The sequence below is a fragment of the Elephas maximus genome, chromosome 7 (assembly GCF_024166365.1).
Source record: "Elephas maximus indicus isolate mEleMax1 chromosome 7, mEleMax1 primary haplotype, whole genome shotgun sequence".
Lineage (NCBI taxonomy): Eukaryota > Metazoa > Chordata > Mammalia > Proboscidea > Elephantidae > Elephas > Elephas maximus.
In genome coordinates, this window is record NC_064825.1 from 131522313 (window position 1) to 131638604 (window position 116292).

The window sequence follows — 116292 nt, forward strand, 5'->3', positions numbered from 1 at the left end:
ACCAAGGTGGGCTGCAGAACATTTTCTTCATAAACTTTGTTAGGCCAATTGGACCTAGATGTCCCCCAAAACCATGGTCCCCAGACCCCAGCCCCAGCTCCTCTCCCTCGATAAAATGTATTTTTTCTGCATTTGCCCCTTCTCTGCTCAGGAAAGGGCAGAGAACAGTCTGCACCTGTTCCATCTTCTGTAGGTAAGGCTGCCGGAAGATAGCTTTTCCCCTAATTATATAATACGTAAATTTTCCCACTAGAATACTGCAGATGAAGCTGAAGCTCCCTTGAGCACGGTTCCCAGCCACCCTGCCTTTCAAACAGGGGATCACTAAGTTTGTCGTGGATCTTTTTAGCCCCTCCCCCACATATTTACACGGATATGTATGTATTCAAACCAAACAAAACCCATTGCCCTGGAGTCGATTCCGGACATCATAGGTCAGAGTAGAACTGCCCCATAGAGTCTCCGGGCCTGTAAATCTTTACAGAAGCAGACTGCCACACCTCTCCTGCAGAGCCGCTGATGGATTTGAACTGCTGATCCTTGGGTTAGCAGCCGAGTGCTTAACCTCTGTGCCACCGGGACTCTTCTACGTATTTATAAAAAAAAACCTGTTGCCATGGAGCCGGTTCCTACTCACAGCAACCCTACAGGCCAGAGTAGAACTGCCCATAGGGTCTCTAAGACTGTAAATCTTTACGCAAGCAGACTGCCACGTCTTTCTCCCGTGGAGGGGCTGGTGGGTTCAAGCTACGGACTTCTCAGCCAGCAGCTGAGCACTGTGCCACCAGGGCTCCTTGAAACAGGGCTTAAAAAAAAACATGCAGTAAAAAAAAAAAACAGTCTCCACCGAGGTGACTCTGACTCATGGCGATCCCATGTGTGTCAGTAGAATCGTGCTCCACAGGGTTTTCAATGGCTGATTTTTGGGAAGTAGATGGCCAGGACTTTCTTCTAAGGTGCCTCTGGCTGGACTCAAACTGCCAACCTTTTGTTAGCAGCTGAGCACGATAACTGTACTATTCAGGGACTCCCTGGCATACAGTAGGTGCTCAATAAACTGTTGAGAAAATTGAAAATTCATGCATTCACTTAATAGATATGTATTGAGCACCTACTTACTATGTGCCAGGCACTGTTCTGGACATTAGGACAAGGGAATAGATGAATAAATGAATGTAAAGTGAAAAATCAGTGGGCCCAACTTACACACTGCCTGTCTCCATCTAATGATGTCTCCATCAAATCTAGCAACATCTGCTCTGCCTGCTCGGGGCTTTTTTTTGCGTATCTTCATCTCCCACCTTTGTCCCAGGTGCCTGAGCCTGTTACAGCGGTCCTTCATCTCCTTGTTGTCGCGGGCTGCTGTCGAGTCTGTCCTGACTCGTGATGACCCCATGCACGACGAAACCAAACACTATCCCCACGGTTACATTAGCTGATTTTTGGAGGTAGATTGCCAGGCCTTTCTTCCTAGTCCATCTTAGTGTGGAAGCTCTGCTGACACCTGTTCAGCATCTGTTGGGGGAATGGTCTACCTCTGTGTCTCCCACCCAGGCAGCCTAAGTAAAAGCCTTGGGCCCAGAACATTCTCTGATAAGGAGTCTGGGAATTGGGCTGGTAATTAGGCTCTCCTAGTTCCTTATCTTAATCAGAGAAGCCTTCCACCTGTTCTGGGCACACAGTATCTTTCTCTGTTTTTTGCACACGCACAGGCATCACACAGCACCTGGCCCGCCCCACCTTTGTATCTGTTCGCGGCAGGGACGGAATAGCGTCTCTCGTGCTATGGCAACAGAGGGGGAACCTGCCAGATTGTAAGAACCAGCCTCGAGGGGTGGACTGAAGGGGAAACAGGCTTTGCTAGGCTGAACACGAGTGCCATCGTGTGATCTGTTAGTTCACTACCGTTTGCTGAATCATTCTTATGTAAACCCCTGGCCTGTAGCCACTATAATCCACCACCACCATGAAACCTCTGCCCTCCCACTGTGGGGTGCAGAGATCTGCTTTGGTCCTGAAGCCACCCAGGACTTGCCTTGTCTGAAGTCTCCCTAATAAAACTCCTTTGCTGCCATCCTGGAGTTGCTGCCTCTTTCTTCAGTCTCTCGGCCCCCTCCAATTTTGGAGGCAAATTTCAAGTTACTGGTCTGTGCCTGGACAGCATCACAGCAACACCCAAGCCTCCACCGACGGACAGGTGGAGGCGTGCCTGAGGTGCACTGGCTGGGAATCGAACCTCAGTCTCCTGCATGAAAGGCGAGAATTCTACCACTGAACCTCATATCGTTCTACCACTGAACCTCATATCATTCTACCACCTCATATCACCTCCTTAGTGTAACAAAACAGATGACCAGATACAGTTTAATAATTTTATTAATGATGACCTACATTCACTCTGTGCGTATCTAAGATTTACATCCTAAAGAGCATATTGTATGTACATACAGTGGGCAGTCCAAGATCGCAAATGCAACCCACAGCTCTGTAAGGGCTGTGATCTGTTCCAAATTAAATACATAACACTCTTCCCTTCCCCGCTCAACATGTACAATAAAAACTCAATCTTTCTTCTTTTAAGGAATATAAAATTGCATTGATAACTGCACTGATTAACCACAATGACATTCGAACATTTAAAACCTGAGAGACAAGCCCAAATATATTTGACGGCTAACATGTCCGCACTCGAATTCGTGCGTGAACCCTAGTGTAATACAGATTGGTCAGTGGTTTAGTGGAGAGTGCATGGTTTTAGGCTGCTCTCGTGGTGATTAGCGCTGGCCGGCTGTGGTGTTGGACTGGAAGCCACACTTGACCGGGGAGAGGGCCTTCCCGCCTCTAACCTCCTTAACTACACGCTGCGAACAATCGGGGCAGGGGGAGGGGGTTTGTTACTGTGGTTGGTATCGTTTTGTCTTCTGTTTTCATTTCTTCTTGTTTTTAGGAGGGGAAAAAAAATCTTTGGCCCATTTAGGTGGGATTTTTACATGACAAATAGGCAAATGAAATACGCATATGCTCTTTAGCAAGTGCCTTCGTCCACTCCCACTCCGATAGTTCAGCCCTCGTGTTTGTCATACTGGACAGCAGAACCCCTAAGGAGGGAAGCCCCACAAGAATAAAAGTGGTCAGAAAAATAAATACGCAATTAAAAAGGTGGACAGGCAAGCTTGTCATTGTGGCCCAGAGGCAGTGGGAATTTCATCGCATGATACTTTATTTTTACATCAAGTACTGAAGAAGATTCAGTGCATAATTGTTTCTTGGTCAAATGTGACTCTCTCTGAAGAAAGCACTCCCATCAAAACGACAGGCTGTGTGGAGACCTAGCACCCGTGACCTGCAGCAGTTCTATCTGCCACCAAGATGACCTGGCGGATGGTTCCCATCGCCCCCAGAATGGGTCTTCTTTCTCTGCAGGTGGGATTAAAGAATCCTCCTGGCCCTTTCTCAGGTTCTGCTCCTTTCTTGGTAGTAAATCTTGTGCTCTCCTCTGTTGGGGTAAGCTAAAGTAACCCTGAGGCATGTATTATGTTCTATTCTTCGGTGAACTCCCCAGACACATACTATTTGACCGTTTTGTCCCTTGCTCCCCAGCTCAGTCACACACCACTTAGCTCCTTTTTTGCTTCGTTATGAGAGGAAGGCATTTCAGTTAGGGGAATCCAGCACAGCTGCCTTCATAAGGGAAGTCTCCTTTGTATGGATAGGGGGCAACCACAGGAAAAAGTGTATTTAGGGTTATCTGTACTTTTTTTGTACTCAGTTCAACTGAGAGGGGAGTAATACACCCACAATTCCACAAATAAATCCTTCAGTCTCCCTTGCATTTAGGGCCTTTCGTGATTAAGGCACTGAGTTTTGAAGACATACAAGGTCAGTGAAGCTACAGACATGACCACTACCTTCCTTAAAATAAGAGAGGCAAACACAGACTACCAAACTAGACAATGACAGAGCTACCCGCAGTGACAATAACCTGTTTCCAAAAGCACAGCACGTTTAGCTAATGTATTACATGAGTGTTACCTGTGACTGTTAACACCTCCGACTTGGACAACCCCTTTTCTTTTAACAAAACAAACGCTGGCATTGCTCTGGTAAAGTTAAATGCCCTTCAGGCCCAGGTATTCAGTCACCACTGAGGAGGAAGGCTGTTTCCACTTCCAGGAGATGTGAAGTCACAGCCCCACTGATCCCTCAATGAGCTCAGCAACATTCCAATCCCTTAATAAACACGAGCTGGTGCCAAGATTTTAGGGGGACCTTACCAAATGGTCACAGAGTGACCCGGGAGTAGTATGAAGATATACCCAGAAGTAGTAGGGTTATATTTCACAAGACGGAGGCTACTATTCTAGAAAAACAAAAAGACCAAATCTTTGCTGGAAGGAAAACTTCTGAATTTTTTTTAAGAGTAATTTTTCACCCTGAACTACCCTCAGGATTAATACCTATTTTTCATTTGGTTTTTATGAAAAGAGTTCTCTTCCTTTTGGAGTGGCTCTCTGGTATTATTTTTTGGAATTACAACTGAACCCAAACAGAGTGATGATGTCCACCATGGCTTGTTTCAGGTGCTTCCCAAAGCGATGAGAGTCCTTGAATTTAAAAAACAGAAAACACAACCATGAAAGTGTGGAAGTGCCCACATCTCAAGCCTCTTCAATCTTAACCCAATTCAAAGACTTAAAATTCCTCTTTTTTGCCAAGTCTCTACTCATTGGCCCAATCACCAGCTTACACAGTCAGTCTGGGGGAATGTGCAGGTGACATATAGCAGTCTATGTGTTTGCGGGGTGTGTTTTTTAATCTGACGCCTCCCCTGATGCCACTGCTTTACAGAGAACACAGTCAGAAGTCGATGAATCCCAGTTCTCCCGTCACCAGTGAACCTGTGGTACTGTTTGCCAGGCTGCGTACACCGTGGAAAGGGGAATACAGGCAAGGATAAGTGTACCATGTTCTGAGGAAGACATCTGTCCCACCCACAAAAGGACTCTGCAGATCTCTGATGTCACCTGTGGATATTTCTTAGCGTGTGCAGATCCCTGTGAGTCACATGTGTATATTTCTTAGCATGTACAGACCCCTGTGAGTCGCATGTGGATATTTCTCAGCATGTACAGATCCCTGTGAGTCGCATGTGTATATTTCTTAGTGTGTGCAGATCCCTGTGAGTCGCATGTGTATATTTCTTAACATGTGCAGATCCCTGTGAGTTACGTGTGTATATTTCTCAGCATGTACAGATCGCTGTGAGTCGCATGTGGATATTTCTCAGCACGTACAGATCCCTGTGAGTCGCATGTGGATATTTCTCAGCACGTACAGATCCCTGTGAGTCGCATGTGTATATTTCTCAGCATGTACAGATCCCTGTGAGTCGCATGTGGATATTTCTCAGCATGTACAGATCCCTGTGAGTCGCATGTGTATATTTCTTAGTGTGTGCAGATTCCTGTGCAGTCACGTGTGTATATTTCTTAACATGTGCAGATCCCTGTGAGTTACGTGTGTATATTTCTTAGCATGTGAAGATCCCTGTGAGTCACATGTACATATTTCTTTGCGTATGCTCACTATTCTTAGTCTACTCTTTAAGGGTTATGGAAAGTCTGAAAGTTATAGAAGCAGTCTGTCACTTAAGATTTGAAACTACTGATATCAGCACAGATAAAAAATATTTTAAATCAAATATGATGTATTTCTTTAAAGCTAGGCTCAGAGAATTTGAAATTTATTTATCTGAAAATTTTCAAACCAAGAAAAAGTAAATGATGAAGTTGAAATTTTACGTCCAATGAAGGATGTCCTCCCCTTGGCCCCGCTTTAGAGAAGGGAACTTCCTGTCCTCACAGTCCCCTTGGCCCCACTTTAGAAGAAGGAACTTCCTGTCCTCACAGTCCCCTTGGCCCCGCTTTAGAGAAGGGAACTATCTGTCCTCATGGTCCCCTTGGCCCCACTTTAGAAGAAGGAACTTCCTGTCCTCACAGCCCCCTTGGCCCCTCTTTAGAGAAGGGAACTTCCTGTCCTCAGGGTCCCCTTGGCCCCACTTTAGGGAAGGGAACTTCCTGTCCTCAGGGTCCCCTTGGTTCTACCTTAGAGAAGGGAACTTCCTGTCCTCATGGTCCCCTTGGCCTCACCTTAGAGAAGGGAACTTCCTGTACTCACGGTCCTCTTGGTTCTACCTTAGAGAAGGGAACTTCCTGTCCTCAGGGTCCCCTTGGTTCTACCTTAGAGAAGGGAACTTCCTGTCCTCAGGGTCACCTTGGCCCCACTTTAGGGAAGGGAACTTCCTGTCCTCAGGGTCCCCTTGGTCCCACCTCATAGAAGGGAGCTTCCTGTACTCACGGTCTCAGGGCTGGAGAACTTGGAAGAGATGTGGAAGTTGATGAGCTTCTCCCCCACCAGGATGTACGACACGCCGTAACCATCGTCAGCGACCTGCGGAACAAGAGGCTTACGGGGTGCTGGGAAACGAGGCCATATGAAAAAGAGAATTTGAAACGTTTTAAATCCACCCCACGTCTATCAGTTGGTCATACCATGGTGGTTTAAGTGTTGACATAGTGCTGGAAGCTCTGCCACTGCTATTTCAAATACCAGCAGGGTCACCTGGGGTGGACAGGTTTCAGTGGAGCTTCCAGACTAAGACAGACTGGGAAGAGAGGCCTGGTGATCGACTTCCGAAAATTAGCCAGTGAAAACCCTATGGATCACAACAGAATACTGTCCAATAGAATGCTGGAAGATGAGCCCTCTAGGTTAGAAGGCACTCAAAATACACAGTGGTCATAACAATGGACTCAAACACGCCAACGATTGTGAAGATGGCACAGGACTGGCACAGGACCACCTTGTTCTGTTATACATGGGGTCACCATAAGTTGTAGCTGACGCGACGGCAACTAACAACATTTAAATACAAGGCTGCCTTTGACATCGCTGTTAGTAATCAGCTGGAATCCTTCAGGGCAGGCCACCTGTAATGTCGTGAGGAGCACTCGCAAATGAGATGGGTCTGAGATGGCGGAGATGGGCGGGCGCTATGTCCCTGGAACTGGCGGCTTGGTGTATGCGGACGCCCCGCTCCACTTACCGGACCAAAGCCCCCTCCGCTGGACACGTATTCTGGATTCCTTTCCAGGTCAAACAGCTCAACCTGCTGTTGAGGGGTCTGGCTGGTGGACAACCTCCAAGGCTCAGATAAGACCTTTTGAGCAAAACAAAGACAGCTGAATCAGGAAATGTCCCAATGACACTCCCTAATCCCACGCTCTGCCGTCACTGCAGAGCCCTGGTGGGAAGACATAAGAAGTTGGCTCCGTCTTCTGACTGTTTTAGACTTCCACCAGCTCAAGGCAGTGTATCTGCAGAAAGGGCACAGAGCAGGTGATGTCACCTGGATGGGACGCGGCCAATGCCAGCTAACAGCACCTCAGGCAGAAAAAGTGGCAGGTCCATCAAATAAGATTTAGATGGGGGCAGTGGTGTGCTGGAGCCGACTCATGCCAGCGCCCACGAGCCAACTGGTATATTACCAGAAATGCTTCAAGCCAGTGGTTAAACATAGCCATTCCAGAAAAATTAAATTTTATAAACTTACAATTAAATTATATTTAAAACATGGATGATAAACGCTCAGAACTCATCCCTTCGTGGTTATTTTGGTCCATTTCACTATTATCTATGCTCTCGAGGTTACTTATGTTTATTAAGTCAGTAGGATGAGGTAGTGGTGGCTCAGTGGTAGAATTCTCGCCTCCCATGCGGGAGACCCAGGTTCGATTCCCGGCCAGGGCGCCTCATGTCCAGCCACCACCCGTCTGTCAGTGGAGGCTGGTGTGTTGCCACGACGCTGAACAGGTTTCGGCAGAGCTTCCAGACGAAGGCGGATGAGGCAGAGAGGCCTGGCAATCTACTTCCAAAGAAATCAGCCAGTAAACACTCTGTGGAGCATAGTTCTACTCAGACACCCACAGGGTAGCTGGGAGTCGAAACTGACTCAGTGGCAATGGGTAGTAGTCGCAGTTTGATGTGGTGGTGTTTGGGTGCCGTCAAGTCGGCCACCGACTCACAGAGACTCCACGTGTGACGGAGTAGAACTTCCCCAAAGGGTTTTCTTGGCTGTGATCTTTATGGGGGCAGATTGCCAGGCCTTTCTTCCATGGAGCTGCTGGGTAGGTTCCAGCCACCAACCTTTTGGTTAGCAGCATAGTGCTTAACAGCTGTGCCACCAGGGCTCCTTAGTAGGAGTTCAGCCAGCAAACTGACTGAAGAGGTGACTTACTTCCTTAAGAAAAGGGGAGTCGACGGCCAGGTACTTGGACACCACATAGAGGCAGAAGAGGTGGCGATCGATGCCAGAGCCTGTCATCGCCAGGCGGTACAGCAGCTGATGCTTCTCAGAGGCCATCCTGAATAACCTGAGCCGATGTTCGACCTAAGTCACAGAGAACAGGAGTGATACGCAGGGGGCATTTCAGGTTGTATGGGGCAGGTCTGAGCCTCAAAATGAACAGCAACGGGCCTCTTCCTCAGCGTGGTCACTAGCCCGGGGGCCCTCTGGTGGGATGCACCCAACACCCACCGAGGAGCCCCACTGACCACCTGCCCCTTCCTCAGACTTGTGCCACGAGTGGGGGTGGTCCGAGGCCACGGAGGGGCAGCTTGTTGGAAGCACGTTTGCTGTACCCTCCGCGCAGCCCATGCAGTGTTATCTCACCGTTCACGCAAACGAGCTCACTCAAAAGGCTCAGGGGCTCACAGTTGAACAAGGATTAAAACCAGCTGCCGTCAGGTCGATTCTGACTCATGGCATCCCCGTGGGTGTCAGAGTAGAACTGTGCTCCGTAGGGTTTTTTTTTTCTCAATAATATTTCACTGTGTTTTTGGTGAAAGTTTACACAGCAAATTAGGTTCCCATGTAACAATTACTACACAAATTGTTCAGTGACACTGGTTATGTTTTTCACAACATGTCAACACTCTCATTCCTTCCTTCTGGCTATTTCTCTTCCAGTCATCTGGTCTCCCTGTTGTCTCTCCCTTTCATCTTTGCTTTAGCGTCACTGTTGACCATTTGGTCTCCTACAGATGGCTCTCCATAGCGTTTTCAAGACTGATAATTGGAAGTAGATTGCCAGGCCTTTCTACTGAGGTGGCTCTCTATGGCTTCAAACCCCCAGCCTTTTGGTTAGTGACTGAGTGCTAACCAAAAGGAGCCCAGGGACTCCTTCAGGAGGTTTTATGAGCCTCACACCTCACTGACTGAAAATGGAGTTGGGTCCCCCTCAGTGACCCACAATGTCACCATGGGCTGTAAATTACCTTTCAAAGGGGTCTGGCTACCAACTCAATTCAAATGGCCCTTCTGGGCCTCTACATCTGACCCCAAAAGACAGCTTCGGGCTGTTTTCAGCTCTGCTTAGTGAGCCAGTAGACCAGGGAAACACAGTGCCGTTTAAGCAGAGGCCTGCTGAGCCTGTGACCCACCCATTCGAGACCTGATCTTCAGGTCTGTTTTGTCTTTTCAAAGAACCGAGTGACATCGCTGGCACAAGTTTCCTTCCATAACCCCATTTGCTTATTGACATCACCAAGGTTTCTTACAGTTTTCATCATACACAGGAGTAACCCAAATAGAATCTGCAGGGGACACTGTCTCATTCTAACAGTAAGTGACACTCTTCCATGGATACATGGACTCATGAAAAGAAAACCCAGCGGCACCACAAAGTTCGTGTTCTGCATCCCAGTGAAGTGAGTAGGATCTGTGGTCTTAAAAGCTTGCTAGCGGTCAACTAAGATACAACTATTGGTCTCTACTTGTCAGGAGCAAAAGACAAAGAAGGAAACCAAAGTCTCAGAAAAGAAACTAGTCTACAGGGCGGGCAGCCTCCATGAGCCACGGTCTCATCTGCACTGAAACCAGAAGAACTAGATGGTGCCCAGCTACCACTATCAACCATTCTCATCAGGGCTACAACAGACGGACCCTGACAGAACAGGAGAAAGATGCGGACTAGAGCTCAGATTCTTAAAAAGTCCAGATGAACTGGACCATCTGAGACTAGAAGACTCCTGTAGACTACTGCCCTGAGATACTCTTTAGACCTTGAATCGAAACTATCCCCCGAGGTCACCTTTTAGCTAACTAACAGATTGGCACACAAAATAAAGGGTATTACCCATGAGTACAGCGCTCCATTAAAAACCATCTGTATGAGACCAAATGGTCGACGCTGCCTCTCAAGCAAAGGTGACGAGATAACGGGGCAGGGAAACTAGAGCACTGGAAATGGAACCACTAGAAGGCAATTAAAGAGAACGCTGACACATGGGGAAAAAGGTAACTTAACGTCACTGAACAATTCGTATAGAAATCGTCAAATGGGAACGTCATTTGTTGTGTAAACTTGCACCGAAAACAATAGAATACTATTTTTTTTTTTTTTTTAAAGAAAAGAAAACCCAAGTCATGAGCTTTTGAGAAGGCTACAGAGCACAGTTGTACTGGTTGCCATGACTCGGGGTTGACTTGACAGCAGCTAGCTTTTTATGCTAACGTCAAGACCACTGAAGTCTAATCTGATTTGTAGAAGTTACAGTCAGACAGCGAAGGACATAACAGTCTCTTGGTACATGCCTGCTCGTTGGAAAGCCCCCTTTCTGGTCCCTGGGAAGAGGTGGAACACAGAGAAAGCTGGTCACGGCATCAGGGTAGAAAGTGTGAGTCTGACTGGAGGCGAGAAGATGGGACGTTGGTGCTGAGACTCCTTCCTGGGAAGCATGTGGCACCCCGGCTTGCGCACACTCACCGTCTGGCCCGGGTCCATCATGGCCAGCACAAAGTTGCAGGACTCTGCGGTACAGGAGCGTACGGTCTCTGTCCTGCCCTCGCGGAAGAGCCGTGTCATGGAGGCTTCGTATGTCAGGCAGAATTTGCCCATGTCCTAGGAAAGGAAGAGCACTTTAATACGAGGCCAGGTGGATCCACAGAACCCAGAGCTCAAGATGCCATAGGTCAAGGTCAGCAAGGAGAAGCCAACGCTGCCATCGGCGTCAGGTTTAGTCATTGTCAGGGTTTTTACACACGGTTACGTGGCAGGCGGACAGAGATGTCGTTAGCTTTGGGAAGGGCTCGGGCAGGGAGTGAGGAGTCCAGTTTCTGGGGAACCCAGGCTTCCGTTTCAAGATGCACCTGATGCCATCACACAGCCTCCTGGGCATCACACACCTCGACTACATTCCCTCCATGCTAGCCTAACAGAAGAAATGAACAAACGGGTGTCAGAAGTAGCAACTGAAATGCTCCTTCAAAGCCAGCAGGTGTGTTTCTGGTTGAAAGGGAGAAGATGAACATTGGCCCCAAGACTCCTTCATAGAAAGCACTGTGCTGTCCTGGCTCATGGTGACCAGGTTCAGGCGGACCGGAAAGGACAGGCAGCAGTGGGTGGGCCCAGTTTACTCCCGACCAAACACTTCTTTGGGTGTTGGGGTGGGCCCTGGTGACCTGGCTCATCTCCAGGGGACATCCTGCACAGCTGGTGCTGCTCATCAATCCAGGGGAGGGTGAACTTCAGGGGCGATTCGGCTGGCCCAGTGTACACTCGCTTGTGTGTGGGCTGCCCGCAGTGTGGACCGTGGAACTGCCCACAGCTCGTACCAGGCCAGGACAGGACTAGGATCAGCTGTGACTGGGAAAGACCAGGGATCTGCTGCAGGCTGCAAGACACACTAACCCATGCATGTTGTGATCCAGTGCTGCCTTCTGGGGAGAGGAGCACCCCAAAGACAGAGGGGAGCAGCCCAGACAAGGGATCCCTGGAACAAGACAGTATTAAACACCAGGACACGAAACGAGGGCATCAGCCAAGAAAGGAGGTATTTAATGACAACAGAGCACCCCAAGCCAAAGCAGCACTACGGAAGGGGGCCCTGGGCTGAGCCCCGGGATGCCCCCAAGCCGGGGGCCTCGCAGGAATCTCTCCCTCCGCCCATGGACCAGCTCAGGCTTGCACAACTTTCCCGCTCACTGTGCAGGGAGAGGCGGAGAGGGTGAGGAAACGAGCAGATGGTTTTGCTTGTCTCCAGCCTGTGGTTTTCTACACTGAAGGCTTCCATAGCACCCTCTTGGTCAACATAAAACACCACGAACTTACAACAGTCTTCCTTTAAGACCTCAGTAACCAAAACCCTCCTGGGTGGAGACCAAGAGGAGCTCCCTTTCTACGTTCTACCCTTCGAGAACGTCTCCTGACTACACGGGTTCTCAGGGAGGCCCATTATGAAGAAGTGGGAGGAGGAGCAGGAGACACAGGCAGAAAGTACAACTTTGGTATTTCAGTCATTAATAAGGGTTAACGTGGAATAGACGGTGCCACGGTTTATTTGAAATCAACTCTCCAATGCCAAACTTTAATTGTATTAAGTTGTCAAACAACCATGCATTATACTCACACTTTTGAAAAATGATCATCTAAAAACCTTTTGGCAAATGCCCTGGATGTTAGTGCAAGAGCCCCCACTCAAGCTCAGAGCCCACGACAGAGTCAAGACCACTTAACCTGCTGCGACCAGCCATCGGGAGGAAGGGTGGCCGCTGACATCGCCAAGGCAGCACCAGACTCTAGGGGCAGGATCAAACACAAAGTTGGCAAAGACACTGACACTTAGGGTGTGAGATACAAACCCATGACACCCTAGGGCTGCTACCACATGCCTGGCTGCTTAGGGTGGCGGGACCTGGGGATCGTCCACCTCTAGTTTCCAAATGAAAAATAAATATGACCCCAAAGCAGAAAGCAAGTCAGTGTTGATTTGAACTGGAACCGCTCCGTAGGGTTTTCTTGGTTGTAATCTTTACAGAAGGAGCCCTGGTGGCACGGTGGTTAAGAGCTCGGCTGCTAACAAAAGTTTGGCAGTTTGAATCCACTAGCCACTCCTTGGAAATCCTATGAGGCAGTTCTATTCTGTCCTATAGGGTTGCTATGAGTTGAAATTGACTCAACGGCAATGGGTTTAGGTTTTTTGGGAATCTTTATAGAAGCAGATCACCACGGTCTTTCTTCCATGGTGCCATGGGTTAATTGTGTCCCCCAAAATATGTGTATCAATATGGCTAGGCCATCATTCCCAGTATTGTGTGATTGTCCACCATTTTGTCATCTGATGTGACTTTCCTATGTGTAGTAAAGCTCTCTCTATGATGTCGATGAGATGGGATTAGTGGCAGTTATGTTAACGAGGCAGGACTCAATCTATAAGATTGGATTGTGTCTTCAGCCAATCTCTTTTGAGACATAAAAGACAGAAGGGAGCAGAGAGATATGGGGACCTTATACCACCAAGAAAGCAGCACCAGGAGCAGAGGGAGTCCTTTAGACCCAGGGTCCCTGTACCAAGAAGCTCCTAGACCAGAGGAAGATTGATGACAAGGACCTTCCTCCAGAGTAACAGAGAAAGAAAGCCTTCCCCTGGAGCTGATGCCCTGAATTTGAACTTCTAGCCCAATAAACTTGTTTGCTGAAGCCATCCACTTGTGGTATTTCTGTTACAGCGGCACTAGATAACTGAGACACACAGTACCACGGGGTGGGTTCAAGCTGCCAATCTTTCCATTAGTACTTGTGTGCAGACCATCTGCACCAGCCAGGGGCCTGCACCCATACTACAGCGCCCTGATTACTATAGTTTTCTATTTCTGTCTTTTAGGCTTCCAAAGAGCAAGTCTCCACCTCACTCTGCTCCCAGCTCCACTTTAATACTTTTCTTTTTCAGAACGGTATTGGTTCTTTTTTAGCATCAACCCTTCCAGATGAACTTTAAAACCAATTGGTAAACTAACTTCTGGACCTTTGACTATGTTCAAATTAAATGTGTAAACTAGGAGCCCTTGTCTTCCTCTACGATGCTAAGCCTTTTTATCCAAAATTATAGCCTTTCTTAGAATCTTCCACATTCCTTGGGCTGGCTTCTGAGCTTTCCTTCACAAAGATCCTGTCTGCTTTATGAATGTATGCCTGGAGAGCTCAGATTTTTGTTGCTAGTCTCCATTGTATTTTCTACTTGGATATTGTTCACAAGAAAGGTATTGGTCTTCGTACGATCCTGCAATTGAGAGTAATCCTGTAACCTGAGCATGCGTCTGACTTGTAAAATCCCTCCCTCCGGGTCCATCTTCCAAGCAGACGTACAGATGTTCCTCTTGGCCAATTACCCTGTCAGGCTACACTGGCTGCACTTAGGCAAAAGCGTTCTAGAACACCGGGGCACCCGGAGGCTCCGCATCGTCTTTTAAGAGGACTGTCCCACATTTTAACCTTTAAGCAATAAGCTGACTACTGACAAATTTTCACCTTTAAGCAATAAGGTGACTACTGACAAATTTTCACCTTTAAGCAATAAGCTGACTACTGACAAATTTTCACCTTTAAGCAAGAAGCTGACTACTGACAAATGACAGTGGTTATCATGCTAGGGAAAGAGCCCCTATTACCAGGGCCCTTTAGTAAGAGTTGCCATCAGGGATGGATGTTAAATTTTAAATGCCTTTTTGGTATCGCCTAAGATGACCGTCTGGTTTCTTCTCTGACATAAAAACATGATTTAATACAGTACAGGATTTACTATTACTAAACCGCCCTCCTGTCTCTCGTATAGCTGTTCTCAGTGATCACTCTTTTCCTATAAACTGTAGGTTCTAGTTACTAAGACAGCAAAACCTATGAGAGTCAGAACTCGACAAGACTGCCTTGCTTTTCCGGGTCTCGCAAGTTTTCCGCCTTTAACAGGGTGCAGTGACCATGGCTCTCTATTAGTGGAAAAGAGTTGCGTTTTCTTTTTCTGGCAGGTTTCCACATTACCCAGGTTCCGGCTTTCGCAGGTTTTGCTGTATTTTATTTAAGGTTTTTGCTCTTTCATAAGCAAAACGGGTCTACAGCTGCCTTTTTTTTTTTTTTTTTAATTCTGTTAACGTCTAGGTAACAAACCATTTGTCATTTCAGCATTCTTCACGTGTACAAGTCAATGACATTAGTTAGGTTATCACGGTTGTTCGACCACTCTCCATTTTCAAATTTTCTCATCACCCTTAACAAAAGCTCAGTGCCCCCTAAGTGGTGAGCCCCCTTTTCCCATCCCTCTCTCCCACCTGCGGTGTCTTAGTCACCTAGTGCTACTATAACAGAAATACCACAAGTGGGTGGCTTTAACAAAAAGGAGCTTATTCTCTCCCAGTCCAGTAGGCTACAAGTCCAAATTCAGGGCGCTGGCTCCAGGGGAAGGCTTTCTCTCTCTGTCAGCTCTGGAGGAAGGTCCTTGTGATGCATCAGTCTTCCCTGGGTCTGGGAGCATCTCAGCACAGGAACCCCAGATCCGAAGGACGGACTCTGCTCCTGGCACTGCTTTCTTGGTGGTATGAGGTTCCCAACTCTCTCCTTACTTCCCTTTCCTTCTATCTCTTGAGAGATAAAAGGTGGTGCAGGCCACACCCCAGGGAAACTCCCTTTATATTGGATCAGGGACATGACCTCGTAAGGCTGTTACAATCCCACCCTAATCCTCTTTAACACAAAATTACAATCACAAAATGGAGGACAGCTACAGAATACCGGGAATCATGGCCTAACCAAGTGAATACACACATTTTGGGGGGGAACATAATTCAACCCATGACACCTGGTAACCACAAACAAACTTTGGTCTCTATATACTTTCCTATACTGAATATTCCATACAAGTGAGATCATATAATATTTGTCCCTTTCTCCCTTATTTCCCTCAGCATGATGTTTTCCAGGTTCATCCATGTGGCGGCATGTGTCAGGACTTCATTTCTCTTTACGGCTGGTAATATTCCCTTGTATGGATGGCCCACATTTTGTTTATCCACTCCTCTGCTGATGAACATTTAGGCTGTTTCCAGATGGTTTTCTTTTTTTGTCTGTAGCATAACGGCTGAAGACATGAGTTCTAGAGCTAGCCTGCCTAGTAAACCTCAGCCTCGCCTCTGACTAGCTGTAGATCTCGGGCAAGATAATTGCCCTCCTCGTGTGTGAAGTGGAGACAAAGACCGGCCCTCCTCAGGGGTGTCCTGTGGGGAAACCGGTTCCCTGTAAACACTCAGCCTTGTGCCCGCCAAGTTCATCTACCAAGTTCATCATCATCCTCAGGGTGACGCCAGTTCTGTGGCGGGAATCGCCACCTTCCTTCCTTCCCGTAGTCCCCAAAGCTGTAAGGTCTTCAAAGCCTAAACATACCCTTTTCAGAATTACTATCCGAATTGAATGAAATAATTCAGCCTAGCTTAGTATCTGGTACAGTAACGCTGCGAAGACCGGAACCTGTGTAAGGTGGAAACCTGTCAGAGAAGGAAAACTCGAGTACTTCCCGCTAAAACAAGCAACGGAAAAGTGGTAAGGCCGCACCCTGTCAAAGGCGGAAAATTTGCAAGACCTGGAAAGGCAAGGCAATCCTGTTGAGTCCCAGCTCTCACAGGTTTCACTGTGTATAACTGCTCAATAAATGACACCCAAAAAACCCAATAAATGACAGCCATGATTATTGTTGTTGGCACAAAAAATGTGTTTTTGTTGAAGATGTGCTCCGCATTCCTGAATAAATGACTGCGTTTTGAAACAGGCATAAAGCCTGACCTGACCCAGACCAGGTGCTTTGTAGGGGCTGGTTTTCTGGCAGCTTTTCCCTTTCACCCATGGCTACCGTCTTCTCCAGCCTTCCACCTTTTCTGAGTTAATTTGTGTTGCCACAGGAAAAATAATTTCATCGGGATTTTCAAATGTATTGCTAGGGCACACGGCATTCTTTTAGTAAAAATCTTCTCTGTATCCAAGGCCTCATCTCCCTTCACAGTCCTAACGCTGCTTATTTATGTGCACGAGTTTGCTTGGCGATTTTTAAAATCAAGGTTATTCATTCTAAACTCCAACCCCTCAACTCCGTTACACCCTTTAGTCGTTTGATCGATCAGCAATGGACGACGAAGGTGAAGGCTCTCACAACACTGTGCTTCCGTCCAAATGCTTCATGCGTTTCAGGGATCATGCTATTTGCCAAAGTAAAGCTTCGTGACTGTTACGATCCTTATTAAGAACTGTACTATCATTTACTTTAAAGAGAACTTTGGTCCACTGGTTCTAGCTCACAGGTGGTTTCTGATCGACTGCTAACTCAAAGCTTGGCAGTTCAAACCCACCCAGTGGTGTGGCAGAAGAAAGGCCTGGAGAACTGTTTCCACAGGGTTACAGCCAAAACCCTAGGGAGCACAGTTCCACTCTATAACACATGGGGTCGCCCTAAGCCTGAGTCGACTTGACAATGGGTTTGGTTTTTCAGTTTCTCTTGGCTCTAGCTTATTTGGTATCAATGTTGCCACTTTTCCCTGAAGTCTTCTTAAAACCGAACAATAGTTCAGCCTATAAAAAAGGTCTGCTTTGGGCATCATGCTCTTTAAAGAACTATCTGCGTGGAATCAACCCGACAACAGCAACTCGAAAGATTAGATAGGAACATTAGGGAGGGCAGTGAGCTTAAGTTAACGGGGAGGAACAGCTCAGAAAAGGAGGGTGAGAAGGGCTGTGCAACTTAAAGACTGTAATCAATGTCACTGAATAATACACGCAGGAACTGTCGAATTGGCGTATGTCTTGCTGTGTATATTCTCAATGACAACAACAAAAGAAAAGAAAAAATATGTATACGTCACTTTTACTTCTCTGCATTTGTTCATTGTCTGGACTTCCGCGATGGAGCGAGGACAGCCGACAGGTGCAGCCTCCAGGGCCGCCACGGGGCTTCACCTCGGCCACAGTCTAGTGTCACCTGGGCAGGTCACCTCACCTCTCTGCACCTCAGTTTCCTCCCCTGTGAGATGGGGCTAATAGCAGGGCCTCCCCAGTGGGGGACGGTGAGCAGTGGTCTATGTACAGCACTTAGACCAGTCCCTGGTACAGAGCAAAACACAAAAGTGCAGCCACTGTGACCACAGGTGCTCTGCCCGCTGTACGTGTGAGATGTGTGAGCTTGAAATCAAAGTGTTTAATTAAAAGCGTGGGGCATCCTGGAGCACTGCCACAGTGACTCCTGCTGCCCCGTGGAGAGACTCCCTCTGGGTGAACTGTGCTCCCTGATGGGCAGGGAGCCCTGCTTCCAGGCTACATCCTCTGACAGGGCTGCCATCTGCAAACCACAGGTGAGGAAGAAGAGGACATGCTGTGTGCACACCCGGGGCTCATCCGCCCAGAACACCCCATGGTAGCAGGCCAGGTCCTCATTTATGGAAGAGCAGAGGCTGCTATGGACTGAGTTGAGTTCCCCAAAAATATGTGCTGGGGGTGCGGTCCCATTTGGAAATAGGGTTTCTTTGTTCTATGAGCCCATTGGTGTAGGATGGGTCCTAAACCCAATCACTTCTGAGTCATGAAAAGAGCAGATGAGACGCAGAGGTGCACACACGGGGGAAGACAGGCAGGTGCTGCGTGAGGATCGTCTATAAAGCCAGGGAACCAAGGAACGCCCAGGAAGTAGCTTCTGACGAGGAAGGAATCAACATGGCCGAGACCCTGATTTGGACTTGAAGCCTCCAGAGCTGTGAGAAGATAAATTTCAGTTCTTTAAAGCTATCCCCCTGTGGTATTTCTGTTACAGCAGCACTAGGCAGCTAAGACAGACACGTTAGGCATTTGCCCTGAGTGCTCCTACTTTACCAAATGCTAGGACTTGGAGCTTATTTCAGGGTTTCACTCTCCTCCGGAGGCACAATGGGGTCTCACATTGCTCGAGTTTCCCAGGTCCTCCCTCTGATCTCTGTGTAATAACACAGGAAACTACTACTGCCCGAAGGGGACTCTGTGGACCTCCGTCCTGCCTGCAGAGACCCCCACAGTGGGCACTGAAGACCCAGGAGGCTGTGCTTTCCGCACCAGTGGCCCCCGTCCCCGGGCCAGGTCTCGGGTGTGTGCTCAGGCACAGGCCCAGGCTCGCACACTTACCTTGTAATGAGCCAGCTGGAGGGCCAGCTGGACGAAGGCATCCGGGCTCGTCCGGCACTTCTTGATCAAGGCTTTCCCAAAAGTGGTGAACGGGAAAGAGTGAAAATCCACGTCATCGGCCAGAAGGTTTGCGGTGCTCAGGGATGTCTCTATCACCTCTTGACACTTCAGAAAAAGAAGAGAACGGTTTTCCTCAGTGATGTACGCCCAGCAGTAAAGCAGAAACTAGTTCTCAGTGAGGCTGTGAAGCTGTTACTTGGGAATGTTTATATCACGTTTTCCTGGTGGTTCTTTCCAGAAAGGTTCTCCAGGGGCCTCAGTAAGGTACGAGTACGGCACTCCCGAGATGTGGTGGGGGCGGGTGGTCCCAAATGGTAAGAACACAGCTAGACTGGGGCCTTCTAGCTCCCACTGGGAACCTGTTATGGGTTGAAGTGTGGTCCCCCCAAAATATGTGTTATAAATCCTACTAGTGGTGACAATTCCATCTGGGAGCAGGGTTTTCTTCATTACGTTAATGAGGCACCGTTAGCGTAGGGTGAGTTTTCAGTCAGTCTGTCCGGAGACATAAGAGCACAGACTGAGCAAGCAGCAACGCTGCACCGTTGAGGGATGGCAGATGCCACACCCCGTGATGATCACTAGAGAACCAGAAAACAGGAGGTGAAAAGAGAAGGACTTTCCCTCAGAGCTGAGAGGGAGCGAGCCTTTGTAGCCTCCTAAGCTGTGAGAACCTAAATTTCTGCTCTTTACCGCCACCACGTGTGTATCTGTGCTACAGTGGCCCTAGAGAACTAAGACCCCGAAGGGCATTTCCAGGAGTCTGCAGCTGACAATCAAGGAGCCCATTTTAAAAACCGAACGGTAAGTGACTTGGTTGGCCACCAGGGCCCTGAGCCCAGGTGCTTTTGCAGAGGTTCCCCTCTCTGCAGAGCACATGCCACCTGGGGGCCCCAGGACCAGCAGGCGCAGGCTGAGGAGAGGGCAGCACAAGCTAGGATATCCTACAGCCTGGAAAAGCACTCCTTGGGCCCAGGAATTCTTGCTCAGATTAGATGAGACAGGATTTGGCATTTCCAAGCCTAAAATTCCTTCCTATGAGGGCTCCTACCAAAGGGTTCCACCTGAAGAATCTTTACAGGAACAAAAATTATTTTATGTTGTAGAAATTACAAATTAGTGATTTAAAGTACTTCAACTCTAAACCAGGTGATTATGTTTGGCTTTGTTTAGTTTTTCCTTTTGAACACTTTATAGATGTCTAGCTAAGTTTGGGAAACCCTGGTGGTGTAGTGGTTAAGAGCTATAGCTGCTAACCAAAAAGTCAGCGGTTCGACTCCACCAGGCAGTCCTTGGAAACTCTATGGGGCAGTTCTGCTCTGTCCTATGGGGTCGTTATGAGTCTGAATCGACTCGACGGCAACAGGTTTGGGCTTTTTTGGATTTAGCTAAGTTGGAGGAGTCCCTGGGTGGCACAAACAGTTGAGCACTCAGCTGCTAACTGAAAGGTTGGCATTCGAACCCACTCGCAGGTGCCTCGGAAGAAAGGCTTGACAACCTACATCCGAAAATCAGCAAGTGAAAACCCTTTGGAGTACAATTCTACTCTGACATACGTGGGGTCGCCATGAGTCAGAACCGACTCGATGACGACTGGCTTTTCGTTTGTTTGTTTTTTAGCTAAGTTTGAGCTAGAACTCTCACTGATAAACTTAGCCAAAAGCTTAAGACAGAACAAAAAATACCTACTGAGACTCCCAACAGAGACTAACAGGAGCTCTAGCAGCTCGCGGCCCTGGTAAAAATTCCCCAGGTGAACAAATTCCAGCCTCAAAGGTTTTCAACTGAGCTCCTTGACACACAGGAAGCTCTGATGGAATGTGTCGTGAGAGTTTAAATTCATTTTCCGCCCAGGAAAATCCTCACAACTGGACCAGGAAGCCACACCGTGAGAAAAGACTGAAGTTGTCAAGGATTCCAATTTACTTGGATCCACAATCAACACCCATGGAACCAACAGTCAAGAAAGCAAAAGACGCACTGCACTGGGTAAATCTGCTGCAAAAAAAAACCTCTTTAAAGTGATAAAAAGCAAAGATGTCGCTTTAAGAACTAAGGTGTGCCTGACCCAAGCCATGGTGTTTCCAATCACCTTGTATGCACGCGAAAGTTGGACAATGAATAAGGAAGACTGAAGAAGGATTGACGCCTTTGAATTATGATGTTGGCAAAGAATATTGAATATGCTATGTACTTTCAAAAGAATGAACAAATCTGTCTTGAAAGAAGTACAGCCAGAATGCTCCTCAGAAGTGAGGACGGCAAGACTTTGTCTCCCATACTTTGGACATGTTATCAGGAGGGATCAGTCCCTGGAGAAGGACATCACGCTTGGTAAAGCAGAGGGTCAGCGAAGAAGAGGAAGACCTCGATGAGATGGATTGACACGGTGGCTGCAACAATGGGCTAAACATAGACACGATTTTGAGGATGAGGCAGGACTGGGCAGTGTTTTGTTCTGTTGTACATGGGGTCACTAAGAGTCGGAACTGATTCGATGGCACCTAACAACCACCATCCGGGAAACAGTGGCTGCTAGCCCATGGACTCACCTCCTCTGGGATCTCCCACTGCAGCCTGGTGGGGTACGGGATGTTCGGGTTGATGTCCCCCTTACAGTGCCCGTCCTCCGTGTAGCCCAGCTGGAAGCTGTCGGTGGCTAAGACACTCTGTCAAACAGAAGACACACAGTAAATGCAGGGAAGGTTATTATCGTTAATAAAATGCATCTGACCTCCAGAAGTAGACAGATCCTCCTTCTTTACAGGGATATCAGAAAGACTTAACAGTCGCTACTAATTTATTGCTTACAGTTGGCTTAGCACCTTATATCGTTCTCACAGCCACCTGGAATCCTTGGGTTGTGCAAACGGTAACTGTGCTTGGCTGCTAATCAAAAGGTTGGAAGTTCAAGCCCAGCCAGAGGCACCCTGGAAAAAAGCCCTGGTGATCTGCTTCCAGTAAACCAGCCACTGAAAACCCTACGGAGCACAGTCCTACTCACACACGGGGTCGCTGTGAGTCAGGATTGACTCAATAGCAGCTGTTTTTTGTTTCTGGTATTTTGCTTCACAGCCCCCTAATAAGGTAGGTCTTCTGTCCATTTTAGAGGTGAGAAAAATGAGCCTGGAGGGGTCCAACATGGACCCTTGCGTAAGATCACACGGTGGGTCAGGAGCAGAGCCAGGATTTGAGCTGAGCGTCCAATGGGAACGCACAACATGAGGTCCCACTGAGCCCACCAAGGCGCCTGCCCCATGCCGAGAGCTCGGGCAGCCGGGCTGACATCTAGCCATAGGTGGTAACTGTTACTCCCATCTTTATAAATGAGAAAACTGTGCCTCAGAGAGGGGACAGCACTTGTTAAGTCCACACTCCTCGGTGAGCAGGGCTCGCGCACAGGTGTGATAGCTCTAACCACGAGTAACTAGGCCAGTTCATGCAACACGCATTTCCAGAGCACCTTATGTGGTCAGCAGCCCTTCCAGCACCAGTGAGAGCAGTGAACAAAACAGACAAGAATCCTGCCCTTCCTCAAAGAGCGGAACAGAGAATCACCACATGACCCAGCAATTCCGCTCCTCGGTGTGCCCCCAGGAGAACTGAAAACAGGTGTTTATGGAAAAACGTGCACACAGATGTTGACAGCAGCACTGTTCATAATAGCCGGAACATGCAACAACCCCGATGTCCATCCATGGACGAACGGATAAACACAATGTGGTGTTCACATACAGTGGAATATGGTCCAGCCATACAAGGAACGAAGTTCTGATACACGCTACAGCATGGATGAACCTTGAAGACGTTATGCGGAGTGAAACGACACAATCACAAAAGGGTAAATGCTGCATGATTCCACTTATGTGAGGGATCTAGAATCGACAAATCCACAAAGAGTAGACTCGAGGTTACCAGGGGCTGAGGAGTGAGGAGAACGGGAAGCGGCTGCTATCGGTCACAGGGTTTCCTTTGAGGGTGATGAAAACATTCTGGAATTAGTCATGAGGTTGCACAAAGTTCCACTGCTATCCAGTACAGCCAGAGGGCTCCTTGGAAGCCAAAATGGCGAGACTTCGTCTCATGTACTTTGGACATGTTATCAGGAGGGACCAGTCCCCAGAGAAGGACATCATGCTTGGTAAAGGGTCAGTGAAAGAGAGCAACACCCGTAGCGAGATGAATTAATACAGTGGCTGCAACAATGGCCTCAAACACAGAAACAATTGTGAGGACAGCACAGGACCAGGCAGTGTTTTGTTCTGTTGTGCATGGGCTCACTGTGAGTCAGAACCGACTCAACAGCAACTAACAACAACGAGGTCGCACAACTTTGTGAGTACACTAAAAACCATGGAATTGTACACTTAAAAAAAAAAAAAGATTTTAGAAAGAGGATCTTTGTCCTCGTTGAGCTGAATTTCCAGCGGGGAAGGCCGACAAGACACCAACACAGTACGATGTTGCCAGATGTGGGGGGGAGAAGGGGGCGCCAGGCTCGGGGAGTAGAATGGGGGCCACTTACACGCGCTCGGGTTTGTACACGCCAGAGCGAGTGAAGGAGCAAGCCGTGCTCCAGCCTGCACTGCACTGCACCAGAGCCCCGGACAGACCCGCACACATCAACCCCAGAAACACACCGAGGGCAAGCCGGGTTCCGCCTTGATGCGATCTGGTTTTTAACCAGTATTGCACTCTTGCACCAGACCCTGTGTGAATTTGGCACTGCGCCTCCACAACAAGACACTGGGTCAGTTCCCATCAACGTCCGGGGTGCTGTGCTCCCAGCCAGCACTCCCTGGAGTCACAGCCCACTCTGTCAGCTGGGCAGTGACAGTTAAGCACCACTTCTAACTGGCCACCCTCATCTACAACGAAATCCCTTATCCTTACCTTATCCAGAAACCAAAAAAACCAAACCTGTTGCTATCGAGTTGATTCCAACTCCTAGCAACCCTACAGGACAGAGTAGAAGTGCTCCATAGGGTTTCCAAGGAGCGGCTGGTGGATTCGAACTGCCGACCTTTTGGTTAGCAGCAGTAAGCACACTGTAGCTCTTGACCACCATGTCATCAGGGCTCCAGAGTACTTAAAAACAAAGGGCTGACTTGTAGTTTCCAGTAGGTGTCTCCACCCTGCTGTCATCCAGGCTGTCTGACTCAGACTCTCCCCTTTTCCAAAGAACAGCTCTTGTGCACTTGTTATTCAGAAAGTCCCTGGAGTAGAAAATAACCCAAAGAAACCAAACCAAACCCTTTGCCAGCCGGTTGATTCCAACTCATAGCAACTCTACAGGACACAGTAGAGCCACCCTCATAGGGTTCCCAAGGAGCGGCTGGTGGATTCAAAATGCCAACCACCTGGTGAACGGCCAAGCTCTTAACCACTGCGCCACCAGGGCTCCAGGGAATAACAGGCCTGGGCTATTACTGTGTTCAAGGAGATGTCACGTGTGCCCTGTGGCCATGCCCAGAGGCTGCAAAGGTGGTTTAATCTTTGCTGGGTTTTCAGGTGAAAGGCTCTCTGAGTTTTTTTTTTTTTTGGCTTTAGCCAACAGCTTTGGCAGTGGTTAAGAGCCTTTGACCCTGGGCTGCTTTTATCACATATTAATGTCTCAGGGCCACACTGGTATCTTAAAGGTGGTAGCATGCTGCTTCTTCCTTTTTATCTTCTTCCCGACATAGAAAACTTCCTGTGGCTGGAGAGGATGGTTAGGTTTTTGCCACGACCCCAACCGGAGGTAGGACGATCAAGAGTGCTAGAGGAAGTACAACTGGAGCTCCCAGCTGAGTCCTGGGAAAGAGTGCGGGGCGAGGCTCACTTCCTGAGGAAGTGGGGTCAAGCTGAGTCCTAAAGAAAGAGGCACCAGCAGCCAAGGGAAGATGGGGAGAAGACTTCCGGGCAGAGGAACAAGCAGCTGCCGAGGCCCTGAGGGAGAATGTTCTAGACTTTTTGATCACGGCCACAATAGCTGGATCCTGATCAAAAGGGAGGAAAATGTGGAACAGAACATCAAATCCTTAAAGAGTCCACACTTACCGACCTACCGAGACTGGAGGAACCCATGAAACTATTGCCCTGAGATAGTCTTTAAACTTTGATCCAAAACTATCCCTTGAAGTCATCTTTAGACTAAGACAATGGGGAAAAGGAAGCCTATGAGAACTCTCTACACTCTCGGCTCATTTTTTCTGTAAACCTAAAACCACTCAAAAAATAAAGTATATTCTTAAAAAAGAGAGAGAAAGGCAAAACGAGGTGGTAAAAGATCTGCTGTATTTTTGTAAAACAGGATTTTAATACACTTGCTTCCATTTGGCCTAAATGTGGTAGCTAGGAAAAATGAGGGAATAGACAATAAGTAAGAGATCGTTTATTTCAGGATAGGATAGGTGATTCTGCCCTGGAATCACCGAGCTTCCGTTATGTCTGTCCTGAAGGAGACGGCATTAACGGTGGTGCTCTGGGGGGAACCCAGGGTGTATGAAGCGAGGCAGTAACGCTGGTGATTTGCGGATTTAATTTCACACGCAGTCCTAACACATGTTAAACGTTCATATTTTATAATCAGACAAATACCACAAAATTCAATTCAGTCCGCCATTTGGATTCACAAAAGCAATTTTCCATTCCAGCTAGTGTGTCGAGAACTCACCTCCCAAAGGTGGCCTACGATGGGGGCGTCCGCCCAGGAGTGCTCTGCATTCATTCCCATTTTGCCGTTTTTGAAGACAATAAACGTGAACGACTTGTCAAACCACCTACGTGAAACAGATATGTTTATGGAACTCAAACGCTTTAAAAAGACAAAAATGAACAAAAACATTGTACTTGTCTTACTCTGAATGAGCTACTCTTCTCTGTCCCCACTTTAACAGTTAAGGTGCCTGGTGGTGCAAACAGCCAAGTACTCAGCTATTAGTCAAAAAGTTGGTGGTTCGAACCCACTTGGTAGCACTATGGAAGAAAGACCTCGTGACCTACTTCCATAAAGATTATAGTAAAAAAAAAAAAAAACCCTATGGAGCAGTTCTACCGACTCTGTAGCATCTGGGTCACCATGAGTCGGAATCAACAGCGACGGGCTGGGTTTTTCTCCTAACGGCCAGAGATGTAACTAAATATCTGCAAAGTGGTAATAAAAGTACAACTAGGACTCTAAGCCATTTGTTTCTTCCTGTCCCAGATGCCAAGGTACGCACCTATGACCTGGAGAACAGGACATACTATCACACTTTGAAAGGCTGCACGAGGCGAAGGGAGGGAGAGCAAGGAGTCGGTACCTGCGCCCCCACCCTGCAGCTCTGTGAATCCTCACCCTCCAGGTGAGGAGGAGGAGGCCCCAGAGGGGGAGTGGCTTTGCAGCAGTCACGTGACCAGTGTTGGCTGACATCGGGTCTAACTGCAAACTCAGGCCTCTCCACCACCTTCTCCCACCCAGCTCCAGGTAACCCGTAGCCACTAGTCCTCACGAGCGTCCCCAAAAGACGACGGCAGTGCACAGAGGAGAGAAGAACCTCACGCTTGCTGCTTAAGCAGTGTGTGTGTGGGGGGTTGTGAGTGTGTGTGTGCGCGTGAGTGTATGAAAGCATGTGTGCATGTGTGTGTATGTATGTAAGTTTATGAGTGTGTATGTGTGCATGCATGGGTGTCAATGTATGAAAGCGTGTGTGCACGTGTGTGTGAGTGTATGTATGAGTGTGAGTGACAGTCTTGGTGCAGAGAAGAAAATTAAAAGTTATATTTTTATACTAACCTTAAAACTATCACATTTTTATTACCACATGTGAAATTTCTTTCAAGCTTACAGGCAAGCTAATCTCTTTCAAAAGACAAGGATCACCCTTAATCACTGCTGCTGAGAATGGAAAAAGGTACAGCCACTGTGTAAAACACTTTGGCAGTTCTTAAAAAGCTGAACACAGAACTACCACAGGACCCAGCAATCCCAGCTCCAGGTTCACAGCCAGAAGAAGCAAAGGCAGGGACACAAACAGAAACCTGTACGCCAGCGTTCACTGCAGCACTTTTCATAATAGCCAAAAGGTGGCAACAACCGAAATACCCATCAACGGGTGAACGGATAAACACAACGGGGTCCATCCAGACAACGGAATACTACTGAGCCATAAAGAGAATGAGGTCCTGATGCATGCCACAATGTGGATAATTAAAAACATTATGCAGAGCAAAACACGTCAGCTACAAAAGGACAAATACAGACAGTCCCTGGGTTAGTAACGTCTGACTTATGGACAACTCGTACTTAAGAAGGGACTGCTTTACCAATGTCATAGAACAGTGTGTGGATTAACTGATGAGAAACTAATTTGTTCTGTAAACCTTCATCTAAAGCACAATTAAAAAAAAGAGAGAGAAGAAGGAAAAAAAAAAAAAGAGCGGACAGCCTTAAAGCCTACTACATTAAAAATGTGAGTTAAATACATTCAGTGGCTCATGATAGTGAACACATACACTACTTTGTGACACTCATGGAAACATTACTACGTTAGGTAGTTTGCAAGTATTTCTTAAGTGTTTTATATGCCTCTCATTGCCATCAAGGCAATTCCAACTCATAGCGACCCTATAAGACAGAGTAGAAACTGCCCCATAGGGTTTCCAAGGCTGTAAATCTTTATGGAAGCAGGCTGCCACATCTTTCTCCCATGGAGCGCCTGATGGGTTCAAACAGCCAACCTTTTGGTTAGCAGCCGAGTACTTTAACCACTGCACCACCAGGACTCCTTTTATATGCATAACCCATTGTCATCGAGTCGATTCCAACTCACAGCGACCCTACAGGACAGAGTAGAACTGGCCCATAGGGTTTCCAAGGAGCACCTAGTAGATTCGAACTCCTGACCTTTTGGTTAGCAGCCATCGCTCTTAACCACTATAGCACCACTGTTTTCTTTATATGCATAAAACTCAATGCCATCGAGTCAATTCTGACTCATAGCGACCCTATATGCGTAGTAAGGTAAAACATGTACTATATACTAAAACAAACGCTTAACTGACGCTAAATAAAAACTGTTCCGACTTTACCTACAAATTCCATTTAAAGACAGACTTAGGGACGGTTCATAACTCAGGTATTATCTGTACTATCTGATCTCACTTACATGGAATAAGCAAACATGTAGAGGATTCTGAGTGGTTACCAAGGGTGGGAGGGGAAGAGGGAGCGTTGCTCAGGGGGCAGGGAGTTTATGTGAATGGTGGTGCAATGATCTGGAAAGTACAGAGAATGGCTTCACAACCTGAACGTTGTCAATGTCACTGAATTATACACCTGAGAATTGCTGAGATGGCATGTTTTGTTTTGTATGTTTTCACCATAATTAAAAAAAAAAGGCAAGGACCCACCTGTCGAAACATTTGCCATGCAGCAGGGACTTGGCGTAGCTGTCCATCGACGTGTCGGGGTCTTCCTTCTTGTATCCTTGCTCAGTTTCATCCAGTGTCACAAAGAAGGCCGCCTTCTCCACGGCATCGAGAGACTGTTTATTTTTCCCACGTGCAAAGTACGTTTGGCGGCACTTGGCCCAGGGCACCCTGCGGGTAGGACGAGACACAGTCCAACACGCGGCAGTGGATGTACAGGGAGCTCTTGAGGAGTTCCTTTCAAACCCTTTGGTTACCATTGGCCTAACGGTATGCCAGCCACTTTTTATGCCTCTGGTCCTCCGGGGTAAGGCGTTACTCCCGTTCTAATGCATTTACCACCAAGGTGGGTCCCTTCTGAAATGTGTGAAGCTCAGGAGACCGGATTGGGGCCTCATCGTTGTGTTATTGTGTATGTTGTGGCTGTTTAGCTTTGTAAACTTTTGTAAACGTTTGCCTTTTTGTCCTTTATTTATGTGAGATAAGGCTTGTGAGCATAATTATGGCTCTCCTGGGTGACAGGGAGCCCTGATGGGTTGGTTTTGGTTTTTCTGTGTCGTATTTGGAAAACCAGAGGCTCCCCATGTAACCTAATGGGAAAGCGCCAGCAATAACTTACCTACCTAGTCCGCAGCGGCACACTGTCATGCCACAAATCGATGGCGCCAAGGTGCCACGCACCTCGTCGGCGGACTTCATTGCCAGATCCATATTTCTCAAAATCCACATTAACCCACCCAAAACCCAGTACCATCGAGTCGATTCCGACTCATAGCGACGCTATATCCACATTACCAACCAAAAATTTAAACACTCAATTAGTAAGCATGCATTCCAATACTGAAAACACATGCCATCAAAAAAAAATTTTTTTTTTTAATACAATAAGAAATTGGTAATGAAAAGGTTAAGGAGCACAACAGACTCGTGGAGATCTACTTCCAAAAAGTCAGCCGTTGAAAACCCTACGGCGCACAGTTCTACTCTGTTGTCACACATGGGGTCTCCATGAGTCGGAATCAACTCACCGGCAACTGGGAAAAAAAGTTACCTGGATACATATCTGCCTGGAAAAGGTAACCCACTGTGTTCTGAGTGCCCGTCACAGGACCAAAAGCAGTGAGGGCTGCAGCCCCACACCAGGTGTTACCGCAGGCCACTGATACCAGCAGCCACCCTCCAAACAGACCACTGGGTCCAGAAGGGAACTGTAAAGAGCTTACCAACACCAAAAATCCCACTGCCGTAAAGTCAGCTCCGACTCATGGCGACCCCGTGTGTTACACAGCAGAGCTGCTTCATAGGGTTTTCTGGGCTGTAGTATTTATGGAAGCAGATTGCCAGGTCTTTCTTCTGTGGTGCTGCTGGGTGGGTTCAAACCACCAACCTTTAGGCCGAGAGCCGAGTGTAGAGCGTGTGCACCACCCAGGTACTTTAAAGAGCTCACAAAAACTCTATCAAAGGGTGCAGCTGCCACAAGAGGGGCTGCCCACCTCTCTCCTGCAGTGAGGGCCGCCAGCTTGGCTTCTCCCGCCTGGGGCTCAGACGGGTCGTCCAGAATCTTCTGTATCTGCTGCTCGATTTCCCGGGGCTTCAGCAGCCGGCCGTCATGGTAGAGCCAGACCTTGAAGTAGCGCCCTCTGTGGTACACGACAATGTGCTTGCTGTCTTTTAGGTGCTGGATGGTATCTGAAGCCACGGCACCGATCACAGAGACAAAAATCAGTGTCACCAGTAAGAACAACTTTAAAATACTTACATTTCCAACTTTTAGAATGGCATTTAATTTCTGCATTACTCTAATCAGTTTAAAGAGTTCCTTTTCCAAGAGTCCGCAAAGGAGCAAGTATGGACTGATACAGCGGCTGCAATAAGGAGCTCCAACACAGCGACAATTGTGAGAATGGCGCAGGACCGGACAACGTCTCGTCCTGTTATATGTAAGGTCACTAGGAGTCAGGGCCGACTCAACAACAACTAACAACAACACGGAAGAGGAGTTGAGAGCTTTGGACTCAGACAGCCCCGGCTTCTAAGTTCAGCTCTGCCACTCACTGGACGCACGATCTTGAGGGCAAATTACTTAACCTCTCCAAGCCTTAATTTTCTCATCCGTAAAACGAAGGTAATACTGGCTCCCTGGTGTGGTTGTGAAGAACTAAAAGACAATACCCACGGAGCATTCATTCATATACAGCAAACACTCCAAACTCGTGTTTATTTTTTACTAAGTAATTTACAATAGGGCAACTAGGAAAATGTTAGAACAAAAACCAAACCAAACCCATTGCCGTCGAGTCGATTCCAACTCAGAGCAATCCTATAGGACAGAGTAGAACAGCCCCATAGCGTTTCCGAGGAGCGCCTGGTGAATTCGAACTGCTGACTTTTTGGTTAGCAGCCATAGCACTTAACCACTCCACCACCAGAGTTTCCATAACGTTCTCAGAAGGGAGTCGGAGATTGCCAAAACAAAGAACCCGTCAACAGGAAAACACACCCCAGAGAGAAACGTAAAAAAGCTTAAGCATAGCAGGAATATGGTGAAGTAAGTTCAACGAACAGAGATTTATCAAGTCGTCCCAAGGACTGCTGGGAGCGGGGCACACAGTCACAGCTGGCAGGAGACACCAGGCTTGCTTAGTGGGGAAGGCAGCTAAAGGCACGATTAGAAATACCACGAGCGTTACAAGTGTAAGAGGCTAAGAATCCATGAGGCAACGGGAACCAGCGTAGCCTGGACATACCAGAGAGGAAGTCCTGGCCCACCCAAGGAAGTGATGGTTCAGGAAGGAATTGGCTGGATAAAGCACAAAACAAACAAACAAAAACCGAAACCCACTGTCATAGAGTTGATTCTGACTCAGAAGGGCCCTAGAGGACAGAGTAGAACTGCCCTATAGAGTGTCCGAGGCTGTCATCTTTACGGAAGCAGGCTGCCACATCTTGCTCCCGAAGAGTGGCTGGTAGGCTTGAACCCCGACCTTTCAGTTATCTCAGCCAAGCGCTTTAACCATCGTGCCACCAGAGCTCCTCACACATGGAACATGAGTGGAAAAGAAGCCACCAACTAGGGGGACTCTGAAGAAGTGGCAATGGGTGATTATTAAAATGACCATCTTAAAGGGAAAAGGGTACATTTACAGAAAGCGTCAGAGCAGGCAAATCTGCAGACAGAAATAGCTTCTGCGTTGCCTGGAGCTGGGTGGGAGGGGGTGACTGCCAATGGGCGGGGTTTCTTTTTGGGGTGATGACATTCTTCTAAGAGGGACTGTGGTGACGTTTACACAACCCTGTAAATACACTAAAAACCATCGGACCGTACACTTTAACTAGGCGAGCCCTAAGGGGTGTAAATTACATCTCAATAAAATTGCTAAAAAAAAAAAAAAAAGCAGCAATGAAAGTGGCTAGAATGGCCTGCCATGAAGGTCTTGAATTCAAGTGGGCCAGGTCCCTTGCCCCCCTCCCCATGGGAGGGTCAGCTGCATTACAGGCCACAGACAGGATGCCCTAGGTCCTGGTGTGCCTGGGATGGTCCTACTTGGTGCGCGTCATCCTCTTTCATTCCCAAGTGCCCTGGTTTGAACAATCAATTTCGTGGCCATTCTGCAAAGAAGGACTCCTGTGTCCCAGGCCAGGAGACTGGTACCTGAACAGCTAGACCATGGGTCAGGTATCTGAGTTCATTCTACAATCTACCCTGCCCTTGACCAGAGCAAACTGCCCCTGGAGAACCCCAAGGAAGGAATACAAACATTTCTAAGGCAGCCTTCAACCGAAGAGAAACGCAAGTCAGGAAATATGTCGCCTGTCTGGGCGTAATGAACAGAAAGAAGTCTCGGCAGGAGGAAGGTCACTCCTACGCTGAGGCAGGGTCAGCATTCAGAGGTGTGGTCTCTGCTCTCCTGTGACGTTTCACTGCTCTGAGCACAAGGGCAGGACGTGCTGACTAGGGTGGGAGCCTGGAGTAGCCCCACTCACCTGTCTCCTCCCCCGGGATCCACCCCATTCACCTGTCTCCTCCCCTGGGGTCCGCCCCCTCACCTGTCTCCTCCCCTGGGGTCCGCCCCCTCACCTGTCTCCTCCCCTGGGATCCACCCCTCTCACCTGTCTCCTCCCCCAGGATCTGCCCCCCTCACCTGTCTCCTCCCCCGGGATGTGCCCAACTCACCTGTCTCCTTCCCTGGGATCCACCCCACTCACCTGTCTCCTCCCCTGGGATCCGGCAAGTGTTGAACAGCCTCTCCCACTGGGCAGAGCAGAGTGGAATGGTGGACCCCAAAAGACAAAGCTGTAAGAAAAATGTGTTTCAATCGAAAAATAATTCCATTGGGCAGGGAAGTAGCAAACTGATGTCATGCGCCAAATGCTGGGCTTGTTTTCTGGCTTGGCTTCATCTTTTCCAAACTCGGGACACAGAGCTGTCCTGGGGACATGCTTAACTGTGTCAGGCACCTCATCCGAAATCAGACGTCCTATTTTTTTACTCCATTACTTGTAAACTGACACTCAGCCCGCAGGAAGGTGTGAGGAAGAAATGTCTTGTTTCTCAGGAGGGACTCACAAACAATATCACTTTCTTTGCAAAACACACCAGGGGTTTCTTCAAAAGGCAAATTACAGAGCTGAAATACGGCACAGGTGTGGGCATTAGAAGACACAAGGAGAGTTAAATCTCTAAACAGTGATGCCAGGTGGACGAGGCCAGACTGCAAAACAGTACAAGCTGCATGTTTCTATTTATTTACACCACTGGGAAGTGCCAACTACTCCTCAGGGACCGGAAGCGGATCGGGGCTGCCTGAGTGGGCCTGGGGGGCCCGACAGAGGTGGGAGGCGGAAATGACAGAGGGGCCCAGGGGACGCCTGGGGGTGATGGACATGTCCACTCTCCCGACTGAGGTGGTAATGTCATGGGTATGTGTGTGCGTGTGTGTATGTATCTGCCAGAGTTCATCAAACTGCATCCGTTAAACATAGTGTGTCACTTACACCTCAATACGGCTTTGTTTAAAGAAACGTTTTCAAAAGCAGTTTGTTTACACTATGGATTGAATAGTGTCCCCCAGGAAGACATGTTGACGCCCTACCCCCAGGACCTGTGAAGGTGACATTGTTTAGAAAGCCTTTGCAGATGTAATCAGTGAAGCTGAGGTCACGCTGGAGTAGGGGGAGTCCTCATCCCATCTGGGTGGTGTCCTTATCAGATATGCGAAGAGACAGAGACACACACGGGGGCACAGGCCAAGCGAGGACAGAGGCACAGACGGAAGTGATGCTGCAGCCAAGGATCACCTGGAGCCACCAGGAGGCAGGAGGGAGACAGGGAGGGACCCTCCCCTAGAGCTTCCAGAAGGAATCAACATGGCTGATACCCTGGTCTGGGATTCCCAGCCTCCAGAACTGTGAGAGAATCAATCCCTGTCGTTAAGCCCCTTACTTGGTGGTCCTGTCTCGGGGTGCCCCAGGATGCCGACACTGTCTACGTATGGGCTTGGGGGTCCTGTCTCGGGCTGCCCCAGGACGCCCACACTGTCTACGAATGGGCTTGGTGGTCCTGTCTCGGGCTGCCCCAGGACACCCACACTGTCTACGTATGGGCTTGACGGTCCTGTCTCGGGCTGCCCCAGGACGCCCACACGGTCTATGTACTGGCTTGGTGGTCCTGTCTCGGGCTGCCCCAGGATGCCCACACTGTCTACGTATGGGCTTGACGGTCCTGTCTCGGGCTGCCCCAGGACGCCCACACTGTCTACGTATGGGCTTGACGGTCCTGTCTCGGGCTGCCCCAGGACGCCCACACTGTCTACGTATGGGCTTGACGGTCCTGTCTCGGGCTGCCCCAGGATGCCCACACTGTCTACGTATGGGCTTGACGGTCCTGTCTCGGGCTGCCCCAGGACGCCCACACTGTCTACGAATGGGCTTGGGGGTCCTGTCTCGGGCTGCCCCAGGACACCCACACTGTCTACGTATGGGCTTGACGGTCCTGTCTCGGGCTGCCCCAGGACGCCCACACTGCCTATGTACTGGCTTGGTGGTCCTGTCTCGGGCTGCCCCAGGATGCCCACACTGTCTACGAATGGGCTTGGCGGTCCTGTCTCGGGCCACACCAGGAGACCCACACTGTCTACGTATGGGCTTGACGGTCCTGTCTCGGGCTGCCCCAGGACGCCCACACTGTCTATGTACTGGCTTGGTGGTCCTGTCTCGGGCTGCCCCAGGATGCCCACACTGTCTACGTATGGGCTTGACGGTCCTGTCTCGGGTTGCCCCCGGATGCCCACACTGTCTACGTATGGGCTTGACGGTCCTGTCTCGGGCTGCCCCAGGACGCCCACACTGTCTATGTACTGGCTTGGTGGTCCTGTCTCGGGCTGCCCCAGGATGCCCACACTGTCTACGTATGGGCTTGACGGTCCTGTCTCGGGCTGCCCCCGGATGCCCACACTGTCTACGTATGGGCTTGACGGTCCTGTCTCGGGCTGCCCCAGGACGCCCACACTGTCTACGAATGGGCTTGGCGGTCCTGTCTCGGGCCACACCAGGAGACCCACACTGTCTACGTATGGGCTTGACGGTCCTGTCTCGGGCTGCCCCAGGACGCCCACACTGTCTATGTAGGGGCTTGGTGGTCCTGTCTCGGGCTGCCACAGGATGCCCACACTGTCTACCTACGGACTTGGTGGTCCTGTCTCAGGCTGCCCCAGGACGCCCACACTGTCTATGTAGGGGCTTGGCGGTCCTGTCTCGGGCTGCCCCAGGATGCCAACACTGTCTACCTACGGACTTGGTGGTCCTGTCTCAGGCTGCCCCAGGACGCCCACACTGTCTATGTAGGGGCTTGGCGGTCCTGTCTCGGGCTGCCCCAGGACGCCCACACTGTCTATGTAGGGGCTTGGTGGTCCTGTCTCGGGCTGCCCCAGGACGCCCACACTGTCTACGTATGGGCTTGACGGTCCTGTCTCGGGCTGCCCCAGGACGCCCACACTGTCCACGTATGGGCTTGACGGTCCTGTCTCGGGCTGCCCCAGGACGCCCACACTGTCTACGTATGGGCTTGACGGTCCTGTCTCGGGCTGCCCCAGGATGCCCACACTGTCTACGTATGGGCTTGACGGTCCTGTCTCGGGCTGCCCCAGGACGCCCACACTGTCTACGAATGGGCTTGGGGGTCCTGTCTCGGGCTGCCCCAGGACACCCACACTGTCTACGTATGGGCTTGACGGTCCTGTCTCGGGCTGCCCCAGGACGCCCACACTGTCTATGTACTGGCTTGGTGGTCCTGTCTCGGGCTGCCCCAGGATGCCCACACTGTCTACGAATGGGCTTGGCGGTCCTGTCTCGGGCCACACCAGGAGACCCACACTGTCTACGTATGGGCTTGACGGTCCTGTCTCGGGCTGCCCCAGGACGCCCACACTGTCTATGTACTGGCTTGGTGGTCCTGTCTCGGGCTGCCCCAGGATGCCCACACTGTCTACGTATGGGCTTGACGGTCCTGTCTCGGGCTGCCCCCGGATGCCCACACTGTCTACGTATGGGCTTGACGGTCCTGTCTCGGGCTGCCCCAGGACGCCCACACTGTCCACGTATGGGCTTGACGGTCCTGTCTCGGGCTGCCCCAGGACGCCCACACTGTCTACGTATGGGCTTGACGGTCCTGTCTCGGGCTGCCCCAGGATGCCCACACTGTCTACGTATGGGCTTGACGGTCCTGTCTCGGGCTGCCCCAGGACGCCCACACTGTCTACGAATGGGCTTGGGGGTCCTGTCTCGGGCTGCCCCAGGACACCCACACTGTCTACGTATGGGCTTGACGGTCCTGTCTCGGGCTGCCCCAGGACGCCCACACTGTCTATGTACTGGCTTGGTGGTCCTGTCTCGGGCTGCCCCAGGATGCCCACACTGTCTACGAATGGGCTTGGCGGTCCTGTCTCGGGCCACACCAGGAGACCCACACTGTCTACGTATGGGCTTGACGGTCCTGTCTCGGGCTGCCCCAGGACGCCCACACTGTCTATGTACTGGCTTGGTGGTCCTGTCTCGGGCTGCCCCAGGATGCCCACACTGTCTACGTATGGGCTTGACGGTCCTGTCTCGGGCTGCCCCCGGATGCCCACACTGTCTACGTATGGGCTTGACGGTCCTGTCTCGGGCTGCCCCAGGACGCCCACACTGTCTACGAATGGGCTTGGCGGTCCTGTCTCGGGCCACACCAGGAGACCCACACTGTCTACGTATGGGCTTGACGGTCCTGTCTCGGGCTGCCCCAGGACGCCCACACTGTCTATGTAGGGGCTTGGCGGTCCTGTCTCGGGCTGCCCCAGGATGCCAACACTGTCTACCTACGGGCTTGGTGGTCCTGTCTCGGGCCGTCCTGGGATGCCCACACTGTCTATGTAGGGGCTTGGTGGTCCTGTCTCAGGCCACCCCAGGACGCCCACACTGTCTATGTAGGGGCTTGGTGGTCCTGTCTCAGGCCACCCCAGGACGCCCACACTGTCTATGTAGGGGCTTGGTGGTCCTGTCTCAGGCCAGCCCAGGATGCCCACACTGTCTATGTAGGGGCTTGGCGGTCCTGTCTCGGGCTGCCCCAGGACGCCCACACCATGTACGTACAGGTTTGAGCTCCTCCCGGTCGAGCTTGCGTCTGTAGAGCAGGATGGCGTGGATGGCGTTGCCCGCCCTGGCTGCCTGGATGTGCGTCGGCAGGATGTACAGTAAGTCCTGGAAAAGGGGGACCGTGAGGGCAGAGACAACGTCAGCAGGCAAAGAGCAGTTACCTTCAGCACATTGTTAGACTAACAAATGAATACATCGGAAGTCCGAGGACAAACGGGATATTGGCAGAGGCTGGAATACCTCCCCACAAAACACTCCCTAATCGCAAAGGCGGAAGGAGAAACTATAGTAAGAAGCCTGGCCAACGCCACCTTAACCCAGTGCTCAGAGTAAACACCAGCCAGGGGACAACTCGGACTTCTGTCACCTGACAGGATGCCGTGAGGACACAGGGTCTCTTCTGGGACGTTCCTGTAAAGACTATGTCCCCTGAATCCAGTCCTGAGGGCACTGCAGACAAACCCAAACTGAGAAACGCATAACAAAACGACTGTCTTGTCATCTTCTAAGGTGTCATCAAAGTTTAGGGAAGGCTGAGGAACAATCTCTCTGCCCAGGGAGGCTGCAGACGTGACAATCTCTGCCCAGGGAGGCTGCAGACGTGACGCTCAGCTTCCTGACTTGGAAGTGGGTGCTCTTGCTGTAAAGGTTGTTACTGGGACAACCAGGACCGTGAGTGGGGTTCCAGGGTGGGGTGGCTGTGACGTATCTGCGTAAACTTCCAGATTATGTGGGACAGCCTCCTTTTACCAGGAGGAGATATACAGGAAAGAATTCCAGGAGAAAGGGCATCAGATACCCCACTTACTCTCAAATGGCTCGTGAATAAAAAAGTTCTATGTACTACACTTGCAATTTTCCCACAAGTCCAAGACTGTTTCAAAAGGGGAAAAAAAGGAAAAAGAAAGTTTTAAAAGAGAAAAAAAAAAAAAGCTAACTACAAGCAGAGAGAAATATGGAAATGAAGAACAGAAAGAAAGGAAAAGAGGAGGTATTTCACGTGCCAGGCATCAGCAGTGGCCTGGAACCCAGGTCGAGGAGTCCTCCAACAAAAGAATGGTCTGTGCTTTCCAAACAGGTTCACACTTCCAAAGGCAAAGGAAGACCAAAGAAACATGAAAACTAAACACACCACGCAGCCCTCCACGGGGTCTTGCGGTAGAGGGGGAAACACTCTGCATGTCGTTGGGGGACAAACTCTTGGCCAACCCACTGTCCCTAAGCTCCTGGGGGAAACAGGAAATGGCCCCTAAAGCCAGGGCCTTTGACTGTCAAGTTACACTTTCAAATCACGAAAGCAAGCACACACAGAGCAAGGAATTCGGTTTGCCGTGAGCATGTTTTTTCAATCCAAATTTCTCACAGCACTCAGTGCCCTTGAGCTGTTACCCAAACACCAAAGAGAGCTACATGGCTCCTTGGCAGGAAAGCAGGTCCCTGGACTCCGCTGTAGGAGTGTGAAGCCTTGGACCCTGGAAGCAGGACTAAGAGGTGCACAGGCCACACCGAGAGTTCCAGGCAGCTGGCAGGGCTGTGAAGACTCTGCTGCTGCAGGACACCTGGTCGCCCAGGTCTGCGTGAGGCCATCCTGGACTGGAGGACTCACCATGGCATAGTAGTTGCTGTTGACCATTAGTGGTCCCCGTCCTCGGAGGTAGATGTACTCCTCCCACCAGTCACTCACCTGTGGGGCAGAGAGGAGAGACAGCGACAGGCTGAACAGGCGCAACCACGGCAGGATGGCAGGGCAGGCTGCTTGGGGACAGGCATGCAGGGCTTCCTATCAGAGGTCCTAGGAGGTCCCTGGATGGCCCAAACAGTTTGCACTTGGCTAGTAACCAAAAGGTTGGAGGTTTGAACCTGCCTAGTGGCGCCACAGAAGAAAAGCCTGGCGATCTGGTTCCGTACAAATTACAGCCAAGAAAATCCTATGGAGCAGTTCTACGGTGCAGCACAGGGTCTCCCGAGTCACGAATCAACAACAGAGGTGCTGGGCTCACCGCAATGTCTAACGGGCCACTCCAGAAGACGGCCGCTCAAGAAAGTGGGGGACGTGGAGTTTTGCAGTCAAGACACAGAAGGCGGATCGCTTTCATTTTACAGATGGTTAAAGAAAAAAGGCCCAACAGAAAATAAGCGACCCATGTTTTACCACTAATTTTCTTTTGGATTGGCATGGTCGCTGCAAGAATGGGCTCAGATATACCAACAGTTGTGAGGATGGCATAGGACTGGGCAGGGTTTCGTTCCGTTGGACACAGGTATCCACGAATCAGAGCCAACTCAATGGCAACTAACAAAGACACATTTCCTTTACAACCAACTTGATTTTATAACCAATTTCAAAATGTCCCCACTGCTTGCCCTCCTCTTCCTGGGCCTCCCTGAAGTGGCCACTGTGTCACGTCCCATCCGTCACCTTTCTGAGCCAGGTGCTGACCCCAGGAGCCCACATGTCTTGTCTTCACCTTCCAGGACCCAGGTGGCCAGCACCTTCCTCCCACCAAACCCACCAGTATCTTCTCTCTTCCCAGCCTCCCTGATCAGGGAACGCTTTTCTAAACCTTTCGTTGACACACATATACACAGAGAAGGGGGCACGGACAAAAGCAGAGGTGGGGGGCATGATGATGTCTACACACTCTGTACTCCTGCGTAGCCAGCCCCAGAGTGTCCCACGCTCCTTCCCATCACACCACCCACCATGCTCCCCACTCCCCACACCATCTGAGTTCTGTTGGGCCACTGTCAGCCCCCCGTCTTCCTTGCTAGCGGCTCCTCCATGCCTGGACCACCTTCTCTGTTTTGTCATTGAGCATCTCCCCGTCCCCTCCAGGCACAGGAGAGCTCAGCGGGCTCACAGGCAGACTGAACTGCCAGGACATTCACTCGAAGGTGACCTTGAAAAACTCTTGGGACATATTCCAGCCCCACAGACACAGCCGAGGAATCTGCCCGATCCCACAGCCGCCAGTGGTGTCCTGGACCCTGGCCAGCAAGCTCAAGGACGATGCCCTGGGATGCAAAAGGGACCAGGCGACAGGAGAGGGAGGAGCAACTTGGAAAAGGAAGGTGGGAACAGTTGCACAACTCAAACAACATAACCAGTGTCACTAAATTGTACATGTAGAAACTTCAGTGGGTGTATGTTCTGCTGTGGGTATTCTGAACAACAACAAAAATAAATTATTTTTAAAAAATCGTTAGACAAGATGAAGTTCCTGGGCTAGAAGACAAAGGACCGTGGACTCAGAGGACGTCTACGTCAGTTGGCACAACATAATTCATAAAGACAGTGTTCTGCATCCTGACAAAACTACTGGTCTCTTACTACCTGGATCAAAGGAGAATTTAGAAAGCCGAAGACTCAAGGGATCATACGAACCACGGCCTACAGGACCCCAAGACCAGAAGAACTAGGTGGTGCCTGGCTACCACTGCCGACTGCTCCGACTGGGATCACAATAAAGGCTCCCGGGCTGAGCAGGAGAAAAACTGCAGAGCAAAAAATCAAATTCACAAAAAAGACCAGGCCTTCTGGTCTGACAGAGAATGGAAGAACCCCTGAGACTATGGCCCTAAGACCCTTCTGAACTGGAATGAAGCTGTTCCTGGAGACCCCTTCCAGCCAAACAACAGACAAGCCCATAAGATAAACAATAACACCCAAGAGAAACATACTCCTTAGAAAAATTAATCGTAGGAGATCAAATGCCCAAAAGCAAAGACGGGAAGGCAGGAAGTGCTAGAAAATCAGGACAAAAGCAAACGGGGAACCCAGGGTGCTGACAAATTGTAGCGAATGAAACCAAGGTCACGAAACACTTTTTGTACAAACTAACAAATGGGAAGCTAAGACGCTTTGTAAACTTTGACCTAATTCACAATTAAAAAAAAAATTTTTTTTTTTGTTCTGCTTTTAAAAAAAGAAATGATTAGAAGAGCAGAAGGTCTTCCTTGGGGGAAAAAAAGGAGGTTTCAATAACCAAATTATTTCTTACACAAACATAAGAAAAAGTAAAACGAAAGGGAATGCGATCTCAAGTCTTTCCAGAAATTTGTCTAATAAATTACAAATAAGAAAAATATTCTTTTTTCCAGGTGATTAAAAAAGGACATTTTAAAACAATGAAAAGAAAAAAAAAAAAAAAAAGGAGGCGAGCCAGCGGCTGGGGCAGCTCATTCATTATGACTGCAGGAGAAATGTCTCAAAGCAAGGTTCCCATGAAAATACCAGGGTCCCCCCGCCCCCCCAGCGTGAAACAGCATCCCGCCTGGTGTTGGATGCCAGTTCTCCTAGCCCGGTACCCTCTGTGCAAAGGAAAACCACCAATGGACCTGCATGGCGGTCCTGCATGGCTACCCCTCGGCTTGCAGGCTGAAATCCCTGCTGGCGCTGTTGTTAGCTGCCATCGAGCCCATTCCAACTCATGGCAACCCCCTGTGTTTCAGAGTAGAATTGCTCCATACGGTTTTCAAGGCTGTGAGCTTTCAGATGAAGATTGCCAGACCTGTCTTCCTAGGCACCTCTGGGTAGATTTGAGTCGTCCACCTTTCAGCTAGTAGTCGAGCACTTAGCCATTAAATCGCCACTGTGACTACACATACGAATACCCCTCTGGACACAGGGTGAAATCGTCAGTCTAAATGCACACTGGACCTGACGTGCGTGCAGCCTTGCGTCATCTAAACCGTCAGGTCAGCTCTGTGTTCCTGGCCCCCAGATTCAGATTTTCAAACACATCATGGAGAGAAACAGCGTGTGTGTGCACTTACGTAATTTGTAGCCCACCAGGATTTTAGCTTCAAGTACCACTGCAATTTTGGTCCAAGGTTGATGGCAAAATCCTGCGCCAGCTCTGTCATCCGTCTGAAGTCCTCCTCCTTCATGAGGGGCCTCACTGACTCCAGATACTGGAGTTAAGGGAAGAAAAAGCAAAGTTAACACACAGGGATCAAAGCCTACACTGTCTTACCCGTGCCCTAGAGAAAACACAGCCGAATGGAAAGATATAACACCCTCCCCAAGCTGGTTCTGTTGCTCCTTAGGCAAGTTAGCTAACTCCAACGCTACATGCTGTTTTAGGCTCAGAATAAACAGTTCAACTTCTTTATCCTTTACTGGCATGAAAGCTCCCCAAATCCTGCGTCCCCACACAATCATCAAAGTACATTCCACCGCGTCAGATCGACATTTGGTTAACGAGAAAATTTCTACAGTGTCTTCTATCCGTGATGTGACCTTTAACCTGTCCTTCGCTAAGCTGCAATGGCCTGGGATGGTGGCGAGGAGGGGAGGTGCGCCGTGCCAAGGGCAGTGCTGTGAGGGGCGTTGGCCAAGTGTTCAGGGTGGCGGGACGGGAAGGAGGAGTGAGACGGGTGGAGACAGGGATGTCATGCAGCCAGGCCGAGGCCAGGTCTCCTGGTTCAGGGTTTTCATCTCCATCCCCTTCAAGCACGTGGGTGTAAAAGCGTATGTTTCAGCTCACATGCCTGGCATTTTTAAAAGTACGCCCCAAAGCTTCTGAAATGTGCAAAGCAAAAACTTACAGAAAGTAACACTACAGCTAACCCCTGCTTGGTGTCGTTAATCCAACAAGCCAGTTGCTACCGTTGTAAACTGCCGTCGAGTCAGCCCCCGACTCATGGTGACCTCACGCACAATGAAATGAAATACTTGGTCCTGTGGATTGGACCATCGTGAGCTATAGGGTTTTCACTGGCTGAGTTTTAGAAGTCGATCTCCAGGCCTTTCCTCCTGGTCCATCTCAGTCTGGAAGCTCAGCTGAAACCAGTTCAGCACCCCAGCAACACGCAAGCCTCCCTGCTCCACTGACAGGTGGGTGGTGACTGTACATGAGATGCGTTGGCTGGGAGTCAACACGGGTCTCCTGCGTGGACGGTGAACATTCTACCAGTGCACCACCAATGCCCCCAGATAAGTTAGTATCTGCTGTGAAAACTGCTTTGGGCCAGCAGTGATCACTCGAACCCTCCTTGAGTGTTTAAAGACAGAATCTCATCCCCTAAGACAGATTAGTTGTTACATATCTTAAGATTTATTTGACGTAAAATATATGCTAGTGAGACTGCAAACCATGCTCGGAAGGAGCTGATGTCAAACAGATGTGAAGGAACTTGCTGACATCACCTGGGAGTGAAGGACCAAGCCTGCGGAGTTTCTTGGTCAGAGTTTAAAGATGGGCTGCAGAATGTAGAGAAATTTGAAGCCTTGTGCATTGCTAACGGAAATAGAAAATGGCGCAGCCACTTTGGTAAACCGTCTGGTGATGCATCAAAAAGTTAAACACGGAATTACCAAATGAACCAGCAATTCTGCTCCTATGTGTATACCCGAAAGACTTGAAAGCAGGTAGGTGAACAAAACTTGTACACAGATGTTCACAGCAGCGTCATTCACGACAGTGAAAAGGTGGAAACAATCCAAGTGCCCACCAACAGAAGAATGGATAAACAAAACGTGGCCCCTCCACACCAAGAGGTACTACTCAGCCACAGAAAGGAATGGAGCTCTGACACCTGCTACGACATGAATGAGCCTTGAAAACATGACGTTGAGGGAAAGAAGCCAGACACAAAAGACCACTATTGTATGATTCCATCCACATAAAATGTCCAGAACAGGCAAATCCATAGACAGCAGATTAGTGGTTACCCGTTATTGCTTAAGGGGTATGGGGCTTTCATTTGGGGTGATGGAAAGTTCTAGAAATATACAACAGTGATAGTTGCATGACATTGCGAATGTACTTAATGCCACTGAACTGTGTGCTCTTTAAAGTGGCTAAATGGTCAATTTTATGTTACATGTGTTTTACCACAATAAAAAAAAATACATATGTATGTATATATACGGGGCTGCTCCCTCCCTCGTGGGGTGATCTTCAGGATTAAAGCAGATAGGGTGACTGCAGCTAATGTCACGACTGCTCTCGCAGGCAATCCACCATCTGCCCCGCACCCTGCCACTGGGGAGCCTGCTTTAAAATGGGTGGGGGCTTGTCAAAGACCATTTTCCTGAGACAGGCTGGGGGCCGACCATCTCCACACACCCAGCTGTGCCAGGGTCAGCGAGGAACACTCAAAAGCTCTCTGATGCCCCTCCCCATCCAGACCCCAAACCTCCGTCAAGCAGGCGCATTTTTAAAACACCTGGGATGCGGTGCTACAGCAGGAGAGAGAGGGTTTTATGTGACAGCCCTACAAGGTACTGCTGAGAGTTAACACAGCCCAACAGCGGCCAGTGAATGCAGTCAGAGTTAAGACGTTAGCTTGTGCGTCAAAAAGACAACCAGCACACACACAGCAGGCCATAGGGTGTGAGGCGGAGCCACACTCACCCTGTCCACGGTGTCTTTCACAGCCGGAACAGGAAGGCGTGGCAGTGAGGTCTGGAAGCTGTACAACATGGGCTTTCGGCCTGAAAAAATCTTCACCATACCCTTAAGGAAAAAAAAAGTTACATTAAAAAAAACAAGACCATATTAAAGATCAGAAGCCACTTCTCAGCTGTATACAACTCGCTGATAATTCACAGATTTTCTGTGGCGATTTCTTTCTCCTCCGGCCCATTTCTGCCCCCACACTCACAGGCCCCAGCAAACCACACGTAGCCCCCAAATAAGAACCACGTTGAATAAAAGCCTGTGTCTAAGAAAAGCTTGGAATGGAGCCGGCCCAGCATGGTTTACTGGCCCGGCCCCTCCTGGCATCTGTGGTATCACAGTATGGCTGCACCTGTGCACATGAGTAAGTCTCGCCTATGTCTTCGAGCCCTTGGCTTCGGCGATTGGCTTGAGGCTCATGCGTAGGATCCAAGCTGAGGAGCCTGGACCTCGTGCCATCCTCGTAGGAGGCCATGTTGTCCTTTCACTCATTGCTGGGCCTAGTGGAGATCACAAACTTGCCTATTCTTACTGTTTCAGCTGGAATGATCCAAACGTGGTGTAATAGCTGGTCATCTCATGCTGACCAGACTGCAGGGAAAGTTCTAGAGCTCATGCTGGAGGGAGGTAGAGAAATAGCATCAATGACACTTGGACCTGAGGAGCATTGGGACTCAACCTACAGTAGCGTGGAGGCCACCTGAGGGAAGATTACGTAACGTCTGTGTAAAGTGTGAGAACCACCCCTGAGTGTCTTCTTGCTGGGGGCCACCTAAGGGAACGTCACATAACATCTGCGTAAAGTCTGGGTGCCACCTCTGAGTGGCTTCTCGCTGGAGGCCGCCTGAGAGAATGTCATGTGACATCTATGTAAAGTGTAGGAGCTGCCTCTGAGTGTCTTCTTGCTAGAGGCCACCTAAGGGAACGCACGTAACGTGCATGTAAAGTGTAGGAGCCACCCCTGAGTGTCTTCTCACTGTACAATTTGGTTTCTTTGGAAAACTTTCAGCCAAGCAATAAGTACTTTGGAACAGGGAAGCCTGGTGTCAGGGGTATGCAGGGGACATGGGCACTGGCCACTGGGCTCCCTGTGAGTCCCCCAAAGGTTTTCAGCTGCTGAGGATAGCAGGCCCAGCTGCAGGCGCACCACCCCCTGGTGATGGTGAGCTGCTCAGGAGGCCCCGCCTCAGGCCACAGCTCACCAAACTACTAGGAGTTTGTTTCACTTATAAAACCATGAAATATCCCAATGAAAGCAAAGGCTTTAAAGGAAAATCTTCAGTTATGACCCATTGAGTCAATTCTGACTCATAGCAATCCTATGGGACAAAGTAGACTGGCACATTTCTCTCCTGCCGAGTGCTGGAGGGTTCAAACCCCCCACCTTTCGGTTAGCAGCTGAGAGCTTAACCACTGTGACACTAGGGCTCCTTCTAAGTATGACCAGTTTCATTCAAATTCATCCAGGCCATTTAACAAGGGCCTGTGAGGGACTGTGAGTTAACGCAGTCCAGTGTTTCTTTACAAGAACTTAAATTATTCACAGAAGACAGCCTTCATGGCTACTGGAAGTTGACTTTTGAGGCTCCTAGCATCACCGATGCTGCTTCTTCGCCTCCCCTCACCGTGAGCTCTAGAACTTTCCTTGTGTTTGTTAAGCATGAGATGACCAATTATTATACCAAGTTTAGAAGTTTACAAGGTAATGGGGCCTGAATAACTTGATGAAGGCTCAGGTGACGATACAAACTGGGCGACAGCACATGGTGAGGCCAGACACCGGTTCACAGGCCTGCGGAGCTTACAGGAGCCCGTGCACCAAAGACAGAGGCCCCACAAGTTCAGAAACGGCTTCTACCTTGATGGTTTGTTTCCAGAAAACTTGAGCTCATGAAAAGTTTTACACAATGGAAGTTGGATAAACATTCATGCACATGACAAAGTAATTCGCTTTGAGCAAGTGACACTCAGGCTAGGGACAAGGGCAGCTTCAGAGCACACTGGAAACGAACCACGAAACCATGGGCATCCCAGTCAGGTGGATCAGCTGAGGGAGATTTCTGAACACCTGGTTCCATGTTAGTCAGAAAAGCTACAAAGCAGTAATGGCTTTTATGTTATGAGGAGTGTGACAAAGAAGTAGCACTTTTATTTTATGGACGACCTGAACTGCAAACCCAGACGACGTAGATATTAAATGCTCAACACCCTCTAGCACCATTAAAGGAAAAACACTCTCGGGCCCAAATGTAGGCATCATGGTATATCAAGCCCCTCCAGGAAGTAAGGACAACACACAGGTCCCAAGCCAAGCATCAAAGGGGCAAAAGTTCCACAAGATTCCTTATTTCAAGAGTAAAAAACATCGAAACAAGCACCACACTGAGCCGGAAGTGGGATTACCATCCAGATCTTGGTCGTGCGGCTCATCTTGCCATGCTCATTAAACATCCACCCGTGGTAGGAGAGCAGCACCTTCAGGGAGTAACGCATGGTGATAATGAGTGCCACCCACAGGCCGGTGCCAAAAAGGATGCCGCTGACGATGTTCTTCGTCTGGTCCGACATGTAGCCACTGCCGAAGCAAAGCAAAACAACGCATTAGTGTGGAAAAAAGATGGTGTGGGTTGCAACTGACCAAGACCTGTGCTGATAGGCTGAACCACCCCTCCCCATCTGTCAGTGTGTCACACCGTGGTGGCTTTCATGTGGCTGTGATGCCGGAAGCCATGCCACCACTATTTCAAATACCAGCAGGATCACCCACGGTGGACAGGCTTCAGCAGAGCTTCCAGACTAAGACTAGGAAGAAAGGTCTGGCAACCAACTTCCAAAAACCAGGCGTTAAAAACCCTATGGATCACAACAGAAGATTGTACAATATAGTGCTGGAAGACGAGCCCCCTAAGTTGGAAGGCACTAAAAATACACAGTGGCTGAAACTCTGGACTGTCACGTCAACCATCGTGAAGATGAAGCAGGACCAGGCAGTGTTTTGTTCTGTTGCACGGGGCGGGTAGACGTGAGTCAGAGCCGACTCTACTGCAACAAATAACAACAAAAAGATGGAGCAGCCCCTGTTCACCAAAATAAAGAACATATAACCCCAAGTGGGAGTCAGGCCGTGTCAAACAGAGAAAGCTCGTGTGAACCCACCTCTCTAAGAGGTTACAGGCAATTTTCTTCCCACCTCAAAATCAATCAGTTCCATCTGCTTTGGAGGTCTATAAAGCCAACGAAGGATAATGCACGTAATCAGAAAAAAGAAACATCTTTCTCCAGAGACTGGAGCCCTGGTGGCACAGTGGTTAAGAGCTTGGCTGCTAAGCAAAAGGTCGGCAGTTCGAATCCACCAGGCACTCCTTGGAAACCCTATGGGGCAGCTCTGCTCTGTTCTATAGGGTCGCTATAAGTTGGAACTGACTCCACGGCAGTGGGTTTCCTCCAGAGGCTAGGGATGATGACAGAGGGAACGCTGTGAGACTGCTAGCTTGTACCACACCCCCATGATGAAAACTACACCCCAAAACAATGCGTACCTCCTGGACTGGGGGCTTTCACCGGTTTGTCCCTGCTCTTTATGTTTTGTTTTGTTTCCTCTCAAACACACCTTTGGATTTTACAATCACTCATAAGAAATTCAAAATCATTTGGCACAAATCACTTAATCAATAGAGCTAGTTTTTACATGATTAACATAATCAATGTCATTGACTTGTACATGAAAAAATACTGAATTGGCAAAAAAAAAAAAAAAATTCTCCCAACAATGGGAAAAGAAAAAAAAAAAGGAGCTTGTGTTTAGTTGAGGTAGGAATGGTGGAACTGTTTATCACGGATAAATGAAGAAGTTGCTCATATCCATAATCATTTAAATAATAAACAAAGAAAGTGGTTTCGGTTGCGATGGGAAATTAAATATTTTATGGTAAATGTGGACCTTAACAATGAGAAGAAATGCAGCTATTCATACATCTTTGTGGTTCTGATTTCAGTTTGAGTTGTTTTAGAAACTGGAAAATATTTTTAAAATCATAAATAGCTAAGGGTGCTTCAAATTATTAAAACAGCCAACACCTAAACTAAAAAAGGTATATCCAATATTCATAAACCACCAATTTTATAATACATAGAAATAAACATCTTCCAGGTAAAATACTTTGGTTTCAAAACTTTTATCTTTCTATAACTTGCCAAATCTTCCCTTAAAATTTAACTATAGTCTCTACTTTAAACCCGATGTTGTTTTCTAATAACCTAATCTATAAGCAAGCAAACTTACCCGTATGTACCCGTTGCCGTCGAGTTGATTTTGACTCATAGAGACCCTATAGGACAGAGTAGAATTGCCCCATAGGGTTCCCAGGAGTGCCTGGTGGATTCGAACTGCTGACCTTATGGTTAGCAGCCGTAGCTCTTAACCACTACGCCACAAGGGCTTCCTAAGCAAACTCAGACTTACGAATTTAAGAAGCTGTTTTCTGGATAGTGTACACTTTAGATTTCTAAGTACTACATCAGTGAAGGGGAAAGACACACATACTGAATTCTCAAAAATCAAAGAGCATTTTAGCATAAACAAATGACACGTTCAGGATTTTTTTAACACATATATGTACATATGTTGTTGTTGTTAGGTCTCATTGAGTCAATTTCAACTCACAGTGACCCCACGTGACAGAGCAGAACTGCCCCATAGGGTTTTCTAGGCTGTAATCTTTACAAGAGCAAATTGCCAGGTCTTTCTCGTGTGGATGGATGTGTATATACGTAAATATACAATATACATTACATATAGACACACACGTATATACATACATCCATATATACACACAACACACATATGTACATGTACAGACACACACATACATAACACATATGTACATGTATAGACACACATACATACTATACACATACATGCGCTTCCATAAAGAGCTTCGGCAAACACTTTCATTTAAATTCACAGTCCATAGCAGGCTGCTGCGGATGGACAGACAAGACACAAACCCCCTCGGCCACATCTGGCTGCCTGGCTTCTGGAAGCTGTTACCTGGGATGTCAGAGACCCTTCTCAGGAAGATTGTCCCAGAACAGCCTGGAAGCTGGAAGTCGCTGGCCCAGTTTACCACAATAGGTTTAGAGGGACAAAGAAACAAATCTTCTAAAGACCCAGATTACAAATGGCTTTAAATAGCTAACACTTCTAAATATAATCCAACGTGAAAAGGCAACCCATGCTAGAGAGAAACTGAAAATCTGTATCGAACTCACAACAGCCTGCAGAGCACACAGGACCAACACAATGGGTGCCCACAGGTGAGCCCTGTCCACAGGTGAGCGGACCATGACCCATCAGTAACCGGAGGAGAGAGGCATGGGCCCCAGAGTGTCCTAGGTCTGTCAGCTGCTTTCCGAGTGATGAGAGTGACAGAGTCCCTTCCACAGCTTCCCCAGTCTCCAGCCAGACTATGGAACCCGGCAGGCGTCCAAGCCCAGGCACGCTTCCATAAAAATGACAGGCAATTTTCATTCTGTCCCCTGCAGATGCTAATAAAGGCATGAGCCAGGGTTTGTTACCCAACTGGCGATTACAAGTCCCTCAGCTGGGCACTAAGTCCCTTCCTGAGTCTCCAGGGGCTCCATGAATAAGGAACAGCGTGTGGAGAACGCCTCTGCAGACCCTTCTGCAAAATGAGGGTCAGGAGTTAGGGGCATGTATTAACATCGTCGGAGCCCTGGGGGCGCACGGTCGAGAGCTCGGCTGCTAACCGAAAAGGTGGGCCATTCAAATCCACCAGCCGCTCCTTGGAAACCCTATGGGGAGGTTCTATTCTGTCCTATGGGGTCACTATGAGTCGGAATTGATTCAATGGGAACAGGTTTGGGTTTTTTTGGTTAACACTGTCTGGATGAAGTGCACTCATACGAATATTCACATCACTAAGTCAAATCCAGTTAATCTTTTATTTAAAGTCATCAGAAAGAAATTCTGTGAGTCAGTTTTAACATAGATCACATTTTACTAATTTATTTTCCTATTGCTTTTTGACCAAATGACATGTAAACCCAAACAACCAACAGGGCTCAGTGACAAAGGTCCGGAACTGCATTTTTGACTTGGTCACAATCCCGGCATTGAGAACACAGGCTCAGGAAGCGTGTGGACACACCCTGGGTCCCATTATGTTATGTCTCTCACATGTCTGACTTCACCTTCCAGACACAACTCCAGCCTGAACAACAACCTCCCACTACGAAACATGGACTTGGGGGAGTATTATTTCTCTAGTCAGAGTCCTGGTGGCAGAGTGGTTAAGAGCTCAGACTGCTAACCAAAAGGCTGGCAGCCGCTCCTTGGAAACCTTATGGGGCAGTTCTACTCTGTCCTGTAGGGTTGCCATGAGTTGGAATTGCTCAACGGCAGTGGGTATTTCTCTAGTCATAGACCTAGGAGTACCGCTGACACAAATGGTTACGCACTCAACTAACCAAAAGATTGGTGGGTTGAACCCACCTAGAGGTGTCTCGGAAGAAAGGCCCAGCAATCTGCTTCCGAGAAACTTGAAAACCCCATGGAGCAGTTCTCTATTCTGCACAGTTGGGGTTGCCAGGAGTCGGAATGAACTCAACAGCGACTAGCAACAGAACAACAGTCACAGACCTAAAATGTCTGCAAATGGAAGCAAGCAAAACAGCAGAAGGATCAGGTGTCCGGCACCAGCTATCTGTGGACGCTTCAAAGATACTGTAGTGCTTTCAAACTAGAAAATAAAAACGCATATTCAAGTGCAAGGGTCACAGGTGCAAACAAGGTAACAGCCCTGTGTTCCACTGTCCAGTTGCTCAATAATCAATACAGCAGTGGTGTTTGTCTCGCGGGAAGGTTCTCTGAAAAGAGACTTAGAGTCGGTCCTCCGTATCTGCGGCTCTGCATCCACAGATTCAACCAACTATGGACAGAAAATGCTTAAGAAAAAAAAAAAGCAAAGTTCCAAAAAGCAAAACTTGAATTTGCTGTACGCCGAGCTCTATGCTGAATCCACGTGAATGAAGTGGTGTGCAAGCATCCCCTGCTGTAGCCTCCCGCCATTTCACAGACCCTCAGCCTCTCTCCAGCACTCACTGTTCGAGCATTGTTTGCCCTGTGTCTCATCGGTTTGCTATTTGTGTTGCGCACCCTTTGTTTCTGGGGAAAAATGGCTACTAGAAAGCAATGAAGTGGTCAAAGCAATCCCTCAAAGGCTAAGTGTGAAGGGGCTGAGGGGCAGCAGAGGAAGGAGTTTCAAGCTAGTAAGGGGTGGCTGGCTAGCTCTGGAAAGCGCTGAAGCCTCAAGAACTTCAAGATCACGGGAGAGCCGCATCGGCTGAGGCCCAAGCCACAGCAGGCTTCCCAGAAGAGCTCAAGAAACTCATAGAAGAGAAAAGCTGCTTTCCAGAGCAAGTCTTCAATGGTGATGAAACAACTATTTACATAGCATCTATGTTGTATTTGGTATTATAAGTAATCTAAAAATTAATAAAGCTTCAGGGAGGATGTGTGTAGGTTATATGCAAATACTACATCATTTCACATAAAGGACTTGAGCATCCACGGATTTTGGTACCTGTGGGCGGTTCTGGAACCACCAGATACTCAGGGATGACTGTACTGAAGAAAGCAATAATTTTGGCATTGAATAGATTCCCATTTCTTCTTTCCGCGATCTTGGGCAAGAAATGAATCTCCCTGAACACCTCCTGACGGATACAATAGAGATGCCTACGCAAGGCAACCTCTTATGTCTACATGAGGTCATCTGACACGCCTATGCGAGGTCACTGGGCCTGAGCACTGACCTACAGGAGATCCTGGATCAGAGTCAGGGACATCTGAGAGCTCATGGAATAAAGGACATTGGAGGTGTTCAGCCAATGTTGACTGAACAAACACTCAGCGTGCCCTTTATTTTTTTTTATTATTTTTTTCACCCTCCTCTTCTAAGTTGTTCCTCCTTCATTAACATAAACTCACTGCCCCCTAAAGTTCCTATCTAATCTTTCAAGTTGCTGTTGTCAATTTGATCTCACATAAATAGTTGATAAAAAAGCACAATGCTCAAGACAGACCTTTTACTACTAGTCAAGCTAAACTATTGTTTGGTTTTAAGATATCAGGGAATATTTTGATTTAAGCTTTAAAGAATATCTCAGGGCAATAGTTTCAGGGGTTCATCCAGCCTCCAGAGCTCCAGAAAGTCTGGAGTCCATGAGAATTGGAAATTCTGTTTTACATTGTCCCCCTTTTGATCAAGATTTTTCTATGGAATCTTTTCTCAAAATGTTCAGTAATGATAGCCAGGCACCATCCAGTTCTGGTCTCATGGCCCAGCATACCCTTTAGAACAATCCAGCACACCTGCATGAGACCCATGGACCAGGAGCTTCTTAGAGAAAAATATCTACCTAGATGCACTTCCAGGGAGCCCCTGGGTATCACAAATGGTTAGGTGCTTGACTACTAGCTGAAAGTCGGCAATTAGAACCTACCCTGAGGCTCCCTGGAAGACAGGCCCAGCGATCTCCTTCTGAAAGGTCACAGCCTTGAAAGTCCTATGGAGCAGTTCTACTCTGTACACACGAGGTCGCCAGCAGTTGGAATCGACTCAGTGGCAGCCAACAACATGCACAGCTTAAACCTGGATTCCTGCCCTGAGTTTAGAGTCTAAGGGAGTAAAATTCAATTAACAAGAGCACCTCTGGGCCAAATCTCTTGGCAAAAAGAGAGCTTGCTTTCAAACTCCTAGAAAAGTCTAAAATTTCAAGAGGAGAGAATGACAGGGATTCCCTCGGGGGGGGGGGTCTCTAAACCACTGAGAGGGATCTAAGGGTCTGGGTTCACCCCAGAGCGCCCCACAGCAATCTGTTCACAGGGGCACAGCTGGAACTCTAGAATGGACTCAGAAACAACCATGCTGGGAACTAACTCCCTGGGCAGAAATTTCTTTGGCAACCCCGCTGGCCAGGCTAGATGCTCCTGGGGCTTCAGAGAGAGGGAGCACAACTCCTGGGGGACCTTAACAGCAGTCCAGAAAACAGGAAGCAAGCCTACATGGGGACAGCCAGCAAAAGCTTCCAGTGAGTCTGGAACAGCAGGTGTCCACAGGCATGACATTTGAGAAGACAGACAGACACTGGCAACGAAGCCTCGATCACTTCTAGGATCATCTGTGATGCCACAGGATGACTTACGTCGTGTCGAGGGTCCGGTTGATTTTTGCGATGATTCCCAGTGAGGGGTCGATCTTGGCGTACATGGTTGACATTACGCCTACCACCACGATAAGCCAGCTTGAGGGACTGGCTGGGTAAACGCCCGTGATGATTCCATTCTGAAAACAAGCACAAGCCGTAAGCAACGCCCTTTGCATAGACATACACATTAAATCAGATGCCCCCAGTCACGGGGACCTCCCAGCTAACTCCAGAGCTTGAGAATCTTGGTGAGGCGCCAGGCAATGGGGAGAAGATGGTTTGAGGCACATGGTTTGCAACACACTGCCACTAGCTGGAAATGTTACCTCCACTGTTCCAACTTTCTCCCAACTTCTTCCTTTCCTCTACTTCTGAGCCAAAACACCTCCCAAACACCTCCCGAAAGTCTCTCAAAGGCTGATCCCAGGACTTGAGAATCACCTGCGGCACTAGTTTAGCATACAGGTTCCTGGGCTCTACCCAGACTGACTCCCAACACCCACCGGCTGAGGATGGGCCACCAAGCCATCTAGTCTTCCCCTAGTCTGCTCTGCTCTAGGGTGCCTATGACCCCAGCTTCAAAGTCACCCCCTCACTTCTCCTTGGTCAAGATGCCTGCTTGACCTCAAAGTATTTAAAGGAGAAACTCCTACAATGTCAAGAATTTGCTGTAAAACACTCCAAAAAAACCCCAAACCTGTTGCTGTTGAATCGATTCTGACTCATAGTGACCCTACAGGACAGAGTAGAACTGCCCCATAGGGTTTCCAAGGTGTGGCTGGTGGATTTGAACTGCTGACCTTTTGGTTAGCAGCCGAGCTCCTAACCACTGTGCCACCAGGGCTCCAAAACCCCGACACCAGTCCCAGTGCCCTTCAGTCGATTCCGACTCATAGCGACCCTATAGGACAAACTAGACACCTGGTGGAATCGAACTGCCAACCCTTTGGTTAGCAGCCATAGCACTTAACCACTACGCCACCAGGGTTTCCCATACAGTCCCCTTTAAATGCTGCAGCCCCCCCCCACCCCCCGCAAAAGAAAGGTGAGAAGAAAGGATCCATGAAACAAGATGATTGGTGAAGTGTTGAAGATCAACGCTGGGAGGTTAACAGAGAGAGTTGCTAATCTATTCTCTTCACATTTGTGTATGTTTGAAAATTTCCAATTCAAAAAAAAAAAAAATTCTTGCTTACCAAAGCCATCATGATAAGATACTGATGAGAACAAGACAATGGATTTTAAAAACTATCAAAGCCCCTTTTATCTGAATTCCCTTAGAAGATACTCACATCCCTAAATTTAGCCCTATTGGATCTTCAATTATTGGAAGATGTAGGAGAAAGAGACTTTACACAAAGGGGGTCTTTTCACATTCTCTGAAGTAAAAAATTTTTTCAACCCTCTCATGAGCAGCGGGACATACAGGGCCCACCTACAACTTCCACCTCTCAGGTTTATTGGTAAGCTACCATACCACTGCCAGTAGGTGCTGCCGGCAGGTGGGGACCTGTATAACTGTTTGACATGGAAGAAACAGGCGTGTGTCACAAATTACTGTTTCTAGAGTGTATGGTGTGAGGTGTTGTATCCTGAAGGCGCAACTGTGCCAAACTTTTGTCTCTTTTGCTTTTGTTCAGTGAGCTAAGCCTTGTAAGTATATTTTCTGTTCCTCTGCATTATTCAGAAGTTGAGTTTCTTGAGAGTTCCCGTGAATATCACACTTTTAGGCACCATACATTATACGCACGGGTCCAGGGATGCAGAAGGTGATACAGAGCCCACAGGGATATATCTGTCCCACATAATCCTACCCCCAGAGTTCAGAGGGACAACTGTGCCCCACATAATCCTATCCCTAGAGTCCAGAGGGAAATGTGTGTCCCACATAACCCTACCCCCAGAGTCCAGAGGGACAACTGTGTCCCACATAATCCTATCCCTAGAGTCCAGAGGGACATGCGTGTCCCACATAATCCTACCCCCCAAGTCCAGAGGGACAACTGTATCCCACATAATCCTATCACCAGAGTCCAGAGGGACATGTGTCCCACATAATCCTACCCCCCGAGTCCAGAGGGACATGTGTGCCTATATAATATGTATCAAAATCCATATTTCATAACAAAATTTCAGAAATGCTCCTTGATTCAGCATCCATTAATGAAAACATGTGGTATCAACAACAAAAAATTTTTTTTAATTAATTCATACACAAAACGGTTAAAAAATAAATGAATTAGAATTAAAAAAAAATAAATAAATGAAGGGTGGGAAGCAGGAGAGAGAGGGGAGTTTTGCAGTTAAACAGTCCCCTGTTCTCGTGACGCTCCCAGTCCTTTCTGAAGCACACCAAGGCCCTGGTGTCGGAAGCAGCTCCGGCGGCCCTCACTGATCCCTCCCCTCTGCGCGTTCCGGGTCTCGCCTAGTAAACCACCTGCTATGCGTGCTCACGTACTTTCACATCTGGCCTGCTCAGCTATACTATAAAAACCAGAAGAGCTGCTGTTGAGTTGACTCTGACTCCTGGCGACCCCAGGTGTGTCAGAGTAGAACTACACTCCACAGGCTTTTCAATGGTTGTGACTTTTCAGAAATAGATCACCAGGCCTTTCTTTCAAGGTGCCTCTTGATGAACTCAAACTGCCAACCTCCTGGTTCATAGTTGAGCACTTCACCGTTTTTGTTACCCAAGGCCTCCTAGGTGTATTAAAAAAAAAAAAAACCAAACCCGCTGCCATCAAGTCAATTCCAACTCATGGTGCTTCCACAGGGTTTTCTTGGCTGTGATCTTTATGGAAGCAGATCGCCAGGTCTTTCTTTCACAGTGCTGCCACCGGCTGGGTTTGAACCTCCAACCTTTAGGTCAGTAGTTGAGCACTTGACTGTTTGAGCTACCCAGAGACTCCTAACTGTACTTTAAGGTCTTTAAAATCAGAACAATATTTTCACTGGGTTGAATATGATGGAGAGGCCTCTGCACCCGCACTTCCATTTTCTTAGATTTGAAGGTAAAAGGGCCAGTCCTCAGCCAAATCCTCAAGCTGATGGAGCTTAGCTTTGCCTCCCTGGTTTTTCCCCAGTAGGTGGTGCCCTCCTCCACTGCTGGAGGATAACGCCAAGGGCTAAGGGGACGGGGTGTGACTCCATCATTTACATGGGGCCAAGGACCCACTGCTGAGCCCAGGACACTCCTGCCAGGCTGGGGCTCGCCCACCTTCTCACCCATGTCACGTGGCCCGCTCCTCCAGCTCCTCCAAACCCTCTCTGTGCTACCCTCTGAGAAGGAAGATGGAAACCCCAAACTCTGAACAGCAGCTGCCCTGGGGGTGGTCAACACACTCACTTCTGTCTTGCTGTTCTTTCATCTCCTCTAAATTTTCCAAACACGCATTCACTGCTTCTGTGATTTTAAAAAGTGAATTAAAAACAAAAGAATAAAATGTAAATGACTCTTGTACTTAAAAGGGTGAATTTCCCACTTTTTCGGGCAAGCCGAACAGAAAACAGGTGAAGTTAACTGTATGTGAATTTTCATGGACATTTTTTTGATGCTGGAATTATTTTATTGGCGAGATATTTATTAAATAAAATCGTTTATGTTTACAAAGTTGGAAAAAAATCCTTTTTTCCACTAGGTGTAACAGATCCCTGACTCAGAGCAGGAGATGTGGATTCTAGACTTCCCACTCACCCTCTCCGAGCCTCAGTTTCCTCACCGATCTGCCCTGCTTACCTTACAGGACTCCTTCAAGAATTTAGCAAGCCAATATATGCGGAAGTGGTTCAAAAACTAGGTACCACAGAGATATAAACTATGTGCTAGTTATAACTCTGAAATGCTTATATTTCGACAGCACCTAGAAAACTATTGCTTAGATATTAAAGTGAATGTTATTAAAAGAAAGAAAAAAGCTGCCGGCGAATCAGCTCTAACTCATGACGACCCCGTGTGTATGAGTAGAACTGTGCTCTCTGGGGTTTTCAATGGCCGATCTTTTGGAAGTAGATCGCCAGGCCGTTCTTCCGAGGCACCTATGGGTAGACTCAAACCTCTAACCTTTCAGTTAGCAGCCGAGCACATTAACCAATGGCACCACCCAGGGACTACGAATATCACATAAACTTAAATGAAGAACTGCAAACCTTGAATCTGATGAACTTCTTTTTCCAGGAATGAAGTCCAGAGAGATAGATTTGTTTAAGGGCCTCATGGCTCAGCTGGAGGTCGATCCCGTCTGGGGTGACGGTGAACTGAAAGGCCACGGCTTGGTGAGCTTCTGCCATCGTGAATGGTCACCTGGAGAGGAAAGGAAGAAGACTGTAGAAAATCCCCTACACAGAAATTTAGTTGGCTAAGTGTTTCCTCTCCATTTAACAGACGTAATATTTTTCATGAACACATCCAATTCAGAGCCACCATACCTTACACCCTAGTCCCCCATCCAAGGAGCCCCGGTGGTGCAGTGTTAAGCACTCAGGTGCTAATCGAAAGGTCAGCGATGCCAAGCCACCAGCTGCTCCACGGAAGGAAGAGGTAACAGTCAGCTTCCATAAAGATTAACCAAAGCAAACCCATTGCCCATGCATCAATCCTGACTCATAGCAACCCCACAGGACTCAGTAGAATTGCCCCACAGGGTTTCCAAGGCTGTAAATCTTTATGGAAGCAGACTGCCACATCTTTCTCACAGCCTTGGAAACCCTATGGGGCAGTTCTACTCTGTCCTAGAGGGTTATGAGTCAGAATTGACTTGACGGCAAAGGCTTTGTTTTCGTTTTGTGGTTTATCCCCTGATCAGCACTGTATCAACAATTGCTGCCTTTTGCCTAGAAACCCTGGATGATCAACAGAGGCTGGGGACCCTAAGCCCCTCGTCCGGCCTTCAGGCCCAAGCCTGTGGATCCCTCACCCCCACTGCGGCCTCCAGACCCCAGGAGCAGGGATCCCCCACCTCCTAGACCACAGGCAATGGGATTCCCCCAGCCCAGGCCCTAGCCATTCCAGGGAACTGTACCTCCAGGCCAACAGCTCAGTCCGTACCCAGCTTGCTATGGAAGCCAGTGGCTGTTCAGCAATTTAGTCTGCAAAGGCCTATCTACCTCCTCTAGCTCACCAGCCCCGAGGCTGGCCTAGAAGAAACCCCACAGGTCCTCACACAAGTCCACAATGGCCCTGACCCCTGACCTTCAGGTAGGAACGCTGGGCCTAACACCCAACGCCTTCACCTGCCGAGCCTGTGGCTGCTGTTCTGAGGAGCTATTTTAAGCTACAGATACCACCATGAGGGACTTCATTAAAATAAGACAGGCCGAGTCCTCAAGAGCGGGTGTTCTGAGGTCGGGTCTGGGTGTTCCTCCTCAGAGTCTCTGACTGAAACAAAACTGTCTCCAACATTCAAAGGACTGAACAGTTACCAGGGTATTTTACCTCACCTCTGGGCACAGCCCTTCCCGGGCTCGCTTCCCTGCCAGCAAAAGAAAACACACTTCGTTTCAACCGCTTTGGAGACCTACGATCTATTCTGTCTCCCCTCACAGTCCTTCCAACACCCCACCCACCATAGTCACCTCACCCTCTTCCACACGCAGTCGTCCTCTCCCCCCAGAGCTGGCTCCTCTCCCCTCTGAGGGTTGTGCTATATTGCTATCTCTGTCTACACTGTTTTGACGCAAAGTACTAAATGGATGTTGTTGTTGTTGTTTGGTGCCATTGAGTTGATTTTCGACTCATAGTGACCCCATGTGACAGAGCAGAACTGCTCCATAGGGTTTCCTTGGCCGTGATCTTTACAGGAGCAGGTCACCAGGTCTTTCTTCCACAAAGCCTCTGGGTGCTGACCTTTCAGTTAGTGGCTGAGTGCTTAGCCACTGCGCCGCCCGGGTTCCTTCATATATTTACCACACAGACACACACACACAAATATACACACACACAAAAAAGAAGCCTACTCTGCACTGAGTATGGGGCAAGGAAGCAGACCGGGAAGAAGCTGGGCCATGTGCCAGCAGAGTGCGGACGGGGCCTGGCCCGGAGTGGGGACGCTGGGGAGGGGAGGCTGACCGGTGGAAACATGTTTCAGAGGCACCTGGGTGGGCTTGCTGAGGAAACGGACGCTTGGACTTCGAGCTTGAAGATGCCCGTGGTGGCCGAGAATTCACATATGGATAACCTCCTACTTTTGAAATGTCACCAGAGGAACCTAGTGCTGAGGAGAGGCTGGGGTGGGTGACGCGTCTGAGGAGAGGCTGGGGTGGGTGACGCGTCTGAGGAGAGGCTGGGGTGGGTGACGCGTCTGAGGAGAGGCTGGGGTGGGTGACGCGTCTGAGGAGAGGCTGGGGTGGGTGACGCGTCTGAGGAGAGGCTGGGGTGGGTGACGCGTCTGAGGAGAGGCTGGGGTGGGTGACGCGTCTTGAGGACAGGCTGGGGTGGGTGACGCGTCTTGAGGACAGGCTGGGGTGGGTGACGCGTCTTGAGGACAGGCTGGGGTGGGTGACGCGTCTTGAGGACAGGCTGGGGTGGGTGACGCGTCTTGAGGACAGGCTGGGGTGGGTGACGCGTCTTGAGGACAGGCTGGGGTGGGTGACGCGTCTTGAGGACAGGCTGGGGTGGGTGACGCGTCTTGAGGACAGGCTGGGGTGGGTGACGCGTCTTGAGGACAGGCTGGGGTGGGTGACGTGTCTTGAGGAAAGGCTGGGGTGGGTGACGAAAAGAGGAAGTCGGCACAACTGCATCCCATCCCACGTAGCCTTAACCATGGAGTCAACTCCAACTCGCAGTCACCCCACATGTGTCCGAGTAGAACTGGGCTCCACAGGGTTTTCGATAGCAGATTTTTCAGAAGCAGACCACCAGGCGTTTTTTCTGAGCTATATAACTGTGGCCTAGAGCAATCTGTAAAACACTCCACAGCATTTACAAATTATTTAGTGGCACTGGGTAAACATCCGTTGCCTGGTCAATGTTGAAGAAACGGACTCCATTTTAGAAAGCAGTCACAGTTGTAGACAAATGCGTCCCACAGTTGGGTTTATAATGTTGGAGAGGGCATTGAAGCAAACAGCCTCGAATCCATTTCTCAGAAAGATACCCAAGTGGTTTGAAGATCTCCCCAGAGTCTCCAGGTTACCTCCTCACCATCCCTCCCAAAGCCTTCTGCATCCACATTGACCAAGTGGCCGAGGCAGGTGTTACCGAGTTAACTCCGCACAGTGCGCACCACATCACGGCAAATAAAACTACGGGACAGGTTACTGTTTAAATAATTACCAGATCTTTCCCGGGCTTTATACAGAACACAAAGGGACTGCTAATGCCAGCAGATTAATACAGTGTTTGTAGCCGATTCTATCAGAAGGTACGTATCCGATGCTGCCGAGGAATCCAACCTCTTCTCAGGAGAATGAGATAGGCTGGCAAGAGGTACGACTTCCTTTCCAGGACGAACACACTCTGGCCAGAACTATCTTAATTTAACTTGGGATTTGCTTATTTTGATGGACTCAAAGCAACCTTGAATCCTAAATGCCCCTAAAATGGACACGTTGTTTTTCTAGTTTTGCAGCAGCCAAGACGCGGTGCCTGGAGCTACCTCCCCTCTCCCCTCTCTTCGAGCCCTGAGCAGGAATTGGTGAGCCCGACAACATGGGCTAGAGAAGCCCTATGCAAATCTATTGGGAGTAAATCCCACCCTTGATCCTGATGCCTGAAAACCTGGCTACTGCTTGCCTCACGTGGCCATCCAGGAAATGCAGACCAGAACTCCGATGAGATACCCCGTCACATCCACTAGTGTGGCTGGAATCAGAAAGATAAGAACAAGGTATGACAAGGATCTGGAGAGACTGGAACCCTCATCCATTGCTGGGGGGAATGTAAAACGGTGCAGCCGCTGTGGAAAACGGTTTGGCAGCTCCCCAAAAGATTAAACCAAAAACCAAACCCATTGCTGTCGAGTCTATCCTGACTCATAGCAACCCTATAGGACAGAGGAGAACTGCCCCATAGGGTTTCCAAGGACCACCTGGTGGATTCGAACTGCCGACCTTTTGGTTAGCAACCGTAGCTCTTAACCACTACGCCACCAGAGCTTCTCCTCAAAAGGTTAGACATAGGATTACCACATGACCCAGCAATTCCATTCGTAGGTACAGATGCAAGAGAAGTGAAAACATAACATCCGCACAAAAATAGGTACGCGAATGTTCACAACAGCGTTGTTCTTAATTGCTCGAAAGAGGAAACAACCCAAATGTCCGTCAACACACGAATGGATAAATAAAATGCGGTCTATTCATGCGGGAAAATATTACGCGGCCGTAAAAAGGAATGGAGTCCTGATACACGCTCCTACACGGATGAACCTTGATGAAAGAAGCCAGATACAAAAGATGACACAGGACATGATTCCACGTACATGAAACGTCCAGAAGAGGCAAATCTAGAGAGACAGAAAGTCGATTAGTCGGGGCAGAGGTATTGGGAGGGATGGATAAAGGGTGCAGGGTTGCTTTAGGGAGTGATGAAAATGTTCAAAAATTGACAGAGGTGATGGCGGTACAGCTCTGTGAATACATTGAAAACCATTAAATCGTACGCTCGAAGTGGGCAGACTGTATGCATAGTGTGTAGAGCTCAATAAAGATTTTATCAAAACACTGCCTCATTACCTTGAGTGCTATCTATTTTTATGTACTGGGAGGTGTGGAAGTTCCTGGCAGTAAACAATGTGGCCTTTGGTCCTGGTTCCTAAGAGTCAATGAGTGGGTGGGTGGGGGCTGGTTATTACCTCCACACCTAAAGCCAATGAGGGGGGGATTTATTATCCAGCTCATGTTTGGCACCAGAGGTGCATGATCTCCGCCTTCCTGAACTGGTTTGACACCACGTGTCCCTAAACTTTCTCAATGATGTAATGGGGGGGTGGGCAGTGGGCTGTGTGGACGAATTTTTCCTCCCTTCACCCCATTCACTAGGCGTTTGCTGATGACATTAAGGAATTACTGCTAAGTAATTATGGTACTCGTGAAGAATATTGAATACACCATGGACTGCCAAAAGAACAAACAAACCCGCCTTGGAAGAAGTACAACCAGAATGCTCCTTAGAAGTGAGGATGGCGAGACTTCGTCTCACGTACTTTGGACATGTTGTCAAGGGGGATCAGCCCCTGGAGAAGGACATCATGCTTGGTAACATGGAGGGCCAGTGAAAAAGGGCAAGGCCTTCAACCAGGTGGATTGACTCAGTGGCTGCAACAATGGGCTGAGGCATAACAGTTGTGAGGATGGCACAGGACTGGGCAGTGTTTCGTTCTGTTGTACACGGGGTCGCTATAATCAGAACTGACTCGATGGCACCTAATAACAACAACAACAACAATTTTCAAATGAGGGGCCCTAGTGGCGCAGTGGTTAAGTGGTTGGTGATTCGAACGAACCCACCAGTAGCTCAGCCTGGTGATCTGCTCCTGAAAAAGATTACAGCCTAGAAAACCCTATGGGGCAGTTCTACACACGTGGGGTCGCCATGAGTTGAAATCGACTCCAGAGCAACAAGTTTGTTCGTTTGTTTTTCAAGATGTGATATGGTATTACGGTTATTTTCTAGAAAGTCCCTATCTTTTAGCAATATAAACTGAAACACATATGATAAAACAAGCATTTTATCATGTCTGGGACTTGCTTCCAAATTATTTGGGGCGGGATACTAGATAAAGGCACAGAACAGTAATGGGCATGAATCCGTAAAGCTGGCTGAGGGCCAGGTGGGGTCCCTAATGCCAGTCTCTCTTCTTTTGTGTATGTTTGAAAACTTCTACAATAGTTTCTTAAAATGTGTTAAAATCAAATAAAACGCATCCGCTGAAGCTGGGGCTAAATCTCTCACATTTAGAGAGCACTTTTCAAAGCCCTGGTGGCGCAGTGGCTAAGAGCTACAGCTGCTAACCAAAAGGTCAGCAGTTCGGATCCACCAGATGCTCCTTGGAAACCCTATGAGGCGGTTCTAGTCTGTCCTATAGGGTCGCCATGAGCTGGAATTGGCTTGACAGCAACGGGTTTGGTGTTTTTCTGTCTTTGTTTTTTTTGGTTTTTCAAAGTTCAAGGAGCCCTAGTGGCACAGTGGTTATGCACTCGGCTGCTAAGCAGAAGGTCGGCAGTTTGAACCCACCAGCAGCTCCGCAGGAGAAAGACCTGGTCATCTGCATCCGTAAAGATTACAGCCAAGAAAACCCTCTGCGGCAGTTGTACACACATGGGGTCACTATGAGTGGGAATCCACTCATTGGCACCTAACAACAGCATACCTGTGCAATCCCTTTTGGGACCCAGGGATTTAATGATTTTTTATCAGTGTAAGGTGTGTTATGCTAATGAGGCCATTTATCAGTGTAGGGTGTGTCCTAATCACTTCTGAGTTATCAAAAGAGCAACACAAAGGGTGGGGCCCCGGAAAGACGCCAGGTAAAGGTGGCCAAGGAACTTAGGAACACCAAGGCTACAGAGGCCGAAGGAGGCAAGGACCTTCCCCCAGAACCAACAGACGGAGAGACCCTTCCCCTAGAGCTGGCGCCCTGAATTTGCACTTCTAACCACTTGAACTGTGAGAAAATGAATTTGTTTGTTAGACCCATACACTTGTAGCGTTTCTGTTACAGCAGCATTAGTGCCGTAAACACGATTGTTTTCTGTTTGAAATCAGGAGATACCGCACACACATACAGAAAAGCAGAGAGCGCCCTCTTGAACATATAGGGACATTTTGCCACAGTGACTTCAGAACGCGCCCCCCCCCCCTTTTTAAAGAAATGAAACATCAGCTACAGCCTCTGCCATGGATTGAATTGTGTCCCCCCAAAATAAGTGTCAACTTGGCTAGGCCATGATTCTCAGTGTTGTGTGGTTGTCCTCCACTTTGTGATTTGATTATCCTACATTTTGAGAAGTGCTGAAAATCCTAGCTTCTCTACCTGTGGTTATGGTCCCATTTGGGAGTGAGCTGTCCATTACGATAATGAGGATTCATACTCAGTAAAGTAGAAGGTCAGTGAAAAAGAGGAAGACCCACAATGAGATGGATTGATACAGTGGCTGCAACAGTGGGCTCAAACACAGCACCTCTTGTGAGGATGGCACAGGACCGGGCAGTGTCACCTAACAGTATCAGTGAAGATTAGGGTGGGGTGCAACACCCTTACTCAGATCATAGCCCTGATCCATGTAAGGGGAATTTCCCTGGGGTGTGGCCTGCATCACCTTTTACCTTACAAGAGATAAAAGGAGAGAGAAGCCAGCAGAAAGGGAGGGACCTACTACCACCAAGAAAGAAGAGCCAGGAGCAGAGCACATCCTTCGGATCCAGGATCTCTGCACCAAGAACCTCCTAGACCCAGGGGAAGAGTGATGCCAAGACACATGGAGATCTCCAGGGAATGTCAGGCCCTCAGATGCTGAAAGGAGACAAGGACCTTCCCCCAGAGCTGACAGAGAGAGAAGGCCTTCCCCTAGAGCTGGCACCCTGAATTCAGACTTCTAGGCTCCTAAACTCTGAGGGGAGCTATGGTGGCACAGTGGTTAAGAACCTGGCTGCTAACCAAGAGGTCTGAATTCAGACTTCTAGGCTCCTAAACTCTGAGGGGAGCTATGGTGGCACAGTGGTTAAGAACCTGGCTGCTAACCAAGAGGTCAGCAGTTCAAATCCACCAGCTGGTCCTTGACAACTCCATGGTGCAGTTCTACTCTGTCCTGTGGGCTTGCTATGAGTCGGAATCAACTCGATGGCAACAGGTTTAGTTTTTGGCTAAACCATGAGAGCATAAATTTCTGTTTGTTAAAGCCACCCACTTGTGGTATTTCTGTCATAGCAGCACTTGGAAACTGAGGCGGTCTCCACAGCCCTTTCTCTTCTCTCCCATCCCCAGAGGTAAAGACTACCCTGAATTTCGAACTTATCTTTCCCATCTGTGTTTGAGTCTCTAAAAAGTATATGCTATTGTGTGTGTTACGTTTATGCAGACGCTATTATACCATATACGTCTTTCTGCAACTTGCTTTCTGTCCACGCTATACTCTGGATGCACACCCATGCTGATCCACGCACTCTCACCCTTTCACTTCGGCACCCCACTGCCAAGAGACTCCACCATTTGGCTGTTTGTGACCGTCTGAGAGTTTTGTTTCCACTATCGTAGACAAGGAGATGGAGAGTGACCCGTAAGGGTTAGAGCAGTATTTTTTATCAAGGGTGGGAGTCCAGGCTGAGCCCTCCCCCCCAGGAAGTGTCCCTCCTCCTAGTCTCCCCTCTCCCTGATCCAGTTCCTTGGCAATGTGGTCAGCATGCCTACTACGCCCTCGTGGAACCCAGCCTCCTGGCTCTGCTTCCCAGGGCCCTGGCTGTGTCCCCAGGTTTCCCAAGGCCAATTTCCCAGAGGGGCCTGAGCAAGCTGGCATGGAACCTCGGGGCCGGTCTCACCTTCTGCCTTGCATGGAGCAGGTGCTCAAGCTTGGTGACACCTCCTTTCATTGCTTCCTTCCAAGGGGCTGGGCCAGTGGCTGGTGGCCACCACATCCACGCTGGTTAGGGAAGTCCTGACACAGTGACAACTGTGCCACTCTGCCCACCTTATGGTCCCTCCCCTTCCGTGTGCCAAGAATATGCCACTTCCAGCACAGTGAATATAACTAAAGTCACTGAACTTGCTCTTGGGTGCCATCGGGTCGATTCTGACTCACAGCGGCCCTAAGGGACACAGTAGAACTGCCCCATAGGGTTTCCGAGGCTGCCATCTTTACGGAAGCAGACTGCCACATCTCTCTCCCACAGAGCAGCGGGTGGGTTCCAAGTGCCGACCTTTTGGTTAGCAACTGAGCGCTTAACCACTGCGCCACCAGGGCTCCTTACTGGCAGCACAGGGAACATAATGAATGTCACTGAGCTTGTTGTTGGGTGCCGTTATGTTGATTTTGACTCATAGCAACCCCGTGTGACCAACTGCCCATAGGGTTTCCAAGGCTCTCGTTTTTAAGGAAGCAGATGGAGACATCTTTCTCCCGGGAAGCCACCGGCGGGTCTGAACAGCCAACAGCTGAGCGCTTAACCACGGTGCCACCAGGGCTCCTTGTCTAGACACGTAAAAAATGTTGAAATGGCGAATGTTTTGTTCTGTATACTTTAACTACAAAATTAAAAAAAAAAAAAAAAGTGCCACTTCTGCACCACAGCATGGCGGGGCAGAAAGGCCTTCCCAGGCTCTCCTGTCCCACAGATGGGGGGCAGGCACCCCGAGTGAGGCACATGGCCACTCCTGCACGCATTGTCTCCAATTCTCCCTTCCTGGCTCAGTCCTGGCTTCCCAGGGACACCGCCCCAGCCAGCTGGACACTGTTGTCACATCTCTTTGTTGGTGGCTGGAAACCCCAGCAGCACAGTCCTGTCAGGAAGAGCCGGGGGCGGCTGGCTGCACTCTGGCTGGCAGGCAGGCTCACGTCTGGATCCTGGCCACCCACACCCAAGCCCCTCTCCATCCCGTCCATCTCCAGGGCTGCAGGGGGTCAGCCAGGGGCACGCAGACCGTGAGTTTAGAGGGGCGGCTGCCCCTGCCCAGACCACCTGGGCCGCGGAGGCTCTGCTGGCCTCAGCTTACTTGTACAATTGCTGAACCCTTAAGGGACCCATTCCGGCCCACTTTCGGTTCCTTCTTCCTCCTGGATGAGGTCGCCAGGCTAACCCAGCTGTCTCTGTTGCTGCCACCACCCCTCCACCAGCCCCTGAGGGGGGCCACCTGCTCCTCTTCCAGCCTGACCTCGCCCCGCTGGCTCCCACCCATGAGCCACGCCCTTGGCTTAACTACAACCTGTAGGCCCTCATTCCAAAGACCTCAAATAGAAATTAATCTCCTTGTCTTTCCCACACACCTGCACCCTCCCTCCCCAGGGTACCACTGCCCCCCACCCCTGGCCCCAGTATTGATGTAACCAGAGCCCTCTTTCCTCCCACCCCATGCAAATCCAGCCGCCAAAGCCTGCTGGGCCTCCTACTTCCCTTTCCATGGCCCCCACCAAATCCCAGTGCATTTCACTTCCCCTGGATTGTAACTGCAGCTCCTGGATTCACCTTTCTTCCAGCTCTTCCTCCTCCACCCCACACCTCCGTACACAAACCTCCGAAGAGACTTGCTCAACTACTCTGTCAGCCCTGTCACCCCCAGGCTGTGCCTATTTCTAGCTGCTCTCATCTGGGGTTTACTTCCATCCCCAGGTCTCCTGAGACCATCAGCCCAGAGTGCAGAGAGTTGGGCCCCCAGGGGACAGTTTACACAGCCCGCCCCCTAGGATCCCGGCTACAGGGCAAGGGCACACCTGCTTCCCAGTTCTCAAATGGCTAGAGGGGAGGTCCAAAAATCCCACTGCTGTTGAGTCGATTCTGACTTCAGGCGACCTGTGTACAGAGTAGAACTGCTTCATAGAGTTTTCTTGGCTGTAATCTTTATGGAAGGAGCCCTGGTGGCACAGTGGTTAAGTGCATGGCTGCTAACCGAAAGGTCAATGGTTCAAACCCACCTAGTGGCTTCAGGGGAGAAAGACCTGGAGGTCTGCTCCTGTAAAGATGACAGCCTACAAAACCCTATGGGCCAGTTCTACTCTGTCACATGGGGTCGCTATGAGTCCAAATCAACTCCACAACAACAATCTTTATGAAAGCAGATTGCCAGGTCTTTCTTCTGTGGTGCCCACGGGTGGGTTCAAACTGCCAACCTTTAGGTTAGCAGCCAATTGCAAATGGTTTGCACTACCCAGGGGCCTCAAAGGGGAGAATACAACACTGGAAAGAAGATCAGAAAAAAAGGGGGAGAAAAATCAAAAAGAGAAATGAGAACAGAGAATACAGGTGGAAGAAGCCCGAGCTTAACCTCTCTCTTTCCGTCCCTTGTCGTTCCTGGGAATCCTCACTGAGCAATGAATGCATGCCTTGGGGCTAGAAGTTGGAAGCAGATGGACAGGGGAGCATGCTCTCCACCGTGGAAACAGGTTTGGCTGGGCTCCAGAATAATGGTCCTGGGGCCTGTTCCTCATGGAAGGTCATCTCTTGCTGTGCAGCCCTGAGACCAGCTCAGCAGTAAACCAGAGGCGGCTACTCGCGGCAGCCACCCCCGGCTGCCAGGGAGACATCAGAAAGGTACTCGGCACACGAAGACAAAAAGCCCTGTCTGTCCAAGTAGTCCTGGCGTGGTTGTGTTTACTTTCGTGGAAAGTAACAAAATCGTGTCTCCAAAGCTGGTGTGGAGGCACAGCCCTGCTTGAGCCTCTGAATGGACTCGAGGTGGCCTGGCTGAGCCTGGTGGAGGCGCCCACCGAGAGCCCTGCCCATCGGTGAGCTTGTACAGACCCCCTCAGTGCACCCAGGGGCCCACCACTTCCCAGGCTAAGCTGGAGACCTGGTGACACGTTGCTGCGCTGGTGCCACTTCAGAAATTACAAGGTCTATTAAAGAAGACAGAAGCCCGGTGGTGCAGTGGTTAAAGCGCTCGACTGCAAAAAAAAAAAAAAAAAAAGGTCAGCGTTTAGAACCCATCAGCCACTCTGCAGGAGAAAGACGTGGCACTCTGCCACCGTAAAGATGACAGCCTTGAAAACCTTATGGAGCAGTTCTCTGACCCACAGGGTCACTATGGGATGGCCATGGGTATTAAAGGAGACTCTCACAGAGGTTTGCAGTAGGGCCTTTAAGCAGCTTAAGCTAATCTCCACTTGGTCCAGAATAAGACGAGTTGAGAACAACGACCTGTTTATTACAATTTTTAACAACCATGTGTGCTTGCCAACACCTACTCACAGCTCTGAAGCCTCACACTTTTCTTCACACCTTGCTTAAAGCTCATGGAGTCCCTAGGTGGCGCAGACGGTTAAGTGCTCCAGTACTAACTGAAAGGCTGGCGGTTCGAACCAACCCAGAGGCACCTCGGAAGAAAGGCCTGGCGATCTTCTGGAAAAATCAGCCGTGGAAAGCCCTCTGGAGCACAGTCTACTCTGTAATACGTGGGGAATGAATCGGAAGCGAGTCCACAGCAATGGGAACCGGAGCTTAAAGCTCATCTTCCAGGAGCCTGCTCGGCCCGAGCCCACGTTCCCAAAGCCCAAGAATCTACAACTTGCATTTGGTAACTCCACCTGTGTCTGCGTCTGCTGGCAAATCGCCCTTATTATAAGTTCTTTAATCTCCCAGAGTAAACTCTGAGCCTCTCAAGAACAGAAATCCTTGCTTAAGTCCCTCAAGCAAATCGTGGGCACCCCAAGACGGTTCTTTAACAGCGAATGTCAAATTAACCATCTGGGGAAAAAAAAAGAGACATCTCATTCAACGTTGGTAAGATCACCTTAATTTTAATAACTTTACCCAGTGCCCCCCATGAGGATAAAAATAATCAAAATCATCGCCTCTGACACCAACTGTAAGGATATATATCAAAACCTCACTTTTCGGATCTCTGCCACTTCCTTCCTGCCCCCAGCTGCACACGTGGCACCTCCTCCCCCAGCCACCCAGAGTGAGGGCAGAGGTCACGAGGAAAAGGGCACTGTCCTCCAGACTGCCAGGTCGGACCAAGACAGATGCCAGCTGCAAACTTGGGGGTCCCCACAATACCCTCACTTCTGACCTGCTGGCTGTAACTCAGGGGTTCCCTCCACCCCTCAGGATATCAGCTGCAAGCTCAGGGGTCCCCATGACACCATCAATTTTGACCTGCTGGCTGCAGATTTGAGGTTTCCTCTACCTCTCAGGGCATCAGCTGTAAGCTCAGGGGTCCCCATGACACCCTTACTTCGGACCTGCTGACTGCAAATTCAGGGGTTCCCTCTACACTCTCAGGATATTGGCCGTAAGTTCAGGGGTCCCTACGACACCCTCACTTCGGACCTGCTGGCTGCAGATTTGTGGTTCCCTCTACCCCTCAGGACATCAGCTGTAAGCTCAGGGGTCCCCACAACACCCTCACTTCGGACCCACTGGCTGCAGATTCCAGGTTTTCCCACTAACCCTCAAGGATACCAGCTGTAGGCTAGGAGGTCCCCAGGGCCCCCTTCCTTCTGACATGCTGGCTCCCACGACTCCTGTGGGTTCAATACTTTGGGGGAACAACTCACAGAAAGCATGGTATTTAGGATTAGAGCTTTATCACAGCACAGAGGATACAAATGCAAAGACGCAAGGGGAGGGTTCCCAACGCAGAGCTTCCGAGTCCCTGAAGCTGCTTCCCCACCCCCACCCCACACATTTGATGCCTCACCAACCAGCAAGCCCCTGGAGCCTCCAGGTCGAGAACCTGTACTGGGGCCTCGGTAGCCATCCTGATTGATTGGATCAGCCCGCCCCCCACCCTGAGGTCACTGATATCATGGGGTGTGGACTTTCTGGCCTGGCCAGCCCCTACCTAAACCCTCAGATGTGGCCAGGAGGCCTCTTCAAAGACCCTTGATCACAAACGAAATTTCGAAGTTTTTAGGTTCTCTCAGGAACCAAGGACAAAGACCAAATTCTTTGGGTAAAGTTAATGTGAACCCCACAAACAATCCTGGGCCAACAAACTGTTCTGTGCTCTGCTTTTCAAACGAGTCCCTTTTGGCCTCTTTCCCCACAATCAATTCCTTTTAAACAAAAACCCTTCACCTCAAGGGTCAGTGGCCTGGAGGTCCTAAAACTGGCCGCTGTGACCAAGAAGGCTGTCCACAGAGAAGTCCTGTTCCTCAAGGGGAAGCCCTGGTCAGCTCACAAGGACGCTAGCCACAAACCTGCAAGTCGACTGTGGACTTCAAGACAGTTGTCTTTACAACAACAGAATAGAAATACGTCAGTAAAGTCTGTGTCGTCAGAAGTCTTGCAATGCTGCCTTGCAGTCAACAAATGCTGGAAACAGGCAGACAGGTAGACAGGTAGATTAAAAAAAAAAAAAAACGCTGTTGTCTGAGTTGATTCCAGCTCACTGCAGCCCTATGTGTTACAGAGTAGAACTACCCCATAGGGTTTTCTTGGCTGAAATCTATGGAAGCAGAACACCAGGTCTTTCTCCCACAGAGCCAGTAGGTAGGTTCAAGCCACCAACCTTTAGGTTAGTAATTGTTGTTGTTAGCTGCTACTGAGTTGGTTCCAACTCGTGGCAATTCTATGTGTTACACAGTAGAACCACCCTGTAGGGTTTTCTGTAATCTTTAGAGAAGCAGATTGCCAGACCATTCTTCCGTGGTGCCGAGCACGAACTGTTTTCACTACCCAGGGGATAGACAGGTATGGGACAGGTCATTTTTGTGCTTTTAATGATGAAGACATAGAATATTTCTTTTACCAAACTCCTTGGCATATGCTGAACAAAGAGATCTGTCTTTTCCTGCATGGGCTCATTTAACTCCCAGGAGAACCCTATGGAACGGCGACTGTTGCTGTCCCCATTCGCTAATGAGAAAACTGAGTCTGATTCCCAGGCTGCAATCAGCAGAGCTGGGGATCAGACCCAGATCCGTCTCCAAAACTCATGCCCCTCTCTACCCAGGCTAAGTGCTCGGTACTCCATAAGAAGTTCCACTTAAAATTCCTGCAGTTACAACGTGGATATAAAATCAGGTCACTCTGTTGTTACCAAAACGATATGACTGCAACCAGCAATAAAACTACACAAACTACAAACCCGGCTGGTGCCAAATTTAAAATCGTTCATATGCCCTGCTCAGGTCTTCCCGCTAGAACTGCACAATTCACACAAGAACAGTGTCTGCCTTCTATTAAAATCCAGCTGACAGCTGCCCGCCTTACCTCGAGGTAAACAACTGTTTGAAGTCCTTTGAGGAAAGGTTAGTGACAGGCTACCTGAGCATGGATACTGGGCAGGTCTCAGGCCACACAGCCTGCGTTCCTCATCAGGGCGGTCTCTGCTCACCTATACAGGGAAGAAGTCACAGGGCTGGGCCGACATGTGCTGCCCCCACCTCTGGAAACACAGCGGGCAGAGTCCTTATCTTATAATCTACAACAGTCTTCCTTCCGGGATAACCAACGCCCGTGCCTGCCCGCCTGCCCGCCGCCGGCCTGTGAGTTATTGGCTAGGCCAAGCAAGTTTCACCTTCAGGACTGGCTCCAACGTGCGGAAGCCACAGTCATGTCACCCATGACTTCCAAGGTGACACTCCAGGTGACAGCTTCACACCTACCCAGAGTACTTCAAGGAAAGCGACAGGAAGGTTCTGGAAGGCCGTCACCAGCCCAGGGGTTTCCTCCAAACCAGCGTATGCAACGAGGGGCCTTCTTTTATTTTTTTTAATTGTGGTAAAGATATATATATATATATATCTTTTAAAGATATATACACAGTAAAAGGCGTAAGGCAAAAACCTATCAGAGAAGGAAAACTCATATTTTCCACTAACACACAGCGATAGAAAAGTGGTAAGACTGTACCCTGTCAAAGGCGAGACCCAGAAAAACCAAGCAGTCCTGTCAAGTTCCGGCTCTCACAGGTTTCCCCGTATAAAAAAACATTTGCCAATTCAACCACGTTTACCTGTAAAATTCCGGGACATTGATTATGTTCATCACATTGTGCAGCCATCACCACTATCCATTTCCAAGGTATTCCACCACCATTAACAGACACTCAGTGCCCCTAAGCAGTGACTCCTCTTCCCCCTCCCTGCCACCCCTGGAAACCACTAACGAACTTTGGCCTCTGTCATTGAATTGTGTCCCCCCAAAATATCTGTTAACTCCGCTGGGTCTTGATGCCCAGTGTTGCATGACTGCCTACCATTTTGTCATCCGATGTGATTTCGCTATGTATTGATGAGATGGATAAGCGGCAGTTATATTGATGAGTTCTATGAGATCAGATAGTGTCTGAAGCCAATCTCTCTTGAAATATAAAAGAGAGACGCGAGCAGAGAGACATGGGGACCTCATACCACCAAGAAAGCAGCAATGGGAGCAGAGTGCATCCTTTAGACCTGGGGTTCCTGTGTGGAGAAGTGCCTAGCCCAGGGGAAGATTGATGACAAGGACCTTCCTCCAGAGCTAATAGAAAAAGCCTTCCCCTGGAGCTGATGCCCTGAATTTGGACTGCTAGCCTACTAGACTGTGAGAGAATAAACTTCTGTTTGTTGAAGCCATCCACTGTGGTATTTCTGTTATAGCAGCACGAGGTGACTAAGACAGCCACTATGAATTCATCTATTCTAGCTACTTCTAGAAATGGGATCATACAACATTTAACCTTTTGATATGAACACGCATTTCACTAAAGAAGATATTCAGGTGGCTAACAGATACATGAGAAAATGCTCTCGATCATTAGCCATTAGAGAAATGCAAATTAAAACTACAGTGAGATTCCATCTCACTCCAGCAAGGCTGGCATTAATCCAAAAACACAAAATAATAAATGTTGGAGAGGCTGCGGAGAGACGGGAACTCTTATACACTGCTGGCGGGAATGTAAAATGGTACAACCACTTTGGAAATCTATCTGGCATTTCCTTAAAAAGTTAGAAATAGAATTCCCATACGACCCAGAAATCCCACTCCTCGGAATATACCCTAGAGAAATAAGAGCCTTCACACGAACAGATATATGCACACCCATGTTTATTGCAGCTCTGTTTACAATAGCAAAAAGCTGGAAGCAACCAAGGTGTCCATCAACGGATGAATGCTTAAATAAATTGTGATATATTCACACAATGGAATACTACACATCAATAAAGAACAATGATGAATCTGTGAAACATTTCATAACGTGGAGGAATCTGGAAGGCATTATGCTGAGGGAAATTAGTCAGAGGCAAAAGGACAAATATTGTATAAGACCACTATTATAAGATCTTGAGAAATAGTATAAACTGAGAAGAACACATTCTTCTGTGGTTAGGAGAGGGGAGAGGGAGGGAGGGTGGGAGAGGAGTATTTACTGATTAGATAGTAGATAAGTACTTTAGGTGAAGGGAAGGACAACACTCAATACAGGGAAGGTCAGCTCAAATGGACTGGACCAAAAGCAAAAAAGTTTCCTGAATAAACTGAATGCTTCGAAGGTCAGCGGAACAAGGGCAGGGGTTTGGGGACTATGGTTTCAGGGGACATCTAAGTCAATTGGCAAAATAAATTCTGTTAAGAAAACATTCTGCATCCCACTTTGAGGTACGGCATCTGGGGTCTTAAGTGCTAACAAGAGGCCATCAAATATGCATCAATGAGTCTCAACCCACCTGGATCAAAGGAGAATGAAGAACACCAAGGTCACAAGGTAATTATGAGCCCAAGAGACAGAAAGGGCCACATGAACTAGAGACTTACATCATCCTGAGACCAGAAGAACTAGATGGTGCCCGGCCACAACCGATGACTGCCCTGACAGGGAGCACAACAGAGAACCCCTGAGGGAGCAGGAGAACAGTGGGATGCAGACCCCAAATTCTCATAAAAAGACCAGACTTAATGGTCTGAGTAAGACTAGAAGAATCCCAGCGGTCATGGTCCCCAAACCTTCTGTTGGTCCAGGACAGGAACCATTCCCAAAGACAACTCATCAGACATGGAAGGGACTGGACAATGGGTTGGAGAGAGATGCTGATGAAGAGTGAGCTACTTGCATCAGGTAGAAACTTCAGACTATGCTGGCATCTCCTGTCTGGAGGGGAGATAGGAGGGTAGAGAGGGTTAGAAACTGGCAGAACGGTCACAAAAGGAGAGACTGGAAGGAGGGAGCAGGCTGACTCATTAGGGGGAGAGTAAATGGGAGTATGTAATAAGGTGTATATAAGCTTATATGTGACAGACTGACTTGATTTGTAAACTTTCACTTAAAGCACATAAAAATTATTTAAAAAAAAAATTTAACCTTTTGTGACTGACTTATTTCACTCAGCGTAATGTTTTCAAGGTCCATCCACGTTGTAGGTGAGGTTTCTTCTTGTTCTTCAGAATAAGTAGCAAGTATTCCCACTGTGATATCCACGGTTGAGGTGAAAAGTTACAAGCAGGGAAAAGTTAGCAATAACGGGAAGAAAAAAAAAATGGCTCCTCTCCAGCCAATGTGTGTGGAGACCCATTCTCTTCATATGCCATGAACTACTTCATCATGTGCTCTTACGCTCTTTAAGTAAATACGTACACGAACAAATACGTTATTTCCCTAACATGGTTGGAAAGGAGCCCTGGTGGCACAGTGGTTAAGCGCTCAGTGCTAACCAAAATGTCAGTGGTTCAAACCCACCAATCGCTCCATGGGAGAAAGATGTGGCAGTCTGCTTCCATAAAGATCATAGCTTTGAAAACCCTCTGGAGCAGTTCTACTCTGTCCTATAGGGTCGCTATAAGTCAGATTGACTCAACACCAAGGGGTCTGGTGTTTGTTTTTTTTCTAACCTCATTGGGAACACCTTAAAAGCAAGCATGTGAGCCTCAAAATCCACTTAATGTTTTTCGGGGGGGTGTCACACAAAAGAACGGTGCAGGAGCTTTCATTTATTAAAGATTTTATCTTGAAGTTCCAACTGAGCACTCAGTATCTGCAGTATTTGAATTGAACCACAGTTTAATTTCTTGCAGTGAAACATATCACAATAAACCATTCACACATATGGGGTAAGTACGATGGACCAGATCAGGTTATCCGGGAAATCCTGAATCATTATACTTTTCTCTACAACTCTCAAAAACAACACAACTTCCACCTCCCAAGGTCCTGTAAAAATAAAGCAAACTCACTGGGATTTCTCATAACCTGCTGGGACAGCTTTCCAACTGTTCTCCTATGTAGTTACCCAATTTCTGCAGCTTATCTAACTGCTATTCTGAAAAAAGGACCAAGAATCCTACCATTTTGGAGCATCAAAGAGCTTGGGGATGAGACACTGCTTGATAAATGCCATTTAGCGCTCCATATCAAGGACCACACAGAAGATGGCTCACTAGGTAGAAGCTACCTCGGATCCCTCTTGCAACAAAGACTCGGAAAAACAAGTGAATCGATCACATACATGACAATCTACGAACCCTGACCATCAAACACAGATCTGAAGAGTTGACCTGAGTGACAGACTGAGAACGAACAACCACGGGGAAGCGGCGACTGTTTTCGGAGCCTGGAGCCAGCGTCCCAGTCAGGAAACCTTGGCGCCGGGCTTTGGACTGGGCGCAGGAGAGCTGAGCATGGCATCCTGAGAGGGCGCAAACATGGGGTGCAGCCCTAGCCCCCTGAACTGACGTCGGGGGAAGCCCATCCAGTGCACGCAGGCAGCACAGCGACGCGGCTGACAGGAGGAGAAGTCCCCGGGAGGCAGCGACTGGTTTTGGAGCCGGGAGTACAGCGTTCCAGCCGGGGAACCTTGGCGCCGTGCTTTGGCTGGGCGCAGGGGAGCTGAGCACGGCATCCTGAGAGGGCACAAACATGGGGCGCAGCCTTAGCTCCCAGAATTGACCTCGGGGGAAGCCCAGCCAGTGCATGCAGGCAGCGCAGCGACGTGGCTGACAGGAGAAGTCACCGGGAGGCAGCGACTGGTTATGGAGCCGGGAGTGCTGTGTCCCAGCCGGGGAACCTTGGCGCTGGGCTTTGGACTGGGAGCGGAGGAACTAACCACGGCTTCTGAGACAGCGCAAGCACGGGATGCGGGCCTGACCCTCGGGGGCAATCTCTACGCCACCAGCGCGCACAGTCGACGTGCCCCTTGGGAATCTCAGAAAAACAGTCATCCCAAGTGAGATAAGTAACTTTGTCTATATTCTGGGGTGCTACTCTATCCTATTTATCTGAACCCTCCCCTCCCCTTCCTAGGTGGCTTCATTAACATTGGAATTTCCTGAGCCAGAAAGTGAACTGCGCTGTAGTTTTTCTTTCTTTTTAGTCTTTTCCTAACCCATTCTCCTGGCCTGAGAGAAGGAGCTACAAAAAACCCAGGGACCAAAAATCCTTGCCTAATTGGACTAAAAACACAGAACCAGCTCCAGCCAAGCATATGTGATCCACAGTCTTGGGCTTTCATCCCTACAGGGAACAAGGTGGCTATTATAATGCAAAGACATTTGTGATAGGGATCTGACTGTAACTGTTTTAGCAGATTACTGGAAAGACAAGTTTCCCAGGTCTGATATCTCTGCGTATTCAACAGAGCCCTCACTGACCCACAACAGGGAACTGAGGGCTGAAGCTCCCCCCAGACCACCTAGCCTCCTGCCTTAGGGGTCTAAGGAGGGTGACACCTACCAATCTGTAGAGGTACTTGCATTGGGGGCCTAAGGTACAGCTGCAGAGCCCACCCACCAAGGTGCTTTAGGAATAGAGACACACCTACCTCACTGGCACTAGGGAGAAGCCTGTCAGCATCCTGCCCCCCCACCCCGGAGTGTGACCCCCTGCTGGTACTAGAATCGGGTGCACACAACTATCACCACTACTTCTCTAGGTGGATAGGTGTTAGGGTGCATCACACACTTGATGACCCAAAATCAGATTCTACTCAAGAATAGTGAATGGACTCAGGCTTATATATCTGGTAACAGCCCAAACCAGCTGGTAATAGGACATAAGTGAGTCAAGGGCTACAACAATCAAGACAGCGCAATCTAGTAGCCCATCTACATATATTGAAAGAAAACAAAACAAGATAAGACTCAGTGAGCAAATATAGAATAAATCACTACAATATCTTAGAGATGGCTCAGAGACAGCAGTCGATATCAAACCACATAAAGAAGCAAACCATGACTGCTTCTACAACCCCCCAGACTAAAGAATCAAAATCTTTCCTAAATGAAGATACAATCCTGGAATTGCCAGATACAGAATATAAAAAACTAATTTACAGAATGCTTCAAGACATCAGGGATGACCTCAGAAATGAAGTAAGGCAATCTACAGAAAAAGCCAAGGAACACACTGATAAAACAGTTGAAGAACTCAAAAAGATTATTCAAGAACATGGTGGAAAAATAAATAAGCTGAAAGAATCCATAGAGAGACAGCATTCAGAAATCCAGAAGGTTAACAATAAAATTACAGAATTAGACAACGCAATAGGAAGTCAGAGGAGCAGACTTGCGCAATTAGAATGCAGAGTGGGAGATCTGGAGGACCAGGGAATTGACACCAATATAGCTGAAAAAAAATCAGATAAAAGAATTAAAAAAAAATGAAGAAACCCTAAGAATCACGTGGGACTCTATCAAGAAAAATAACTTGTGTGTGATTGGAGTCCCAGAACAGGGAGGGACATCAGAAAACACAGAGAGAATAGTTGAAGAGCTGTTGGCAGAAAACTTCCCTGACATCATGAAAGACGAAAGGATATCTATCCAAGATGCTCATCGAACCCCATTTAAGATTGATCCAAAAAGAAAATCACCAAGACATAGTCTCCTCAAACTTGCCAAAACCAAAGATAAAGAGAAAATTTTAAAAGCAGCCAGGAATAAAAGAAAGGTCTCCTACAAAGGAGAATCAATAAGAATAAGTTCAGACTACTCAGCGGAAACCATGCAGGCAAGAAAGCAATGGGATGACATATACAAGGCACTGAAGGAGAAAAACTGCCAGCCAAGGATCATATAACCAGCAAAACTCTCTCTGAAATATGAAGGCAAAATTAAGACATTTACAGATAAACACAAGTTTAGAGAATTTGCAAAAACCAAACCAAAGCTACAAGAAATACTAAAGGAAATTGTTTGGTCAGAAAACCAATAATATCAGACACCAGCACAACACAAGGTCACAGAACAGAGCATCCTGATATCAACTCAAATAGGGAAATCACAAAAACAAATTAAGATTAATTAAAAAAAAAAATGCTCAAAACAGGGAATCATTGAAGTCAATATGTAAAAGATCACAATAATCAAAAAGAGGGACTAAATACAGGTGGCACAGAACTGCCATATGGAGAGGGATACAAGGAGATATAGGACAATACAATTAGGGTTTTACTTAGAAAAATAGGGGTAAATATTAAGGTAACCACAAAGAGGTATAACAACTCCATAACTCAAAATAAAAACCAAGAAAAACATTACGACTCAGCAAGCATAAAGTCAAATACTATGAAAATGAGGAACACACAATTTACAAAGAAAAACGTCTCAGTACAAAAAAGTAAGTGGAAAAATGAAATTGTCAACAACACACATAAAAAGGCATCAAGATGACAGCACTAAACACTTATTTATCTATAATTACGCTGAATGTAAATGGACTCAATGCACCAATAAAGAGACAGAGAGTCTCGGACTGGATAAAGAAACACGATCCGTCTATATGCTGCCTACAAGAGACACACCTTAGAGACACAAACAAACTAAAACTCAAAGAATGGAAAAAAATATATCAAGCAAACAATAAGCAAAAAAGAAGAGGAGTAGCAATATTAATTTCTGACAAAATAGACTTTAAAGTTAAATCCACCACAAAGGATAAAGAAGGACACTACATAATGATAAAAGGGACAATTGCCCAGGAAGATATAACCACATTAAATATTTATGCACCCAATGACAGGGCTGCAAGATACACAAAACAAACTTTAATAGAACTGAAAAGTGAGATAGACACCTCCACAATTATAGTAGGAGACTTCAACACACCACTTTTGGAGAAGAACAGGACATCCAGTAAGAAGCTCAACAGAGACGCGGAAGACCTAACTGTTACAATCAACCAACTTGACCTCATAGACTTATACAGAACACCCCACCCAACTGCTGCAAAGTATACTTTTTTTTCTAGCGCACATGGAACATTCTCTAGAATAGACCACATATTAGGTCATAAAACAAACCTTTGCAGAATCCAAAACATCGAAATATTACAAAGCATCTTCTCAGACCACAAGGCAATAAAACTAGAAATCAATAACAGAAAAACTAGGGAAAAGAAATCAAATACTTGGAAACTGAACAATACCCTCCTGAAAAAAGACTGGGTTATAGAAGACATCAAGGAGGGAATAAGGAAATTCATGGAATGCAACAAGAATGAAAATACTTCCTATCAAAACCTCTGGGACACAGCAAAAGCAGTGCTCAGAGGCCAATTTATATCGACAAATGCACACATACAAAAAGAAGAAAGAGCCAAAATCAGAGAACTGTCCCTATAACTTGAACAAATAGAAAGTGAGCAACAAAAGAATCCATCAGGCACCAGAAGAAAACAAATAATAAAAATTAGAGCTGAACTAAATGAATTAGAGAACAGAAAAACAATTGAAAGAATTAACAAAGCCAAAAGCTGGCTCTTTCAAAAAATTAACAAAATTGATAAACCATTGGCCAGACTGACTAAAGAAATACAGGAAAGGAAACAAATAACCTGAATAAGAAACGAGATGGGTCACATCACAACAGACCCAACTGAAATTAAAAGAATCATACCTGATTATTACGAAAAATTGTACTCTAACAAATTTGCAAACCTAGAAGAAATGGATGAATTCCTAGAAAAGCACTACCTACCTAAACTAACACAATCAGAAGTAGAACAACTAAATAGACCCATAACAAAAAAAGAGATTGAAATGGTAATCAAAACACTCCCAACAAAAAAAAGCCCTGGCCCGGACGGCTTCACTGCAGAGTTCTACCAAACTTTCAGAGAAGAGTTAACACCACTACTACTAAAGGTATTTCAAAGCATAGAAAAAGACGGAATACTGCCTAACTCATTCTATGAAGCCACCCTATCCCTCATTCCAAAACCAAGTAAAGACATCACAAAAAAAGAAAATTACAGACCTATAGCCCTCAAGAATATAGATGCAAAAATCCTCAACAAAATTCTAGCCAACAGAATTCAACAACACATCAAAAAAAATCATCCACCACGACCAAGTGGGATTTATACCAGGTATGCAAGGCTGGTTTAATACTAGAAAAACCATCAATGTAATCCACCATATAAATAAAACAAAAGACAAAAACCACATGATCTTATCAATTGATGCAGAAAAGGCATTTGACAAAGTCCAACACCCATTCATGATAAAAACTCTTACCAAAATAGAAATTGAAGGAAAATTCCTCAACATAATAAAGGGCATCTATACAAAGCCAACAGCCAACATCACTCTAAATGGAGAGAGCCTGAAAGCATTTCCCTTGAGAACAGGAACCAGACAAGGATGCCCTTTATCACCGCTCTTATTCAACATTGTGCTAGAGGTCCTAGCCAGAGCAATTAGGCTAGACAAAGAAATAAAGGGCATCCGGATTGGCAAGGAGGAAGTAAAATTATCTCTATTTGCAGATGACATGATCTTATACACAGAAAATCTAAGGAATCCTTCAGAAAACTACTGAAACTAATAGAAGCGTTTGGCAGACTCTCAGGTTATAAGATAAACATACAAAAATCACTTGGATTCCTCTACATCAACAAAAAGAACATCGAAGAGGAAATAACCAAATCAATACCATTCACAGTAGCCCCCAAGAAGATAAAATACTTAGGAATAAATCTTACCAAAGATGTAAAAGACCTATATAAAGAAAACTACAAAGTACTACTACAAGAAACTAAAAGGGACCTACTTAAGTGGAAAAACATACCTCTCTCATGGATAGGAAGATTTAACATAGTAAAAATGTCTATTCTACCAAAAGCCATCTATACATACAATGCACTTCCGATCCAAATTCCAATGACATTTTTTAATGTGATGGAGAAACACATCACCAACTTCATATGGAAGGGAAAGAAGCCTCGGATAAGCAAAGCATTACTGAAAAAGAAGAAGAAAGTGGGAGGCCTCACTCTACCTGGTTTTAGAATCTATTCTACAGCCACAGTAGTCAAAACAGCTTGGTATTGGTACAACAACAGGCACACAGACCAATGGAACAGAATTGAGAACCCAGATATAAATCCATCCACATATGAGCAGCTGATATTTGACAAAGGCCCAGTGACAGTTAATTGGGGGAAAGATCGTCTTTTTAACAAATGGTGCTGGCACAACTGGATATCCATTTGCAAAAAAATGAAACAGGACCGATATCTCACGCCATGCACAAAAACTAACTCCAAGTGGATCAAAGACCTAAACATAAAGACTAAAACGATAAAGATCATGGAAGAAAAAACAGGGACAACTTTAGGAGCCCTAATACAAGGCATAAACAGAATACAAAACATTACCAAAAATGACGAAGAGAAACCAGATAACTGGGAGCTTCTAAAAATCAAACACCTATGCTCATCTAAAGACTTCGCCAAAAGAGTAAAAAGACCACCTACAGACTGGGAAAGAATTTTCAGCTATGACATCTCCGACCAGCACCTGATCTCTAAAATCTATATGATTCTGTTAAAACTCAACCACAAAAAGACAGACAACCCAATCAAGAAGTGGGCAAAGGATATGAACACGCACTTCACTAAAGAAGATATTCGGGCAGCTAACAGATACATGAGAAAATGTTCTCGATCATTAGCCATTAGAGAAATGCAAATTAAAACTACGATGAGATTCCATCTCACTCCAACAACAAAAAAAAAAGGCTGGCGTTAATCCAAAAAACACAAAATAATAAATGTTGGAGAGGCTGTGGAGAGACTGGAACTCTCATACACTGCTGGTGGGAATGTAAAATGGTACAACCACTTTGGAAATCTATCTGGCATTTTCTTAAAAAGTTAGAAATAGAACTACCATACAACCCAGAAATCCCACTCCTCGGAATATACCCTAGAGAAATAAGAGCCTTCACACGAACAGATATATGCACACCCATGTTTATTGCAGCTCTGTTTACAATAGCAAAAAGCTGGAAGCCACCAAGGTGTCCATCAACGGATGAATGGATAAATAAATTATGGTATATTCACACAATGGAGTACTACGCATCAGTAAAGAACAGTGACGAATCTGTGAAACATTTCGTAACATGGAGGAATCTGGAAGGCATTATGCTGAGGGAAATTAGTCAGAGGCGAAAGGACAAATATTGTATAAGACCACAATTATAAGATCTTGAGAGATAATATAAACTGAGAAGAACACATACTTCTGTGGTTACGAGGAGGGGAGGGAGGGAGGGTGGGAGAGGGTTATTTAGTGATTAGTTAGCAGATAATAACTACTTTAGGTGAAGGGAAGGACAACACTCAATAAAGGGAAGGTCAGCTCAACTGGACTGGACCAAAAGCAAAGAAGTTTCTGGGATAAACTGAATGCTTTGAAGGTCAGCGGAGCAAGGGCGGGGGTCTGGGGACTATGGCTTCAGGGGACATCTAAGTCAATTGGCAAAATAATTCTATTATGAAAGCATTCTGCATCCCACTTTGAAATGTGGCGTCTGGGGTCTTAAATGCTAACAAGCTGCCATCTAAGATGCATCAATTGGTCTCAACCCACCAGGATCAAAGGAGAATGAAGAACACCAAGGTCACACGATAACTATGAGCCCAAGAGACAGAAAGGGCCACATGAACTAGAGACTTACATCATTCTGAGACCAGAAGAACTAGATGGTGCCCGGCCACAACCAATGAGTGCCCTGACAGGCAGCACAACAGAGAACCCCTGAGGGAGCAGGAGAGCAGTGGGATGCAGACCCCAAATTCTCATAAAAAGACCAGACTTAATGGTCTGACTGAGACTAGAGGAATCCCAGCGGTCATGGTCCCCAAACCTTCTGTTGGCCCAGGACAGGAACCATTCCCGAAGACAACTCATCAGACATGGAAGGGACTGGACAATGGGTTGGAGAGAGACGCTGATGAGGAGTGAGTTACTTGTATCAGGTGGACACTTGAGACTGTGTTGGCATCTCCTGTCTGGAGGGGAGATGGGAGGGTAGAGAGGGTTAGAAACTGGCAAAATTGTCAAGAAAGGAGAGACTGGAAGGGCTGACTCATTAGGGGGAGAGTAAGTGGGAGTATGGAGTAAGGTGTATATAAGCTTATATGTGACAGACTGAGTTGATTTGTAAACGTTCACTTAAAGCTCAATAAAAATTATTAAAAAAGAAAGCAAGAAAGAAAGAACCACACAACCCAAATATCCACCAGCCGATGAATGGACAAATAAAGTATGGTATAGCCATACAATGGAATATTGCTCAGCAATAAAAAGGAGTCAAGTATTGATACATGCTACAACATGGACGAACCATGAAAACATTATACTAAGTGAAAGAAGCCAGTCACAAAAGACCACAGATTCTATGATCCCACTTATTTGAAATGTCCAGAATAGGCAAATCCATAGAGACAGAAAGTAGATTAGTGGTTGCCCAGGCCTGCGCGGTTGGAGAGGAAATGGGGAGTGACTGCTAACAGGTAAGGCGCTTCATCTTAGGGTGACGAAAATGTTTTAAAATTGATTGTAGTGATGGTTGCACAAGGTCATGAATATACTAAAGGCCATCGAATGGTACACTTTAAATGGGTGGATTGTATGATATGTGAAGACTGTGTTAAAATACAAACAAAAAAGAACCATTAAAACACTCAAATGCTTAAAAAATAAATAAATAAAGCAAACTCAAATTTCAGCCACGGAGAGCCCCACCTCAACAAGTAATGGTTAACCAGAGAAATACAGCCTTAGCAAGACAAAGAATGGGGGGAAAGGGCACCAAGGAGCAGACTTTTCTAAAGAAAACACCAAAAGTATAGAGAGGTCTCAGGAATCTGGACTATTTGTTCAGATGCTTTTCTCTGGGTGTGCCCAGAAGGGGCTGGTGGCTTCTTTCCAACCCTGTGGGCCCTGTCCCAGCCTTAGGAATATCAGCACAACCACAGGAGCACAGACTGCTGGGAAGAGGCCTGTATCTGCTCAAACACGATCCCAGAATGCTCTTCATACCCGTATGCTGTTCCCACCAAACCAAAAACACTAACCCCAGTGCCGTCCACTCTAATCCGACTCATGGCAACCCCATTTGTGTCGCAGTAGAAATGAGCGCCATCACGGCCTAGAAGACCACACGGACCAGTTCTACTCCGTCACACGAGGTTACTAGGAGTTGAAATTAACTCGAGGGTACCGAACAGCAACGATCTTTACAGAAGCAGATCGCTAGGCGTTTCTTCAGTGGAGCTTCTGGGTGGGTACAAACTGCCAACCTTTAGGTTAGCCCTCGAGAGCAAACGGTTCACACCACCAGGGCTGCCTAAGGACATTCCCAAAAACACGGGAGCGCTGTGCCTCTATTCACCGTGCATGTTCTTTTTTTTTCTTTTTAAATTGTGCTTTAAGTCAAAGTTTATAATTCAAGCCAGTTTCTCATGCAAAAACTTATACCCACGTTATGTGACGCTAATTACTCTCCTTACAATGTGACAGCACACTTCTCCTCTCTATCCTGTATCTCCCGTGTCCATTCAACCAGCTCCTGCCCCCCCCGCCTTCTCATCTCACCTCCAGACAGGAGCTGCCCACAGTCTCATGTGTCTATTTGAGCTAAGACGTACGCTCCTCACTAGTATCATTTTATGTCTTATAGTCCAGTCTAATCTTTGTATAAAGAGTTGGCTTCGAGAATGGAACCCTGAAACTATGGTCCCCAGACCCCCGCCACTGCTACTCTGTCCCTGGAAGTGTTTGGTTGTGCTGAGGAAACTTCTCAGCTTGTGGTTTAGTCCACAGATGCTGAGTTCTCCTTCACCTAAGATAATTCTTGTCTACTTTTATCTAGTTAGTGAATAACCCTCTCCTTCCCTCCCTCGTAACCATCAAAGAATGTTTTCTTCTGTTTAAACCTTTTCTTGAGTTCTTATAATAGTGGTCTCATACAATATTTGTCCTTTTGTGACTAATTTCACTCAGCATAATGCCTTCCAGATTCCTGAATGTTATGTTTCACAGATTCATCGTTGTTCTTTATTGTTGTGTAGTATCCCATTATGTGAATACACCATAATTTGTTTATCCATTCATCCACTGATGGGCACCTAGGTTGTTTCCACCTTTTTGCTATTGTGAACAGTGCCCCATACATGTTCTTGACCTTCACATCCAGAAGCATAACTGAAATTGTCAAACCACGCTTTCCAGTTTGGGGCCTGAGGAAGCATAGTCGTATCCTTAAAACCCACCTGCAGCCAAAAGACTGTTTGCTAGAACCTGAGTTTATTTCAAGGAGTCCTGGTGGTGCAGTGGTTAAGTGCTCGGCCTGGAAAAGGGATCAAGTACAAGCTCTGCAGAACAGACTTGTGAGGAGGAGCCCAACGGGGAGATGGGAGGGGCCCTTCCATGAACCCCAAGTGAACTAACTGAACTAACCCTGCCCCAAGGGATCCTCTATCATGCTAGGAGGTTGCAGCAATCCAAGGGAGAAACGGTGCCTAAAACATTCTGTCATTCATTCAACAAACACTTGCACGCCTGCTCTGCGTCACAGGGATGGAAAAACCAAACCAAACCCATTGCCGTCGAGTCAATTCCAAATCATAGCGACCCTAAAGGACAGAGTGGAACTGCCTCACAAGAGTTTCCAAAGAGCAGCTGGTGAATGCGAACAGCAGACTTTTTTATTAGCAGCCTCAGCTCTTAATCACTGCGCCACCAGGGATGGAAAGGAAGGCAAATTTAAAAAGTGATTCTGGGGGCAGAAGTAGGAGGACTTAGCCCAGATTGCATATGGCGACTGAGGGGATGGGGGGGAGCTCCAGACTGATGCTCGCCTTCCTGGGATGGGTGGTGAACCGCAGTGCCACAACCAAGCATGGGAGATGTGGAAGTTCCCTTTCCTTTTTACCTTAAGAACATGGTGTCCTTGGATCAGTGGATAATGCCAAGGTTGAAGGGCAGTACACAGCCTGCTTCCCAACCCTCATGGTGGCCATGACCCTACTGTACACACCAGAGAGGCACACCTTACAGTTTGCACAATTTCTTGCAGTTATTAACTTCCCCAAACATTCCTGGGCATAAGAACAAGCCACAGAAAAGCAGGGCAAAGGTGACTGTACATTCCTGGCAACTGAGGTTCTCCGTCACATTACCGAAATAGGTCAGGCAGACACCGCCCAGGGCCAGCCCTAGACCCAATGTCTACCTGATACTTGCACAGGGTAAAAGTTGAAGTTCATAAAAGGCAGCAAAATATTAAACACCAAAACACGGAAAATAGTCCTTCCTTTTTTTGCGCTCAGCCATAGACTTTTCAAAGACTCCTTCTGCAGCCTAGGCTATTTCTGGAGTCATCAGAGAAAGTGTCAACAGCGGCCAACACTATTATGTGTTCCCGTTTGCACCTTTTTAACTTTGTGCCAAGTGCGCTGCTTTCATTTATTTTTTTAAATCTTAGTTAAAACAGAAAAACTCAAGATGTGCATAAACCATGCTAAGTAGAAGCAGCCCTCTTCCAAGTAACAGCTAAAGAGCGTCTCGTTGCTGTTCTTAGGTGCCCTGGAGTCCGTATCCACTCGTACCAACACTGTGTAGAACAGAAGGAAACACTGCCCGGTCCTGCACCATCGTCACAATCGTTGTTATGCCTGAGCTCACTGTTGCAGCCACTGACCCTCTCCTTTACCAAGCGTGATGTCCTTCTCCAGGGACTGGTTCCTCCTAATAACATGCCTGAAGTACAAGATGCAGTCTCGCCCTCCTCGCTTCTAAGGAGCATTCTGGCTGTCCTTCTCCCAAGGCAGATTTCTAAGGCAGAATGTCTCAGACACACTTTAAAATTACCGTCTGGCACACTTTTATTCTTAAAGCACCAATTCACGCGGAATTCAGGCTCCAGCTTCCACCGGCGCTGGAAGTCTGGCCTGCCAAATAACAACCGTGCACAGTGACTAAACATTTTCTCCAACAAAAGAAAAAAGCGTAAACGATCAAAGTGCAGAGGCAGCCCGGGCTGCGCCCCGTTTCCGCCTCCAGCAGCCTTCAGGGCGAGGGCTGCACCGTCCTTGGAAGGGCACCGCTGCCAACCGCAGCTTCCGCAGTCCCTCCCCCGCGTCACGTGACGGCGGAGAAAAGTAGGGGAAAGGTTACGGGGAGCCCCGCCCCCGGCTGCGCGTCCTGGCGCTCAGATCCTGTTCCCCCCGCCGAGCCCGGAGAACCGCTTCTGCAGAAAGCTCGCCAGCACCCCAGCGACTGCGGGCGCGACGCAAAACAGCCCTCCGCAGGGGCAAGGCCAGTTCTGCGACGCCTAACTTTGGGGCAATTAAGATTTTTGTGCTCCTGTTGATAGATACTGTATAGAACCAGCTAGTAACTAACTTTGGCACCGCTCCCAACATGCGCCAAAAGAACGCCCCAGAGCGTTCTACTGCGAAGCTCCAACCATGCTCCCAAGTAAAAATTAACGGTGCTTTTATGAATGGAGAAGCGAGGCCAGAGTTGGGCAATCCCAGGCTCTGGCCCCAGGACTCTCCTCCGAGGCCCCGGGCACTTGACTGCTGGGTGACCACTGGTCAGTCGCCAGGGCCAAGCGCAGCAGACGCGGAAAGGGATGCTCATTTCATTTCCTTCCCTTCTCAGAGTAGGCGACTCGTTTTTTAGTGCACATTTCAAAAGTTATTCTGGCCTGTGCGGGATGTCAACTAGCCTGATGCCAACCTCTACCACTTTGATACAAAGTATGCGCCCTCCTGAAGTAGGCCCTGCTTTCTTTTTGATTCAAACAGCTGTTAAAATGGAGTCCCGCACATTTGTGGGTGTACCTAAAACTCTGAGTCGTGTACTTTAAGGGGGTGAATTGTATGGTTTGTGAATTATATCTGAGTATAAGCTGCTAAATAAACACAACCCCCCAAAATGGAGTTCAGTGTGCCAGGGTCAAATCCAGCAATCCTTCATTGCAGGAAACCAGTCACTTACATGAGAAAAAGAGCCTAGACTAGTACAGAGGCAAAAACCAACCAGAAGCACCAACATACCAGAGACTCAAAACCGATCCAAAGGCACACCACACATGGTTCCCAAGATCAGCTCCCAACTAGTCACCTGCTGCCCTGCCACCATATGAATGACCAGACAAATGATTGTCATATTCGTAACTACACAACTACTCTGCAAGAGTCACCTGAAATAATTTGGAACGGAGTGATGCTTGCTGGCAAAAATACAAGACCAGTGGGGTTCAGCCATTTTTTATTCTTTTGGTTTGTGGCTGAGAAGGAAATAAACATGCTTGAATATGTGGGATGACCAGAAATTGAGGCCTGTGGAAGAAAACCGTGTAACAAAAGACACTTTTCAAAAGGTTAAACGGATTTTGATTTTACTCGGGAACTTACAAAGTTAACCAGTTTCCTACCAAAACCTACTCTTGGGTATTTTACCGCATGGAGCACAGAGGAGAGGAAAGCCTACCCGAGCTGGGAAGATTAAGCTTGTCCTGTATTTAACCTAGTGATTACTTGGGATGCTTAACTCTTCAGGATCCCGTTGGGACAGTGGTTTAAGCACTTGGCTGCTAACTAAAGGTCATCGATTGGACTCACCAATAGCAAGGCAGGAAAAAGATGTGGCAGCTTGCTTCCCTAAAGATTGCAGCCTTGGAAACCCTATGGGGAAAAACAACAACAATAACAACAAAAACAAACCCAGTCCATTCTATAGGACAGAGCAGAACCGCCCCATAGGGTTTCCAAGGAGCTCCAGGTGGATTAGAACAGCTGACCTTTTGTTTAGCAGCCGTAGCTCTCAACCACCATGCCACCAGGGTTGCCAACCCTATGGGACAATCGGACTTAAGAGTAGGATCAGCCCCCATCTGTTTCCTTGGGTTCTGAGGACAGCCAACTATACATTTACATTATAAAGACCCTGATCCATGGCCTTTCCTAGCTGAGCCGGTTCCGATTAGAGAGGGACCGATGGTGGATGGTCGATCGGGGCAGCATCGTCCGGTTCCCACGCAGCAAGTTCCTGAGGCCCTGGTCACGTGACGCCCCCCTCCCGGCCGCCAGGCCCTGGGCAGGCCAGCGACATCCACCTGCCCTGACCCACCTACCTCGACCAGCGCCGCACCGGGAAGAGCGGAGGGGCGCCCGCCAGCAGGGACCCCAGCTGCCGCCCCCACCACCTTCTCGACGGGCGCTGGACCACGCCGGGAGTCCCCGCGCCAAGGGCGTGTCCCCACGGCTGCACTGCGGGGGCAGCGCGGGGAGAGAGCCGGCAGCGCCCAGCCAAGTTCCTGGCCGAGCATCCCGCCCGCTGCGCAGAGACCCGCCCGCCAGCTGACCGACCCCGGGCGGACCCCAGACCCAATCCTCTCCGGGACAAGGGCGGACCCCAGACCCAATCCTCTCCGGGACAAGGGCGGACCCCAGACCCAATGCTCTCCGGGACAAGGGCGGACCCCAGACCCAATCCTCTCCGGGACAAGGGCGGACCCCAGACCCAATCCTCTCCGGGACAAGGGCGGACCCCAGACCCAATCCTCTCCGGGACAAGGGCGGACCCCAGACCCAGTCCTCTCCGGGACAAGGGCGGACCCCAGACCCAATCCTCTTCGGGACAAGGGCGGACCCCAGACCCAGTCCTCTCCGGGACAAGGGCGGACCCCAGACCCAATCCTCTCCGGGACAAGGGCGGACCCCAGACCCAATCCTCTCCGGGACAAGGGCGGACCCCAGACCCAATGCTCTCCGGGACCAGTGCGGACCCCAGACCCAATCCTCTCCGGGACAAGGAGTGGGGTGGGTAGGGGCGCCGGCGGCTCCAGGGGCCCGGCTCCAAGGCGCCCCGCCAAGTCCCGGAGCCGAGAATCCTTCCCGCTGCCGCACGGGCCGGCCCGCAGGCTGAGACCCCGGGCGGACCCCGACCCACTCTGCGGCAGGGGATGGAAGGGAGCCCCGGCCGGGTCTAGGCCCTGCGCGCCCCGCCGTCCCCCCGGCCTCACCGAGTCACAGCCCAGGCGCAGCTGCGGCGGCGGCGGCGACGGGAGCAGCAGCAGCGGCAGCAGCGAAGTGAGAAGCCGGCGGGCGGGCGCTGGGAGGCCGAGCGCACCAACGCCGGCGCCACGATTGGCTCAGGGCGCGGCCACCGCGCGGGCGGCGGGCCGGGGCGGGGCGGGGCCCAGGGAGGGGCGGGGCCAGGCCTGGGCGCACTGGGCGGCTGGGGCGCTCGGCGGCCGGAGGCGGGGCCTCCGCCTGGGGCGGGGTTGGGGCGGGGCCGGAGCTGGGGCCCTGGAGGGGCGGGGCCTCCTGGAGGGCGGGGCCGGAGCGGGACCACCTGGAGGGGCGGGGCCTGGGAGGGCCAGGCAATGGTAGGCACGTCTCTGGGGTGGAAACAGGCCCTTAAAGGTGCTCACAACCTCCGCCTCTGCCACGAAGGAGCTCTGAGTGAGATCTTGCACCCTGTGAGCCTCAGTTTCTTCATCTGTAAAATGGGCCAACTAAAAGCGCTTAGCTCCGTGCGTGACTCCTGTCCCCATCTGTAGATGGTACTATGTAGTTTAATCTGCACATAACCCTGTGGGTTGATGCTGTTTATCCCCCACCCCTTTTTAGGGCACAGTTAAAGTGTTCTGGAATGCCCATTCTTTGCAAAGTTACTCATAATTTGTTATGATCCACACAGCCAAACGTCTTTGCATAATCAATAAAACACAGGAAACATGTTTCTGGAATTCTCTATTTTCAACCAAGATCCACCGGACATCAGCAGTAGTATCCCTCGTTTCTCGTCCCCTTCTGAATCCAGCTTTAATTTCTGGCCGTTCCCTGTAGATGTACTGCTGCAATGGTTTCTGAATTATCTTCAGCAAAATTTTCTTTGCATGGGATTTTAATGATATTGTTTGATAATTTGTGCCTTTTGTTGATTCACCTTTCTTTGGAATGGGCACGAATATAGGTCTCTTCCCGTAGGTTGGCCAGGTAGCTGTCTTCCAAATGTCTTGGCACAGATGAGTGAGTGCTTTCAGCATGGCACCTGTTTGTTGAAACGTCTCACTCAGTTGGTATTCTGTCAATTCCTGAAGCCTTTGTTTTTCATCAATGCCTTCAGTGCAGCTTGGACTTCTTCCTTCAGAACCTATCGGTTCTTGATCATATGCTACCTCCTGAAATGGATGAATGTCGACCAATTATTTTTAGTACGCTGCCTTTGTATTCCATCTTCTTTTGATGCCTCCTGCAATGTTCAATATTTTGCCCATAAACCGCAAAAAAAAAAAAAAAACAAAACACTTTGCCGTCAAGTTGATTCTGACTCAGACCTACCCCATAAGACAGTAAAACTGCCCCATAGGGTTTCACAGAATCCTTCAAGGCTTGTTTTTTTTTTTTTTTTTTTCAGCTTGAGAAACGCCAAGCATGTTATTCCCTTTTGATTTTCTAACTCCAGGTCTTTGCACATTTCACTGTAATACTTTACTTTGAAAAAGAAGACCCTTAACAAGGTGGGTTGACACAGTGGCTGCGACAACAGGCTCAAACACAGCAACGATTGTGAGGATGGCGCAGGACGAGTGGTGTTCTGTTTTGTTGTACATAGGGCTGCTACGAGTTGGAACCGAGCGGACAGCACCTGACAACAACCTTTTTACAGATGAGCAGTCCCGGCGGCGAAAAGATCACTACCTTGGCCAAGGTCACACAGCTAGAAAGTGGTGGATGCAACACTGGGCCGGGTCTGACTCAGAGCCCACTGCCCCAAATCAGGACCGTAGCCTGCGGAGTGACAGCTGTTGCAATTGGGAGGCAGCCAGCCTCGGTGGCTAAAAGCTGACTGGAATCCCGGGTGGCCTCTCTGACCTCCCTCCTCACCCAGCTAGGACAAAAACACCTTCCTGTAAGGGCTTTTGTGAAATTTAGTAAAATTGTAACCGAATGCCACTTGGCTTCTTTTTTTTTTTTAATAATTTTTATTGTGCTTTAAGTGAAAGTTTACAAATCAAGTCAGTCTCTCACATATAAACTTATATACACCTTACTACATACTCTAACTTACTCTCCCCCAATGAGTCAGCCCACTTCCTCCCTCCAGTCTCTCCTTTCGTGACCCTTTTGTCCGTTTCTAACCCCCCTACCCTCCCATCTTCCCTCTAGACAGGAGATGCCAACATAGTCTCAAGTGTCCACCTGATACAAGTAACTCACTCCTCATCAGCATCTCTCTCCAACCCATTGTCCAGTCCAATCCAAGTCTGAGGAGTTGTCTTTGGGAATGGTTCCTGTCCTGGGCCAACAGAAGGTTTGGGGACCATGACCTCCGGGATTCTTCTAGTCTTAGTCAGACCATTAAGTCTGGTCTTTTTATGAGAATTTGGGGTCTGGATCCCACTGCTCTCCTGCTCCTTCAGGGGTTCTCTGTTGTGCTCCCTGTCAGGGCAATCATGGGTTGTGGCTGGGCACCATCTAGTTCTTCTGGCCTCAGGATAAAGTCTCTAGTTCATGTGTCCCTTTCTGTCTCTTGGGCTCATAGTTATCGTGTGACCTTGGTGTTCTTCATTCTCCTTTGATCCTGGTGGGTTGAGACCAATTGATGCATCTTAGATGGCAGCTTGTTAGCATTTAAGACCCCAGACGCCACATTTCAAAGTGGGATGCAGAATGCTTTCATAATAGAATTATTTTGCCAATTGACTTAGATGTCCCCTGAAGCCATAGTCCCCAGACCCCCGCCCTTGCTCTGCTGACCTTCAAAGCATTCAGTTTATCCCAGAAACTGCTTTGCTTTTGGTCCAGTCCAGTTGAGCTGACCTTCCCTTTATTGAGTGTTGTCCTTCCCTTCACCTAAAGTAGTTATTATCTGCTAACTAATCACTAAATAACCCTCTCCCACCCTCCCTCCCTCCCCTCCTCGTAACCACAGAAGTATGTGTTCTTCTCAGTTTATATTATCTCTCAAGATCTTATAATTGTGGTCTTATACAATATTTGTCCTTTCGCCTCTGACTAATTTCCCTCAGCATAATGCCTTCCAGATTCCTCCATGTTACGAAATGTTTCACAGATTCGTCACTGTTCTTTACTGATGCGTAGTACTCCATTGTGTGAATATACCATAATTTATTTATCCATTCATCCGTTGATGGACACCTTGGTGGCTTCCAGCTTTTTGCTATTGTAAACAGAGCTGCAATAAACATGGGTGTGCATATATCTGTTCGTGTGAAGGCTCTTATTTCTCTAGGGTATATTCCGAGGAGTGGGATTTCTGGGTTGTATGGTAGTTCTATTTCTAACTTTTTAAGAAAATGCCAGATAGATTTCCAAAGTGGTTGTACCATTTTACATTCCCACCAGCAGTGTATGAGAGTTCCAGTCTCTCCACAGCCTCTCCAACATTTACTATTTTGTGTTTTTTGGATTAATGCTAGCCTTGTTGGAGTGAGATGGAATCTCATCATAGTTTTAATTTGCATTTCTCTAATGGCTAACGATCGGCCACTCAGGTTCTTGTCCTGTCTTATTAGCCAACTGAAATAAGATGGACACGGATTGCAATGGAAACAGAAATTGGCAAGTTTATTGTCTGCGCATACAAGGAGCGCATGGGGTCTAGTGACCTTAAGGCCATGTGCTTCCTGACTAAGGGGTCTGGGGAGCTTTTTGTTTCCAATGGCATCAGAGGGTTGGGTTTGGTACCCGGAATTTTCAGCCTTTAGCCCTCCCATGCCTGTATTTGGGGTTGGGGAGGGGGGTCAGCTGAAGGATATGATTTCAATCTGTGCCTGCTTCAAGGTGTAACTAGGGCTAGTCAGTGGACGAGCCACTACCTGCTGCGACTTCCAGCTCAAAACAAGCTTGTGGTTGGCGAGACAAAGAGGGGGGAAGGGGTGTTGATTGGGGTTTTCGATATGGCTGAGCAGCCTGTTTCAAAATAAGTCCACTCTCAGGGAGGCGGATTGACACAGAGGCTGCAACAGTGAGCTCAAGCATAGCAAGGATTGTAGGGGTGGCGCAGGACCGGGCAGTGTTTTGTTCTGTTGTGCATGGGGTTGCTATGAGTTGCAACCGACTTGAGGGCACCTAACAAACAAACAAAAGTGTTCCTGCGCCGGGTGGGTGTGAGGAAAGGGCAGTTCTGGAGTGACTCGGAGCCCCTTGTGCCGGTCACTGAGCCCAGGGAAAGGCCTGCAGTGGGAACACCTGCTGCCCCCAGGGGTCCAGGCCAAGGGCCTTGCAGTGCAGACGCGGGGTGGCGGGGGGTTCCGGAGCACAGCAGGCAATGCGGGATGGAGGAGGGGTCTTCACGCTTCCCCCGGGGCAAGCCGCCCCTCTCCGATCTTTGCACAAAGCTCCCCAGGCTCCAGCTGGCAGCCCTGCATAGACAGGTGCTCCATAAATACGCTAGTTCAATGAGCAAGGGCCCAGCTCTCCTAAAAGCCCCTGGCTCGCTCTGGGTATGAGAGCCCCACGCTTGCTTCTGTCTCTATTTTCTCTCTGTGTTGTTTGGTCTTTACCGCAATAGGGTGTAGAAGAGAAAACGAAAGTTCTCCCTTGATCTTCACCCCCCTCCCCGCCCCAGTCGCCCACTTACAGTTGGTGCATAGTCTCTAGGCTAGCTGTTGTAAGTACAGTCACAGGCTATGTGCTGCTCATGACACTGTTGTCATTTATTTGACTTCTGTGGTGGGCACAGCTCTCTGTCCAGGCACACAGCTGGCAGCCCTCTTGTCACCGCCCTGTGCGGTAAGGCATTTAACTGATGGGCTGATCGATTTCACTGATCTCCGACGGACGTTCCCCCCAAAGCCAAACCAAATCTGCTGAAGATGAGTCAATTCAGACTCATAGGGACCCCATAAGACAGGGTAGAACTGTCCCATAGGGTTTCCAAGGCTGTAATCTTAAGGGAAGCAGACTGCCACATCTTTCGCAGGTGGAGTGGCTGGTGGGTCCATACTGCCGACCTTACGATTAGCAGAGGAGCGCTTAACCACTGCGCCACCAGGATCCCTATCCTGATAGACATTGGGGTCCCCAATTTTCACCTTCGCAGATATAAATAAAGCTGTATTGGCCATGGACATGTTTTTGAAGGTCTGTTTCTCTCTAACAAACCCCTGAAGTGAAGCCACCAGGCAAAGGGCGGGATAGGTGACATGTGGGTGACATTTGGTTGTCTCTTGCTGACTGCCCCTCAGGAAAAGCTTACTAATGCCCACTGGCTCGGTGCGTGTCCTCAGGAATTCTGTAGCATTGAGCACACGGATTCTTCTCGCCTTTTCCAGCTCTAAAAAAACTGGGGAGGTGGGAGCCTTACTTTAATTTGCATTTCTTTAAGGTTAGCAGTTGGGGATTTGGTCCCTCCCTGCTGGCCTTTAAGTGCTCGGCTGCTCATCCAAATATTGGCGGGTTCAGGTCCGCACAGATGCACCTGAGAAGAAAGGCCCGGGCACCTACTTCCAAAAATGAGCCACCGAAATTCCTATGGAGCTGTTCTACTCTGACACATGGGGTCGCCATGAGTAGGAATCTACTGGAAACTCACTGATTTTGGCTGGCCTTTCCCTGGCCACCTGATCCCAGGCGCCGACCCCAGCTAAGTTCACACCTCAAAAGGCATGGGGCGGGGCCAGAGACCACCTGCCACCCCGCGGCTGCAGCGCACCTGCCCTGGCCTCTCCCCACACGTGGGCCTTCCCCTCCTGCCCGCCTCCAAAGCTGGGTCTTCACAGTCACCTCGGAGGCCCTTCCTTCCTCTCCTCGGAACCGGGCGTCTGCAGGCCCAGCTCCGAAGTCGCTTGCTTCCTCGCTTATTCTGTGCCCTGTCGCCTGCCGGCTGGGATACACCTAGGCCACGTCTCTGCCTGGGCCCTGCGGCCTTGACCGTGTGCCCCTTCCTGCGTGCCGCCTCTGCCACCTGCCGGCGGTGCGGGGACAGGGACAGGGACGGGGACGGGGGCAGGAGCAGCCCCTCTCAGCCCAGCAGCTCGCGCCCTAGGCGCGCCGGAGCGCCCGCTCACCTGTGTCCCGGTGACTTGGCCCACGGTAGCGGTAATGAGCCCAAGCCCGCCGGCGACACCAGCAATTGGAGACTCCTTCCCTCCCGCGGGCCAAGCTGCGGCTCTGCTCCCTGGACTGCAGCTCCCCGGGCGGCCCAGTGGCGACTATTTCCAAAAACCAGGTCCCTGGGGAGTTCCAGGCAGCTGCCTGAGTGCTCTCTGGCCAAAAATATCCCCTCGTCGGCCTATGAATCTAGAATAACCTTTCTCAAGCTCTGTTTTTGCAAATTCTTCTCCACTTTGAATCAAATACTGTAGCAGCTCCCTGCAGTGGTGGAAAGAAAACTTTTTTTTTTTTTTAAGCCTGTAATTTTTTTGCTTGATATATTTTTTCCATCCTTTGAGTTTTAGTTTGTGTCTCTAAGCCTAAGGTGTGTCTCTTGCAGGCAGCATATAGATGGATCATGTTTTTTAATCCATTCTGCCACTCTCTGTCTCTTTATTGGTGCATGTAGTCCATTTACATTCTGCATAATTACGGACAGGTATGAGTTTTTTTTTTTTTTTTTTTTTATGAGTTTAGTGCTGTCATCTTGATGCCTTTTTTTGTGTGTTGTTGACAGTTTCTTTTTCCCACTTAATTTTTTGTGCTGAGCGGTTTATCTTTACATATTGTCTTTTCCTCTTATTCGTTTTTGTTGATTTTATTTCTGCTGAGTCTCTATCTTTTTCTTGTATTTTATTTTGATGAGTAGGATAGTTAGTCTCCTTTGTGGTTACCTCGATATTTACCCCTATTTTTCTAAGTTTAAACCTAACTTTTATTTCTTTATACCGTTTTGTCTTCCTCTCCATTTGAAAGATCTGTGACTACATTTCTTAGTCCCTCTTTCTTGTTTTAATGTTGTCTTCTTTTACATAATAACATTGTTGTTTCCCCATTTTGAGCATTTTTTTAATCTTGATTTATTTTTGTGATTTCCCTGTCTGGGCTGACATCTGATTGCTCTGTGCAGTGTTCTAGTTTTGGGTTAATACCTGATATTATTAATTTTCTAACCAAAGAACTCCCTTTAGTATTTCTTGTAATTTTAGTTTGGTTTTTACGAATTCTCTAAGCTTCTGTTTATCTGGAAATGTCCTAATTTCACCTTCATATTTGAGAGACAGTTTTGCTGGATATACGATTCTTGGTTGGCAATTTTTTCCCTTCAGTGCTTTATATAAGTCATCCCATTGCCTTCTTGCCTGCATGGTTTCTGCTGAGTAGTCTGAGCTTATTCTTATTGACTCTCCTTTGTAGGTGACTTTTTGTTTATCCCTAGCTGCTCTTAAAATTCTCTCTTTATCTTTGGTTTTGGTAAGTTTGATTATAATATGTCTTGGTGACTTTCTTTTTAAAGTCTACCTCATGTGGAGTTCAATGAGCATCTTGGATAGGTATCTTCTCATCTTTCACTATATCAGAGAAGTTTTCTGCCCACAAATCTTCAGCAATTCTCTCTGTATTTTCTATTATGCCTCCCTGTTCTGGTACTCCAATCACTCATAGGTTATTTCTCTTGATAGAGTCCCACATGATTCTTAAGGTTTCTGCATTTTTTTTAATTCTTTTATCTGATTTTTCTTCAAATATATTGGTGCCAAGTGGTTTATCTTCAAGCTCTCCAATTTTGCCTTCCACTTGCTCAATTCTGCCCCTCTGACTTTCTATCGAGTTGTCTAATTCTGTAATTTTATTGTTAATCTTCTGAATTTTTGATTGCTGCCTTTCTAAGTTTTCTTGCAGCTTATTAAATTTTTCGTTATGTTCTTGAATAGACTTTTTAATTTCTTCAACTCTTTTATCTGTGTGTTCCTTGGCTCATGCTGCATATTCCCTGATCTCCTTCCTGATATCTTGAAGGGTTCTGTATATTAATCTTTTGTATTCTGCATCTGGTAATTCCAGGAAGGCACATTCATACAGGAGATTCCTTGATTTTTTGTTTTGAGAATTTGTTAAAGCAATCATGGCTGTTTCTGTACATGATTTGATAATGACTGTTGTCTCTGAGCCAGCTATAAGTTATTGTATTAATTTATTTTATGTTTGCTTACTGTATCCTAGCTTCTTGCTTTGTTTTATTTTGATATGTCCAAATGGGTTGCTTGAGTGAGCTACCTTGATTATTTTCATCTTTGAAGCTCTGACTTCCTGTCACCAGATGGTTAGAACTGTTATCAGGCAGATAAGCCTAGGAGTCTATTCACTTTTCTTGTATGGATTCAGCTCAGGTATCCAGGTAACTGGTTATCAAGTGTGTGGTACAGGCTCTGTCCTACAGTCTTAAAGGGGCAGGAGTGATTGGTGTATGTACCGGTATCTGATTGCAGCAGGGGGTCATGCTCTGAACAAGGGAGAGGGCTGAGAATCAACCCCCAAGTATCTCTGAGGAAAGTGTGTCCCTCTTCCCTAGAGCATACAGGTGGGTCGGTTCTGCAGATGGACCATGGGCACTCAATGTTTTTGGTTGTAAGGACTGGGAGGTACCAGTTATCCTTGGACCCCTGTCGTGGGTGGCTGGGTGACCTGAATGGAGCCACCAGTTCTTGGGGCCCTGATGTGGGTAGGTAAGGACCCTGTTTAGTAGGCAAAGTGGTGTCAATCATCAAACACCCACCTCTCTACCTCACAGCTGAAACAGTTGCAGTCTGCCAACAAGGACCTATTCTTATGAAATAGGCCCACACATCTCCATGCAGGGAGGAAGGGTATTCCAAGTCCACGGACCATTTATGCCTGGACAGGAGCCGCTTCTATCTGGAGCTCCGCAGCTTAGTGGAGCTGACAAATTATCTTTTCCCTGCAATTGCAAATTTATTCCTTCTCCAAGGCCAAGAGGATGGCTCCAGGTGCTCAACAGGGCCTATCTCAGGCCCAGGGAATTCAACAGCCACTGAAGCCAGCTTGGGGGCAGAGAGCTGGTAAAATACATGCAAGTACTTAGCTTTTGCCAAGAGTGCCAATCTTCTCTGGTTCCAGCGGTGTGAGTAGGCTGTGTGGCTGTCTGCTTCTCCCTGAGGAAACTGCAGCCTAATGCTACTACCAGCCTGCCTCGCAGCTGTTCCCAGGAATGATACCTGAGGGGTCCCGGGGATTGAGGTCTGGTCACTCCTCTCTGCTTCTGAACCGTCGCTTCCTCCCACTGCCGCTCAGCCCATTTTCTAACTTTGCCTTTGACGTTCAGGGCTCTAGCTTGTCATAAATATAATCACTCCGCTTGTTTTTTTGGGTCTTTGTTGTAAGACGAATCACCGGAACCTTCTGGATATTTTGCCATCTTGGCCCCGCCTCCAAAGCATGTAATGTTTTTATCATCACTAAAGGATTTCTCTCTCTCTTTTTTTTTTTACTCTTAAAAAAGACTTTTTATGGAAAATATCAAACATAAAAAAATTAACAAGACTGGTATGATAAAAGATCCCTAAAACCAAAACAAACCAAACCTGCTGTAGTCAAGTGGATTCTGACTCATAGCGATCCTATGGGACAGAGTAGAACTGTCCCATAGAGTTTCCAAGGAGGGGACCTTTTGGTTATGCAGCCGTACCTCTTAACCACTATGCCATCAGGGCTTCCAGAAAGGTCCCTGGGTGGCACAAATGGTTCCCACTGGTCTGCCAACCTACAGGTCGCAGGTTCTAACCCGCTCAGTGGCAACACAGAAAAAAGGTCTGGCGATCTGCTTCCATAAAGATTACAGCCAAGAAACCCAATGGAGCGGCTCTACTCTGTAACTCGCGGGGTGGCCACGAGTCAGAGTTTATTGGAGGGCAATGGATTGGGCTTTTTTTTTATTTATTTGTTTTTGTTTTCAGTGTGATAAAGCCCTATATAACCGAAACTGAAGCTTCAACACTTATCAACGGCAGGGCCAATTTGTATGGTCTCCACCCACTCCCCACTGATTATTTTAAATCAAGTCCCAAAACCCTATCGTTTTGTCCACAAACTCTTCAGTATGTATCTATAAAAGGTACGGTTTCATTTTTTAAAAACATAGCCACATCACCATTGCCACACCTAAATTAGATGAACAATTGTAATATATCTAAAACTCGTTACGGTCGAGAGGGCCTGCCAGGAGCACAGCTGAGTCCGGCTCTGTCTCGCCAGCCTCACTTCTTGCTGGCAGCTCGCAGCAGGTTCACACCCAGAAGTGTGTGAGACTTTTGAAACTCAGCTCCCAGTGTCCCACGGGAAACCACGTCTTCGTCTCAGGGCTCTGTGCTTTCCTCCCTTCTCCAGAGCCTTGAGCCCCTCTGAACTTGAACCCTGAGCCCTGGCAGGTCCTGAGCAAATAAGCGCAGTTGCACATCAGGGTGACGATCATACTTGCTCAGTCAACATCACTGGAGTGCGGTGAGGACAAAACGAAGTAACACAGCTGAAAGCACAGCAAACACAGCGAGGGTGCACCCATGAAGGGCTGGCAATGGAATTATAGTCTTAATTAAACTGGCCTGCCCTGTGACCCAGGAGCCCTGGCGGCACAGTGGCTAAGAGCTTGGCTGCTAACCAAAAGATCAGCAGTTCAAATCCAATGGGCACTCCTTGGAAACCCTATGGGACAGTTCTAGTCTGTCCAGTTAAGGTCGCTATGAATTGGAATCGACTTGATGGCAACAGGTTATGACGCTGGAGTCCCTGGGTGGCACAAACGATTAAATACTCAACTATTAGGCTGAGTGGTTAGAGGTTCAATTCCACCCAGTGGTGCCTCAGAAGAAAGGACTGGGGATCTACTTCTGAAATATCACAGCCATTGAAAACCCTGTGGAGCAAGTTCTACCTTGACACCCTTGGGGTCACTATGAACTGGAATCGACTTGACAGCACCTGGTGGTTAACGTGTGCGTGGTGATGGTACCCACCACCCCTCTGTCAGGGAGTCCTGCCGTGGGGGCTGAGTGTGGCTCTGATGCTGGAAGCTATGCCACCGCTATTTCGGATCCCAGCAGGTCACCCAAGGTGCACAGGTTTCAGTGGAGCATCCAGACTAAGACAGACTAGGAAGAAAGGCCTGGCAATCTGCCCCTGAAAAAGCAGCCACTGAAAACCCTACAGAGCGCAGTTCTACTCTGACACATGGGGGGTCACCGGGAATCGGAATCAACTCAATGACAGCGGGTTCGGTTTAGTGTTTGTGACCCCGTGGCCCTGTCGTCCTGCTCCTGGGCCTGTACCGAGGAGCAAAGACAGCACGTGTCCACACAAAGACTCGCTCCCAAAAGCTTATTGAAGCTTTATTCAAAGTGCCCAAACCCAGAAACAACCCAGATGCCCTTCGACAGTACAGTGGACGAATGAGTTGTGGTCTCTCCGTGTGACGGGATAATAAACAGCTATAAAAACAAGATCAAACTACAGACACAGCCGCCGCCTGTCTGTCAGTTGTTGAACTGTGGTGGCTTGTGTGATGCTGGAAGCGATGCCACCAATATTTCGAATACCAGCAAGACCATCCATGGCGGACAGGTTTCAGAGGAACGTCCAGGCTAAGAAGACTAGGAGGAAAGGTCGGGTGATCTACGTCTAAAAATGAGCCAATGAAAACCTTATGGAGCACAACAGAGCATTGTCCAATTTGCTTGCTTTGGACACATCATCAGGAAGGCTCAATCACTGAAGGGGGCATCGCGTTTGGTGACATAGTTGGCCAGCAAGGGTGAGGGAGACCCTCAGTGAGACTGTGCCAACAGCCGCAATGATGGACTCAGACATGCTCACCACCGTGAGAATGACGCAGGACTGGGCAGTGTTTGTCCCTGTTGTTCCTGAAGTGGCCATGAGTCAGAACCCACTTGATGGCACACACACACACACACACACACACACACACACACACGCACAACAAAGCTGTTGAATCTCACAGATCTTACTTTAAGCAAGAGAAAGTCAGACACACAAAAACAGTATCAGTAACAAAACTAACAAAGTTGTTATTTTGTTGCAAAATAACAAAAGTTCAAGGACAGTAGTGTAAGTTCAAGAACAAACAGAACTAACCAGCGTAATGGATGTTGACTGAGAAATGCAGGGGTAGGACTGGAGGTCTGCACGCTTAGTATCACACACTTCAAGCTCTTTACCGTGTGTATGTTATGCCTCAGTTTTCAAAACGAAACTAAAAAGATTCGGAGGTGGGACATTGCCTGTTGACAGCAAGGCCCAAGGTGAGGCCATTAGGGTTGTTATGAAATGAAAGGAGATGAAGGCCGATCCCTGGGATCACCTGGGAGGACAGCAGCGGTGGGGAAGAAAGTAACACCTGTGGCCAGGTGCCAGGGCGCTGGCTGTTGCAGGTGGGCGCAGGGCGAGGCCAAAGACTCGAAGGTGGCAGGCTGAGGGTATCTGGGTCCCCTCTTCTCTCCTCTTCTTCCTTCTACTGTTCTTCCTCCTCATCTCCCCTCCTCCAGCTCTGGACGCCCCCCCAGGACAAGGCCTCCACTCTCCTGTTTCTGCACCTCTAGTCTCCTGCGCCCTGAGGGCCCATTAGGTAAGCAGAGGGTTGGGAGGGAGCCTGGAGTCAACTTGCCTGGCCACTGGTCCTGGATCTGCTTTCTGGCTGGCTGTGTGGGTGCTTCGCTCCCCCATCTGGGCCTCCGTTTCCTCATTTAAAAAGCAGTTTTCCTTTTTAAAATATTTATTTACTTGGAGAAGCAATGATTCCAGTTCTTAGGAATGTGGCCTCCAGAGCCAGATGGGCTGGGTTTGAATCCTGCCTCTGCCACTCACCAGCTGAGTGATCCTACCCTCTCTGTGCCGCTTTGATTTCCTCATCTGTAAAATGGGGACAGTAACCGAAGCTGCCTTAAGGAGCTGTAATGAAGATTACATGGGTAACTAACAGATGGGTGCATGGCAGTCCCTGACCTACCAGAAAAACCAAACCAGTTGTCCTTGACTTGGCTCCAATGCATGGCGACCCCATGTATGTCAGTGTAGAACTGGGCTCCCTAGGGTTTTCAAGGTCGTGATCTTTCAGAAGCAGATCACCAGGCCTTTCTTCCGAGGTGCCTCTGGGTACGTTTGGACAGTAAATGTTGTTATCAGGTGCCATCGAGTTGGCTCTGACTCACAGCAACCTTATGTACAACAGAACAAAACGTTGTCTGGTCCTGCGCCAGCCTCACAATTCTTGTTATGTTTGAGCCCACTGTTGCAGCCACTGTGTCAATTCATCTCGTTGAGGGTCTTCCTCAATGTTGAATAAGGGTGGTGATAAAGGGCATCCTTGTGTGATTCCCATTCTCAAGGGGAATGCTTTCAGGCTCTCTCCAATTAGGACGATGTTGACTGTTGACTTTGTAAAAATGCCCTTTATTATGTTGAGGAATTTTCCTTCTATTCCTGTTTTGCTGACAGTTTTTATCGTGAATGGGTGTTGGACTTCATCAAATGCCTTTTCTGCATCAGTTGATAAGATTGTGTGGTTCTTGTCTTTTGTTTTATTTATGTAATGGATTATATTGATTGTTTTTCTAATGTTAAACCATCCCTGCATTGTTGTTGTTGTTAGTGCCCTCGAGTAGGTTCTGACTCATAGCGACCCTCTGCACAACAGAAGGAAACACTGCCCGGTCCTGCGCCATCCTTACAATCGTTGTTATGCTTGAGCTCATTGTTGCAGCCACCATGTCAATCCACTTCATTGAGGGTCTTCCTCTTTTCCTCTGACCCTGTACTCTGCCAAGCATGATGTCCTTCTCCAGGGACTGATCCCTCCCGACAACATGTCCAAAGTATGTAAGAAGCAGTCTCACCATCCTTGCCTCTAAGGAGCATTCTGGTTGTACTTCTCCCAAGACAGATTTGTTCGCTCTTTTGGCAGTCCATGGTATATTCAATATTCTTCGCCAACACCACAATTCAAAGGCGTCAACTCTTCTTCGGTCTTCCTTATTCATTGTCCAGCTTTCACATGCATATGATGGGATTGAAAACACCATGGCTTGAGTCAGGCGCCCCTTAGACGTCAAGGTGATATCTTTGCTTTTCAACACTCTGAAGAGGTCCTTTGCAGCAGATTTACTCAATGCAATGTGACGTTTGATTTCTTGACCACTGGTTCAATGGCTGTTGATCGTGGATCCAAGTAAAATGAAATCCTTGACAACTTCAATCTTTTCTCCATTTATCATGATGCTGCTCATTGGTCCAGTTGTGAGGATTTTTGTTTTCTTTATGTTGAGGTGCAATCCATACTGAAGGCTATGGTCTTTGATCTTCATTAGTAAGTGGTTTAAGTCCTTTTCATTTTCAGCAAGCAAGATTGTATCATCTGCATAATGCAGGTTGTTAACGAGCCTTCCTGCAGTCCTGATGCCCCTTTCTTCATATAGTCCAGCTTCTCGGATTATTTTGTGGTTATCCCTGCATACCTGGTATGAATCCCAGTTGGTCACGGTGAATTACTTTTTTGATATGTTGTTAAATTCTATTGGCTAGAATTTTGTTGAGGATTTTTTCGTCTAAGTTCATGAGGGATATTGGTCTGTAATTTTTTTTTTGGTGTGGTGTCTTTACCTGGTTTTCATATCAAGGTTATGCTGGCTTCATAGAATGAGTTTGGGCGTATTCCATTCTTTTCTATGCTGTGAAGTACCTAAGTAGTGGTGTTAACTCTTCTCTGAAAGTTTGGTAGAATTCTCCAGTGAAGCCACCAAGGCTGGGGCTTGTTTTTGTTGGGAGTTTTTAAATTACCTTTTCGATCTCTTCTTTTGTTATAGGTTTATTTAGTTGTTCTACCTCTGTTTGTTTTAGTTTATGTAGATAGTGTGTTTCTAGAAATTTGTCCATTTCCTGTAGGTTTTCCGATTTGCTAGAGTAAAATTTTTCGTAGTATTCTGTTACGATTCTTTTAATTTCAGTTGGGTCTTTTGTGATATCGCCCATCTCATTTCTTATTCGAGTTATTTGCTTCTTCTCTTGTTTTTCTTTTGTCAGTTTGGCCAATGATTTATCGATTTTGTTAATTTGGTCTTGTTAACTCTTTCAATTGTTTTCCTATTCTCTATTTAACAATTCTTTCTGTATTTTCTGTCATCCTGTCCTGTTTTGGTACTCCAATCAGTTGTAGGTTATTTCTCTGGATAGAGTCCCATGTAATTCTTAGGGTTTCTTCAGTTTTTAGAATTCTTTTATCGGGTTTTTCCTCAAATAAGTTGGTGTCTAGTGCTTTATCTTTGATCTCTCTAATTCTGACTTCCACTGCCTCAGTTCTGTGCCTAAGACTTTCCACTGAGTTGTCTAACTCTGAAATTTTATTGTTAATCTTCTGGATTTCTGTTTGCTATCTCTCTGTGGATTCTTGCAGCCTGTTAAGTTTGTCATTGTGTTCTTCTATAATCTTATGTTCCTCTGTTGCTTTGTCTGTGTGTTCCTTGGCTTGTTCTGCGTTTTGCCTGATCTCCTTCCTGATCTCTTGAAGAGTTCTGTATATTAGTCTTTTGTATTCTACCTCCAGTAATTCCAGGAAAGATTTCTTGATTCTTTTTTTGGGAGCTTGCTGAACCCATCATTTTCTGCCTCTTTATATTATTTGATATTGACTGTGTTGTCTCTGAGCCATCAACAAGTTATTATAGTTATTTGTTTTATGTTTGTTTACTGTGTCCTAGCTTCTTATTTTGTTTTGATATGCCCTAATAGTCTGGTCGAGTGAGTTAGTTTGATTACTGGTGCCTCTGAAGCTCTAACGTCCTGTCACCAGGTGGTTATATTTGTTACTAGGTATGTGAGCCCAGGAGTCTGTTTACTTTTCTTGTATGGATTCAGCTCAGGAGTCCAGAGAGTCAGTCAGCAAGTGTGTGGAGCAGACTCTTACCTACAGTCCTGGATGGGCAGGGCTGATTGGAGTGGGCACAGGTATCTGGCTACAGTATGGGGTCATGCACTGAGCAAGGCAGGTAGCTGACAACCACCCCGAGTGTCTATGAGGAAAGCGTGTCCCTGTTCCATAGAGTGCTTAGGTGGGTTGGTTTTGCAGCTGGACTATGGGTATCCAGTGCTATTGGCTGTAAGGACTGGAGGCACCACTTACCCTTGGACCCTTGTTGTGGGTGGCTAGGTGGTCTGGGTGGAGCCACCAGTCCTCAGGCCCTGATGTGGGTAGGTGAAGACCCTGCTTAATAGGCAGAAAAAAAAAAATTGCCGTTGAGTCAATTCCGACTCATAGAGACCCTATAGGACAGAGTAGAATTGCCCCATAGAGTTTTCAAGGAGTGTCTGATACAATTGAACTGCCGACCTTTTGGTTAGCCGCCATAGCTTAATAGTCAGAGGGATATAAAATATCATGAACCTATCTCTCCACCATGTAGCTGAAACAGTTGAGATTAGACTTCAGGTATGTACCCTGTTGAAATGCGTTAAAGAGGACCGACTGTTGTTGAAATGGGCACACAGGTCTATGCAGGGGTGAAAGGCATTCAAAGTCTATGGACCCCTATGCCAGTGCCCAGGCAAAGGAGCTGTTTCTACCCTGAGTTCTCGGCTTAGGGGAGCAGACAGATTATTTTTTCCCTGTTTGTTAATCTGTTCCCTCTCCAAGGCCGGGAGATGGCTCAGGGTGTGTGATAGGTCCTGCTTCTGGGCCAGGGGACGCAGCAATCTCTGGAGCCAGCTCAGACCCAGTGCAGAGTGGGAAGGGGGCAGGAAAGTGGGAGAGAGGTTTTTGCCGAAGGGGTGTTTTTTGATCCATGCAGTAGGTTAGACGCCTGTACTTATCTTTTGTGTATTGAGGGCCTATTTTTGCTGATACTGGAGGCGTGAGTAGACTTCTGTTTTGCTGCTCGGTCTCTCTCGCTGTGGAAAATGCATCCCGAACACGGCCGCTTGCCTCACCGAGAACCCCAGCCAACCCTGGCCTGCAGGGTGCCAGTTCCTGGTAGGTCAGGTCCGGCAAATCCTTGCTGCTTCTGACCGTCTCTCCCTCCCCCTGCTGCTCAGTCTGATTCCTCAATTTTGCCTTTGATGTTCAGGGCTGCTAGATTGTGGTATATAATCGACTCACTTGCTCTTTTGGGTTTTTGTTGTAAGAGGGACCACAGGAAGTGTCTGACTACTCTGCCATCCTGGCCCCACCTCTGGGCTATGTTTCTTAACTTCTCTGAGCTTCAGTCTCCTCATTTGGGGCTAAGAAAACCTACCTTCTAGGATTATGGTGAGAATTACATGGGATTATCTTTGGGATTAGATCCAACAAACCACATAAAGCACTGGGCACAGTTCCTGGCCTGTATTGAGCAAGCAGTGAAAAGTTTCCAGCTTTTGGCAACTATGACTAGTCAGCAGTTTGAATCCACCACCTTCTAGGAAACCCTATGGGAGCAGTTCTACTCTGTCGTATAGTGTCATTATGAATTGGAGACAACTCGATGGCGACAGGTTTGTTTGTTTTAGTAAAGAAAGTCTGCCTTGAGCATTGTGTTCTTTTAAGAACTACCTGTATTAGATCAAACTGACAATAGCAACTCGAAAGGTTAGATAGGAAGCGTTGGGGGCAGTGAGTTTATATTAATAGGGGAGGAACAACTCAGAAAAGGAGGGCGAGAATGGCTGCACAACTGGAAGAATGTAATTAATGCCGCTGAATTGTACATGTAGAAATTGTTGAATTGGTGTATGTTCTGCTGTGCCTGTTCCCAACAACAACAAAAAATAAAGTAAATTATATGAAAAAAGAGAAATGAAGTCCTGATGCATGCCACAACATGGAAGAACTTTGGAAACATTACGCTGAGTGGAATAAGTCAGATACAAAAGGAGAAATATTATATGATCTCACTTATATGAAATATCTAGAATAGGCAAATGCATAACCAAACCAACCAAACCCAGTGCCGTTGAGTCGATTCTGACTCATAGCGACCCTATAGGACAGAGTAGAACTGCCCCATAGAGTTTCCGAGGAGCGCCTGGTGGATTCAAACTGCTGACCCTTTGGTTAGCAGCCGTAGCACTTAACCACTACGCCACCAGGGTTTCCAAGGCAAATGCATAGAGGACCAAAATTGATTAGTGGTTACCAGGGGCTGGGGGTGGGGGAGAGGGAAGGGGATTACATAAACAAATAAACATTAAATAAATAAATAGCGAAACGGTTAGCCACAGAAGAGCATATGTTTGCTATCTGTAGATAACCAACTAGTACAAAATATTAAAAAATTGAAATTATTTTAGAAAACTCTCCAATAAACTAATAAAATAATAATGCTATAAACATAAAGATAAAAGAGAACCCAGGCTGCCTATGTTCCCTGGAGGCGCCTTTGTTCTTTCTTTCTCCTTGTCGAAGGAGCTGGGGTGACAAAAACACCCACCTTGGGAACCAGGCCAACGATGAGAGGCCTCCATGTGCCAGACATAATTGAACGGTTCTCGCCTTCCACATGGGCTCCTTATCAAAGCTCAGGGCGGATATCATCCTTAGCAGGTTGTCTCTCATAAAGATCTCCGAGGGACAAAGACTGTTCCACCAAGGGCTCATTTTTGAGTAAAATTACTTCGCGTCAGTGCCTGCTGTGGGGCCAGCACATCAAGAGGAAATGGTGAGAGAAAGAAGCAGCCCCTGACCTGGACAGATGGACAAAGGATACACATAGTGCGAGACCACCGGTGCCTCCATTCCAGGTGAATGGTGGCTTGGAGCCAAGAAGGTCCAAGAAGGTGCTTGAGGGGCCGTGACATTGGAAAGAGCTGACATTTGTTGAGACCCTACTACATGCTAGGCAGTGGGTGAAGCATGTTACATGTGTGTAATGGATTGAGTTGTGTCCCCCAAAAATGTGTGTCAACTTGGCTAGGCCATGATTCCCAGCATTGTGTGTTGTCCTCCATTTTGTGACGTTGTAAATCCTAACCTCTATATGTTAACGAGGTAGGATCAGTGTGGGGTGTATCCTGAGTCATGGCCTTACAAGAGTCACACCTTTTATCTTACAAGAGATAAAAGGAGAGAGAAATGAGCAGAGAGGAAGATCTCACAACGGCTAAGAAAGAAAAGCCAGGAGCAGAGCGCATCCTTTGGATCTGGGGTGCCTGTGCTGAGAATCTCCCATACTTGGGGGAAGACTGATGCCAAGACATGTGGAGAGCTCCAAAGAACACTGGGCCCACAGATGCTGAAAGGAGACAAGGACCTTCCAGAGCTGACAAAGAGAGAAAGCCTTTCCCTAGAGCTGGCGCCCTGAATTCAAACTTCTAGCCTCCTGATCTGTGAAAGAACATATTCTCTGTTTTAAAGCCACCCACCTGTGGTATTTCGGTTATAGCAGCACTAGATAACCGAGACCCATGTGTTAACTTATCTAAGCTTGTAATAGCCCTGTGACGTAGGCACTGTGGTTTTTTACACAACTGACACACAGAGAGACTGAATCTCAGGGGTTAAGTCACTTGCTCAAGGTCAAACACATACACACAAAAACCAGCTGCCAGAGACCCCATGTGGGCAGAGTAGAACTGCTCCATAGGGTTTCCAAGGCTGTGACCTTTCAAAAGTAGCTTACCAAGTGTTTCTTCCAAGGTGACCCTGGGTGGGTTTGAACCACCAACCTTCCCACTCGTAGTTGAGTGCTTAACAGTCTGCGCCACCTGGGGACTCCATCCACGGCCAAGGCCACAGAGCCAGTTGAGTGACAGGACTGAGCGTCAGATCCAGGCAGCCTTCAGAACAGCAAGTCTCACCCCTGGCCTCACCTTGGAATCATCTGGTAGATTCATCGGGATAGGCTACGCTGCGCTACCGTAACAAACAAACCGGAAGTATCAGGGGCTTACCCAGGAAGGTTTTATTTCTTGCTCACAAAAATCCTGGTGCAGATGAGGCAACCCTTCATAACTTGTAGCTATGATACTTGGGACTTGTGGGTTCCTGGTCACCACAGCCGGGGAAGAGGGCTAGATAAAGGCCAGGGATGTTTTTAAGGGTGGGTCTCGGTGGGGTTTATATCATTTCTACTACTTTCTTCGGCCAGAATGGAGTCATATGGCCTCAACCCAGCAGCAAGCTGTCATGGATTGAATTGTGTTCCCCCCAAAATGTGTATCAAGTTGGCTAGGCTGTGATTCCCAGCGTTGTGTGGTTATCCTCCATTTTGTGATCTGAGGTACTTATCCTATGTGTTGGAAATCCTAACCTCTATGATGTTAGTGAGGCAGGATTAGAGGCAGTTATGTTAATGCGGCAGGACTCAATCTACAGGATTAGGTTGCATGTTGAGTCAATCTCTTTTGAGATATAAAAGAGAGGATGGAGCAGAAAGGAGAGGGTCCTCATGCCAACGAGAAAGTAACTCCAAGAGCAGAGTGCGTGCTTTGGACCTGGGATGCCTGTACCGAGAAGCTCCTGGACCAGAGGAAGATTGATGACAAGGACCTTTCCCCAGAACTGACACATACAGAAAGCCTTCCCCTGAAGCTGGCACCCCGAATTTGGACTTCTGTGCTCCTGGATGGTGAAAGAATAAACGTTTATGTTTGTTAAAGCCACCCACTTCCGGTATATCTGTTATAGCAGCACCAGAGAACTAAGACACCAGGAGAAGAGCCAGTGTAGCAAATGGGTGACACTGCCTCCACTACACAGAAAACAAATACAAAAATCCTACTGCTGTTGAGTGGATTCCGGCTCACGGCAATTCCAAGTGTGCAGAGTAGAACTGCGCCCCACAGGGTCTGCAAGGCTGTGACCTTCCAAAAGCTGATTACCATGCCTTTCTTCCAACATGCCTCTGGATGAGTTTGAACCTCCAACTTTCTGATGAGCAGTTGAGCACGTAACCACTTAATTATTCACACCACCCAGGGACTCCTTCCACCATACACAGGAACTTTAAAAATACCCCTACTGGGGCCGCCCCAGAAATTCTGATTTGCTTGGTCTGGGGTGGGACCCGGGCCCTTGCTGGTATTTTAATTTTTTTGAGTTCCCCAGGTGATTCTAACATCAGTGGCCAGGGTTGAGGAACTCAGTGGCCGAGCCTACTGGCTTAACCCAGGAGGCAGGAAAGCCTTCTTGGGGCTGAAGCTTTTGGATAAATTAGGAACTGGGTGAATTTCTACAGACCCCTGAATCATCAACAGCAAAGGCTGTGTCAGCCGGGTGAGGGTGAACCCCACTTCTACTGTGGACTCCCTCTGTGACCCTGAGCATGCGTCATGTGCCTCAGCTTTCTGATCTGTGAACTGGGGACACTGATGGGGCCCATTTCGCAGGGGTGTGGGGGACATGCACAGGGCTCAGAGTGGTGAAGCCCTTACACCGTGGATGTGCAGGTTGAGCCCTGCCACCATCACTGTGGTGGCGAATTGCTAAAGCGTGCAGCACTATGGCTTGCTGACATAATCATCCGGAAAGTCCTCTTTTCACAGGACGACCTCAGACACGATGCAGACACTTGGAGACTCATGAAGACGGGACTTGTCTGCCCTTATATAAAGGTAGACTCTACTGAATTGTAAGACCCCTGCCTTGAAATTGGAACTGGCATTTCAATGCAGCGGGTATGTCTTCCTCAAGAAAATCTCTGACAGAATCAAAGAGGACGGAAGTGTTCTCCAGAGGGGCCAGTCTCCGGCTGAGTTTGGAAGCCAAGTGTCTCTCACAGTCGCCCCTCTCTGCCCTCGCCAGGGGCGGACTGCGCCTGCTGTCCCCGCATGTCCTGGTGCTCAGCGTGATGACAGGAATCTCTGAGGCTTGGGATGGCCTTCCTCCCAGGAATGTTGGAACTGGTCCCAAAGTGCCAGGACATCCAACTATATGCCGTTCACAAGAGGTGCACTTTAGATCCAAAGACGTGCATAGGCTGAAAGTGGAGGCATGGAACAAAATCTTCCACGATACATTAACCCGTTCCCGTCGAGTCGATTCTGACTCACAGCGACCCTATGGGACAGAGCCCCATAGGGTTTTCAAGGAGCGGCTGGTGGATTTTGGTTAGCATTGAGCTCTTAACTACTGCACCACCAGGGCTCCATGATACATACTGGAATATTATTCAGCCAAAAAAAAAAAAAAGAGAAGTACTGATCCATGTTACAACATGGATGAACCTCGAAAACATGGTGCTGAGTGAAATAGGCCAAACACAAATGGACAAAGGCTGTGTGATCCCACTTCCGTATCTAGAATAGGAAGATGCATAGAGACAAAGGTGATTAGGGTCGCTGTGGCTCAGAGCCGACTCTGCAGCAACACGTTTGGTTTTTTTCTTTTTTGGTTACAAGGGTTTGGGGCAGGAGGGAATGGGCGTTATTGCTGAAGGGGGACTGGGTTTCTGTTTGGGGTGATGAATGAGTTTTGGAAATGTCTAGTGGTGACGGTAGCACAACACGGCGAATGTAATTAACGTCACGGAATTGTACACTTGAAAATGGTTCTGGTGGCAAGCTTTTCTTTATATGTATTTCACCACAATAAAATCAAAGTCAGGGTTAGAACAAAACCCCAGCTGGTTACCCTGCAGGGTGGGGCCGCAGTTGGAATTCCAGGGGGAGCAGAGGCAGAGATGGTGCAAGACTTGGAGAAGAGTGTCTGAGCACTGAGGGGCGGACAGTGGGACCAGAAAGAAGTCTCCTTCTGCTGCGATTGCCCAGTGCTGGAGCAGGGCTTCCCCTCCGAGAGCCTCTGCTGTGGAGTGGATTCCAACCTATAGTGACCCTACAGGATGGAGGAGAACTGCCCCTCAGGGTTTCCGGGGAGTGCCTGGTGGATTCGAACTGCTGGACTTTTGGTTAGCAGCCGAGCTTTCACCCACCGCGCCACCAGGGCTCCTTCCCTTTGGCCGTACCCCATCCTACTAGGATGACCCTCGCTGGCGGCGCCAGGCGGGCTGCTCTAGACCTTTGTCAGCTAGTGGAATCACACCGCTGCCTCTGCTGCTTCACAGGTGTGTCAGCTGGCAGATGCTCAGTGATTTGCCTACAGGCACACCTGGGCAGGTGGAGGAGGTGGACTTCAAGTGCACAGTGCCATGGAAAGCCCTTGGGTTCCACCTGGGCCACACCCGTCCCGTCTGTCCCCTTTCACACTCTCTTCGGTTGCCCTGCCCCTGGGGGCTTGGCCGAGAGTTCTTGGGTGGCAGTGGCTGCCTCGGGCTGTCCCCGAGCCTGCGGAGCATGTGCTCTAGGGGGCAGATCAAGGTCAAGGTGGGTGCCGGCTGGGAGGCAGGGCGGTGAGGTGCTTGGGGTCCCCTCAGAGGCACAGCAAGGAGTCTGGGTCGAGCCCAAGGGTCTAATGGAGCAGCAGTGTTCCTGGGACAAAGGGGACAGAGAAATTTTCCCAGCTAACCATCAGCCAGTGGGATGAGCAGCAGCGTTGCCTTTACGGGGCCAGGAGCAGCTGGGTGTGACGCACAATGAAGGTCTAAGATCACCTGTCCATAGCACATCTGCAGTCACAGAACCCTTCAAGGCAACATTCATGCCGTGTGAAGGTACTGCTGTGTAAGGACATCGCCTTTGCTTTTTTTAGTCAAGTCATGAGTCTCATAAGGAGCCCTGGTAGTGCAATGGTTAAGTGCTTGGCTGCTAACCGAAAGGTCTGCGGTTCGAACCTGCCAGCCACTCTACGGGAGAAAGATGTGGCAGTCTGCTTCCATAGAGATTACAGCCTTGGAAACCATATGGGGCAGTTCTACTCTGTCCTAGAGGGTTGCTACGAGTTGGAACTGACTAGACGGCAATGAGTTTGGTTTCGGTTAATGCGTCTCATATGCACGCAAAAGCCGGACAACGAATAAAGAAGACTAAAGACGCCTTTGAGTTATGGTGTTGATGAAGAATACCGAATATACTGCGCACCGTCAGAAGAACGAACGTATCTGTCTTGGAAGAAGTACAGCCAGAAGGCTCCTTAGAAGCAAGGACGGTGAGACTTCGTCTTTGGATGCGTCATCAGGAGGGACCAGTCCCTGGAGGATGCCATGCCTGGTAAAGGAGAGGGTCAGTGGAAACGAGGAAGACCCTCAGTGAGACGGACTGACGCTGTGCTGTAATGATGGGCTGAAACATAGCAACGCCTGTGAGGATGGCGCAGGACCGCGCAGTGTTTCGTTCTGTCGTATGTGGGGTCACAATGAGTTGGAACTGACTAAATGAAGCTTAACAACGTGTCTTGTTAACCTAGTCCAATTTTTTTTTTAATTAACTTTTATTGAGTTTCAAGTGAACGTTTACAAATCAAGTCAGACTGTCACATATAAGTTTATATACACCTTACTCCATACTCCCACTTGCTCTCCCCCTAATGAGTCAGCCCTTCCAGTCTCTACTTTCGTGACAATTTTGCCAGTTTCTAACCCTCTCTACCCTCCCATCCCCCCTCCAGACAGGAGATGCCAACACAGTCTCAAGTGTCCACCTGATACAAATAGCTCACTCTTCATCAGCATCTTTCTCCTACCCACTGTCCAGTCCCTTTCATGTCTGATGAGTTGTCTTTGGGAATGGTTCCTGTCCTGCGCCAACAGAAGGTTTGGGGACCATGACCGCCGGGATTCCTCTAGTCTCAGTCAGACCATTAAGTCTGGTCTTTTTATGAGAATTTGGGGTCTGCATCCCACTGATCTCCTGCTCCCTCAGGGGTTCTCTGTTGTGCTCCCTGTCAGGGCAGTCATCGATTGTGGCCGGGCACCAACTAGTTCTTCTGGTCTCAGGATGATGTAGGTCTCTGGTTCATGT

General features: G+C 48.2%; 1 protein-coding gene across 1 annotated transcript; it reads right to left on the reverse strand.

Moving 5' to 3' along the window:
* Nucleotides 1–2364: 2364 nt before the first annotated feature.
* CPT1A (carnitine palmitoyltransferase 1A) lies at nt 2365–91674 on the reverse strand. The gene is made up of 19 exons (XM_049892723.1): nt 91566–91674; nt 57881–58034; nt 53732–53871; nt 46907–47078; nt 44459–44560; nt 41874–42011; nt 38704–38781; nt 37095–37202; nt 32676–32763; nt 29963–30158; nt 28452–28640; nt 25735–25840; nt 21632–21748; nt 19020–19184; nt 10827–10961; nt 8297–8449; nt 7106–7219; nt 6358–6450; nt 2365–4604 (listed from the first exon to the last, which is right to left on the reverse strand). Exons 2-19 carry the CDS (start codon nt 58019–58021, stop codon nt 4518–4520), a joined length of 2322 nt encoding a protein of 773 aa, XP_049748680.1. The 5' UTR covers nt 58022–58034; nt 91566–91674; the 3' UTR covers nt 2365–4517.
* Between the last annotated feature and the right edge of the window lie 24618 nt (nt 91675–116292).

What these genes read in the sequence shown, in the direction of transcription:
- CPT1A (XM_049892723.1), bottom strand. Translation starts at nt 58,021, where the DNA reads ATGGCAGAAGCTCACCAAGCCGTGGCCTTTCAGTTCACCGTCACCCCA. An exon ending in TGAAAGACACCGTGGACAGG is followed by an intron (nt 42,012 to 44,458) that starts GTGAGTGTGGCT and finishes CCTTAACTCCAG; the next exon opens with TATCTGGAGTCAGTGAGGCC. An exon ending in TGATGGACCCGGGCCAGACG is followed by an intron (nt 8,450 to 10,826) that starts GTGAGTGTGCGC and finishes TCTGTGACTTAG; the next exon opens with GTCGAACATCGGCTCAGGTT.